Here is a 144179-nt window from a genome sequence, read left to right as displayed (position 1 = left end):
CCCCCCCCCCCCCTCTCGTAGATGCCAACCCCTGTAAGTCAGTATAGGAGTCTAACCCTAAGTCTGTCCCAGTTTAAGTGTCATTTCGCCATTTTTGTTAGTAAAATTCTCATTTTACCCCTAGGTAATCTTAGTTTCTTACCAGTCAGGTCTCACCAAGCTCATTTTCAAGTTTAGAATGGTTAGAATGTCAGTCATTTGTAGCTCACGATAAGCAAATCCTATTCATTTCTGACCATTTCAGCTAAAATTGGTTCATTTCTTGAGAAATAAGCTCAATTCTAGCTCAAATTCCAATCAATTATTCTCGAGTCTGTCAATTTCAGTCAATCTTGTTCTCCTGAGTCTAACTTGAGCTCATCAGAAATTCAGTTCCAGCTCAATTCTATTTCTCATAGTGTCAGAATCCATCTTAGCCTATTTCAGCTAAAATTGAGCTAATTAAATCTTGTCGGTTGAGCTAGTGTTTGAGCTCTAAATTTAGTTTATCTCAATATTACTAACCTCCATTTTAGCTCAAACCTCATACATTTTTGTGGTCCACTTCACTCAAGTGTGCATTTTTCATAATTTTTCTGAGAAAGTATCTTGTCAAACAATACTAAATGAAGCTCGTGCAGGCAAGAGCTTTCCCCACAATGCAGCAGAGAGCAGCCAATGTACCGTGGGAACCAATGCATACTCAAATGCACACTTCAAAGATAACTCCGGACCACCCGAAGCCTTTCACCATAGGCAATCAGCATTGTCATTGGGCACAATAGGAGACAGTAAACCCATGAGCTCAATCCATTCAAGAGTCACTTGAGTTGAGGGGAAGGATTAAACCGCACTTCAACATCCCATCCCCCATTCTGGGTCCAATGACTCGCCACCGAGCATCCCTTATGCCTAGCTGCCCTGTAAAGGTTGGAAAAGGCAACCATAAGGGGCGAGTGAAGAAGTCAAGCATCCTTCAGCGACCAGATCTACTACTTTGCACCAAGCCTTCCATGTTTGCATTGCATTTGGGAATGGGAGCCCACCTCCACGGCCAACCATACAACTCATACTTTGGCCCTCATGACTATAGCCCACTCTTTGTCAACCTTGCATAAAGAATTGCTTGTATTATTTTTATGGAGTATTAATAAAAAATGTACTCTTGGAATGAAACATCTCTTTAAACCTAGAGGCCATCGCCCACTGTTAAGAGTTGCATATGGAGAGAGTGACAGAGAGAAGCCACTCTTGCCATTCGTCTGTCAAACAGTATAAGTTAAAAAGTAAAAGATGTTAAGTCACTTTATTAAAACGAAAAGAAATCTGGGAGAAGCAAATGACATCAAATTAGTTTTTTAAATGGTAAGAAATCTTCAACAAGAGTTTGCTTTCATTGTCCCACATCATCAATTTTGTTATTAGAAATGGTCAATCATGTTAAATTAAGTGAACGACTACAAATCCTTCACACTAAGGATGTGACACACTTTCAAAAGATAATTCAGGAAAAACTATACCACAAGATTTTTTCTCTAGAAAACAAAAAACACGTAAGTGTTTGATAATTGTTTGGATGGACTAATAATGGTTTTTAACTTAATTTAGCGAAAGGAACTTGAGTGTTGTTTAGATTGACTGCATGGCATGACCTTATACAGTTTTGGTCACCTTCTGTGTGTGTGTGTGTGTGTTTCCTAAAAAATATTAGTTTTAAACTCTGAATTAGAAATTTTGAAAACATGGTATGTATCTTCTAGAATTATATATGGGGAAAAGATGTGAGCTTAACATTTTCCTTTGACATATGGAAACTCATTTATGGGCACCGCACTACTCGTATTATTCTTTTGAAAGCAGACATTATTTGTATTATTCAAAATTTCCATTTCATTCTCTATTCGGAGAACTTATTGTCAAACAAGTTCAAGTGTTGTATTATTTGTAGTATTAATCAAAAAAGAGGAAATGTACACTTGGAATGAAAAATCTCGCTAAACCCAGAGGCCATCGGCCACTGTTAGGAGTTACAAATGGAGAGAGTGACAGAGAGAAGCCAGTCTTGCCATTAATTTGTCAACTTGTATATGTTAAAAAAGTAAATGACGTTAAGTCACTTTATTAAAACGAAATGAAATTTGGGAAAAGCAAATGACCTGAAGTTAGTTTTTTAAATGATAAGAAATCTTCAACAAGAGTTTGCTTTCATTATTGCACATCATCAAATTTCTTATTAGAAATACTAAATCACATTAAATTAAGTGAACAACAAATACTTCATATTAAGGATGTGACACACTTCTACAAGATAACTCTGGAAAAACTATTCCACAAGTTTTTTTTCCTCTCAAAAACAAAAGAAAAGGTAAGTGGTTGATAACTGTTTGAATTGAATCATAATGGTTTTTAACTTAATTTAGTGAAAGGTTGATAGTTGTTTAGATTGATGCCGGTGTGGTGTCTAGTACTGCAAGAGCTGGACCGCATGCATTACCTTATACAGTTCTGGTCACCTTCAAACTCTGAATTAGAAGTTTTGAAAATGGTACATATCTTCTAGAATTATATACGGTTGAAAGATAAGAGCTTAAGTAAACATTTTCCTTCGACAAATATGAAAACACATTTTTAGGTACCATGCTACTTGTATTATGCTTTTGAAAGTAGGCATTATTTGTATCATTTTTAGGTACCATGCTACTTGTATCCAGACCCACAATAATTCAACTCTCGAGTTGGTGCGTGCTTTGTCAAGCTGCAGAAGAATCTACGTTTCACTTGTTTTGGTCTTGCCCAATATTTGTGGAACTCTTTAACAGGACTTGGAGGCATCCGAAAGTGTTTGTTAAGGAGGAGTCCTTTGCGCTTGATTTGATCTTAGGCCCGATTTGTATTAGGCGTAACATGAGGTGGAGGTTCATTTGGCGGACGTGGTTGCTTACTTCTTGGTGGTTTGTTTGGATGGCGCGAAACAATGCTCATTTTCATCAAATTCCAGTTAACATTCAAAACCTGGTGCATAAAATCTTGGTAGATGTTTATGCGATCTTGCGTATGCATCTTAGTGATCTTCCGCTCCCTCCTGCTGACGCTACCTCTCTTTTGCCGCAATCTGGGCAAGAGGCTTCTGCGTGAGCCCGTTTTATTTGTCCGATGTTCTTTTTCTCTTCTGCTTTCTTTATTTGTTTTGGGTTTTGCTCTTGTTCAGTTCATGGGTTCAACTTTTTGTTGATCTTCATGAGTGGTAATGTTGAATTTCTTCCGGCTCTGTGTGTGTGACATAGGTCTAGGTGTTTTTTTATTTCTGAAAAGAAAAAGACTGAAACTCTGAATTGGAAATTTTGAAAAGATGGTATTTATCTTCTAAAACGATATATGAACAAAAGATAGGCGCTTAAGTAAACATTTTTCTTTGACAAATATGAAAACACATTTATGGGCACCCTGCTACTCGTATTATTCTTTTGAAAGCAGGCATTATTTGTATTATTCAAAATTTTCATTTCAATCTCCAATGAGAGAGCTTATTGTCAGCCTAGTTCAGGTGTTGTATTATTTTTATTGAGTATTAATCAAAAAAGAGGAAATGTATTCAAATGAAATATTTCGCTATACCTATAGAAGCCATCGCCCGATATTAGTAGCTGCATATATATATATATATATATATATATATATATATATATATATATATATATATATATATATATATATATATATATATATATAAAGAGAGAGAGAGAGAGAGAGAGAGAGAAGCCAGTTTTGCCATTCATTTAACTTGTATATGTTAACGAAGTAAATGACGCAAAGTCCCTTTAATAAAACGAAAAGAAATCTGGGAGAAGCAAATGACATCAAGTTAGTTTTTTTTAAATGGTAAGAAATCTTCAACATGTATTTGCTTTCATTGTTGCACATCAACAATTTTCTTCTTAGAAATAGTCAATCATATTAAATTAAGTGAACAACAACAAATCCATGTGACACTTCCACAAGAAAAAAAAAAAAAGTATTCCACAAGAAATTTTTGTTTTTTTTTCAAAAAGAAAAAAAAGTTAAATGGTTGATAACCATTTCGATGGACTCATAATTGTTTTTAACTTAATTTAGTGAAAGGTTGGTAGCTGTTTAGATAGACGGTCCATGCCATCTGCGCATAAATAAGGCACAATCTCTGCAAACTCAGGTTGAATAAAATTGGATTCAGGTGTTTCTCCACCTTAACAGGTGACGACCAGGAACCCTTTTAAGAGGAAACTCCCCATTTTGGTTTTGGCTGTCCAACCCTTTTACCTCCCACTTCCAAATAGATTAGATTTGGTTGGCCATCTGATATTAGTCTTAGAATCAGGTCGAGATATTAGGTGCGAACATATCGCATCAATATCTTCAGTAAGTCCGAAATTTGAACTGGATTCAACACAATAGCTTATACTTTTACATATAAGAGCCCTGTTGCCAATCTTTTTATTTTCACCAGATCCGGTACTTAACATTTACAATTCAGATTTGTATTCAATTCTGTGATTCATCAGACTTTGTTCAACCAGTGCACTGCTTAAAATGTAAGTACTGATTTGTTGCAAATTCAAACATGATCCAACTGCGCGTTAGTGCACTGAGGCACAAATTAGTGTGCTGGATATGAGGTGAAAAATGGTAGAAGAAAATATATTGGTCAACAAGCCCACATTTAATTTGAACCTGGATCTGATCTAAAGTCAGTTGTGATAGAATCAAATCCAAATCCAAATATTAATGATGATACAGATCAGTTCAAAGAATGCAAAACAGAGGGGCTAATGTCGTGTGTAAAAGGTACGAACGCAACGAATTTAATGATTTATCAATCTGATTAACTCCTAAAATGCATGTCTGAATTTGATCTTGGATTTTATTTTAAGATCCATGTCCAAAATTTAAAATAAAGCAGAGCAGGACGTCCGACTAAACAATATTAGGTTTGTCAACCAGAACACTCACGCCAACAGAGTACGGACGCAGCACACCGTTTCTTTATATTTTGATCGAATATAAAGCCATGCTCTCCTCCACAGAAAATGTCCGTCTGCCCAGAGATTACCTTCTTCCAGAAAAACACAGAGAGATGCTTGGTCCTGCGATGGTGTTGAGGCTCATATTTGTATCATTTCATATTATTTTGTATCATTTCTTGTCATTTTATTCCATTTCATCGCATTCCATGTCATTCTCGAGATCTAACACTTTGGTTTTTCAAAATATTAAATTCAGACTCAATTTTAGAACTTTTCTTTTAAAATCAATTTCAAAAACCTGGGTTTTAAATCGATATTTTTCACTTGGCCAACCCTGAGGGCTTTATATTTTTTAGTTTCAAATCAATTTTCTCATAAAATGATCTGAATTCATTTTAAAATCAATTTTCAACTGAGATTGGATCCATCTAGAAGGGAAGGGGTTAGGTCCCTAAGAGAGCCAGATTCTTATCATCCCATGCACATCTATGTAAAAATTGCACAAATGCGCATCCTCAAAAAAGGTGGGCAGTGTTCTCTTTGTTCACAAAACACAAGGAGCATCAACTTGTGAGATGAAAGCCCCTCCTCTTAAGGTTTGCCTCAGTAAATATCTTGTCAAACAGTACTAAATGAAGCTCGTGCAGGCAAGAGCTTTCCCCACAATGCAGCAGAGAGCAGCCAACGTACCGTGGGAACCGATACATACTCAAATGCACACTTCAAAGATAACTCCAGACCACCCGAAGCCTTTGCCTTTCACCATAGGCAATCAGCATTGTCATTGGGCACAATGGGAGACAGTAAACCCATGAGCTCAATCCATTCAAGAGCCACTTGAGTGAAAGGATTAAACCGCACTTCCACATCCCATCCCCCATTGTGGGTCCAATGACTCGCCACCGAGCATCCCTTATGCCTAGCTGCCCGGTAAAGGTTGGAAAAGGCAACCATAAGGGGCGAGTGAAGAAGCCAAGCATCCTTCCGCGACCAGATCTACTACTTTGCTCCAAGCCTTCCATATTTGCATTGCATTTGGGAATGGGAGCCCACCTCCACGGCCAACCATACAACTCATACTTGGCCCTCATGACTATAGCCCACTCTTTGTCAACCTTGCATAAAGATTTGCTTGTATTATTTTTATGGAGTATTAATAAAAAATGTACTCTTGGAATGAAACATCTCTTTAAACCTAGAGGCCATCGCCCACTGTTAAGAGTTGCATATGGAGAGAGTGACAGAGAGAAGCCACTCTTGCCATTCGTCTGTCAACCAGTATAAGTTAAAAAGTAAAAGACGTTAAGTCACTTTATTAAAACGAAAAGAAATCTGGGAGAAGCAAATGACATCAAATTAGTTTTTTAAATGGTAAGAAATCTTCAACAAGAGTTTGCTTTCATTGTCCCACATCATCAATTTTCTTATTAGAAATGGTCAATCATATTAAATTAAGTGAACGACTACAAATCCTTCACATTAAGGATGTGACACACTTTCAAAAGATAATTCAGGAAAAACTATACCACAAGATTTTTTTTCTCTAGAAAACAAAAAACACGTAAGTGTTTGATAATTATTTGGATGGACTAATAATGGTTTTTAACTTAATTTAGCTAAAGGAACTCGGGTGTTGTTTAGATTGACACCGGTGTAGTATCTAGTGCAAGAGCTAGACTGCATGGCATGACCTTATACAGTTTTGGTCACCTTCTGGGTGTGTGTGTGTGTGTGTTTCCTAAAAAATATTAGTTTTAAACTCTGAATTAGAAATTTTGAAAACATGGTATGTATCTTCTAGAATTATATATGGGCAAAAGATGTGAGCTTAACATTTTCCTTTGACATATGGAAACTCATTTATGGGCACCGCACTACTCGTATTATTCTTTTGAAAGCAGACATTATTTGTATTATTCAAAATTTCCATTTCATTATCTATTCGGAGAACTTATTGTCAAACAAGTTCAAGTGTTGTATTATTTGTAGTATTAATCAAAAAAGAGGAAATGTACACTTGGAATGAAAAATCTCGCTAAACCTAGAGGCCATCGGCCACTGTTAGGAGTTACAAATGGAGAGAGTGACAGAGAGAAGCCAGTCTTGCCATTAATTTGTCAACTTGTATATGTTAAAAAAGTAAATGACGTTAAGACACTTTATTAAAACGATATGAAATTTGGGAAAAGCAAATGACCTGAAGTTAGTTTTTTAAATGATAAGAAATCTTCAACAAGAGTTTGCTTTCATTATTGCACATCATCAAATTTCTTATTAGAAATACTAAATCACATTAAATTAAGTGAACAACAAATACTTCATATTAAGGATGTGACACACTTCTACAAGATAACTCTGGAAAAACTATTCCACAAGTTTTTTTTCCTCTCAAAAACAAAAGAAAAGGTAAGTGGTTGATAACTGTTTGAATTGAATCATAATGGTTTTTAACTTAATTTAGTGAAAGGTTGATAGTTGTTTAGATTGATGCCGGTGTGGTGTCTAGTACTGCAAGAGCTGGACCGCATGCACTACCTTATACAGTTCTGGTCACCTTCAAACTCTGAATTAGAAGTTTTGAAAATGGTACATATCTTCTAGAATTATATACGGTTGAAAGATAAGAGCTTAAGTAAACATTTTCCTTCGACAAATATGAAAACACATTTTTAGGTACCATGCTACTTGTATTATGCTTTTGAAAGTAGGCATTATTTGTATTATTCAAAATTTTCATCTCAATCTCTAGTCAGAGAGCTTATTGTCAGCCAAGTTCAGGTGTTACTTGTATTGTTTTTATGGAGTATTAATAAAAAAATGGAAATGTACTCTTGCAATGAATTATCTGGCTATACCTAGAGTTCATCGCTCGCTGTTAGGAGTTGCATATGGAGAGAATGGCAGAAAGAATCAGTCTTGCCATTCATGGTCAACTTGTATATGCTAAAAAAGTAAATAACGCTAAGTCAATTTACTGAGGGCACGTTTGGAAGACAAAAAAAAACTCTCATAGGAAAAGAAAGTTTTGCCTATGAGAGTTTTTTTATATGAAAAGTTTTTCAAAAGAAAGTTTTTTGCCTATTTGTGTCGCAGGAAAACAAAAACAACAGAGTGAAAAAATGTAAAAAAATAAGAGAGAGGAGGAGGAGGGTGGTGGTGGTCAGTGGCGTAGCTAGGATTCATGTGAGGGAGAGGGGGGGGGGGGCAAACAGGGGTGTAGCAAAAAAAAAAAAATTGTGTGATAGTTTGGGGGTTCGGGGGCAGCGCCCCCGATTCTTTTTTTTTTGAGATAAAATAAAAAATAGCTACAATTATTAATAAAAATCTATTTCATATGGACGAATCAAACTATTTGCTGCAGTCTAGGCTGGGCTACAAAAATGGATAAAAATCTATTTCATATGGAATCAGGGCTGAGCTAGGACTGGGCTTTTAAAAGAAAAAAAAATTAACTGTTTCGGGAGGCAGGACTGGGCTACAACCCAGTCCTGCCCGCCCCCCCCCAGCTACACCTTTGGCGGTGGTAATGGTGAGACGGTGAGTGGTAGTGGTGAGATTTGTGGTGTGGAGTGTAAAAATAAATTTTCTCTTGGTAGGAAACATTCCTCCATCCCCTCCCATGGAGGAATGTTTTCTACCAAAAAGTGTACTTTTTAGATAAAATTCTCTTAGTGAAAAAGTCTCTCTCGTTCGGAAAGGTCAGAAAACCTGTACTAATTTTCCATTTTGCATCACTTTTCTTACATCTTTCTCTCTTCCAAACGTGCCCTAAATCCAAAAGAAAGTTGGGAAAAGCAAATGATATCAAGTTACTTTTTAAATGGTAAGAAATATTCCACAAGAGTTTGCTTTCATTGTTGCACGTCATCAAATTTCTTATTAGAAATAGTCAATCATATTAAATTAAATGAACAACAAATCCTTCGTATTAAGGACGAGACATGCATACTTCCACAAGAACTATTCCACAAGACTTTTTTTCGCTCTAAAAAAAAAAAGGTAAGTGGTTTATAACCGTTTTGATGGACTCTAATGGTTTTTAATTTAATTTAGTGAATGGTTGACAACTGTTTAGATTGATGTCGGTGTGGTATCTGGTGCGAGAGCCAGACCGCATGCATTACAGTTCTGGTCACTTTCTCTCTCTCTCTCTCTCTCTCTCTCTCTCTCTCTCTCTCTCTCTCTCTCTGACATAGGTCTGCCTGTTTTTCTCTTGAAAAATTTTGGTCTGAAACTTTGCAATAGAAATTTTTAAAAGATGGTACGTATCTTCTAGAATTATATACGGTCAAAAGATAAGAGCTTAAGTAAACACTTTCCTTTGACAAATATGAAAACACATTTATAGGTACCATGCTACTCGTGTTATGCTTTTGAAAGTAGGCATTTTTTGTGTCATTCAAAATTTCCATCTCAATCTCTAGTCAGAGAGCTTATTGTCAGCCAAGTTCAGGTGTTACTTGTATTATTTTTATGGAGTATTAATAAAAATAAGGAAATGTACTCTTGCAAATGAAACACCTCTTTAGACCTAGTGTTCATCGCCCCGCTGTTAGGAGTTTCATATGGAGAGAGTGACAGAAAGAAGCAGTCTTACCATTCATCGGTCAACTTGTATATGCAAAAAAGTAAATTAACATTAAGTCAATTTTACTAAAACTAAAAGAAAATTGGGGAAAGCAAGTGATATCAGGTTGCTTTCTTAAATGGTAAGAAATCTTCAACAAGAGTTTGCTTTCATTGTTGCACATCATCAAATTTCTTATTAGAAAAAGTCAATCATATTAAATTAATTGAACAACAAATCCTTCATATTAAGGATGTGACATACTTCGACAAGATAATTTAGGAAAAACTATTGCACAAGATTTTTTTTCTCAAAAACAAACAAAAGTTAAGTGGTTGATAAACGTGTCGATGGACTCAATGGTTTTTAACTTAATTTAGTGAAATGATGATAGCCATTTAGATTAATGTCGGTGTGGCATCTAGTGCGAGAGCCAGATTGCATGCATTACCTTATACGGTTCTGATCACCCCCTTCTCTCTCTCTTCGTTGGAAGCAGAAGTCTAGGGTGAAATAGCTTGCAGCTAGTGATGGCAACACTAAATTTTTTCACTCATATGCTTCCCATCGTTATAGGAGGAAGGTTGTTCCTTCTATCTCCATTGGGGGTGTTTCTTATCTCAATCATCACGTTAATCCAGCAGTCTCGCTATATTTTAAGGATTTATATTCTGCTTCGTTAACTGTTGAGGGTATCTTTGGTAATGTCTTAGTTGAGTTAATTCAGCATGAGCAAACCAGATCTATGCAAAGGAGGTTCTCTGACGATGAGATTTTTAGGGTCATTAAGGATCTGTCAGGTTGAAAAGCGCCTGTCATTGACGGGTTTCATGTCGACTTTTTTAGAATCTTTTGGGACTGTGTTAAAACGGACGTGGTGAGCATGTTTGATGAGTTCTATCGTAACTCCAGACTGTCTTATCATTTTCATGTAGTTATTATTTCGCTCATTCTGAAAGATGACGATGCCACTGATATTTCTCGGTTCCTCTCAATCTCAGTTATAAGTGCTCTCTATCGGATGTTTGCCAAGGTTTTGGCGAATAGGCTGAAATGGGTGGCTAACTAGATTTTTTCAGACTCTCAGTTCACCTTCATCCGTAATAAGAGGGTCCAACACTCGTTCATCATGGCGTCTTCATTCCTTGCAGCATATCGGTCAGCCTTACTTTGTCCTTAAATTAGACTTTCATAAAACTTTTGATTTCGTGCATTGGCCATTCTTATTTCAAATGTTAGCAAATTTCGGTATTGGTCATCATTTTTCTGGTTGGGTGAGGGAGCTGGTCTTAAATGCTCAAGCCATGTTAAATATCAATGGGGTTAGAGGAGACCGGTTCAAGCTGGGGCGGGGTTTGTAGCAAGAGTGCCCCCTCTCGCCTTTGTTATTCAATGCAGTTGCTAGGGGTCTTGTGGTATTGCTTAAGCGAGCTGCGGTATCGCGTTTCATTGATCCTTTACAGGTTCTAGACTTTCTGGGTCATATTCTTACTTATGCAAATGATATAATCAATTTTTGTCATGCAAATGTTCAGCAGATGCTTAGGTTCAAGTCTATCATTCAGGTCTTCCTCTTCCTATCTGGGTTTTCTCTAAATGAGACCAAATGCTCTATTACCATGTTCAATGTTCATGCCAATATGCTTGCAGCTGGGAAGAAACTTTTTAATTACACTATTTCTGACATGCCTATTATATACCTAGGCTTGTTGTTACAAGTGAAGCACCTCTCTTCTGCTGCATGGGCCCTGACACTTCAAACACTACAAGAAACCTGTGGATTAGCGATGACGTAAATCTGTCGCTAATCTATCGCTAAACGGTTTAGCGATGGATTAACGTCGGATTAGCGATGAATAACTTTCATCGCGAATTTTTCGACGCTAAGTAGTGACAGAACTTATCCGTCGCTAATGTCGTCGCTAACTTATGACGGATTAGCGACGAACATGATCCATCGCGAGTCCTTCGGTATTTTAAATTAGCGATGGATAATATCCGTCGCTAATCCGTCAATAAATTTTAAAAAAAATTTAAAAAAAAATGCTCTCTGTCGGCGCGTTCTCCTCCAGGGAGCAAATTTTTTTGCACAAGCGGGTTCCGGCGACGCTCTTCCGCAGCGAGCCAATCACGATGGAGGGCCTCAGGCGAGGGAGAGGCAGGATGAGCGGTGGAGACCGGCGAGGGGCACCCCCAGGAGGAGGAGGATGGCCCGGGGGAGAGGTAGCGTGAGGAGGAGGAGACCGGCAAGGGGCACCGCCGGGAGGAAGAGGACGACGCGAGGGAGAGGTAGCGGGAGGAGGAGGACAGTCCGGGGGGCGATGCTAATCACGCTCGGAAGGCCTCAGGCGAGGGAGAGGCAGGATGGGCGGTGGAGACCGGCGAGGGGCACCGCCGGAAGGAGGAGGACGGCGCATGGAGGAGAGGTAGCGGGAGGAGGAGGACGGTCCGTGGGCCGACGCTAGTCACGCTCGGAGGGCCTCAGGTGAGGGAGAGGTAGGACAGGCGGTGGAGTCTGGCGAGGGGCACCGCCGGGAGGAGGAGGACGGCGCGGGGGAGAAGTAGCGGGAGGAGGAGGATGCTCGGAGGGCCGCTGCGCATCGTCAGAGGAAGAGAAGGGCAGTTTAAATCAAACGGGGGGGCAACGAAGGGAGAGAAAATTTCGCGCCTCAGGCGGGATGGTTTAAATCGAAAACTAGCGACGGAATTAGCAAGGAATTTTTCTGTCGCTAATCCGTCGCTATTTAGCGACGGATTAGCGACAGAAAAAATCCCTCGCTGATTCTATCGCTAATTAGTATTTTTTTAGTGTTTTTGGCGACGGAAAAATTTTGTCGCTAATCCATCGCTAAGTAGCGACGGATTTAGCGAAGGAAATATTTCCATCGCTACTTTTGCAAATATTTTGAATGTTAGTGACAAATAGTTTTCTCCCGCTAATCCGTCGCAACTTGGCGACGGAAAAAATCTGTCGCAAATATCCGTCGCTAAATAGCATTTTTCTTGTAGTGAAAAAAGTGAAGCACAAATTGCTTTCGTGACAGTCATTTTATCTCTCCATTGCTGGCCATCTAACCTTAGTCAGACATGTTCTTTCAACTATTCCAGATTTTTTCATGTTTATGTTTGTTATGCCTGTTAGAGTAGAGAAGCAGCTGACGTGCTTGCTGGCAGGTTTTCTATGGTCTGGGTGTCAATTCAAGGGTAAGCATCACTTGATTGGTTGGCGTTCGGTGGTCTTACCTCAACGTATGGCTGGTTTAGGCATTTCTGCGCCCAGACTACAGAGCATTGTTCTTGTTGCCAAGCAATGTTGGTTGGCCCACCAACCAGATAACCCTTGTGCTTATTTGCTTCTTGCTAAATATGGGGCTCCTACTCTCATCCCGGTTCATCTGGGAACCCAGGGTTTGGTGCTCTCGCACTTGTGTAAATCGTGGTTGAGGGCTTTAGCCTGCTTTAGAGATCATTTTGAGGACTCTAAAAAATTTGGTCATTGTAGTGGGCACTGGCGTCAAGCAGGGAGTTTCTCACCTCAAAAGTCTATAGATCGTTGCTCCCCCCGGGGGCTGATTGGTTGCCCGAGAATGTGCTTTGGGCGAAGGGTCCTTTTCCCCGTTCTCGAGTCCTGGCTTGGTTAATTTTGCACGATAGGATCCAGACCCACAATAATTTAAAGAAGTGGGGCATTCAACTCTCGAGTTGGTGCGTGCTTTGTCAAGCTGCAGAAGAATCTACGTTTCACTTGTTTTGGTCTTGCCCAATATTTGTGGAACTCTTTAACAGGACTTGGAGGCATCCGAAAGTGTTTGTTAAGGAGGAGTCCTTTGCGCTTGATTTGATCTTAGGCCCGATTTGTATTAGGCGTAACATGAGGTGGAGGTTCATTTGGCGGACGTGGTTGCTTACTTCTTGGTGGTTTGTTTGGATGGCGCGAAACAATGCTCATTTTCGTCAAATTCCAGTTAACATTCAAAACCTGGTGCATAAAATCTTGGTAGATGTTTATGCGATCTTGCGTATGCATCTTAGTGATCTTCCGCTCCCTCCTGCTGATGCTACCTCTCTTTTGCCGCAATCTGGGCAAGAGGCCTCTGCGTGAGCCCGTTTTATCTGTCCGATGTTCTTTTTCTCTTCTGCTTTCTTTATTTGTTTTGGGTTTTGCTCTTGTTCAGTTCATGGGTTCAACTTTTTGTTGATCTTCATGAGTGGTAATGTTGAATTTCTTCCGGCTCTGTGTGTGTGACATAGGTCTAGGTGTTTTTTTATTTCTGAAAAGAAAAAGACTGAAACTCTGAATTGGAAATTTTGAAAAGATGGTATTTATCTTCTAAAATGATATATGAACAAAAGATAGGCGCTTAAGTAAACATTTTTCTTTGACAAATATGAAAACACATTTATGGGCACCCTGCTACTCGTATTATTCTTTTGAAAGCAGGCCTTATTTGTATTATTCAAAATTTTCATTTCAATCTCCAATGAGAGAGCTTATTGTCAGCCTAGTTCAGGTGTTACTTGTATTATTTTTATTGAGTATTAATCAAAAAAGAGGAAATGTATTCAAATGAAATATTTCGCTATACCTATAGAAGCCATCGCCCGATATTAGTAGCTGCATATATATATATATATATATATATATATATATATATATATATATATATATATATATATATATATATATATATATATATATATATATATATATATATATATAAAGAGAGAGAGAGAGAGAAGCCAGTTTTGCCATTCATTTAACTTGTATATGTTAACGAAGTAAATGACGCAAAGTCCCTTTAATAAAACGAAAAGAAATCTGGGAGAAGCAAATGACATCAAGTTAGTTTTTTTTAAATGGTAAGAAATCTTCAACATGTATTTGCTTTCATTGTTGCACATCAACAATTTTCTTCTTAGAAATAGTCAATCATATTAAATTAAGTGAACAACAACAAATCCATGTGACACTTCCACAAGAAAAAAAAAAAAGTATTCCACAAGAAATTTTTGTTTTTTTTTCAAAAAGAAAAAAAAGTTAAATGGTTGATAACCATTTCGATGGACTCATAATTGTTTTTAACTTAATTTAGTGAAAGGTTGGTAGCTGTTTAGATAGACGGTCCATGCCATCTGCGCATAAATAAGGCACAATCTCTGCAAACTCAGGTTGAATAAAATTGGATTCAGGTGTTTCTCCACCTTAACAGGTGACGACCAGGAACCCTTTTAAGAGGAAACTCCCCATTTTGGTTTTGGCTGTCCAACCCTTTTACCTCCCACTTCCAAATAGATTAGATTTGGTTGGCCATCTGATATTAGTCTTAGAATCAGGTCGAGATATTAGGTGCGAACATATCGCATCAATATCTTCAGTAAGTCCGAAATTTGAACTGGATTCAACACAATAGCTTATACTTTTACATATAAGAGCCCTGTTGCCAATCTTTTTATTTTCACCAGATCCGGTACTTAACATTTACAATTCAGATTTGTATTCAATTCTGTGATTCATCAGACTTTGTTCAACCAGTGCACTGCTTAAAATGTAAGTACTGATTTGTTGCAAATTCAAACATGATCCAACTGCGCGTTAGTGCACTGAGGCACAAATTAGTGTGCTGGATATGAGGTGAAAAATGGTAGAAGAAAATATATTGGTCAACAAGCCCACATTTAATTTGAACCTGGATCTGATCTAAAGTCAGTTGTGATAGAATCAAATCCAAATCCAAATATTAATGATGATACAGATCAGTTCAAAGAATGCAAAACAGAGGGGCTAATGTCGTGTGTAAAAGGTACGAACGCAACGAATTTAATGATTTATCAATCTGATTAACTCCTAAAATGCATGTCTGAATTTGATCTTGGATTTTATTTTAAGATCCATGTCCAAAATTTAAAATAAAGCAGAGCAGGACGTCCGACTAAACAATATTAGGTTTGTCAACCAGAACACTCACGCCAACAGAGTACGGACGCAGCACACCTTTTCTTTATATTTTGATCGAATATAAAGCCATGCTCTCCTCCACAGAAAATGTCCGTCTGCCCAGAGATTACCTTCTTCCAGAAAAACACAGAGAGATGCTTGGTCCTGCGATGGTGTTGAGGCTCATATTTGTATCATTTCATATTATTTTGTATCATTTCTTGTCATTTTATTCCATTTCATCGCATTCCATGTCATTCTCGAGATCTAACACTTTGGTTTTTCAAAATATTAAATTCAGATATTTTTCACTTGGCCAACCCTGAGGGCTTTATATTTTTTAGTTTCAAATCAATTTTCTCATAAAATGATCTGAATTCATTTTAAAATCAATTTTCAACTGAGATTGGATCCATCTAGAAGGGAAGGGGTTAGGTCCCTAAGAGAGCCAGATTCTTATCATCCCATGCACATCTATGTAAAAATTGCACAAATGCGCATCCTCAAAAAAGGTGGGCAGTGTTCTCTTTGTTCACAAAACACAAGGAGCATCAACTTGTGAGATGAAAGCCCCTCCTCTTAAGGTTTGCCTCAGTAAATATCTTGTCAAACAGTACTAAATGAAGCTCGTGCAGGCAAGAGCTTTCCCCACAATGCAGCAGAGAGCAGCCAACGTACCGTGGGAACCGATACATACTCAAATGCACACTTCAAAGATAACTCCAGACCACCCGAAGCCTTTGCCTTTCACCATAGGCAATCAGCATTGTCATTGGGCACAATGGGAGACAGTAAACCCATGAGCTCAATCCATTCAAGAGCCACTTGAGTGAAAGGATTAAACCGCACTTCCACATCCCATCCCCCATTGTGGGTCCAATGACTCGCCACCGAGCATCCCTTATGCCTAGCTGCCCGGTAAAGGTTGGAAAAGGCAACCATAAGGGGCGAGTGAAGAAGCCAAGCATCCTTCCGCGACCAGATCTACTACTTTGCTCCAAGCCTTCCATATTTGCATTGCATTTGGGAATGGGAGCCCACCTCCACGGCCAACCATACAACTCATACTTGGCCCTCATGACTATAGCCCACTCTTTGTCAACCTTGCATAAAGATTTGCTTGTATTATTTTTATGGAGTATTAATAAAAAATGTACTCTTGGAATGAAACATCTCTTTAAACCTAGAGGCCATCGCCCACTGTTAAGAGTTGCATATGGAGAGAGTGACAGAGAGAAGCCACTCTTGCCATTCGTCTGTCAACCAGTATAAGTTAAAAAGTAAAAGACGTTAAGTCACTTTATTAAAACGAAAAGAAATCTGGGAGAAGCAAATGACATCAAATTAGTTTTTTAAATGGTAAGAAATCTTCAACAAGAGTTTTCTTTCATTGTCCCACATCATCAATTTTCTTATTAGAAATGGTCAATCATATTAAATTAAGTGAACGACTACAAATCCTTCACATTAAGGATGTGACACACTTTCAAAAGATAATTCAGGAAAAACTATACCACAAGATTTTTTTTCTCTAGAAAACAAAAAACACGTAAGTGTTTGATAATTATTTGGATGGACTAATAATGGTTTTTAACTTAATTTAGCTAAAGGAACTCGAGTGTTGTTTAGATTGACACCGGTGTAGTATCTAGTGCAAGAGCTAGACTGCATGGCATGACCTTATACAGTTTTGGTCACCTTCTGGGTGTGTGTGTGTGTGTGTTTCCTAAAAAATATTAGTTTTAAACTCTGAATTAGAAATTTTGAAAACATGGTATGTATCTTCTAGAATTATATATGGGCAAAAGATGTGAGCTTAACATTTTCCTTTGACATATGGAAACTCATTTATGGGCACCGCACTACTCGTATTATTCTTTTGAAAGCAGACATTATTTGTATTATTCAAAATTTCCATTTCATTATCTATTCGGAGAACTTATTGTCAAACAAGTTCAAGTGTTGTATTATTTGTAGTATTAATCAAAAAAGAGGAAATGTACACTTGGAATGAAAAATCTCGCTAAACCTAGAGGCCATCGGCCACTGTTAGGAGTTACAAATGGAGAGAGTGACAGAGAGAAGCCAGTCTTGCCATTAATTTGTCAACTTGTATATGTTAAAAAAGTAAATGACGTTAAGACACTTTATTAAAACGATATGAAATTTGGGAAAAGCAAATGACCTGAAGTTAGTTTTTTAAATGATAAGAAATCTTCAACAAGAGTTTGCTTTCATTATTGCACATCATCAAATTTCTTATTAGAAATACTAAATCACATTAAATTAAGTGAACAACAAATACTTCATATTAAGGATGTGACACACTTCTACAAGATAACTCTGGAAAAACTATTCCACAAGTTTTTTTTCCTCTCAAAAACAAAAGAAAAGGTAAGTGGTTGATAACTGTTTGAATTGAATCATAATGGTTTTTAACTTAATTTAGTGAAAGGTTGATAGTTGTTTAGATTGATGCCGGTGTGGTGTCTAGTACTGCAAGAGCTGGACCGCATGCACTACCTTATACAGTTCTGGTCACCTTCAAACTCTGAATTAGAAGTTTTGAAAATGGTACATATCTTCTAGAATTATATACGGTTGAAAGATAAGAGCTTAAGTAAACATTTTCCTTCGACAAATATGAAAACACATTTTTAGGTACCATGCTACTTGTATTATGCTTTTGAAAGTAGGCATTATTTGTATTATTCAAAATTTTCATCTCAATCTCTAGTCAGAGAGCTTATTGTCAGCCAAGTTCAGGTGTTACTTGTATTGTTTTTATGGAGTATTAATAAAAAAATGGAAATGTACTCTTGCAATGAATTATCTGGCTATACCTAGAGTTCATCGCTCGCTGTTAGGAGTTGCATATGGAGAGAATGGCAGAAAGAATCAGTCTTGCCATTCATGGTCAACTTGTATATGCTAAAAAAGTAAATAACGCTAAGTCAATTTACTGAGGGCACGTTTGGAAGACAAAAAAAAACTCTCATAGGAAAAGAAAGTTTTGCCTATGAGAGTTTTTTTATATGAAAAGTTTTTCAAAAGAAAGTTTTTTGCCTATTTGTGTCGCAGGAAAACAAAAACAACAGAGTGAAAAAATGTAAAAAAATAAGAGAGAGGAGGAGGAGGGTGGTGGTGGTCAGTGGCGTAGCTAGGATTCATGTGAGGGAGAGGGGGGGGGGGCAAACAGGGGTGTAGCAAAAAAAAAAAAATTGTGTGATAGTTTGGGGGTTCGGGGGCAGCGCCCCCGATTCTTTTTTTTTTGAGATAAAATAAAAAATAGCTACAATTATTAATAAAAATCTATTTCATATGGACGAATCAAACTATTTGCTGCAGTCTAGGCTGGGCTACAAAAATGGATAAAAATCTATTTCATATGGAATCAGGGCTGAGCTAGGACTGGGCTTTTAAAAGAAAAAAAAATTAACTGTTTCGGGAGGCAGGACTGGGCTACAACCCAGTCCTGCCCGCCCCCCCCAGCTACACCTTTGGCGGTGGTAATGGTGAGACGGTGAGTGGTAGTGGTGAGATTTGTGGTGTGGAGTGTAAAAATAAATTTTCTCTTGGTAGGAAACATTCCTCCATCCCCTCCCATGGAGGAATGTTTTCTACCAAAAAGTGTACTTTTTAGATAAAATTCTCTTAGTGAAAAAGTCTCTCTCGTTCGGAAAGGTCAGAAAACCTGTACTAATTTTCCATTTTGCATCACTTTTCTTACATCTTTCTCTCTTCCAAACGTGCCCTAAATCCAAAAGAAAGTTGGGAAAAGCAAATGATATCAAGTTACTTTTTAAATGGTAAGAAATATTCCACAAGAGTTTGCTTTCATTGTTGCACGTCATCAAATTTCTTATTAGAAATAGTCAATCATATTAAATTAAATGAACAACAAATCCTTCGTATTAAGGACGAGACATGCATACTTCCACAAGAACTATTCCACAAGACTTTTTTTCGCTCTAAAAAAAAAAAGGTAAGTGGTTTATAACCGTTTTGATGGACTCTAATGGTTTTTAATTTAATTTAGTGAATGGTTGACAACTGTTTAGATTGATGTCGGTGTGGTATCTGGTGCGAGAGCCAGACCGCATGCATTACAGTTCTGGTCACTTTCTCTCTCTCTCTCTCTCTCTCTCTCTCTCTCTCTCTCTCTCTCTCTCTCTCTCTCTCTCTGACATAGGTCTGCCTGTTTTTCTCTTGAAAAATTTTGGTCTGAAACTTTGCAATAGAAATTTTTAAAAGATGGTACGTATCTTCTAGAATTATATACGGTCAAAAGATAAGAGCTTAAGTAAACACTTTCCTTTGACAAATATGAAAACACATTTATAGGTACCATGCTACTCGTGTTATGCTTTTGAAAGTAGGCATTTTTTGTGTCATTCAAAATTTCCATCTCAATCTCTAGTCAGAGAGCTTATTGTCAGCCAAGTTCAGGTGTTACTTGTATTATTTTTATGGAGTATTAATAAAAATAAGGAAATGTACTCTTGCAAATGAAACACCTCTTTAGACCTAGTGTTCATCGCCCCGCTGTTAGGAGTTTCATATGGAGAGAGTGACAGAAAGAAGCAGTCTTACCATTCATCGGTCAACTTGTATATGCAAAAAAGTAAATTAACATTAAGTCAATTTTACTAAAACTAAAAGAAAATTGGGGAAAGCAAGTGATATCAGGTTGCTTTCTTAAATGGTAAGAAATCTTCAACAAGAGTTTGCTTTCATTGTTGCACATCATCAAATTTCTTATTAGAAAAAGTCAATCATATTAAATTAATTGAACAACAAATCCTTCATATTAAGGATGTGACATACTTCGACAAGATAATTTAGGAAAAACTATTGCACAAGATTTTTTTTCTCAAAAACAAACAAAAGTTAAGTGGTTGATAAACGTGTCGATGGACTCAATGGTTTTTAACTTAATTTAGTGAAATGATGATAGCCATTTAGATTAATGTCGGTGTGGCATCTAGTGCGAGAGCCAGATTGCATGCATTACCTTATACGGTTCTGATCACCCCCTTCTCTCTCTCTTCGTTGGAAGCAGAAGTCTAGGGTGAAATAGCTTGCAGCTAGTGATGGCAACACTAAATTTTTTCACTCATATGCTTCCCATCGTTATAGGAGGAAGGTTGTTCCTTCTATCTCCATTGGGGGTGTTTCTTATCTCAATCATCACGTTAATCCAGCAGTCTCGCTATATTTTAAGGATTTATATTCTGCTTCGTTAACTGTTGAGGGTATCTTTGGTAATGTCTTAGTTGAGTTAATTCAGCATGAGCAAACCAGATCTATGCAAAGGAGGTTCTCTGACGATGAGATTTTTAGGGTCATTAAGGATCTGTCAGGTTGAAAAGCGCCTGTCATTGACGGGTTTCATGTCGACTTTTTTAGAATCTTTTGGGACTGTGTTAAAACGGACGTGGTGAGCATGTTTGATGAGTTCTATCGTAACTCCAGACTGTCTTATCATTTTCATGTAGTTATTATTTCGCTCATTCTGAAAGATGACGATGCCACTGATATTTCTCGGTTCCTCTCAATCTCAGTTATAAGTGCTCTCTATCGGATGTTTGCCAAGGTTTTGGCGAATAGGCTGAAATGGGTGGCTAACTAGATTTTTTCAGACTCTCAGTTCACCTTCATCTGTAATAAGAGGGTCCAACACTCGTTCATCATGGCGTCTTCATTCCTTGCAGCATATCGGTCAGCCTTACTTTGTCCTTAAATTAGACTTTCATAAAACTTTTGATTTCGTGCATTGGCCATTCTTATTTCAAATGTTAGCAAATTTCGGTATTGGTCATCATTTTTCTGGTTGGGTGAGGGAGCTGGTCTTAAATGCTCAAGCCATGTTAAATATCAATGGGGTTAGAGGAGACCGGTTCAAGCTGGGGCGGGGTTTGTAGCAAGAGTGCCCCCTCTCGCCTTTGTTATTCAATGCAGTTGCTAGGGGTCTTGTGGTATTGCTTAAGCGAGCTGCGGTATCGCGTTTCATTGATCCTTTACAGGTTCTAGACTTTCTGGGTCATATTCTTACTTATGCAAATGATATAATCAATTTTTGTCATGCAAATGTTCAGCAGATGCTTAGGTTCAAGTCTATCATTCAGGTCTTCCTCTTCCTATCTGGGTTTTCTCTAAATGAGACCAAATGCTCTATTACCATGTTCAATGTTCATGCCAATATGCTTGCAGCTGGGAAGAAACTTTTTAATTACATTATTTCTGACATGCCTATTATATACCTAGGCTTGCTGTTACAAGTGAAGCACCTCTCTTCTGCTGCATGGGCCCTGACACTTCAAACACTACAAGAAACCTGTGGATTAGCGATGACGTAAATCTGTCGCTAATCTATCGCTAAACGGTTTAGCGACGGATTAACGTCGGATTAGCGATGAATAACTTTCATCGCGAATTTTTCGACGCTAAGTAGTGACAGAACTTATCTGTCGCTAATGTCGTCGCTAACTTATGACGGATTAGCGACGAACATGATCCATCGCGAGTCCTTCGGTATTTTAAATTAGCGATGGATAATATCCATCGCTAATCCGTCAATAAATTTTAAAAAAAAATTAAAAAAAAATGCTCTCTGTCGGCGCGTTCTCCTCCAGGGAGCAAATTTTTTTGCACAAGCGGGTTCCGGCGACGCTCTTCCGCAGCGAGCCAATCACGATGGAGGGCCTCAGACGAGGGAGAGGCAGGATGAGCGGTGGAGACCGGCGAGGGGCACCGCCAGGAGGAGGAGGATGGCTCGGGGGAGAGGTAGCGTGAGGAGGAGGAGACCGGCAAGGGGCACCGCCGGGAGGAGGAGGACGACGCGAGGGAGAGGTAGCGGGAGGAGGAGGACAGTCCGAGGGGCGATGCCAATCACGCTCAGAAGGCCTCAGGCGAGGGAGAGGCAGGATGGGAGGTGGAGACCGGCGAGGGGCACCGCCGGAAGGAGGAGGACGGCGCATGGAGGAGAGGTAGCGGGAGGAGGAGGACGGTCCGTGGGCCGACGCCAGTCACGCTCGGAGGGCCTCAGATGAGGGAGAGGTAGGACAGGCGGTGGAGTCCGGCGAGGGGCACCGTCGGGAGGAGGAGGACAGCGCGGGGAAGAAGTAGCGGGAGGAGGAGGATGCTCGGAGGGCCGCTGCGCATCGTCAGAGGAAGAGAAGGGCAGTTTAAATCAAACGGGGGGGGGGGGGGGGGGGAACGGAGGGAGGGAAAATTTCGCGCCTTAGGCGGGATGGTTTAAATCGAAAACTAGCGACGGAATTAGCAAGGAATTTTTTTGTCGCTAATCCGTCGCTATTTAGCGATGGATTAGCGACAGAAAAAATCCCTCGCTAATTCTATCGCTAATTAGTATTTTTTTAGCGTTTTTGGCGACGGAAAAATTTTGTCGCTAATCCATCGCTAAGTAGCGACGGATTTAGCGAAGGAAATATTTCCATCGCTACTTTTGCAAATATTTTGAATGTTAGTGACAAATAGTTTTCTCCCGCTAATCCGTCGCAACTTGGCGACGGAAAAAATCCGTCGCAAATATCCGTCGCTAAATAGCATTTTTCTTGTAGTGAAAAAAGTGAAGCACAAATTGCTTTCGTGACAGTCATTTTATCTCTCCATTGCTGGCCATCTAACCTTAGTCAGACATGTTCTTTCAACTATTCCAGATTTTTTCATGTCTATGTTTGTTATGCCTGTTAGAGTAGAGAAGCAGCTGACGTGCTTGCTGGCATGTTTTCTATGGTCTGGGTGTCAATTCAAGGGTAAGCATCACTTGATTGGTTGGCGTTCGGTGGTCTTACCTCAACGTATGGCTGGTTTAGGCATTCCTGCGCCCAGACTACAGAGCATTGTTCTTGTTGCCAAGCAATGTTGGTTGGCCCACCAACCAGATAACCCTTGTGCTTATTTGCTTCTTGCTAAATATGGGACTCCTACTCTCATCCCGGTTCATCTGGGAACCCAGGGTTTGGTGCTCTCGCACTTGTGTAAATCGTGGTTGAGGTCTTTAGCCTGCTTTAGAGATCATTTTGAGGACTCTAAAAAATTTGGTCATTGTAGTGGGCACTGGCGTCAAGCAGGGAGTTTCTCACCTCAAAAGTCTATAGATCGTTGCTCCCCCTGGGGGCTGATTGGTTGCTCGAGAATGTGCTTTGGGCGAAGGGTCCTTCTCCCTGTTCTCGAGTCTTGGCTTGGTTAATTTTGCACGATAGGATCCAGACCCACAATAATTTAAAGAAGTGGGGCATTCAGCTCTCGAGTTGGTGCGTGCTTTGTCAAGCTGCAGAAGAATCTACGTTTCACTTGTTTTGGTCTTGCCCAATATTTGTGGAACTCTTTAACAGGACTTGGAGGCATCTGAAAGTGTTTGTTAAGGAGGAGTCCTTTGCGCTTGATTTGATCTTAGGCCCGGTTTGTATTAGGCGTAACATGAGGTGGAGGTTCATCTGGCGGACGTGGTTGCTTACTTCTTGGTGGTTTGTTTGGATGGCGCGAAACAATGCTCATTTTCGTCAAATTCCAGTTAACATTCAAAACCTGGTGCATAAAATCTTGGTAGATGTTTATGCGATCTTGCGTATGCATCTTAGTGATCTTCCGCTCCCTCCTGCTGACGCTACCTCTCTTTTGCCGCAATCTGGGCAAGAGGCTTCTGCGTGAGCCCGTTTTATCTGTCCGATGTTCTTTTTCTCTTTTGCTTTCTTTATTTGTTTTGGGTTTTGCTCTTGTTCAGTTCATGGGTTCAACTTTTTGTTGATCTTCATGAGTGGTAATGTTGAATTTCTTCAGGCTCTGTGTGTGTGTGACATAGGTCTAGGTGTTTTTTTATTTCTGAAAAGAAAAAGTCTGAAACTCTGAATTGAAAATTTTGAAAAGATGGTATTTATCTTCTAAAATGATATATGAACAAAAGATAGGCGCTTAAGTAAACATTTTTCTTTGACAAATATGAAAACACATTTATGGGCACCCTGCTACTCGTATTATTCTTTTGAAAGCAGGCATTATTTGTATTATTCAAAATTTTCATTTCAATCTCCAATGAGAGAGCTTATTGTCAGCCTAGTTCAGGTGTTACTTGTATTATTTTTATTGAGTATTAATCAAAAAAGAGGAAATGTATTCAAATGAAATATTTCGCTATACCTATAGAAGCCATCGCCCGATATTAGGAGCTGCATATATATATATATATATATATATATATATGTATATATATAAAGAGAGAGAGAGAGAGAGAGAAGCCAGTTTTGCCATTCATTTAACTTGTATATGTTAAAGAAGTAAATGACGCAAAGTCCCTTTAATAAAACGAAAAGAAATCTGGGAGAAGCAAATGACATCAAGTTAGTTTTTTTTAAATGGTAAGAAATCTTCAACATGTATTTGCTTTCATTGTTGCACATCAACAATTTTCTTCTTAGAAATAGTCAATCATATTAAATTAAGTGAACAACAACAAATCCATGTGACACTTCCACAAGAAAAAAAAAAAGTATTTCACAAGAAATTTTTGTTTTTTTTTCAAAAAGAAAAAAAAGTTAAATGGTTGATAACCATTTCGATGAACTCATAATTGTTTTTAACTTAATTTAGTGAAAGGTTGGTAGCTGTTTAGATAGACGGTCCACGCCATCTGCGCATAAATAAGGCACAATCTCTGCAAACTCAGGTTGAGTAAAATTGGATTCAGGTGTTTCTCCACCTTAACAGGTGACTACCAGGAACCCTTTTAAGAGGAAACTCCCTATTTTGGTTTTGGCTGTCCAACCCTTTTACCTCCCACTTCCAAATAGATTAGATTTGGTTGGCCGTCTGATATTAGTCTTAGAATCAGGTCGTGATATTAGGTGCGAACATATCGCATCAATATCTTCAGTAAGTCCGAAATTTGAACTGGATTCAACACAATAGCTTATACTTTTACATATAAGAGCCCTGTTGCCAATCTTTTTATTTTCACCAGATCCGGTACTTAACATTTACAATTCAGATTTGTACTCAATTCTGTGATTCATCAGACTTTGTTCAACCAGTGCACTGCTTAAAATGTAAGTACTGATTTGTTGCAAATTCAAACATGATCCAACTGCGCGTTAGTGCACTGAGGCACAAATTAGCGTGCTGGATATGAGGTGAAAAATGGTAGAAGAAAATATATTGGTCAACAAGCCCACATTTAATTTGAACCTGGATCTGATCTAAAGTCAGTGGTGATAGAATCAAATCCAGATCCAAATATTAATGTGATGATACAGATCAGTTCAAAGAATGCAAAACAAAGGGGCTAATGTCGTGTGTAAAAGGTACGAACGCAACGAATTTAATGATTTATCAATCTGATTAACTCCTAAAATGCATGTCTGAATTTGATCTTGGATTTTATTTTAAGATCCATGTCCAAAATTTAAAATAAAGCAGAACAGGACGTCCGACTAAACAATATTAGGTTTGTCAACCAGAACACTCACGCCAACAGAGTACTGACGCAGCACACCTTTTCTTTATATTTTGATCGAATATAAAGCCATGCTCTCCTCCACAGAAAATGCCCGCCTGCCCAGAGATTACCTTCTTCCAGAAAAACACAGAGAGATGCTTGGTCCTGCGATGGTGTTGAGGCTCATATTTGCGATCCTCCTCTCTTCGGTCGATGCAGATATCACCAATGACTACATCCACAGCCGCTGCAACACTGCCAATTACTCCACAGGAAGCACGTTCGAGCTGAACCTGCGGAGGGTCTTAGCCACTTTGACCTCCGAGGCCCCTGCCTCTGGTTTCTCCAACACCAGTGCGGGCCAAGATCCCTACCGAGTCTACGGCCTTGCTCAGTGCAGAGGCGACATGCTTGTAGAGATGTGCCGGAGATGCGTCGACAATTCGACAATCCAAGTCGTCAAATACTGCCCAAATGCGGTGAATGCCATCATTTGGTATGAACATTGCCAGTTGCGCTATTCTAACACCAACTTCTTTGGTGTCCTCAACGACAAAGATTCGGGTTCCTGGTACTGGACTTACCATAATGTTACGGACCCTACGCTGTTCAACCAGAAGTTGGGCAGTCTGCTAGACGATCTTACTTCTAGAGCAACATCAGGACCTTCCAGTCTTGAGTTCGCGATCGGGGAGGTCGTGTACACGGATATACAGAAGATATACGGATTGGTGCAGTGCACGAGGGACACGAGCCTCGGTGACTGCAAGTTCTGTTTGAGCAACGCTAGGTCTTATATTCCGAGGTGGTGCCACATGAAAGATGGTTGTGAGCTTGTGTGGGGAAGCTGCCGTCTGAGGTTCGACACGCAGCCCTTCTATTTCGCCGCGCCACCTTCAACCGCAGCTCCTCCAAATTCAACTCCTCCATCCCCTCTGATTCCAGGCTAGTCTCTCTCTCTCTCTCTCTCTCTCTCTCTCTCTCTCTCTCTCTCTCTCTCATATTAAGAATCTGTACATGCAGACTCAGGCCGAAAGCACGTCATCATTATAGTTTTCATCCCTGTCTTGGCTGTGGTTCTTATCTGCGCAACTTGCGCCTTGTTGTATTGGAAGAGGGAGTTTCGCTCTTTTTGGAGAGATTGCTGCCATCGGAACAGGGAATGGGAGGACCCATCACTAGTAGAACAGCAAGGTCGGTATAAATTATATTGGAATCGGCTTAGGTCTCATACTTGCATGGTGTTGATTCTATGGCAGAGGTCTTAGCTCCATCCCACTAGCTGCCACCATTGGGACCAATCTCTATAGTCCTGGGATGTTAAATAGTGAAGACGGATTAGAAAACCAACTGTCTCCGACCCATTTAATTAATGCAGTCCAATCAGATCTGATTGGTTAAATGGGTCAGATCCAATCTAAAAAAAATTTGTCAAAATTCGGAGAATTTTTTTAATCCGATTAATATCTGAACCGATTCACAAGTGTATCCAATTAGGACAAAAGTTATGGGACTAACATTCATGAATACTAGCGATATTCTAATAAACCTATTATTTTAAGGTGACATAATCGAAAGTACCAAATTTTGATAAAATTTATGATGTTTTTCAAAATATCCTGGTAAGATACCAACAAGTTTTTATGATTCCCATGTACATCCCGGAAAAACAAGGTACATTGATCTGATTTTTCTGGTGACTGAGATACCGGTCACGGATTTGAATGACAACTGTGATATTGATCGCTGTTTTTGGCAACTGTGATACTGGTTGTTGTTTCCTGCAATTGTTATGATCGGCGTCGAGCCTCTATAACCATGGTAACCTTGCTCTAATCCCAATGTAGGAAATTTAGGATCGAGCGTGCACCGGAGAGGGAGAAGAACCAGAAAAAGAAGAGGGAAGGTTTTCTCGTAAATGGCTTGCATCAAGGGGCATCGCTCGTATTATGATGTCTTCGTGTATGCATGGGGATGAAATTTAACGTCCCTTAGTGTAGTCATTTACATCCATTAATATGTTTTAATGCATAAGTTTGTGTTTCTCGTGAGTTACGAGCTCAATATTTGTGTGGCTCTTTGGATTCCATTTGTGAGCTCATATGGCCAAATTGGATCCCTTACGCAGAGCAGACAGTGGATGTTGTTCATCATCAAAATGGACACCTAAAGGAGCATTGGAGTCACCATTCGCAGGATGCAAGTGCAGTCTCTACGCGTGTTCCCACATCCACACAAACATGAGATACACGGACTTTGTATTGGCGCATTCCGCGGGTGCTTATTTGGCATCTGCAACCGAACAATGACCCCACACGGAACAGTGGCGGACGGTCGGACCCAAAAAAATTGTTTTCTTTGAGTCGTGTGGACAGGGCATGACAGTGCCTATCCTGTTAGCAGACTTTCGCAGATGTCCCAGCATGTTCTTTTCATGTATGTCATGATTCAAACGCTCCATAAAATGGTGCTTGATTCGCAGACAATGCTGGACAAAGACACTATGTTTTGTCCAGTTCTGTTTTGACCCTGTCCAGGCAGTTACATGGTGTCTTGTCTATTGTTTACATCCACCCCATTAAAACACTATTGTGCATATGTCCCATGTTTGATTTATCATGACACAGTTTGGATACAAAAGTTTAAAATTTGTGTATTTTGATAAAAACAATCATATTCTAAGCATTAAAAAAAATCTAAAGTTAGCATGCAATCCAAAAATATAAAGCATATCTTAAAATATAAAACTCCTAAAATCTAAAGCATACAAAAAAATTTGAATTTCCCATCATTCACTTACAAAATTGAAAAAATAAAAATTCAATTACAAAAACTCTAAAGATACCCCAAACAAAATCGAATGTAGAATTATTCATTCGGTAGATTGCAAAAAATAAGAATTAAAATACAAAACCGATAAAATCTAAAGCATAATAATAAAAATTTGAATTTAGCATGCATTCACTCAATAAAATGAGAAAATAGGGATTAAAATACAAAACAACTGAGATATATGCAAACCCAAAAAAAAAATCAGATTCAATATGGATTCTTTCAACAAATTGCAAAATTATAGATTAAAATATAAAACCCTTAAAATTTAATCATGCTAAAAAAAATTGAATTTAGTATGCGTTAACTAAATAAATCACCATAATAGGAGTTAAAATAGAAAAGCTCGTCTATAATTTTAGTGTGCCCATAAAAAAAATTAAATTTAGCATGTATTCATCCAATATGTTGCAAAATTATATATTAAAAAACAAAACCCTTAAAATCTAAGTATAAAAGAGAATCCTGTTTAGCATGCATACATATACTAAATTAAAAAATAGGCATTCAAAAACAAAAACCAAACCCTTGCAGCTTCATGATTAGTGCAAGGCAATCATGAATTTCTTAATCGGTATGCCTGATGGAGTGTCCAAAGGCTTAAATCCCAGACAAAGAACATTTGATTGGCAGACAGGCCTGGTCAAGGACGGTAAAATGTTTTCTTTTGTTTTTCAAAAGTGTCTATCCTGTCCTGCCCTCCCCTGTTTCGGGGGGAGGGAGAACACTCCCGAACATGAAACATTGTCCTAACTGTCCGTGCATCCCACGTTTGTGTAGGTGCATGGGCGCACGTGGGCCCTATTCATTGTGTGGATGGCTGTCATTCCCACAATCAAACACCTGCCGTTCTTTCTTCAAGCTGAATGGCACTTGAAGGACTGCGCGCGCAGCATCATGCACGATTTGTCCTGTGAGAAGATGGATTTGGATCAAGGAATACGTGAACTAAACCAACCAAAGTCCTCAAGACACTCAAGGAATTTGGTTAGTTTGCACATTCTTGGTCCATACCAGACAACCACAAATTTAAGCGATCAAGTTTCTGTTTTCAAGATTGCCTGCAATATTGATCCAATTGTAACATTAATTGTAAACTTATTTCAGATCATCTGAATAGAGAGGGTTCCATGGATACATTAATATTCGACCTGGTCACTATCGGAGCTGCCACCAACAACTTTTCATCAGAAAATAAGCTTGGACAAGGAGGGTTTGGCCCAGTTTACAAGGTTGTTTTCCTTTTTTCTGTATTTTGATTTGCATGTGGAATTAATTACAAATAGGCAGCACCACATAATTAGTTACTTATCAGAAGCCACTCGGTTTCATTGCTAAAACTCTTGTTTAATGTATTTGAAATTCCCATTAAAGGCGTAACTTTTTCTCCTTTTGTTGATAAAAAGAACTGATCTTTTCTTTTCTTGTTAAAGAGTTGCACGTTTCCTGCGTTTAAGTTACTTTTCTTTAGAAGAACGACGGTCAATGATAGGACCAAGTATGTTTTTTAACCAACTGAAAAAGGTTGCCGTTTGTACGTAGTAACCCCCATGATGTCAGGCAGTTTGTTTAAAAAGTCTAGGCTGGCAGCTGACTCCAATTTATCCTATATAAATTGGTTTCCTTTTAGGCTCTGTTTGGGAGCCGGTGTCAGAGAGGAGATGAGAAGGCAGATGTGAGGGGTGAACAGAATGAGCGATGACGCTGGAGTTAATTACATCCTTGTAAGGATATAGTTAAAAACGACCCATCTCCACTCTCAATACCACTCCCATGTTCAAAATCAGGTTTCCCAAACACCAGTGGCCGCAAGTGAGTAGGTGGGATTGATTAAATTTTAATCCCTTTCATCTTCAACTCCCAAATAGAGCCGTAATATATTCATAGTAGTTAATTCTGTCCATATGGTTGAGCTCTAGTAAAAGATTGAGTTTAAGATAATGATTTGACATTAAAAGTTTCAATTAAGATAAATAAAATGACAAATGTTTGAAATATATCTGTTTATCAAATAAGTTATATATTTGTCTTTCTTTTCTAAAGTAGCAAAATTATTAATACCAAAAGAAGCAAGATTAAAGCACATGAGTGCCATTTATACCATCTGATTGTGAAGATGAAAGCAACATTTTTAACCCAAGGGATCAACTTGTCCAATTTTCATCCATTTGAAAGAGAAGAATTAAGGAAGCATTTTTTGTTGCATTTGCAATGGCTAAAAGTGTGGAAAATATTTGAAAAGAAGCCAACTGTTGACAAAAACATGAAGGTTGACATGAGAAAGCATTGAGGAGGGACCTACACTTTTGAAATACGTGTTTGAGCACTAGAAGAAACAATTCATTTCAAAACTGTATACTCTCGAATCACCAGAAAAACTAAAAATAACCAAAAACAAAGAGAAATTTTAGGCTGGTACAATCATTTGTCATGGAGTGATGAGCTATGATGACAATGTTAGATTAACCATAGTTGTTTGAGTTTTAAGCAAGGCCATGGATGATCAGCCATATTTTGATGGTAGATATAAAGGCAAGAAGAATCATGAAGCTGCTATTGATACTAGAGAAAGAGAAAGTCATGAAGCTGCCACTGATGCTAACTAAATAGTATACACATTGACGTGCAGGGAAGACTGCCGGATGGTCAAGAAATTGCTGTAAAAAGATTGTCATACAGTTCAAGACAAGGTGTAAAACAGTTCGACAATGAGGTGCAGTCACTTGCAAAACTTCAACACAGAAACCTCGTCCGGCTTTTAGGGGGTTGCTTGGAAGGAGAAGAAAAGATGCTTATCTACGAGTACGTGTGCAATGCAAGTCTAGACAAATTTCTCTTTGGTAAGCCATTTTCATGTTTCTCTTGTTTTTACTTGAGAATAATTTGATTTTTCTTGAAAGAAGCTCAAAATTTATTCTGGTTGATATGTGAAAATACAACTGCGGGATGATTAACAATCACAGCAAAAGAAAGTAAAACAGAATATACATAAGAGAATCAGGGTTGCAAGCTTGGGTTAAAGGAAAAACTTAGTCCAATGGATGATCAGCATGAAAGAGAGTTGTGAAGTACCTGAATTTTCATCATTGCAAAAGCATGTGCCCTTTTGAGTTAACGGATTCAGGTAAGTAGTATAAGAGAATAATACGGTAAGACTTAAGTCAATGATGACCCCTTGAGGGTGATCTGGTGGCTAGCGAGATTAAGAGTGGTGCCTCGAGGTCCTCCTACCGACACAGCTCCGACGACACCTTCCTCTCCAGCCAACCATTCCCCTTAAAAGAAGTTTATGACCGTATCCTTGTATACCGAGATAACAAGGCATACAGGATTCTATTATGATAAGGATACTCGGTATCCTTGTTATCATGAACTTCTTTACTCCCTCTCAAGTTGGAGCAGACGGATTAAGGATGCCCAACTTGGTCTTGAGACGAGAGAAGTGATCAGTGCCAAGCGCTTTGGTGAAAAGATACACATATTGAGAGTGTGTGGGAATAAAACGTGTTTGAATCAAGCCACTCTGAATTTTTTTTTGCATGAGAAGACAATCAATTTTGATGTGTTTAGTGTGCTCATGATAAACCAGATTTGCGGCAATGTGAAGAGTTGCTTGATTGTTGCAATACAGTGTCATGGGCTGGGAGTGATTAATGCCAAGATCCATCAACAGGTATTTGTTTCATGTGAGCTTGCAGCATGCTTAGGCCATAGATCAGTACTCAGCTTCAGCCGATGAGCAAGACAGGGTGGACTATTTTTTAGTCTTCCAGAAAATAGGGATGTCCCCAATCATAATGCAATAACTGGATGCGGACCTCTGAGTGATTGGGCAGAAACCCAATCAGAATCGCAATAACCAATCACTTGGATGTTGCTTGTGAAGGACATTAAAATTCCTTCCTCGGGGCAACTTTTGATGTATCGAAGGACCCGAATAGTGGCATCCATATGCAGTTGTCATGGCTGACTACTGAATTGGCTTAGAATATTTACTGCAAAAACGATATCTGTATGGGTTATAGTGAGATATAATAACAATCCTACCAAATGTATGTACGGTCTTGGGTCTTTCAATAAGGCACCATCCTCATTGCTAAGTTTGATGTGGAATTCCATGGGTGATTTGCTTGGTTTGGCACCAAGGAATCCCATGTCATGAAGAATATCAAGGGCATACTTACGCTGAGAGAGGAAGATGCCATTCTTGGACTTGGTCACTTCAATGCTGAGGAAGTATTTTAAACATCTAAGGCCTTTCAGTCAACATTGCTGATTTATGTGTACTTTGAGTTGCTCGATATAGGTGAAATCATCTCCTGCAATAATGATGTTGTCCACATAGACTAGGACAAAGATGTGTGCTCCATGAGTGGTCTTTGAAAAAAGAAAATAAATAGTCAGCTTTGGACTGAGCAAAACCTTCTTGAAGCATATAATGTGAAAGTTTAGCAAACTAGATTCAAGAAGACTGTTTAAGACCGTACAATGACTTATGCAACTTGCAGACCTTATGCCTCCCCTGAACTGAAAAACCCGGTGGCAAGTCCATGTAAACCTCTTCATTGAGATCCCCATGTAAAAAGGCATTGTTAACGTTTATTTGATATCTATGCCAATGTTTTATGACTGAAATAGCTATCAAGCATTGTACAATGATCAGCTGGCAAAAGTCTCATTATAATCTGACCCTTCAATTTGAGTGTAGCCTTTGGCCACTAGGAGAACTTTATATATTTCAATGGAGCCATCAGAATGATACTTCATTTTGTATACCCATTTGCATCCAACTGAGTGTTTTCTTGCAGGTAAATCCATAATCGACCAGGTGTGATTTTCTTCCAATGCTTTAATCTCTGCAGTCATGGCATCATGCCAATACTGAAACTTCATGGCTTGGGAGAAGCCTTTGGGTTCTGGATATTGATAAATGGCACTTAGGAAGACACAGTGTCCCTTAGAAAAATGGTTATACCTCATAACTTTGGACAACTCATGAATTGTGTCGTGGTCCTTTTCTCTCGTATCAGTCGATTGGAGTATGGGAGCATTGGTGTAGCAACTGTAGTCTTTGAGACGTGGTGATGCTTGTTGATTTCTTTCAGATCTTCTGAGATGGACTTGAATGGGCTCAATGGTTTCAGGATTAGAATCGAGGTGGATGGGTGTAGGTGTCTCATTGGCTGCTCTTTCATTGGATTCTTGATTATCACAAGACTGAGGCTCAAAAATAGGAATAGGCAGAAGAGTTCACTCTTCTTTATTCGGAGCATGATGATCTTGAAAGGGAAAAACATTTTCATAAAACTTGACATTCCAACTTACAAATATCTTTTGTGTTTCAAGATTATATATACGATATCCCACTTGATCATATGGGTATCTTATGAACACTCTTTTGTGTGCACGATTGTCAAATTTGTGAGAGTAATGGATGTTATGAATATAGCATAGACATCCAAAGACACAAAAATGATCATAATTTGGAGTTTTTTCATAGAGTAACTCGTAAGGTGTCTTTCCTAATAATGGTTTTGAAGGAATGCAATTAATGATGTATGCAACTATTAAAACGCATTCTTCTCAAAACTTAATGGGTAGGGAGGCTTGAAATCTCAAGGCCCTAGCAACATTAAGCATATTTCTATGCTTATGTTCGACCACACCATTTTGTTGGGGGGTTGCAACACAACTATGTTGATGCTCAACGCCTTTTTTCTCTTAAAAAGGTTTGCATGTCACTTGAAAAAAACTCAATTCTATTATCAGATCTAAGACTTAAAATTTTATTGTTAAATTGATTTTCAACAATAGAAGAAATTAAGAAATTTGATCTGAACTATAGTTTCTGATTTATGCCGCATAAGGTGAACCCATGTGGTCCTAGAATAATCGTCAACAATGGTTAAAAAATATTGTGCTTCGGATAAAGAGGTGGTTTGGTACCCTTCCCAAATGTCACAATGGATAAGTTGAAAAAGGCTTTGATGAAGCAATGGATCCGCTAGGGAATGGAAGAAGGGTTTGTTTAGCCTTGTGACATATATCATAATGATCATGGGAAACACAACCATGCATTTTTTTATTATTTGTAAGAATTTATAATCTAGCTTTCGAAAGATGTCCAAAACATAAATGCCAAATATTGGAGTCAAAAGAAGAATTATTCAGGGAAAGAGTATCACTGGTCTCAAGAATGTAAAGTCCATCAAGTTGCTTACCTACTCCAATCTTCCACTTCAAGAGATGGTCCCGAAAAACACAATAATCATGACAAAAAAAACATAGCATTTGAGTTCTTTAATTAATTTTTTCACAGAAATAAGATTAAACTTAAAATCTGAAATAAAGAGGACATTTGATAGAAGAAGATTTGACGCCAAGCGGACACTACCCATGTGAGTGGCATGTGTAGAAGAGTAGTTTGGCAGTCCAATAGAGGGAAAGGTGGTGGTCTTAGGTGACATTAAGTTTGACAAAGAATTAGTAATGTGATCCATCGCGCCCGTATCTATGATCCAATGATCGGGCGCTATGGAGCATACGAAGGAAACATTGAGATTACCTATTAGGTTGACCGCAAGTGCTGGTTTGGAATTTTCTAGATTTATTGCAGCTAATATTTGATCAAGTTGTCCCTGGGTAAGTTGTTTGGTGCTTTGGACAGACTTATTTCCTTCAGAAGTTATAAAACTTGTGCTAGTCTGACTGCATTGACGAGCATTGGCCAGAGCACCAGATCGATTTGGAAAGTCATGGAGATGAAAGCATTTAGTCTTTACATGGCCAATTCTTCTGCAGTAATCACATTTTGGGTGGATATGATTCTAACGATTCTTGGTGTGATCTCATTGTTTTGAACATTAAAACCTTTTATAACTGCTGCCACAGGTTCTTGATTGGACATGACTATGAGGTCACGTTGTCTTTCTTCTTGCATGAGCAATGCAAAAGCTTTGGATATACTTGGTAATGGTGACATCAAGAGCAGTTGGATCCTTATAGCAGCATAGCTCTCATTGAGACCCATTAGGAATTGCATGAGACTTTCCTGGTCTTGTTGTTCATGAATGGCCTTGGTTGTTCCACAAGTATATGGTGGAATAGTCATATATGTAGACAACTCGTCCCACAATCCTTTCATCTTGGTATAGTAGGTTGCTACGGGATTTTGCATTTGCCTGAGATTAATAATCTCTTGTTGGATCTGGTATATGCTTGGAGCATTTGATTGGGAGAATAGCTCACGGAGCTCTGTCCACACTTCAGTTGTAGTTTCAGTATAGATAACGCTTGAGAATAAATTCGAATGCAATGAGTTGAGCAGCCATGATAAGACCATATTATTGCATCGTTCCCAGGCGGCAATGGTCCTTAGAGGGGAACTCAGTTTCTTAATAGACCCGTCGACAAAACCAAATTTATTTTTCATAGATAGTGCCATGGTCATTGCGCGGCACCATCTAATATAGTTATCGCTAGTCAATGGTTGTGATACCAGCGCCATGTCAGGATTATCTGAATGATGGAGGAAAAAGGGGCTCTCCATCTTTTCAGAGTTCAAGCTTGACGTACTTTCGACTCCGATATCCATCTATAAAGTAGATATACAAAAAGAAAATTTGGATAGTGGGCAAATATTGTAACAATGAAGATGTTGGAAGTAAAGATCAAAAAGAAAAAACTTGGACAGCAGATGCACAGATGATAGAGGGATGATCCAATCTTACAGCAAGGGAAAAATACACACTCCTCTGGAATACGATTTCTTGATAATAGCTATCTCTGATAACACAGATAAAAGGACAAGGCATACAAGATTCTATTATGATAAGGATACTCAGTATCCTGGTATCCCTGTATATCGAGATAACACGACATACAAGATTCTATTATGATAAGGATACTTGGTATCCTTGTTATCATGAACATCTTTTACTCCTTCACCTCCTCCTGCGTGACCACTCATCAGCAACATGCTTAGAAGCAACATCACTCCCAGACTAACCCCTCCCTTTACTAATCCCCATCCCTCAACCCACCCCAATTGTTCTTCTCGTTGTCGCTTTGACGACACCTCCCTCTCTGGCCAACCATTCCCCTCAACCTCCTCCAGTCATCCTTCTCACCAACAACATTTTTGGAAGCACCCTCTCTCCCGTCCCAACCCTCCACACCCCCCTACGGTTCCCTTCATTATCATATGTTCCCAAAACCTTCTTCTTTTTATTGTTTCCCCCATGCTAGTATCCTCGCCTTTCTACCCCCTCCACTCTCTTGCAAGGTCGACGACTTTTCAAGAGTCTCGGTCCTTCAATCAACCTGCATAAATATGCTTACTTTGGAAGATTGGCTCCTTTTTCTCAATTGTTGGTCCTTCACCTCACCAACCAGTCTAGGAGGTTGAGCAAGCGACCTCTCTAGCCTTCTCCAGATTTCTTCTTTGAGATCTCCTTCACGCTTGGGGACTGTATCTCATTGAATTCTCTCACCATTCTTCTGGTGGTAGAATTCGTAAGTAAATCCTTCACTATAGTATCATTGCATTTCCTCAGCCCCTTTTTTTCATAGTGTTTGCAGGACTTGAAGTGTTGAAAACAAGAGCACAACAAGTTGCAAAAGGACACAAAGATTAACTGCATAAGGTATTCAACTCAAAAAAACTTTTTAATAATATAAAGTGGAAGCACTACATCGACACACACATCACACTAAAAACAAACTATATATAAAAGATACCCACTATATGTAACTTCTCCTTCACATAAGGACCCATCATCCCATGACACTACTACTTGCGCTAGATGTTAGACACTTGCTACAAACTAGGAAACTAACAACCTAAACATAGGAACCACCACGCAACGTGGCACACTAACTTATCTCAAGTAACACCACTACACCATGTACTTCGGATGATCAGCATTCATGTGATGGTTGTATGTCCTACAAAATATTTGCATCATACTCTATCACTCCCCCTTAAAGCAAAACTCGATACACCCATAGTGGATCTGAACTTCATAAATTTTGAATAATCGAGCGCCTTTGTAAATCCATCATTAATTTGGTCATTTATGGAACAATACTTCATTGTTATTGATCCTTCAACGACAGCTTGTCGGATGAAATGGTGACGCAACTCAATATGCTTAGTTCTTCTGTAGAACACAAGATTCTTCGTCATGGCAATTGTTGCTTTGTTGTCACAATAAAGCTCTGTTGCATGTGCTTGTTCTTGGTGCAAATCATCCAAAATTCTTTATATCCAAATAGCTTGACATACGAATGCATTTGCAGCACCATACTCTGCTTCTGAGGATAAGAGAGCCATCGTTGCTTGTTTCTTTGACATCCATGACACAGTCCCTGATCCAAGGTTGAAGACGAATTCACTAATGCTTTTCTTGTCATCTACAAAGCCAGCCCAATCACGGTCAGAAAAGCCAATTAACTTGAAATTAGGAATCGATCGATACCAAATCCCATAATTAGTTGTTGCTCGAATATAATGAAGGATTTGCTTTGCCTCTCCAAGATGATGTATTGAGGGACAATGCATAAATCTTAAAATCAGACCAACTGAAAACACAATATTTGGACATGTCTATGTGAGTTATATTAGTCTCCCAACTAATCTTCTATACAACCTTTCATTAGCCTTCATAATGCCATCATGTATTGTTAATTTCTCATTAGTATTCATGGGAGTGAAACATGGCTTACAAGTCAATATATTAAATTTCTCAAAGTCTAAAGTATACTTTTCTTGAGAAATAAAAATGCCATCATCATTTTGTTAGACTTGAAGTGTAAAAAAATAATGTAACAACCTTAAATCTGACATATCAAATTCATGCATCATTTTCACTTTAAATTCTTCAAAAAGAGTACTAGATGAGCCTATATAGATTATGTCATCTACATAGACAGAAACTATAAGAAACTCAATACATGTTCCCTTTACATATAGAGTGTGTTCACTCTCACTTTTGTGAAAGCCACTTTGCATTAGGTATGAGTCCAATCTCCCATACCAAGCTCACAATGCTTGTTTGAGGCCATAAAGTGCCATTTTCAACCTATACACCTTCTCCTCTTTTCCTTTAACAATGAATCCTTATGGCTGGCAAACATAGACTTTTTCTTCCAAGAAGTCATTCAAGAATGCAGACTTTACATCAAATTGAAAAACTGACCATTTCATATGAGTTGCTAATGCCAAAATAATTCTAATAGTTTCAAAACGTGCAACAGGATAAAAAGTTTCTGAAAAGACTATCCCATATTCTTGAGCATACCCCTTAACAACCAGCCTTGCCTTGTATTTTTGCACACTCCCATCAACATTATATTTTACTTTATAGACCCATTTCACACCAATGGTATTTTGACCTATGGGTAGATCCACAAGTTTCTAAGTGTGATTCTTTTCAATGGCTGCCATTTCTTCTTTCATGGATCTCTTCCATTCTTGTTTCCCACTAGCATCCTCATAGCACGTGGGTTCTTCAACCATCAAGGCCAATGTACAAGAATCATAAATTTCTTTTATTGATCGTACCTTCTTGAGAGGTGAATCTGTGTCCTCACCACCATTATCGCCTTGGATGCCCTCATGCACAAGCTTGGATTTTATAGAGGTGCTTGTTGAAGCTTGTGAACTTACCACTTCATTTTCCTAAAGTGGATTTTGCAACTGAACTTTTAGGAGATTTAGAATCCAGCATCACATTATCAGGTACAAATGGGACATCCTCCATCATTGATGTATTTGTATCTTGAACCCAATTCTAAGAGCTTAATTCGTCAAAAATAACACCACGATGAATGATTAAACTCTTAGTTTTTGGATTATATAATTGATACCCCTTTGTTTTGTCACTATAACCAACAAAAATGCATTTCTCACTTTTCTTATCCATCTTGTTACGATCACTAGAGTCAATCAAGGGATAAGAAATACAACAAAAAATTCTTAAGTTACTCACATTTGGCTTTCGTTGCCACCAGGTCTCATATAAAGTCATATCACACACAACTTTTGTTGGAGATATATTGATTAGGCGCACTATTGTGCTTACTGTTTCAACCCAAAATTCATTTGGGAGTTGCTTCTCACTCAACATGCCTCTAGCCATTTTCATGATCATTTGGTTTTTTTGCTCAGCCACACCATTTTGCTATGGAGTCTTCCTTACTGTTAACTGCATGTGAATTCTATTTTGCTTGCAAAAATCTTCAAAGTCATTAGATAAAAATTCTCTCTCTCTATCTGTGCGCAAACACTTTATGACATGTTCACTATCCTTCTCTGCAAAGGCTTTTAACTCCTAAAATTTTTCAAATGCTTTTGATTTCTAAACAAGAAAAAACACCTAACTCATGCGAGTGACAATCTATTGTTGTTCAAAGATGAAGAGTTCATGGGCCCACAGATGACTTCATGAACTAACTCAAGAGTTTTTTTTGGCTCTTCATGCCTTTTTGATGGAAAAAGATAAATGATGTTGCTTTCCATATACACATCTTTCACAAATTCTATCACTGCATGTTACAAGTGGCACACCCAAAACCATGTTTTTGTTTCTTAATAATTTCAACCCATTATAGTATAGATGTCTATACCGTAAGTTCCACAAATAGAAAGTCTTGTCAACTTCGCCAATCAAGGCAACATCATTTACATGTGTAAATTCAAGAGGAAACATTCTAGTTGGTGTCATATTGACTATGATGAGAGGTTTAGTATCCGTCTTCCTTTTTTCTAATTTCACATATTCTATCATAAAAATTAAGTGAATAGCCATTTTCAATCAATTGCCCAACACTTAATAAATTATATGATAAATCAGGTATGCAATAAATATCATGAATTATCCTTTTACTACATGATTTAACTTCAACTTCAATAGTTCCCTTACCTTCACTTTGCATCTTTTGTTATTTCCAAACCAAACATACATTCTCATGGATTCATCAATATTTTGAAATTTATTTTTTTCACCCGTCATGTGGTTACTACAACCACTATTTAGAAACCACATATTATTGACCTTAGCTTTTAAATGAGCAAGGAAAAGGTTACCTTGTTCCTTTTTTTCAGCAACATTGGCTTGCTTCTTTGTTTTCTCTCAGCACTTTGCTTCCACATGTCCAAATTTCTTGCAAAAACAACACTGCTTATCCATGTAACTTGATCTTTGACTGCTTACATTATCAGCCCTTTGTTGACTAACATCACATCTCCCACGACCACGACCATGGCCTCGATATCCACCTCTGCCTCTTCCTCTACCTGCATATTTGTTCCATAAGGTACATTCACCACTTGTTTGATTGTTAGAAATTTTTGCCTTGGCCTGAAATGCATGTTCAATGTTTTTCTCGGTTGGCGTATTCAACCTAGCCTCATGTGCTACAAGAGAGCTCATCTGTTCATTAATAGAATAATCACCTATATCCTTAGATTCTTCTCTAGCAGTGACTACTCTAGATTTTCTCTACCACCTTTTTATCTTCAATCATTTCTCCAAATGTTATCATTTGATTTGTGGTAGTAGATATTCTAGAGAAAAATTTTTGCACGAACTCATTTTCTTTCATTAGCAAGGTTTCAAATTCTCTACGGAGGGTTTAAAGTTTTACAGTAATTACCTTGCTATCTCCATGATAGACTTTCTTCAAAATATTCCAAGCTTCATTCGACTTGATGGCTCCTACAATTCAAGGAAAAATGCTCTCATTTACAGCTTGCTGCAAAACAAGAAAAGCCTTCTCGTCCCTTTTGTGCAATTCCTTCACTTCATTTGCTTTTTATGTTGCCTTTAAGCTTTGTGCCTTTACAAAACCATTTTCAACTAGATCCCAAAGATCTTGAGATATAAAAAATGTTTTCATCTTAATACTCCAGAAGTCATAATTCTCTTCACTAAAAATAGGTACCAATGCATGTGAAAGATTCATAGTATTCAGATTCATACCATTAGACATCATGAATCACACCAAGTGATTACAAATAGACTTGAAGATCCGGCTTCGGCAATGATCTTCGTGACACACAAATATGCCAAACTCAATCCAACCTGGCTCTAATACCATAGTGTTGAAAACAAGAGCACAACAAGCTCCAAAAGGACACAAAGATTAACTGCAAAAGATATTCAACTCAAAAAAACTTTTTAATAATATAAAGTGAAAGCACATCGACACACACATCACACTAAAAACAACTATATATAAAAGATACCCACTACACGTAACTTCTCCTTCACATAAAGACCCATCATTCCATGCCACTACTACTTGCGCTAGATGTTAGATACTTGCTACAAACTAGGAAACTAACACCCTAAACATATGAACCACCACACAATGTGGCACACTAACTTATCTCAAGTAACACCACTACACGATATACTTCAGATGATCAACATTCATGCAATGATTGTATGTCCCATGAATGAAATATTTGAATCATATTCTATCATGAAGACCCTTCTACCTGGCAAACTGGTTTTTGTCTAGGTGTGCAATCACTCTTGCCAAAATCTATGGCTGTCAGGATTTCTTTGACGCCAGCTGCCTCACTTCTCCTCTACCAATGTTTTCTCAGTCACCCCCTTAGTTTCCCAACCCCCAACTCCTCATCTTTTGTGCACACCAACATCATCCCCACCTCGAGAAGGAAGAAGATGTGATATGGCAATCATTTCCATTATGGAGCTTTCAACAAAAGTCTCGTTGGCAATGAAATTGTCATTGGCTCATCCTCTTACATCGCATCCCTTTGGTTATTAGCTGTTATGTTAGAGGATCCACCTTATGAATTATTGAAATGCCTCCCTGCAATTCATGCCTCTATCTACTTCACTTTTGAGAATGGAATCAGGCAACCCTTTTATGCTGGTAGTAATATATGGATCGACCACCTCAGCTAGGAAAGAGAATTTCTAGGCGGATTTGATGCTTCTCGCCTCCAGCAACCAGCATCTATTCCTAGTGATCAGGAATTTCAATTGTGTACTCTCTCAATCCAACTGCAACAAGCCCATGTTGCTACTTCAAGCAGACTCTGCCATTAGAGACTTCTTATTAGCATTGCACCTGGTTGATCTCCCTCTAGGCTGAGACCGATTCTCTTGGTAGAACAAGCAATGTAACCCATGTCTTATCATTTGAATCGGGTACTACTAGGTCAGCAATTCTTAATGCTAGTGTTGGACATCACTGGCCATATCAACTCTTGTACAACACCGCTTGCGAGGAGGGACATTCTCCCAAACTTGCATTGCTGCGTGCTCTAACCTTGTCTATCATGGGCCTCTATCGTCACCATCATTTGTTATTATAACGTAGGCTTCCGAGCTTCTCAGTTTGACATTATCTATGGAGTGGAGTGAAGATGGAGCTAAATTTGTCCATGCAATGTGTTTGATTTCACACTACAAGGATATAGGTCAATAACGATGACATATCTCGTGTCTATTGACCTATTTCTCACCACAATAGGCCTATAATGGTGAGAATTATCGTCAATGAGTCATTGAAAAGAATTGGCCTTTGTTGAGTAATAACAGGTACATTTATAGCACATCGGTAAAGGGTGAATCAACACCATTGAAGAATCTCGTTGGAATTGAGAACACCAATAATAGCATGGCAATCTTTAACGGTGAGGTTGTTTTAACGGCGAGTATTATCGCTGTTACAGGCTATAACGGTGGGATCTATAGCTCATCATTATAGGCTGCAATGGGACGAATCAACTCACCATTATAGGCTGACAAAATAGGAATCTGACCTATAACGGTGAGACAAGGATCTCGCTATTATAGACTATAAACCTGTAAGCAGAAAAGAGAAAATAAGTTTAAATAAATTTTTTTTACATTCAATAAAAACAAGTAAATAAAAAGAGTTTAGAAACACACTTTAAATATTCACATAAATAAGTAAACAAAGAGTTTAGAATATTCAGGTGTATCCTTATGTAAATCAAACTTATCTTGCACCAAATTATTAAAATATAATTAGCAACACTTTTTTAATGGATTAATATGTTTATCAAAATATAGTTAGGCAATATATTTATATAAACTACATCACGCAATACCATCTTCTCATCTTTTAGGACCTTCTTCCATGAACTGTGAGTGAGTATGTTTTGCGCCCTGATGATGCACGAAAGCCTCCTAGAGAGTATGGAGGAGTTCTCCCCCATGACTCCTTGTGTCCTAGGCTTGATAGTTATTGAAGTCTTTCATTACTTGATTTTCTTGTCATGGTCTATATATTTGTTCTTCTCATATTTTCCCTGAAAAGATTTTGTATTTGCTAATTTATAATAATAAAGAAATATTAATAGAAATGACAATAATAAATTGTTAATTATACTAAAGAATTACTATAATATTTAACTAAGGCCACTATGGACTGCTCTGGAACTGCAGTGACTTATAGTGTGTTGGGGGGCACCTCTCTCTCCCTTGAAGTATCACCCACTTGTGATCTAAAGTTGATCCCGTCTAGGTGTTCACCTTAGCTGACGGGTGGTAAACCAAACTTGTGAAAAGAAGAACGCCCATGTTCTCATCGTAAATAGGCCATTTGTTAATTTCATGCAAACAATATTAGATCATATTACACTCCATAATTGAATCATACAAGAATGTGCACTATCTAGGTTAACAAACAAGAATATTAACTATCAAAACCCTTTCAATCATTCTCTAAATTATCTCAATGTAATGACATGAAATCTTTATCGATGGTATGGTGACGTAATGAATCAACCTCTTCACAATTGGCCTCCTAATATGGTTTGTTGTTCTATTCTTTATTTTGTTCAGCTGAATATAGTAGAATCTCGTACACATTGTTTGGTATTATCTTCTGTGTTATATGTGTTTTGTTATTTGTGAGATATTTAATATAAAATACTTACATAACTTAAGAGGCTAAAATAAAAGAATCCTCCTGGTATGCTCGATGAGACCTATTGACACATGTAAAATATTTGTCCTTACATATATACCTATTATCAAACCAATCACATCTAAACATATATACCTAATTTTGTCTTATGTATTTAAATCCAATAATAAATTTTAGAATACTATAATAGTCTATTTTAGGGTCCCCTACATCGCCTGTACATGTAATCATTACCATAATGTTTTGAAAACTGTGGTCTTCACCTCGAGACTGTGTATGAAACTTGATTCTGTTCACATAACAAGTTCGATAGAATTGTTATTCACGCTCAGGTCCTCTTGTGATACTTGATAATTCTTGCATATCATCCCTGTGAGATTGTAGAAACCAACTTGTGAACTCTTGGTCATGTCGTATTATAGTTTCCTAAATGTTGCTTGTGTTCTCTTAGATATGGCTCAAATTCAACACAGTTATCTAGCACATATTGAAGTTCTCTCACACATTTTGAATCGCAAAGTATAGTTGGTAAACTGCCTTCAGATTTCATGAAAATGTCATATGAGAATACAGACAAACTGGGTGACCTTGCGGTGCTAGGCCTATCATCATGCTGATCTTGACTATTAAATCTACTATCAATACCACTAAGATATATTAAGCAAAAGGTCACACATTCTGTTGAAATATATACCTCAGCAATGAAAGCTTTCGCTTGTGCTTTATTCCTTATAGTTCACTTTAATCTACTAAGGAATTTCTTAATCTGATACATCCAATGATATTGTACTGGTCCAGCAAGTCTGGCCTCACGTGATAGATGAATGACTAGGTGCACCATGATGATAAAAAATATAAGTGGAAAAATCTTATCTAAAGCGTATAGGATTACTGAAATATTTTTCTTCATCTATGTCAAAGCATCTCTTCTTAACGTCCTTGCATACAACAATATAAACATATCACTTAGACGGATTAAAGGCATGCCGATTGTCTTCTTTAGATATCCATAAACTGTAATAGGAAGTAAGCGCTGAAAGAAGATGTGGCTATCATGACTCTTCATTCCAGAAAATTTAGCATCGTTTATGTTTACACATCACCCAATGTTAGATGCATAGCCATCGGGAAACTTCACATCATTCAATCAATTAAAAAACTCCTTATGCTTACTCAAAAAAGTGTAGTGTAGATGTAGTTTCTTCAGTGTTGCACCGCTTTTGTCTAAGTGTAGGTGATGACATATCTTTTTCAGTCTTAGATCTTCTTGTGCATTTTGTGCTTTGGTTTTTTCTTGACATTGAATAGTATATATAAGTTATCGTCACATATGTTATTTTCAGCATGCATCATATTTAAGTTGTGTCTTAACTTTAGTGATGACCATATGGCAATCAAAAAATATGCTTTTTTGTCCAATTTAAATATCATTGGTTGTCATCACATTCTTTTCTTCTTCCACCAACTCATACTTTTTTTAAATCAATTGTAATGTTATTTAATTGTACCTTTAGTTCAGCTCTAGATAATTTATTTGGTGGCCATATAATTTTTACTTTACCATGAAACTCCTTTTGCAATATTATGGGTGATCATATTGAAAGAAATGATGGTGTGTTATATAACATGTCTTTCTGCCAAACTTCAAGCTATTTTACCATGTATCAACGTTGCAAACTAGACATGCAAGCTTCCCCTTTGTAGACCACCTTGATAAGTTGGCATATGCTGGAAAATCATTGATAGTCCACATTATTGTAGCTCGCATATGAAATATCTCTTTAGTTGATGTGTTGTATGCGCTAATACCTTCATCCTATAACTCTTGCAAATCTTTGATTAACGATTGCAAGTAAACATCTATGTCATTTTCAGGTGTTTTTAGTCCAGAAATTAGTAGAAAAAGATATAAAAGAATCTTTCATACACATCTATGGAAGCAGATTATACGGCAATAATAGTAAGGCCACATGTATGACCAAATCATATTTTTGAGTGGATTGAAATCGTTGTTTGTCAAGCTGAGATGAACATTCTCTATCGAACTCTTTCCACACTATAGAATCTGATAGATGAATTAGTATATTTTCATCGCTTGCATGTTGGGTCTTGTGTCACCTCATATTTGATGATGTTTTCATTGTATGAATAAGTGTTGGAACCTCGGCTTTATGAGCAAATATCATAACACTTTTTGAGAAACTTTCTTTTCTTTGCCTTTGTGTAGTTTTTATCTCCAAGCATTACACTTTGGACACGTTTTGTTCTTCTCATTATTCTCCTAGAAAAGCACTCTGTCATTCACTTATGCATCTATTTTTATGTAATAAAAGTCAGTGTGATTCACAAATTTATTTGCCTCGTAGTAAAAATTTTGCAATCTTTTTCACTCGAGCATTACTTCCTTCAACAAATCAATCAGTATGTCCAACGATCTGTTACTCCAATTGTTTATTATTTTGATGTGTAATAACTTGAGAATGAAAGCTAGTTTTATTAACTTTGTATAATCTGGATATAGATTGTTTCGCCCATCACTCATTAAGTCTTGAAGGGGCCTATATTCGTCATCATCATCTGAAGTTGGATCCAATGTTGTCCCCATAATAATGTCATCAAACATTTCTTTGACCTGATCATGAACCTTTGCCATATCCTTGCTCTCATCATGATGTACATGCACTACATCTACTTGCGTTTGGGTCACACTCACATGAGACTGAATATATTTTGAACTAAAACCACGTTTAATCAAGTGTAGTTTGATCAAATATAGAACTTTAAATTTTTTATTATTGCAATCCTGACATGGCATCTCATCCTACCAGCAGAATCAACATGAAAACATGATGCTTCAAGGAATTGATCAATTCCGGATGTATAAGGTTCAAAACTTCTATCGTGAATGTGTATCCATGATTGATCCATATCAATACTCTAAATCTTTAAAAAGCCATTAATATTCTAAGTAAAATAAAACATTCATTATTCATATATTCATGTTTAATAGTAATTAGAAAAAACATAAAAAAACTAAAACCCTAATTGAACACTCAAGTTATTTGAAAGAATCCAAATCAATACCCTAAATCTTAAAAAAATCATGCATTTATGCAAATTAAAAATCTCTTAATATTCTAATGATAATAAAAAAACACAATAAACCCTAATTCTTATAAAACATCATAAATTATGCATTTATGATAATTAATAAAAAAAACCCTTAATATTCTATGTAAAATATAGCATTCATTAATCATGAATTCATGTTTAATAGTAATTTAAAAAATCACAAAAAAAAACTAAAACCATAGCTCAACATTTATATCATTAAAAAAAACAAATTGGGTTATAGAGTTTAAGGTTTGGGCTAAGGATCAAGCATTGGATTGTGTTTTTTTTATGTAAAAATGTGATCTTTTGAGTTATAAAATTTTGGCACATTGTTGGCCGTTGATTTTTGAACCCCTTTAAAAACCTAACTATTTGTCATAATCACATGATTCAAAACAAGTCTCCTACTAAACAAACCATGTAGATTGCATATGTAACATTTGATCTACAAAAACTTGAAATTGTTTGAAGAAAAGAGTGATTTCTACTCATTAGTTATGTACCTTCATTAGTAGCCAATATTAATCCTATATGTGTGTGTGTGTGTGTGCAGGCTAGAGTCATTTTTACATGCAATCTAGTAGATAATACCATTTTCCACAAATTTTCACCTTTTTGTAGATATAACTGTATAGATGTAATGTACATAGTTTTTTTAGAAGAAAACATCTTTTGGATCATGTTTTTGCCTCATGCAAGTTGTTTTTCCAAGGGCTTAAAAATTAATGGATCATAATTTACCAAAATTTTATGACTGAAAAACATATTTTTACATAAAAAATGATGTTTATAAATGTGATTGCTAGCAAACAAGTCATTCTAAACACGTCTATGAGGTCAAATTAAGTAGATAAAACTTGAACATTATGCACCTACACAAATCAATATCAACTATGAATTAGTTCTTAAAGTCTCCATCCCCTCGAGCAACTAGCCAGTAGCAGCGGATGACCTTTCATTATATCAATCATTATCATAGATTGCAAGGCATAAGAATTAGGCTCAAGTGTGCTGAGTTTTGAATAGGTATTTTATTTTGTAAAGATTGATTAGCCAATTTATAATATGAATTCTATAGAATCTGCAAAATGCCACACACACACACACATATATATATATATATATATATATATATATATATATATATATATATATATATATATATATATATATGAGAACTGAACATATTAGGCCCTATTTTTCATTATGCCCCATTGTGTCCTATACACTTTAAGTGTTTTATGACAGATCTGAACATTAGATGTGTTTAGCATGATCGATTTAATGAGAATGAACTCTTGGATCATGGTTTTTTTTTATGAAAAACATGATTTTATGAGCCAGAAAAAACTGGTACCTTCATATCCATTGATTTTGGATCACCAAAAAAACCAGATTCCGGCAATCCAAAAGTTGGTTCCCACTAAACAAAACCTATGGACCACATCTACGATGTTAGACGTAATAAAAAATACTTAAAACTACGATTTTTGAAGGGGCTTAATGAGACCTAATGAAAAAGGGATTGAATGCATTACTAGATATATATATATATAGAGAGAGAGAGAGAGAGAGAAATAGGATGGTTTGCCCTGGCCCTAAATTGCCCGATCGAATGATGAGATGATGAAGACTGCCACTAATGTAATTTATAAGGTTTGTTTAAAGAAAAACATGTTTTGGATCATATTATTGGGATGTGTAACAAAGATTTTAGAAGGCATGAAAATTCAATGATTCACAATGTGTCAAAATTAGAGAACTTAAAAAATCATAATCTTATTTCCAAAAACAACAATCTAATGTATGATTCTAGAAAATTTGTAGATGAAAGAACACATTAGTTAATCAAAACATTTACAATAACGCATAAGGGTTCCGCTCATTTGTAGGGCAAACTTGTAATATCACCAAGTTGGCAGTTTTTCAACTGGAGGGTAAAAAAATCTTTCTTATCAAAATAAAATTTTGCATTAAGGCAACCATTCATCCAGAGCACATCTCATTTGAAGGGCTGCCACAACAAGAACTTCATCTTCATCTTCCTCCCACCCACTACCATTTTCAGCTCTCTCTCTCTGAGAATTGTTGGAAAGGTATCATGTTACTGTTAGGAAACACTCAAGCAAGAAAACAAAGAAACAAGAACAATCAAATCACAAAGAAGAGGGACACACATATTTATGTGGAAAACCTCCCCTCAAACTAAAGAGAGTAAAAAACCACGACCGCCCAGAGAGAAATCTTATTGCTCTTTTTAACAGTTACAAGAGAGAAAAAAAAGAAAGGATTTATACAAAGCAAAGGACGACAACCCTAAACCTAAACAAATCGGGTCTGATCCATAGAAAACCGGGTCTTAAACATAAGCTTAAGAAAAAATTTGTTCTGGGGGGCGCTGCCCCCCCTGGACCCCTGCCCGCTGACCGTGTAACGAGACCCACGCCAGGGAGAACACCTGAACCCCCCTTCTGAAAGGGCAAAAAAATCTGAATCAGGCTCCACAACTCATCAATCTCCCACTTGGAGACTAATACAAAAAATTCCTTCATCTATCTTGTCTTCCCAATCTCTTCTCTGCATTTCTAGAACGACAACTCACTGAAGAAAACACTTTTGTCAGGTTCCTTGCCAATCTCTTTCAAAAAAATCTTCAACCAAACCATCTCCTTTTCGGCCTTGAAAATAGCAATATATTCAGCTTTTATGGTTGAGAGGGCAACACATTTTTGAAGTCTTGACATCCAGCTGATCGCGGTGTTACCAAGTGTAAACACATATCCGAAAGTGCTCTTTCATCCGTCCACGTCTCCTCCAAGGTCAGCATCTACAAAACCTTGCAAGTTTGCACTTCTCCCACTGAAACAAAGTGTCATACTTGATGTCCACTTCAGATATCTCAATAGCCACTTTACAGCTTCCCAATGCTCTGGTTCGGGATCCGCCATATAATGACTCATAACTCCCACTGCATGAGCAATGTCCGGTCTGGTGCAGATCATGACATACATAAGACTGCCAATGGCTGAAGCATATAGGACCTTAGCCATTTTCTCTCGCTCTTCGTCTATCTTTGGTGAGTGCTCATTTGAGAGTTTGAAGTGACTTCCCAGTGGGGTGCTCCTAGGCTTTGCATCTTGAACTCTAAACCTTTCCAACACCTTTTCAATGTATTTTTTCTGTGATAGGTTTAGAGTACCCTTCTCTCTATCCCGAGTGATTCGCATACCAAGAATCTGGTTTGTTGGGCCCAAGTCATTCATCTCAAACTCTTTTGACAATTGTCGCTTAAGTATGTTAATTTCCCTAGAACCTGCAACAAGCATGTCATCTACATACAAAAGCAAAATAATGTAAGACTCACCAAAGTTCTTGTAGTAACAACAATGGTTCATCTCGGGTCTTCTGAATCCACAGTTACACATGAAAGTGTCAAACCTTTTATACCATTGCCTTGGGGCTTGCTTTAGGCTATATATGCTCTTTTGCAGTTTACACACCAAGTCTTCTTTATCCTTGCTTTTGAAACCTTCAGGTTGCACGATATAAATCTTATCCTCCAAATCTCTATGGAGAAAAGCAATTTTCACATCCAACTGCTCTAGGTACAAGTTTTTTGCAGCCACATTACTGAGAATCATTCTGATGGTGGTCAATTTTACCATGGGGGAGAATATCTCAGTGTAGCCAATACCCTCCTTTTGCAAGAAACCCTTGACTACCAATCTCGTCTTGTACCTCTTGCTGCCATTAAGTTCATCTTTCACTTTGTACACCCATTTGTTCAATAATGCTTTATTTCCCTTCGATAATTTGGTTAGCACCCAAGTCTCGTTCTTTTGCAATGACTTGATTTCATCTTTCATTGTTAACTCCCACTTAACCGAATCTTTCACCTGTATTGCCTCAGAAAAATATTTTGGCTCTCCAGAGTCAGTCAGAAGTAAATAGTATAAAGTCGAGAAATAATGAATCAATGGTTTAGGCACTCTGACAGATCTCCTCAACTCAGGTGCAAAAGTGGTTGGCTGTGTGTTAGAGTCTACCTCGACTGTCTCAGAATTTTCAACAAACGTATTTGTTGATATTTCTTCTAAGTTAATCTCTCTCACCATATCTTCCTGTTTTTCTATCTTCTCTAATTCTATATTGGACCTATCTTTGTAAAACACATTCTCATTAAATGTTATATCATTAGTTCTTATTACTTTCCAGTTTTCTTCATCCCAAAAATGATAATCAAAGTAAATAAAACCATATTCAATGAAATAACATTTTTGAGCCTTAGCATCTAGCTTATCGCTATTCTCAGAATCAATATGTACATAAGAAATACAAAAAAAAAATCTTAAATGAGATAGATTTACCTTCTTCCCCATCCATTTTTCTTCTAGCAGTTTTAGATCCAACAGAACTGAGGGACCTCAGCTGATCAGATAGACTGCAGTATTGATAGCATTATCCCAGAATGTCTTGTGCAAACCCGTGCGCAGTCTCATGTTGCTCGCATGCTCATTGAGAGTTTTGTTCATCCTCTCAGCAACTTCATTCTATTGTGGTCGGTTCAGAACAGTCCAACTCAATTTAATTCTGTTCTTCGCACAAAATGCTTTGAACTCTGAACTGTCATACTCCTCTCTATTGTCAGACCGTAGGCCCTTCACTTTTAGCCCAGTCTCATTTTCACCTCTATTTTTCACTTCTTAAAAGTGGCAAAGACATCAGATTTATTCTTCAAAAAATAAACCCATACCTTTCTAGTGGAATCATCAATGAAGGTCACATAGTATCATGAGCCTCCAAGGGAGCAAACAGGGGTTGGTCCCCAAACATCAGTGTGCACCAACTCCAATTTCTCTGCCCTCAGTTATCTTCTGATCTTTGAGAAACTGACCCATTTTTGTTTGCCTAACATGCAATTCTCACAGAAACCAGTGTGTACAGACTTCAAGTCTCGCAATAGTCCCTTTTATGCTAACACCTTCATCCCTTTCTCACTCATGTGCCTGAGTCTACAATGCCATAACTTAGCATCTGCTTTCAAACTCACTGAAGCAACAATATCTTGGTTGTTATCAATCATGTACAGGGTCCCCAATTTTCTTCCCGGTGCAACAACCATGATTCCTTTCACAATTTTCCATGAACCACGTCCAAATACCATTTCATAACCGGCACTATCCAACTGACCTATTGAGATCAGATTTTTCTTTAAACCAGGTATATAACGAATATTATGCAACATTCATTTGGACCCACAAGCAGTTCTAATATGCACATCACTCCTCCCCATAATATCTAATTGCTCATCATCAACTAAATAAACCTTACTGAGCTTTTTGACCACGAAGTTGTGCATAAGCTCTTTGTACGGAGTGGAGTGAAAGGAGGCACCTGAGTCTAGAATCCATGACTCGATCGGACTGTTCATGCTCAAGATCAGCGCATCCTCAAATGTCATTTCTTCAACCATCACATTTACGAATTGATCATTCTCCTGGTTCTGGTTTCGTTTCTTTCTTGGGGCTTTGCAATCTCGTTTTAGGTGACCTTTCTTATCACAGTTCCAACACACAAGAACACCTCAAGGTCTCGACTTACTCCTTTCTTTTGACCTCGACTTTCCACGGTTTGAATTTTGACCCCATTGAAAGGGTCTCCCTCTGCCTTTGGTACTCAAGGCAGCACCTGGGGATTCTCCTGACTCCTTTCTGCAAATATCCTCATTAAGAATTAGGTCTCAGGTTTTCAGAAGTTTCAATTTCTTTTGCCTAGAAGAACTGCTAACCATGGTTACAGTCACACCCCAACTCTCGAGTAAGGAGGAGAGTAAAATAAGGGCTTTTACCTCATCATCAAAATCAATACTCACAGAACGCAACTGACTCGTGATGGTGTTGAACTCATTGATGCGATCGGTCACAGAGGCCCCTTCGGCCATCTTCAAATTGAATAATCGATGCATCAAGTATACCTTATTAGAGGTAGATGGCTTCTCGTACATGTTTGATAGTGCCACCATCAAATTCGTCATCGTCTTCTCATTTGCAATATTAAATGCAACATTACGAGACAGGGTGAGACGAATCACACCTAGGACTTGCCGATTTAATAATAGCCATTCTTCTTCTCCTATCGTCTCTAGTTTCTTTCCTGATAGAGGCTGATATAGTTTCTTTGGATACAGCAGATCCTTGATCTGCATCTTTCAGAAATCGAAATCCTTGCCATCGAACCGATCGATCTTTATCTTTCCTTCTTTCATTCTTGCTTTGATAAATTTCTTCATGTTTTAGTGAGATCGCAGTACATTAGATATTCACGTACTCACAAACCACTTCAACTCAAGGCCACAGAATGGTAAAAAATCATGTTCTACTGCTGAAGAGTGTTTCTCATAAGAAAAGAAAACTCGAACCTGTCTCTGATACCAATTGTTAGGAAATGCTTAAGCAAGAAAATAAAGAAACAAGAACAATCAAATCACAAAGAAGAGAGACACACAGATTTACGTAGAAAAACCTCCTCTTAAACTTGAGAGAGTAAAAAACCATGGCCGCCTAGAGAGAAATCTTATTGTTCTTTTCAACAGTTACAAGAGAGAAAGAAAAGAAAGGATTTATACAAGGAAAAGGGCGACAACCCTAAACCTAAACAAATCGGGTTTGATCCATAGGAAAGTGAGTCTCAAACATAAACCCAAGAAAAAATTTATTCTGGGGGGCGCTGCCCTCCAGAGACCCACCCGCTGACTGCGCAACGGGACCCGCACTGGGGGGAACCCCCGAACCTCCCTTTTGAAAGGTCAAAAAACACTGAATCAAGCTCCACAACTCATCAGTTGCAACTCTTAATCGACCCTCGCATTATACTGAAGGCATGCAAAAAACTAAAGAAGAAACCGTAATCTCTATTTGCTACGGGAACATCGGATATGGGAGTGCCAAATAAGATGTGTGTTACTAACAAGTACCAACATGAGGCAAAAAGACACTGATATCAGTAGAAACAGTAAAAGACCAAGAAATAGAACAAACAACATTTATGCAATAGATTGAACCACACAAACTCTTTATATTCATTCAAATACTAAACCAACACAAACCCATTGTCTAAAAATAAGAGCCAACGATCAAGAAGATCATTATATTGCCTAAAACCAAGACCAAATCTATTGGGAAAATGATGAATCCAAGGGGTTAAACAAGAATTCAATTCCAAACATTTAACAACGAAACAAGATTAGAGAGAGCAGGATTTGGGTGAGGGAGGGAGCAGACCGGAAGAAGGGGATGGCAGACGGTGCATCCATGGAGGGTGGCCAGAATCCGGCATTGAGTGGATGTAGTCGGCGGTCCGGTAGTTGGAGGGTTAGAGAGAGATCGCGGAAAGATAAAAATGTAAAAAGGGCCCATCAGGACCCTTTTATAAACTCTATAATAGCAAGATAACTATCGTTGTTATAGATTAAAACCTTAGATTGGTGACATAATTGTTGCCCTTATTGATCTATAACAACGATATCTTCTAGCTGTTAAATATAACCGTAAAGTATTTTAACAGCAATATCTAACGGCCAGGCATTCTTGTCGTAATTTATAAACTCTATAACGGCAACATAATTATCGTTGTTGTAGATTAAAACCCTATAACGACGATATAATTGTCATCATTATAGAGTAAAACCTATAACAATGAGATCCATATCTCATTGTTATTGATCTATAACAACTAGATTTTTTTTGTTAAATATATTCGTAAAGTATTTTAATGGCAATATCTAATGGACAGATAATCTTGCTATTATACATATGTCTTTAACGGCGAGACGTGTGCAGGGGCAAAGCATTACAGTGCAGGGGCAAAGCATTACAGGAGATATCCAGCTTGTTGTTATTGATAAGTTAATAGCGGCGAGTTTTATGGTCGTAGTAGAATAATAACAGCGGCGTGTTTTCTTTGTGAGGATGCTAAAGAGAGAATGAGAAAGTTGATGAACCACATGATGGAACTCCTGGTAGGAACGTCCTCATCCCCTTGCCCTCCCCTGTGTGCTATTGTCTCTGCACTCATGTCTTGGCCAACCCATGCTGGATCCAGTTCACAACCCCTGGTCGGACCTCGCCTTGTCATGAGCTACCAGGTTGTTGCGTGATCAACGTTTCAAGCATTGTTGGACCTCCCTCAGGCATTGATTGAGTTACGGCCAGTACGGAATGGTTGCACGCTCTAACCCTGTCTGTTGTGGGCCCGTTCTTCGCCATCACACATATTGTGATAATACCCTCTCATGCAGGGAATCCTCTATATTTGGGGCCGAGTTATGCTGATTGGACCTGAATCAGTTACAAAAACTAAAACGGGTGCTTTTATTTGGAAATGCTAGCTTATCACAATCGGTAGTTGGGTATAAGCAGAAAGAGAATAAGAAGAATTTTTATCCATGAGATACTTTAGCAATTGCAAAGATTCTTCCAGACCCGTTTGAGAGAGAGAGAGAGAGAGAGAGAGACACGAAAGAAGATCAACATTAATACTCATGAAGATCAACAAAATGTTGAACCCATGAACCGAACAAAATAGAAAACAAAACTAAAGGACAATGAAGAGAGAGAGAGAGAGAGATTTTCTAGAACAATGAAGAAAAGATGAGAAAAATAATAGAGGGGGCTTCTCATTTTTCCTGTAAAACATAGATGACATACTTTGTAACTTGCACTTTGATGATTTCTACACGTACTTGCAGCGTCCTCCAGCAGTTTCTAGCTTGCATTTTATTTTTCTTCCTTTTGGCACACAATTTGATGGATATCCTAGGATGGCAACTAAACCCATGGATAACAGCAGATAGAAAGATGCAATTTTACCAATATTGCTATCATGTCCGTTGACTTAATGTATAATACTTGGAAAATTGACAGTTTCTTAGCCTTCCATGTGATAGCTATCAATCCATCCATTATAAAACTTAAAATATGCCAAAAGAGTAAATATTGTTTGTAATTGTTCCGGGAGCTCCTAAATCATCCTAGGTATCTATTTATTGCACTTTTCCTCTAAAAAAAAACTACCTGTTGCTCTTTGGTATATATTCACTCCCCCACAAAATCGAATTAATTTGTAGTTTCTTTTCAATTGTTTAACATATTTGCTTTATCTTCTACTTACAAAGGAAAAATAAGTTATGCTGATGTTTGTTACTCTGAAAGGGGACATAACAAAGCGCGTGGAGCTGGACTGGGGAACACGTTTCAAGATCATCAGTGGAATAGCAAGAGGTCTTCTCTATCTTCATGAAGATTCTCGGCTTAGGATTGTTCATAGGGATCTGAAAGCCAGCAATGTGTTATTGGATGAAGAGATGAACCCAAAGATCTCAGACTTTGGGACAGCAAAGATATTTGAAACAAACCAAACACTAATTAATACATTAGAAGTTGTGGGGACACGGTAAGCTTGGATGTTGCTCAATAATTAGTTCAGAGTCTAATTGCTTTGTAAAGCCAGTTTACTATTTAAGCAATCCCCATGCCTATAAACTGTGAATCATCTCTCTTCTTGCAATTCGTTTTAAGAAATGAATCCAAGGTCAAGTTTTTCCATGCACGTGGATTTTCTGATGTATGTGAGCGCGGCACGTGATACGTTTGCATGCTTTTTTCTGCCATATTCAAAGAGTAATACAGTGTTCTTTTGCAGTGGATATATGGCACCTGAGTATATTCTTGAAGGAAAGATATCAGTTAAGATAGATGTTTTCAGCTTTGGCGTTTTGTTGCTAGAGATAATAAGTGGTCAACAAAATAGTTCTTTCATTCAATTGGAGACTGATGAAAACCTCATAAACTATGTAAGTGTTCAATCTTGATCTTGTGCTTTTACAAATCGGCTGTTAAGTTTCGTTTGCATTGATTTTCAGTCAGATAGCACCAATGTTTTACATTTTATTGGAACGCATAGAACATGCTAATGATATTTAGCAAAAAAAATTCAAATGATAAACTGATTCCCCGCTACCTGTTGTTCTCGAAAACTAACTCCCACCCTTCCACCCGGCATAGTGACAAATCTCGTGAGATTTATAAAAATCTAGCGAAAATATTGCAAGATATTACCCAAAAGTTAAAAACGGTAAATTCTTGTGAGTTTTTCATCAATAACATCAATGTCATATTTTAAATGTGATATTTATGTTTTTATCGGCTACTTATCATGAAAAAATCGTGTGTGTTTTTAAAAAATGTATTTTATTTTTTATTGCTGAGATTTTGCCAAAAAAATTGAGATTTAAAAAAAAAATCAATTTCTCACGAGTTTTTGGCTGCCGATATTTTACCGTGTTTAACTTTGGTCACTATGCCACCTGGTTGCCATGTCTCTTTGTGGTCAGGGACTCAAGGCCCACCCTTCCCAATTGGTTGTCTGCCATGTGTCTGAAGGATGGGCCCACCCATCCCATGTGTCTACCACGTGACCTGGAGTTGGGGCCCACTGGGCTTAGTCTCCTCCGGGTCACTGCCACGTAGCCTGGGGCTGGGCCCAACCTCCACACCCAATAAATAAAAAATAAAAAATAAGGCGAGAGGGCTGATCTTGCGGGCGGCCGGGCGGCCGGCGAGTATATATACTTGCTCAAATGCTCGATCGAAGTCCTGGATCGCTGTTACCACAACTTCACAAGATAATATGGCTTAAATAAAAGGGAAGAGAGAAAGAGATTTGTTTTGTAAAGTCTCTTCAATCTGAACATGGGTGTTGGATAATTTCGTGCAGACCTGGAGACTTTGGAGGGAGAATAAGCCTATGAAAGTGATGGATTCAATACTGGTTGGAGAATGCGACACAAGTGAGGTACTAAGAAGCATTCACATTGGCCTGCTATGTGTCCAAGAAGATGCATCAAGCAGACCAAAAATGTCCAAGGTTATTCTCATGCTTGAAGGTAGTGCACCGATCCTTCCGTCCATTTTGCCTCCTCCTCCTACTATAGGGAAAAGTAGAGTCAGTGGAGTGGAGTTAAAGAGTACAGGTGCGGGCAATGTTTCAACAAGTGGTTCAGGGACATGTTCTGCTATTTACTCAGACATTGCATCTTTAGCTGCTCGGTAGAGCTGAAGCTTTGCTCCTACAATGCAAAGACTGCGGTCCCTCGAGGAGAATACTGCCTTTAAATGTTCATCTTTTCTAATGTAGCACTCGTAAAGTTCTTAACTCCTTATTGTGATTCCTTATATTTTGTAGTCTTAGAGTGAATGTTTGAACTTTGAATGCACCCACATATATATCCAGTAAAAATGGTATAAGCTAGGATTTGTTATTGCTTAGCTTGGTGCAATTTTCAGTAAATATATATAGGGTAACTAATATGTTACTGGTATGAACCAAGATTTTCATAGGCTTTTTTTACCTTTTTTTTTAATTTCAGCCTATGGATGTGATCTAGATGCTTAGTTTTATAGAAATAGACTCTTGGTTTATCCAATTACGATGTCTAAGAAGGATCTTTTAAGGGTTGAAAATCAATGGCTTAGAATTTTTATAAATATTCAAGCATAAAAATCATATTTATTGATGAAATTCGATGATCTAACAGTTGATTCCTAACAAGTGGACAACATTAAATGCATCCGCATGGTTAGATTTGCAAAAAATCTATGAAAATCTTGATTCATACCAGCAAACATATTTGGTTGGTAAACATTCTAATCTCTCTCTCTCTCTCTCTCTCTCTCTATATATATATATATATATATATATATATATATATATATATATATAGAGAGAGAGAGAGAGAGAGAGAGAGAGAATAATGTGTTCCTTAGGCCCCTTCAAAAATCATAGTTTTAAGTATTTTTTCTCACGTCTAACACAGTACATGTGATCTATAGGTTTTGTTCAGTGGGAATCAGATTTCGGATCGTCAAAATCTGACAATGGCTTTGAATATACCCATTTTTCTTGGCTCATAAAAATTATCTTTCTCGTCAAAAAAATATTATCCAATAGTCAATTCTCACTAAATCGAGCATGCTAAACACATCTAACAATTCCGATCTATCATAAAATGCTTAAAACCTATGGGGCGGAATGAGAAATGGGGCCTAATATATATATAAAGACTGTAACAATGATTTACTTCATGGCAGGACAATGATGGCCTCCAGCGACAATCTTTTGTGGGATTCTATTAGGTCCCTATGATCGATATGGGGGTTGTCTCAAAGTAAAGGGACATGTGAACTCGAAAGAGGGGTTGAACCTCCATCTTTGTGAAGCCACACATTGTGCTTGACTAAGCTATTGTAGCCCATCTCTAAGCATGATAATCATTGCAATCCTTCATTAGAGCTCAAATATTGCTTTGTATATTTTATATCATGGTTATGGTCTTCTTATATAGGCAACCATGGAGGATTAGATTTATTCACCACTAACATAGAGATAATGCCTCATTAAACCCAATAACTCCCCTTCATGATCATTATGTAGGTTATGCATTCAACCATTAAACCAAGATTAATATTCATATTAATTTTACTTAATGAACTTAATTACAATTCATAATGGACTCACCATATAATGGCTCTCGGGGTGCCTCTTGTAAGACTTTATGGCCATATCTAGATATGGTACCAAGATCCAACATTTCTCAATTAGTTATATAGGGTGAACATTTAACATTATGAGGATTTCTTGCATATCAAGTGAATTATTCACTCAGGTTCATTTATGCTTACTTGAGTCATATTTGACTCACATGTCTTACAAAGACATCTACAAAACTACCTTTATTAATGAATAAGTTATCATGTCCGACGAAGATAAATAATCAATTAAGAGTTTATCATTTTTTAGCATACACAGCTAAACATCAACCAAATAAACTTGCATATTTCTAAAAGTTATATCATATTTTTAATCATGAGATTTATTTACACATGCTATAGATTATTTCTCACGTAGTCACGTGGACTATTATATCATACCAAAATCCATCATTTAATGCATGAAACAAAAAATTATCATAACATATTGAGAATATATTCATCAAGATATATAAATTTATCAAGTTACCATGCATATATGATGTGACCATCAGACTTATTCACATATACTATGAATTATTTATGACATTATGAGGCATATTGCGTGCATTCTTTAACATGATTTTTGTCATGCATAGCTATATGAATTATTCATCATGTCAAAATTTCAATCATAACTCTTAATATGCAATTTCATGTGCAAGCTTTTATTCATATTTATTATGTCAACAACTATGGAGTCTATAGCACTAGAGCAAATAAATACATATCACCATGGTAAATTATTTTGCACATGTATCGATTAAGTTGTCTTATGAACAACACATCATAATGTATGAGTCTCACCTTTTTAATTAATCATGGGGTTGCTTATGGCTCTTCCATGATCATAGGACATTATATGTCAATTATCTTGTACATAGTCCATATGCACACTAATGAGGTATTATGGTTTTCATCAACTCATTAATTCATGATTAATTCTATTTTTTCAAACTTGGCAAATACTCTTACTTTTAAAGTTTTCACCTTAGACTGTACTCCCACTATTCATGTGTATTATACTTAATGTCACATGCAATATACTTTAATTCTCAATGAGGTTAACTACCACCTAATTATTTTGGATCAATATATCCAGATCTAAATAGTCATAAAAAATATGAAAACACTATGTTGCATACCATGTATAGAGCTTCTAAAGCATGAAAATATCTCTTCATGTATTCATACATGAAAACTATAAGAAGCACAATTTATGAAGATTTAGTTATCATCATATGCAAATAAATATTCACATGCATGTGTAAATTATAATGAATCTAAACAACATACATAATTATATCCAAACATATCTAGCACTATATTATCCAGATCCATCATAAAACTAGACCAATACTAGGTTTATACTATAAAGGCATCCAACAGAAACATACATCAAGATATATATAGTCACTCAAACTAAATAATTAATTTTTGATCCACATAATGCTAGTTTGGATCTAAACTCACCCATAACAAGTAACAATCCAATCAAACCATAACTATATCCTAAGTATACTTTCTGTTTTGTGTCAATAATTCTTAAGTTGGATCTCAATGTCCAAATCCAAAAGTTGAGTTACTCAACCCAAAATAACCCACAAAACTTATAAGTTTGACCCATATATATATATATATATATGATAATCAACATAAATCTAAATTATCAAGTAAATAATAATTGAAGACTTGCCTTGATATCATGAAAGCAGTAGTCCATCATATATGTTTATACAACATACATAATTAGACCCAAACATATCTAGCATTATATTATCCATATTCATCATAAAACTAGACCAATACTAGGTTCATACCATAAAGGCATCAAATGGGAACATACATCAATATGTCTATAGTCACCCAAGCTAAATAATCTTGGATCCAAACTCACCCATAATAAGTAGTGATTCAATTAAACCATAACTAAATCCAAAATATACTTTGGGTTTTGTGTCAACAATTCATGGATCTCAATATTCAGATCCAAAAGTTGAGTTACCCAACCCAAAACAACCCACAAAATTCATAAGTTTGACTCATACACATGATAATCAACATAAATTCAAATCATCAAGTAAATAATAGTTGAGAACTTACCTTGATATCATGCAAGTAATAGTCCATTATACATGTCCATGAATCCTGCATTGATAATTTGTTTAGTTTTGATCCTAGTCCCACCAATGCAAATCGATTTTAAACAAGTTTGCTCAATCCAATCTGATTCAACTGTCACTTTAAACCTATTGTGCTTGATCACTAGTACCTGGATTCAATCTGATTTGATCCAAATACATTTAATCTGTATTTATGGATCTGATATATTGTTATTGTCTAGTCCATATTGAATCATCAGATATAATCCATGGAGGCTTGCTCCAATTTTGACCTAATAATCTTGACAAATCTATCTTCTAAATATTTTGTTTGCCAAATATGTTTGGTGGATCTATTAAGCAACCAACAAAGAGTGAGGCGCTATATGGATCATCCATGGTCCACGTGGGTTATAACCATCACACAAGGTTCCATAAGGTCCATCTAATACCAGTTTGATTAGACCCAAACTAAATAGAGGCTTTGTGCATGCATGGCCCACTCCAAATAAGTTTGGTCCTAATTAGTCAGTTCAACCTCAACTTGTACCCTAATTCTGAACATAAATTATTTTCTTAAAACTGAACTTAATCAGGTAGGATTTTCCCAATTTGAACCTAATCACCATAAATATGACTAGATCTCATCCAGTCAATCCAATGTGAGTATGTTATACCCATAGAATTTTGATCCAATCTTCTTAGTCCAAAACCAAAAAAATGCTCACTTTAATGTGGTTAATGGCCCACCTAGATCCAAATATGATTATGGAGTGTCAAGTTGTTGAATCCATTCAGATTCAACCAGATTCAAATACCATTATGCACCACCAAGTCACTAGATTCATTCAAATTCAACCGGATCCAAATACGATTATGTGGTACCAAGTCAATGGATCCATTCAGATTCAACCAAATCCAAATGGGATTACATTGGATCCATACTGACATGATCCACTTAACAGCATGCCCAAATCAGTTATGTTTGGGTCCATTTGATTTTTTTCCACCTTTTTTCTTTCCAGCTTTTTTCTTTTTCTTTTCTCTTTCCTCTTTTTTTTGTCCTTTTTGTTATTTCTCTTTTCTTTTTTTCCCTTATTCCTTTTCCTTTTCTTTATTTTTCCTTTTCTTTTTCCTTTTACAGTTTCACCCTCAACGATAAGAGGGGCCTAATTAGTTGTCCCCTTCTACGAAAAGGGGACATCGGCGAGAGTGGGGGAAGGGGAATAGTCGTAGAAGTGATGTTCATCGCTGATCAGTGAGCCTCATCGGCTCTGCACCATCTTCACCACCTCTGCATCGTCTTCACCTATGAAAGGAGGAGCCTCAACGAGTGTTTCATCTATTCATGCTGGGGGTTTGTGGAGGGCCTAATCATGCATGTGGTTGTGCAGGGCCAGAGCATGTGAGTTGTCCTTCCAGCAATGATCAAGACTGACTAAGGTCGGTTACCCTCTCTCTCTATACTTGTGGCCAACTGTTTCTCTATGTCAGATCTGAGTCCCAGTTGATCAATTTGGCGCATCTGAATCTTCGTCATTCAATCCAAGCCAACACCAAATGTATCTGCTTCTTTGTATGTCTATCTAAGCCAACACCAACTGCATTCACTTCTCTACTAGTCAATCTGAGTCAACACCAACTGTATTTGCTTCTCTGTCAATTGATCTGAGACCACCAATTGTATTTGCTTCTATGTCAATCTATCTGAGCCAACACCAACCATATCTGCTTCTCTATTGGTCGATTTGGGTCATCGGTTGCCTCAGGTTTATGCTCTCTCTCTCTCCTCCTATTTTGTCTCTCTCTGCACCAGTCCACTGACCATTTTTCACAGTGGGTTGGACTCTTTGATTCGAGATCAAATCTGCAATCGATGGATCCAAATTATCGTTGGCAGATCTAACCCCCTACAGGGTAGATTTGTGCCTACCCCGGTCAGATATATATCCTGATTGGCAAAACTGTGCCCTAGCTGGCAGATCTGACGTTCTGCTGGTCGATCCTTCTGTTCGTGTCGGATCTTCAACTCTAGTGGACGATATGTGCCCTAGACAGTGGATCTATCCTCTAATCAGATATGAGCCCTCTGTCGCCTCCTTGTGTGTCTGAACATGCATGAATGGCATTGACGTTGTCGTTGGCTTTGTCTCGAGCCCCTCGTAGCCATGAGAATACCCGAGGGTGCACAACTCGAAAGCTCCCTTGGTCTTGTCTGCGCTCAACATCGCAACAATCACGTCCTCCAAAGTGCCTATGTTGTGCCTACCCCTCCACCATGCATGCCCTGAACAGCATTGAAATGGAATTGGTCATGGGGATGACCTAGTGGAAACATGTGGCATCGGTGACCGTCTCACCATGGCTCTGATACCAATGTAGGATTATATTAGGTCCTTGTGATCGATATGGTAGAGGTCTCCGGGTAAAGGGGCATGTGCGTTAGGAGGGGTTGAACCTCCATCTTTGTAAAGCCACAAGTTTTGTCTTATTGAGCTATTCTAGCCCATCTCTAAGCGGAAAAATCATCACAGTCCACTATTAGAGCTCAAGGATTGCTCGGTATATTTTCTATCATAACCATGGTCGTCCTATATAGTCAACCATGGAAGTTGGATTTATTCCATCACTAACTTAGAGATAGTATCCCATTAAACCCAATAACCCCACTCCATAATCATCATGTAAGTTATGCATTCAACTATTAAACCAGGATTAATATTCACATTAATGTTAGTTATGGACCTAATTATAATTCATAATGACTCCATCATACAATGTCTCTTGGGGTTCCTCTTGTAAGACCATATGGCCATATCCTGGTACCAAGATTCAACTTGTTCGGCATCACATTTTGTCAAAGCTTCGGTTTTCCGAATCACTTTTTGTTTTCTTTCATATTAATGTTATTGTACAGAAAAAAATAAACAAAAAGAGAAGATTATAGGTTAGAGCCTTTTTTAATTCTAATCCTTTATGAGTTTTCTCGAATTAGGGTTCTGGTAATCTCTTTCTCATGGGAATTTACGTTTCAGCGGTGCCTGTCAGGCTTTTGCGAGCCAGTTATCGGCCCGGCCTACCCAATGTCCACCCCATATTTTCACAATGTTAGCCGTTGTTGCATGTGTGGTTTGGTGGTTGAAACGGACTCATACCTATTTTAGTTTTGCACCTTTTTCCAATACCTATTCCGCTAGGTCTGGCAGCTGCATGACATGGTTGTTCACTGGGCATTTTTCGCTAGAGACCTGCTACTAGGCCACTCTCAGTTCAGATCCAATCTGTGATGGTATTTTGTATGGAGATGTTGGTTGTTATCAGTCTGGTGGATTGTTTGGCAAGACCGGAATGCGAGAACTTTCAAGGATGAGCAATCTACGATTCAGTCTTTTAAGTAATCGCATACTTGCTGATGTCTTTCATCTGGTTAGGATCAAATGGCCTCATTCTAGCATTGACTGGCTTCAGGTGCTATTCCGGTGTTGCCCTGATTTGTCCTTTCTTATGCGGGCCGACGTCTCATCGGCCTAATCATGCAATAATGTAAACATATATTTGCCTCTAATTAATAATTTTTTTTACCTTAAAAAAAATATACCTAAGGCAAGGCTTGAGCTTCGCAGGTTTCTGAAGTTCTGAACGAAATGCCCAAGCTCTTCTTAAAAGGCTCAGCCCAGTATGCACACCTATATCTTAGACACTGCACCAGATAAAGGCGGTAGACAAGAGAGTATCGGTGGATGTCAAGCCGGGCACCTGATGGGCTTCCCGGTTCCCGGCCCAAGATATGCCAAGATTGGGTAGCTTTTTTTAGCTCAGGTCTGAGTTGCTAAATGAGCCCAAAACAAGCCTGCTCCAATTCAAAATTACATAAGCCCAACAAGGCCCGACCAGTTCAGTGGTTGGGCCTAAAGGGCACAGCCCGAGCCTGAGCCTGACCTGAACCCGATTATAACCATGCCAGGCTCATGTTGGGTCTCTCGGGTCCTAATCATGTCAGGTCAGGCTGGGCTGGGCTGGCCTGATGTTGACCCCTGTCCATCTGCACCAAGAAGTTGGAGCTAAGAAAAACCATTTGCAAACAAGTCTAGGCTGCGGGGCCTTGCCGTGTTGCTTTCCATTTTGACATGGCCCTAACTTGGCCTGAGAAGTGAGAAGGCACTTGAGGCTCTGTTTGGGAGCCGTTGTTGGGAGCAATGATGACAGCAGTAATGAAATCGGCCAATTTGGCAACAACATCCTCACGAGGACGTTGAAATCCACCCATTTATAACACCATCTCCCCTACCAACATCGCTCCCATCTCTATCCCCCCTCCCAAAACAGTGGCTCCAACCGAAGGAGATGCTTGGGATTCGGTGAAACCCCCATCACCGCTCACAACTACGGCTCCCAAACAGAGCCTAAGGCATCTAACGCCTCACATGTGCAATGCAGCAGTAAAGCTCAGTGCAACATGCCCTGGAAATTCACCCGCACATTTCTATCCCTACCGCTACAACTTCAGAAGTTTGCACAAAATTGGCCCATTACCTGTATTTCCTAAACACGGGGACTCTCACTACTTACATAAGTGCTACATGAAGCAATTAAAATTTAACATTAAGCATGTCAGACATTTCCATAGAGATTTTTTCCTTTTGAGATTTACTCTGAGAAACCGTCCCCGACACAGAGACCTAGTTGTGCTGGCTTAGCCTGCCATACTATGGTCTATGTTCATGTCGGCATAAAACTCCGAGGGCTTACCCCTCAACTCCAGGGAGTTGCCAAGCTTCAGCTTACGCAGAGGGGTGATACCCATGGGATTTGAACCTAGACTGCCTGTCTAACAGTCTAGGCCTCATCCCACTACGCCAAACCCCTTGGGTTTAAAATAAAGATGTTACCATGCTAACTTGCCAAGTGATATAAAAGAACACACGCTCAACAAGCTGGCTTTGTCAAATATCTTTTCCTGAACCGTTGGAAGCAAAAACAGAAAAGAACGACCATTAGGATATGAACTTTAACAATCTGCAATTACATAATATTCTTTAGCCAAAATTTCAGTAAGCTAGTAAGCCAGACAACGATGTTGCAACTGTTGGATAGGGTTCCTTTTCATTTTTTTCCATGCTTTTACCCACTCTGAAGTTATGGCTAGTTCTCGATTTCAACTTCAGCATTTAGGTCAATTAAGCCTGCATCATTATGGACATCTCCATCTACATCCACGTCCACATCCACATCTTCATCATTTCCCTTGTACTGCAGAAGAAGAGCATCAAAAGAGACCGATTTAGGCACATCCACAGTTTAAATCAAGAAAATGTAAGTTACAATGGATAGGATCAGCAGCAAATCAATCACTTGTATCAGCATCCATCGAACAAAAATAAAATAACCAATGAAAAAACTTAGTAAAATTCGCCCAAACTCTCCCATTTTGGGTGGTTTTAATGTTTCCAGACTTTGCAGCTCAGCATCTTACATAGCCATGAAAACAAAATACAATAGCTAACCAGTTAAATACACAGATGGATCAGGGAAGAAACTGAAAGAAAGAAAGAAGAGACAGTGCCACCAGAAGCAACCATGGATGAGCCAAGTGGTGCTTCCTATAAACTCAAATAAAATGTGCAGTGAAGAAAAATGGCCAATATCTTCCATTGTCTACTCACATTTGCAGAAACATTATGATACGAAGATAATCAGAAATTCATAGTACCTGATCTCAAAGTTCATGATTCTTGAAAAAAATAATCATAATGCCAGCAAGAGATGAATAGAAATCCTCTAGACCATCAACATTACAAGAGATATATTTAATATCAACCTTGTCATAGCCATTCTGAGGAATGGCTGGTAAAGGAGGAAGCAAAAATGGCCCCGGACTATGCTTATCAAAAGCAGTGCCAGAAGCTGTAACCAGTCCACTTTTTGAAACAGTTGTAGCATTTGCCACCTCAGGTTTGCCATCAATCTCGACTGATTCAATGAGTTCATCCACTGCATTAGCAGCCATGCTCGTTGATGGCACTCCATGTCCCAAATCTGAACCTTTTGCCTGTTTATGAGCCATGTCAATACCAGCAGTCCAGATATATTTCTTTCCACGTAAACATGAGAAATGGTGAGAGAAATGATCACCTCAACAATCAATATTCTGATCATGAAAATCTGCCTATTTCATTGACAATAACTAATAAAAATGCACCAATATTGCCAGTTTGGCATCCTGAAGTAAGCATTAGAAGCAATCATAGAACAAGTGAACGAGCATCTACCTTATCTGCAGGAGGAACGGCAGGAGGAGAACCAACTTTCCCTTGCCTAGGCTTGTTCAGATCTACAAAATGTTTATAAATAGTTTTTTTAGAAGACATTCTGTGTCCCCACAGAGCTTCCTTGCCACTTTTCTCGGCCTGGACCGCGAACCTATCATTCTGAATAAGCTTATCAGATCCAGTTATGTCACTTGGATATGCATCTCGTTTCCTTGGATTTGCTGCAAAGGCAACACAGACACCCTTAGGCTTGCTGCAAGGAAACTAGAACAAAATACCACCAAACTTTAATATTACAAAAGACGGTAGAACCAAAACAATGGCCATAAACAGCAGAATCAGAAAATCATTCACTAAGTTATTGACCTTTTAGTGGAGCAAAAATTAAGATACAAATAGATTCTTGAAGACGATGAATGTATGGTATAGCTTCAAACTTCTCATGTGAAATATTTGCCCGAACTAGATAATGTTAGCATGACTCCATATGAATGTTCAAAAACCTGCTAGTCTGATTAATTGACTCAATTGAGTCAACTCAGATAAGCCATTCACTAGGTCAACCTAGTGAATCACCTGAAAATCATGAAAATCTTGGCCAGCTCATGGGTTGACTTGGTCGAGTCAGATGAGTTCTAGCATGACAACAAGTCATAGGTTGATTGGGCTATTTCTTATATAAACTTTCATGACCTCGCAAAGTTCTGGATCAACCCATTCCAGGTCAAGTCACAGGTCATTGGGTTTTAAACTGCTGCTGCAAATTTTGAGCAGTTAGATTGGAAATTCTTCTTACCAACAGACATGGAAAACCAATAATGTGAATAACACGGGATTCAACAGTCTATTGACAATTACGTGGATTTTGTTCTTCTCACTGATTGATGTGATTGATACCCTTTGAGTGAACACTCTTGTATTAAGAGTGTGTTAATTAGAAGAATGCATAAAGGGCCTGTTAAGCAGACATGCTTGTTCAAAATACATGAATCTTGCCTGGAATATGTACCATCACATATAATACACTGTTTTAAATTGGGTTCTACAAAGTGGCTGTTTTCTGGGAAGATTTAATTAGTTACAGTTTGTCATACAAATGCTACTTGGCCAAGGAGCTGCATCCCTATTACAATTTCATCAACATTTCCAAATATCACATCTCATTTTCTTGGATAATTCAAGGGGACCATCACCCACCGTACATTGGCTGGCCTATGGTTGGTAAAACACTTGAGGTCCCCCCTGCCCACCGGGGAGTACACCCAGCTTTGACCTTGCGGTAAGAGACACCGCCCATGGGTTTTGAACTTGTGACATCCCGTCAACTTGGTGACATTCACAAGTCGCCCCTACCAGATGAGCAGAGCCCTTATGGGCACGTTGCCATATATATCGCATGCGATAGTAGAAAGTATAAACTTCCTTATATTTGCTGAATTTTATATGTTTATTAGCAATGAGGACAAACCTAAACCTAAAAGTATCACCAATAGCCTGCATTTGGTAGCAGTCCATAATTCATACTTTCTGGAGCTACCATAGAGGAATCTGACTCATTGCCTACCAGATTTAGCTTCTTCACCAGCTGCATTGCTGATGCGCAACCTTTTCTTGGTTGGAGAGACTTGATTCTGCTGCTGAACCCCAGGGCTCATCCGAACTAGATTGTTTGCATCTCCATCGCTGATGATGTCAATGCTTGAATCATCCTCATTGGGAATATGTTTCACAGTGTCTGAAACCATCTGATCTCCCAATTTTTGTAGCCGAGCTTGAGCCCTGAGCAGTTTGTAGGCATACAAAACAAGAAAGTACATAGATTACCCCAGTTAATAAAAATTATGTCACGATATATTGCATCTTCCTCCAAGATATGGAAACAGGAAGACAAGTTCAAGAGCCTAGTACAAATTTCACAAAAATTGAGAGAGACAATATTGGAAATGGAAAAAAGGCAGCAAACCTTTTCAGTTCATCTTGTGCCCTTGCATAACGGTTGTAAGCTTTAACAAATTTCTTGGTTTTCGAAGCAATCCTGAGGAAAAAATATAATGGTAATACATTTTAGCTGCCACCAAAACAGATTCAGTGATTCTTTTGAAGCACTAACCAATTTCTAAGTTCCATTGGAAGGAGGAGATTCAAGATTTACTGGTAGAGTCAAGCTGCCCCTACCACAACTTCCCCATATAACCCATTGAAATACAGGAGAGCACCAGTTAGCCATACCTCCTACAATCTTCTTGCACCATCTTCAGTTGACTCTCAAGTTCCTCATTTCTAGTGGCAAGTCTGTCAGCTTCTTCTTTTGTCTTCTCCAGAGAGTTCTTTAAATAAAGCAGTAATCAAGATAAGTGGACAGCTTGTGCACAAATATAGATAATCAAAAGCTCCACAAGCAATTTTTTGTTCATGTATATGAAGAAACAAGCCACACCACATTAATATGATACTAAGTATTTGTAGGCCCACAACCCCCATATCTGTAAACAAGCAAAAGCAAAATAATTTGAAGAGAAAAAGGGTGTCATAAAAATGGCAAGTGTCACAAAAATGCTTAGTAGTCTGAAAATTTTATGGAAAACCCAGTAAAGGCTTACCAACACTTGTTAGGTCAGACTGAGTCATTAGGTTGTAAGTTGCTCAAAGGAAAACTTGCAATAAATAAAACCCATCCAACAAAAGTGATATTGAGAGGATACTGTTAACCTCATCAGAAAGTTTTGCATTTTTTATGTGAATCATCCAAATTCTCCCTGTGAAACCCTAGTGGAAAGGCAGAAGTGCCTCTCCCAAACCACAGTAACATATGAGTCAATGGTTTAGCTCTGAGCAACATTACTTGCAAAACATTGAGAATCAAAAATCAAACTAGACATAATGCCATGATTGAAGATAATTTCTTTTCTACTGTTTGGTTTTTGCACTTGACAAACGAAAGGAAACTTGATAAGATGTTTGAGAAAAATTATTAAAAAACTAAAAACTCCGCCTGTGTAGTTATACACTGCCGGTCCCAAGCCCGGATAAAGGAGGAGGGTTGCGGTAGGCCTGTGACAGCCAGCATAAAAACTTTGTCATATCCTATGAAAATGAACCAATATGAGAATTTCGTTGGGGCGTTCCCTACTGAGCGACGCGCTGTACTCTCTAGGCCCGGAGGCAGTGATAAATGTGCAAGGGTTGCTAGGTCGTCGCCCAGAAGCGACGCGTCACACCGGCGCCCGGGTGTGGTGTCAAATAGGCAAGGGTTCCCTCACTTTGTTGGACGAGTGGGGGTAAAGAAGTTAGTCCAAGACCATAAAATTAGGTTAGCCACTTGGAACATAGGGTCTTTAACTGGTAAGTTGGTAGAGTTAGTAGATGTTATGTGTAGGAGAAAGATTGATATTTTATGTCTTCAAGAGACCAAATGGGTAGGTGAGAAAGCTAAAGTGATAGAACCTTGGGGATATAAGATTTGGTATACAGGAATAAATAGGAATAGGAATGGAGTAGGGATTGTTATGAGTCGTCAGTTTATAGATAATGTAGTTGAGGTCCGTAGGAAGGGTGATAGAATTTTACTTATTAAATTAGTATTAGGTACGGATATTATTAATATTATTAGTGTTTATGCACCTCAAGTAGGTTTAGATGATTCCATTAAGCATCAATTTTGGGAAGATTTAGATGGAGTAGTACAAGAGACATTTTATGGAGAAAAGCTTTTCATCGGCGGTGACCTTAATGGACATGTAGGCATTAGTAGGGATGGATTTGAGAATATCCATGGAGGCTATGGTATAGGAGAAAGAAATGAAAGTGGAGAAAGGATTTTAGATTTTTGTTTGTCCTATGATATGATCTTAGCAAACACTTGGTTTAGGAAGAGGGAGTCTCACCTAGTAACATTTAAAAGTGGGGTTAATACGAGTCAAATAGATTTTTTCCTACTTAGAAAGAGAGATAGGGGTTGTTGCATCGATTGTAAGGTTATACCAGGAGAAAGTGTAGCTACACAACATAGAGTCTTAATTTTAGATCTTAGAATTAGACAATGCCGCAAAAGGGATAGACATAGGATAGATCCTAGAATTAAGTGGTGGGCACTGAAAGGAGCTAAACAAGGAATGTTTGTAGAGCAGGTAGTTAAGGAAGTTGATTGGTGTCTCGAGGAGGATTCAGAATCAATGTGGAATAAGATAGCGGGTGGTATGAGAAAAGTAGCTAAGGAGGTATTGGGTGAGTCTAAAGGCGGTGCACCACTAGGTAAGGATACATCATGGTGGAACGAGGATGTCAAATTAGCTATTAAGGTTAAAAGAGAGTGTTATAGAAATCTAAGTAAGAGTCGTGATAATGAGAATTTGGAGAAGTATATGATAGCAAAGAAGGAAGCTAAAAAAGTTGTTCGAAACGCGAGGGCTAAGGTATATAAGGAGGTTTATGACAAGTTGGATACCAAAGAAGGCGAGAAGGATATTTATAGGCTTGCAAAGATGAGAGATAGGAAATCGAAGGATTTGGGTATGGTTAGATGTATCAAAGATGAAACGCAAAGGGTTTTAGTCAAAGATGAGGAGATTAAGGAGAGATGGAAAGATTATTTTGATAAGCTATTTAATGATAGTCATGCTCAAGATCTTGGAGACTTCTCCATTCCTTTTCATGAGATAAATCGTGACTTCATGCGCAAGATTCAAAAGAAAGAAATTGCAGAGGCTTTGAAGAAAATGAAATCAAGAAGGGCAGTTGGCCCAGATGGTATACCTATCGAGGCTTAGAAATGCTTGGGAGAGAAAGGTTTAGAATGGTTGACAAATCTTTTTAACTTGATTTGGCGAACAAATAAGATGCCTAATGAGTGGAGGAAGAGTACTTTGGTGCCTTTATATAAGAATAAGGGTGATATACAAGATTGCACAAACTATCGTGGTATAAAACTCATGAGTCATACTATGAAACTTTGGGAGAGGGTGATTGAGTCTAGGTTGAGGAAGGTTGTCATGATATCGGAGAATCAATTTGGTTTTATGCCTGGAAGATCAACTATGGAAGCTATACATCTTCTTAGACAACTTATTGAAAGATATAGAGAGATGAACAAAGATTTGCATATGGTTTTTATTGATTTAGAGAAGGCATACGATAGAGTACCTAGGGACGTTCTCTGGTGGACAATGATGAAGAAAGGTGTTTCTCTCAAGTACATTAGTATAATTAAAGATATGTATGAAGGAGTAGTAACCAATGTCCGCACTTGTGGAGGGGTGACAACCAATTTTCCGATAACGGTTGGGTTACATCAAGGATCTGCTTTAAGCCCTTTCCTATTTGCGATAGTGATGGATGAACTTACGAGATCAATTCAAGAAAATGTACCGTGGTGTATGTTGTTTGCTGATGATATTGTTTTGATTGATGAGTCTAGAGCTGGGGTTAATGCTAAGTTAGAATTATGGAGACAGACATTGGAAGCTAGAGGTTTTAAGTTGAGTAAGAGTAAGACTGAATATATGGAATGTCGGTTTAGTAAGCAACGAAGTAGTGATGGGAGTGTAGTGAAGCTTGGTGAGCAAGATATACCGGTGAATGATTATTTCAAATATTTGGGATCCATCATTCAAAAGTATGGAGAAATTGATGGAGATGTAAATCATAGGATAAAGGTTGGGTGGATGAAATGGAAAAGTGCTACTGGAGTGCTGTGCGATCGTAGAATGCCATTGCGGTTGAAGGGAAAGTTTTATAGGACGACTATTAGACCCGCTTTACTATATGGTACGGAATGTTGGGCTGCCAAGAGACATCATATTCAAAAAATGAATGTAGCTGAGATGCGGATGCTTAGATGGATGTGTGAAAATACAATAAAAGATAAGATTCGGAACGAAGAGATACGTAAGAAGGTAGGTGTTGCACCCATTGAAAATAAGATGCGAGAGAATCGTTTACGGTGGTTTGGACATATTCGGCGAAGGCCTAATGATGCTCCAGTTAGAAGGTTGGAGAAATGGGAAAATATATTAGTTAAAAGAGGTCGGGGTAGGCCTAGGAAGACTTGGATGGAGATGATAGGAAAGGATATGAATGCTTTGAACCTCACCGAGGACATGGCGTTGGATAGAAATGATTGGAGGAAAAGGATTCATGTGGAAGACCCAAAATGAACTTCTTTTTGGTTCATATCGCTGACCCCAATTGTTTTGGGATGAAGGCGTAGTTGTTGTTTTGTTGTTGTGAAAAACTCCGATCATACAGATTTGCAACTTAAACACAGACAGTTCTCGTAAAAATGATATTATTTGGCAATATCTTCAAATCAACCAAGAATGCACGAATAATAAATGATGATTTAAAAGGAAAAAAAAAGAAGAGAAAAACACTATTTCAAAAGGAAATGGAAACCTTAATAGCTTTAAAATAGAGAATCAATGAGGTAAAAGTGTAATGATGAAACCATTCTAGATGAATTAAGGAAAAAGGAAACAGTGTAATGGTGGAACCATTCTAGCTGAATTAGTAGTATATCTAAATATAGTCCACTTTCCATAATCTAAAACTTTAAAAACAGTTAAAGAGGTTACCTCAAGTTCACACTTGTGAGCATCAAGCACATCAATATCCAACTGAGCTTCCTTCAACTGCAGGTGAGATATAAGCAGTCAGTTTAAGCATGTAACAGAATGACCTTCGCTCAACTAAATAATGCCAACAACAAAAACTTGTGTACCCCTGTACAAATAATAATCCACTAACATATGAAGATAATGGTCAATGACCAAAGCAAACCTGCTCTTCCAAAACATCTTTGCCATCATTTGAGTAAGTGTTTGTTCTCTTTGTTCCACTATCACCACCATCTGAGAAGTTTAAACTATCAGAAACATCACTGTGAACACTTAGATGCTGCCTTTTTGAGTTTCTTCTCTCACTGCACATGAAAGGTTTGCCAGAATCTCAGAACTTTAAAATAGCTGGATTTAAAACAAACGTACCAATCGAAAGTTGGTAAAGATATTTCAAACTTCACTAAGATAATGAATTTCCCAATGGAGAAGCACAGTAAACTAATCCATGATCATCAAGCTTACTAGCAGAGGTTCCAGGATGTTGAATTGAATCTCCCTGCTCTCCAGAACATATATAGAGATGAACCATAAAAGGTTATATGCACAAATGTCAATAATTTACAAAAAGGCTATTCATTTATCATTTACAAAAATCTACCCAACGTTTCAGATATTGCATTCAGCTGACTTTCTTTTCCATTTATATTTTAAAGACACACTTAGTCCTAAACCATTGATGCAATTTTTGTCTAGTCAAACAAAATGACTAGAATGCCCTCTATTGATTTCTTCAAGGCATACATCGAGTTATTTCATGAAAAGGATAAAATTGTCATTTGACATCTCAAGGAGGTATTTGAAATGAATTCCAATAAAGCAGGTGTTAAATGCAATAAGCCCAATGCTGAACAGCCTTTTGTAAGTAGCTGATAAGTTGGGTGTTCTTTTGTAAATTACTCACAAATAATGGATAATATGGCATAAAATAACAGAAGATAAAGATTTGTATTTATCAAACTGAAAGAGGTGTAGCCATACTTAGAACCTGAGGCTCAACACCTATTCAATCCTAATCATCAAGATAGATTTCTGTAAGTAGACCAAAGGGTCTCAAAAGTAGAGATCAACCAAAAGGAAAATTAGAGGAATGCTAATTATTATCTTTTCAACTGTCACGATGCAATAAATATCATTGCAATGAACTCAGCCTACAAATAAATTAGGCAACAAAGAGCAAAGAATAGATCTATATACCTCCCTTTTCCAGGAGATCGAGAAAGGCTGAATCCTGCACATTAAATGCAATATTACAATCTCAAAAAACACGGTATATCAGAACTTCAACAAAAGTAAGAATCTAAAAATGCCTATTAATTTTACATGTTCCTCTATCTAAGTTTTTTCCTATCTTCCAATACCATAATTCTTAAGCAGCTAAGAAGTCTAAACATCAGACACCCATCACTTCTGCTGCTTTTTAGTGAAGACTGATTGACACGATAATTTAGCACATCAATCTATTTCCTGTACTTGAGAACAAGAAAGGAGAAAAGAGAAAAGAACAGCAACTGTAAGCAGGTTTTTGTTACCCCTATCATGCTTCTGGTCATGAAATGCATGTCTTCCTCTGGGTTCCCGTCCCAGAGGAGACCTTCCGCGAGGAGATTGTCGTCTGTCAAGCCTCTCTCTCAAGTCACTACCTCGATAATCCCTCTTAACTGTAACAAAAGACCTACATTTAGCTGGATAAATGTTTTGAACATGATTGTGCATCAAATGACAAGTGGAGAACACACAAAAGCATGTTAAACACTCAGCTTACCCTTACATAAAGCTTACCCTTATACTGAGTACTATGAGAAAAGTAACAAGGATAGTAACCATTCCTCCTTGCGATATTGGAAAAAGGCCATGATATATGAAGTCCTCATACAATTCAATAATATATAGAAATAGCCATGTTAACACTGAGAAAACCCTTTTGATAATGAAGCAAATAATAGACGGTGACTCGTAGAGCTTCCTTCTCGAGAAATAAGCAAAACAACAAAATCTGGATCATACAAAGCTCAGTCTGATTCCATAAACAGATATAAATAATTAAAGGAGCTCTCATTGTAGTGAAGTACATCAGTATTGTGGAGCAGAATTCCACCATAATCAGCAAAGCTCTTAGCTCATGGAGTCCTTCATCCATAAGATATATGTATATATAAAGGAATGGTTTCTGGGAATACAATCTCCTCAACATCACATAGATAGCAATAATATTACACATCAGAAACATTGATACAATTGCCGACCATGTAGAGAAGCCATTGCAGTTAACCAATGGTTATAACCCAGCTTGTATAACCTCCAGACTTGTGAGTTGTAAGAATCAATAGCAGATGAAATAAAAACTATAATATTCCCTAAAAGGAGATGTGACAACAAGCTATATCAGCTGGCTGATATCAGCAATGACAATTAAAATGAATGGAACAACATCAATGGAAACCACTGAAATTTTTACCATGAGAAAACCATTGTAATTATGAGCATATTCAGCTAACTGAAACACTATCTTAAAAGCCACATGTCAAACTCTTGGGCAACATGATTGTCGACTATTTAATGAACTAGAGCCATATAACACATTCAGGAAAAGCTGCATTTGAGATAATGATGCATTTATGAAGCATGCATTCTTATTACCAAAAACAGCAACATCTACATGTATCAAAGAGAAATCACGAAGCCCAAGTTGAAAAGAGGTTAAGAATATACTATAAAAGTTACTATCTTCAGCCAATAAAATGAACACTAAGCATGTATAGAAGCATCAGATATGGCAAAAGAAAAGATATAATGTCCAATGATACAAGAGAACTCATCTCAAGCAAAAATATTTCAGAGGAATGACCTTAAATAAACAAATGGGACAGCACAAAAGCATCAGTTTAATTAAAAACATGCATTTGTGACTGACTATAACTAACTGACATATATATATATATATATTGGGGAACACATTTAGGAACAAATCTAAGCTTTAAGACAAACCAAACAGCCATAGTTTGGTTACTTTCCTTTTTTGAAAGCCAAGCCAGAGCAGTGTGATTGGAACCCCGACCCCACGTTTGAGATCATGCAATTCTACTGATCCCGCGCACATTCAACCCATTTCTTTTGGTATTTATCTGCTAATATTTTCATAAAAATATGAATGTGGAGTATACAACTTTTGAATTAATGAAGAAGCTGAGGGGTATGAGTGAAGATGACTAGATAGTGTTATTCTCCATGGAAAAAGTCCTATGTCACACGGACTCTTCTAACAGGGCACCGCACCCGCACTCAGGCAGGTGTGACACTTGGACACAGCTTCCTTTGTGTTAGGTGAAGTCAACCATACCGAGGTCCATTTCTATCCAAAAGTAGATTCAGTTAACCCTAATCAAGTCCATTTTTAGCTATATTATATATATATATAAATACATAAATTCACACACATACACGTAGTGCTAACTTAAAACTGTTAAAAAATTTATATATATATATATATATATATATACCCTCCCCGCACCCCCGCACCCAAGTTTTTTTAAAGTGCCACATCACCGCACCCGCACCCGCACCCGCACCTATGTGACATAGGCTGCATCTTGTGTACTATGTGGACAAAATGATAAGTCAGAAATATAACTTTATGGATATCAATATAACATATTGATCAATTTCCAATTGTCACAGGAAAACAGGGAATTCAGTGCCATTCACACAAGCATGTGCAAAAACCTTGCCGAGCTCCTAGGGTTATGAAAATCACACTCTTGACAGGAATGCTTCCATAGCATGACAATAACTCTAGAATCATGAGATATGCATGCCAAAAAGTAATGAGACGACCAAAGGATAAATGCGTGAATTATGAACCTAAGCATATCATCACAAAATGGAGAGACTTTTGTGTCCCCATGGAAGGAACTTCCATATCTGTACCTTTCTTATCAATCACCTTCAAGCTTTCCAAACAGAAGATGAAGCTTTATTCTCAAGTAACAGATAATATCAATCATATCCTTTCATTTGAGAAAAAAATATTAAGCAGGTCAAACAAATTCAAGTTTCAATAGACAACTTCGGCTTTCAGCATTTATTCTCAACATCCAGTAGTTGTAGCCTCATTAGATACATTACTTTGTATTTCTGTTGAAATATCCCACCTTCAAATTCAGAGAAGCTTCATAATCAGCAAGGAAAGACTCTAGCATCTAGGTATTTCACTTCGCAACTTCTTGAGCATCATAAACCTTTTAGGAAATTCTCTGTATAAATTCAACTTTGAAATTGATCAGAAGCAATTCATGGCTCCTGATAAGATAAACTCTATAAGTTTGAAGTGCTTTTGCTTAGTTCATGCCAATGAAAACCACCTTTGTTCACCTAGGATAGGAATGTAAAAGATTTTGAAACCAAACCACATATATTGAGGTTTGAAATGACAGCAACACCCATTTTTAGTTAGTCCTATTTGGTGTGCATGTTTGTGGGTGTGCAAGAACGTGCAAGAGAGAGAGAGAGAGAGCACTATTGAACGCAACTTCTAGAAGCAGCTTCCACTCGTGATATGTATACCCTTAATAGATATTACCGTTGTAATATTGTTTTCCTCCTAAAGAACCATCTATTCCAGCATGGGGAGAGGAATTGGTTTTATAACGTAAACAACAAAGTTTTCTGCAGGCATGGCTTATCGCTCTGTAGCTCTCCAAGAAAATGATGCACTCTAATGTCCCAACAGATCAACACACAATAACAAAAAGCATATTGAATTAACATTATTTCCGTTGATTTAAACATACAACATAGCTTTAGGGCACGTTTGGAAGTGAGAAAGATGTAGGGAAAATGATGCAAAATGGAAAATCCTTATGGATTTTCTGAACCTTCCAAACCAGAGAAACTTTTTTGCTGAGAGTTTTTCTAAAAAGTACACTTTTTTGACAGGAAACATTCCTCCATTTCCTCCATGAGAGAGGTGGAGGAATGTTTCCTACCAAGAGAAAAATTATTTTTACACTCCCCACCACCCATCTCACCACATCTTACCACCCACAATCTCACCATTACCACCATCCATCTCACCACCACCCTCCTCCTCTCTCATTTTTTCACATTTTCCCACTCTGTTTTTTTCATGCTACACAAACGAGCGAAAAAACTTTCTTTTGGAAAACTTCTCATATAAAAACCTCTCATAGGCAAAACTTTTTTTTCCTATGAGAGTTTTTCTCTCTTCCAAACGTGCCCTTAGACTTTCCTCAAAGCTGTACAAATGTATTCAGAGAGTGCAGCCATAGCCACTTAAAGCATTTGACAATGTGGACATTTGTGATAAAAGTGATTTCGGTGACTGCCTAAGGAATAACAAGTATGAAAGAGTAATTGAAGGTGTCATCACTTTCTTACCGCCACCAGAGAACCTCCTAAGTTCAGCTTCACCGTGGGCAAAGGAGCAGCTCTGTCGTGGACAGCGGCCTCTTTTGAATAGGATACATAACTTTGTTTTGTACAACTTGCGCTCAACCATGTTGAAATGAAGTATATGTGCAAATAATTAGATAATCACAGCCAAATAAGAGAAAACGACCCTTGTTTGGGATTGAGAACTTGCACCAATCAACCGTTAAGTCATCCAATGATTAGACCAAAGACTTCAAGAAACCTAGTTCAAACGAAAATGGTGCCTCCCTGAAAAAGAATGTAAGAATAATTATCAAATTGACATCCCAAATCAGAAACTAGAAAAACACAAATCACTAAACAACAGAAAAAATGCCTGAAATCAATCAGAGAAAGAATCCAGAAATCCAGCTCGTAATTTGTAATTGCAGGGACAGTCAAACATGTCATTCCATGAAAAAAAAGAAAACCTAGTTTTCTGAACAGTACAAAAAAGGTAAAATACACAAATAAATAGCGACACCCCCAACCACGAACACCACACAAGCAACAAGTCAAGAACCAAAATGAAGACATTCTAATCAGAAATTGGCACAAACAGATGACCACAAAGCACCACTGAAACTCCATAAACATAAACATCTACCATTACCAACAAGAAAGAAGGAAGCAAAAAATGCCAGTCCAAAATTTCCCAATTAACACATTTCATACTGAAGACTCTTTCTTATAAAATCAGCAGAAACACGGACCAAAATTTACACGTATATGTGCTGGTTTCTAGTTTTTGAAGACTAAATTCCACAGAAACTATCCGAAAAAAATGGAAAGTTGATCATAACAAGTAGCTATTTCACATTTTCTCCAAAACGATACCCAGTTACAAAAATGAGAATTCCCTACATTGGAGCATCTTGGTAATCCAATGACCAAACAATACTCAAACTCAATAACTACCATCAAAAGAGAAAAAGAAATTGAACAAAAGGAAATGGGAAAAATACCACTTTCAAACATGATTACGATGAAAAAAAGTAACAGATGTAAAAAAAAAGCAAAAATTGAAGTTGGTAAAAAGCTTTTCCAGAAGCAAAAAGCCTAGAAAGGAAGGAAGAAACACAAAACCTTTCGATGGTTTACCTCAATGGGTCGAAGGAAAGGTAGAGATCATAGCTCGGTGGAAGAAGAACGCCTGAGAATCGACGGAAAGGAAGAAAGAGAGAGCATATCCATCCAGAGATCGTGAAATTGGAGAGTGCAAGGAGAAACTACGATAGAGGGAGAAGATTTATGTGAGAACGAACAAATACAAGAGCGAGCGAGAGAAATCTGTGAAGTATGCGAGTTTGGTTGAACAGATTACCAATAAGGCGGGGACTGTTTTACAAAAACCCTAAAAAATTATGGATATGGTATCACAAGCTTTTTACAGTGAGTTGGTGTTACATTCATTTTAGGATGCTTAGGTGTAGGGGTGGGGCATCCGGCCGACCCGGCCCGTTTAGAGTTCGGCCGTCGGGCTTTAAGTGCGGTTCGACCTGGAGATGGCCCAGACCATTTACTAATGAGTCTAGTTTTAGCTCGGTTTTTAATGGGCCTGGATTTGAAGAGCAGCTCATGTCATTAACCTAATGGATCAACGTGAAGCGGGTCAAGCTCGACCCAACCTGCCTCAAACTCAACAACTAATTAAGTAAATAATAAATAATTAACAAATTTTTATATACCCAATTATCTTTCAAGTTTTTACCAAGTTATTATTTAATTTTTATATTGTTAAAAATTAATAAATAGCTCAAGCTCATTGGGTCGGCTTAGTAACTCATAGGCTGACTCAGACCCCACCTTAAGAACGGATTTTGGGTCGGTATCTAATATGCCCAAGCCTAAAACTTTGACCCAAACTCAGCTCATGGTAGGCCAGGTCGGTTTGGCCCATCAGGCCGCCGGACCCCTTGCCCGCGCCCTATGGGTGGTAAGAAATTGAAAGGTAAAAGGTAAGAAAGAGGCTAGAGCTAAGATCAAGGGGTCGGCAAGGAGGAGGCTTGGGACAGAAGTTTGGTGGTTTTGGTTGGTTGGATTAATAGTTCAAATGGTTTAGGTGATGATTTTGGGTTTGTTGCTGAGAATATAGAGACCAAACTAATTGAGCCTAAGTATCTGTAAGGATAAGATTGCGATGCACTAAAGGCAGGCAATAAGTTGAATACAACCTGATTTTATCAAGATTTTTGCATTTTCTGAAATTTTCATGATAAAAAACAACTAATTGAACACATAAGACGAGGAGCTTGCCGACCATGTTTGAGTTAAAATATGGATCTAATTACGAATCCTATTAGGTTGGATTTACTTTCACCTTAAGTTTTGAGAAACTTGATTTAGTATGTAATGGCACCTCATTTTGCAAGGAATTAGAGTAAAAGCAATACCAGTAATAAGTGACACGAAAGATTGAGAGGTGATCCAAACTGGTCCCTTATTTTTACCCTTTAAAGTATGTGGTATACACAAAGCAACCTATTGAGCTGAAGATCTTAATTTTTCATTCAGAGGATTTTTTTTGCTGCCCATCTTGCTTCTTGGAAGCATTGGTATCCTGCCTAGGTTGGTTGATGGTAATAACCAGTTCCGATTATGTGCGTTCCAGTTTTGGTTCCTGAAGATATCACGTGGAACTCTTTTTCCCTTAATCATTAGAAACCAAACAAGTCTCAAAATGATGTTAAATACCGTGGTACGCTGCCATCTTTTCGAGTACATATGCTAGTTGAGTCTGTGGTTACTATTCAGTAAGACACTGACCTTAGCTTGATCTTTTGTGTTAAATCGCCCAAAAAGAATAGGTTTACTGGAATAACCTTCTGTTTTTTGTAAAAAGCATTTACTTCAATTTCAGTAATTTTCTCTTATGGTCTTGCAAAACCTCATGCTTATGTGAAAACATACTAGTAGATTGAGTGCTTATGGGCCTAGCCCTCAACTTGCTTATCATGCAGAAATTCCTCCCGTGGAGAATGGTTGTGAAAATGCCCTAAGGAACAGTAGTTACTCTTTCTTTCACAGAGATTAGAGTTATTCCTGCTTTCTTCAGGCCAACTTCAGAAGGTAGGTTTGCATTTTGTTGTTATCACTTATTTCCCAACACCATTTTTGTTTTTAACGGCATATCATATAAAGAAAAAAAAAAAACTTTGAATGAGTACAGAAATCACAATTAAATTGTCATCAATTGGCATTCTCTTCTTGTGATGATGATGATACAAGGGAGGGAAAACCAAATACTTGGTACGTAATAAAAAGTTTTGTGATAGGATTGCTGTTATCAACGGAGCACATTAACGTTACCAACTTAACAAAAGAAAGTCATGAACAGCTTTCGGATATTTCATAATCCATACCGATTCTCCAAAGGTACAAAGGAGGAGAATGTAATAGGGAGAGGAAAGTGCAGGTGGTGTTTCCAGAACAGTGGCACCTTTTAGAAGCCACAATTCAGGATAGCCACGCATAGTGTTATAGCGCCCGAGCCATTACATTGGGTGCAATGGTGACTGTCCAAAAATTGGCAATGGCCGCAATACTAGACATCATAGTCACTCTGTAAGGACCCAAGGCTTCCAAATTTTCACTCCATAAAAAAAATCTGTGCCATGAGAAATTAGCTGCCTTACATCTACCATTTCTCTTTTCCCTTTTATATATGAAACAGAGTAACGACCATTAATGTATGTAACATATCCTCTTTGTGAAATCCACTGAAAAGCTGGAAAAGAAATGCATACTTTCAAAAGATAGAATAACAAGTTCGCATGCGCCAATGCCATCAAGCTCATGTCCTATAACGCAATGATATGGTCACCATCATGATCATCAAGAGATTTTCCATTGGATCTAATGGAAGAAGCACAATAAGTGAAAAATGCTACCATGAGCCCCCTTAATCCTTCGATTATTTTTTGTGGTATAAACTTTTGTGTGGTTCTGATTTCATGAACTTCAAAAAGCTCATATTTACACATGTTTTGAAGAGGATCAGAAAACAGAATCATGCAAAGCATAAAACCGTAGGAGATCTCACATGAATTCAACACATGAATATTATCAGGGAAAAGCAGGAAAACAGATACCACCATTTTTTCAGGGAAAAAAGAAAACCCCAAGAGATCTCACATGAGTTCAACAGGTAAAGAAGAAAAAGGGGACACAAGGATTAGTTCAGATAGATTAAAAAGAAATCCCCAGGAGATCTCACATGAGTTCAACAGGTAAAAAAGAAAAAGAGGACACAAGGATTAGTTCGGATAGATTAAAATAATTCCCCTATAAGAGGCTAAGAGAATGCCGTGATTCTTAAAAATACAATTTTGTAGATGCACCCACTTATCCAGATAAGCGAGATAATATGAAGAAATTGCACTGTGTTCCACAACTCCACACAAAAAAACTCATTCCACTTATCCAGATAAATGGGGGAAGACATAGAGGAGAAACAGAATATCATGAAAGTATAACAAAAATTCAAAAACAATTGTGGAAAAGGGAAAAAACAAAAAGAAAAGAATGAGAACAACTAAAAGGAGGATGTAGAAGATTTAGTGCTCAGACAGACAAGGGTTTGTCTTCAACCACTAGATCAGAAACTCTAGTCCACATTTGGCTTCATCACAGCACCATTAAAAGAATAAAAGGCGTCAAATATCCCTGAGCAAAAGAATACCCCTAAAAGAACAAATTATAGGAGAAAAAAAACAAAGAGATGGACGTAGACAGAGGAGAGAAGGCAGGCCGCAGAGAATCCAGAGGAGACAAAAAAGAAAACCAATACCAACGAAGACTAAGGTTTTGCTTAGGGTTTTAATGATTTATAGCCACGGTTGGGGTGGAGGTGGACATTGAACCGGGCCTGCCCGACCCGAGGCCCGTTAGGTAGTCCCCGACAGGTTTAGCTGCTATTGGTGAATCTGTTTTACTTCCTTGGCCTTAACGGTGGTTTAGCGGCTCTTTCCAAAACTTTTGTACTTTTAAAAATTAAGTAAATCTTGAGTAATCACATTTTATGTGGTAGTACTGGTTTACATGAAGGTTTAAGATAATGATTTACACGTAGAGTGTATGATGCAGGAACAAGAGTGAAGGGGTTTGGGTCTAAGGTCAATTTATGGATCGATTTTCTGTTGGATGATAGGTCTATCTGAGATCCATTGCAGGATTAAGGTTTTTATTAGTTGCTTAAAAATATATGCTATATGGATTTGTAAATGGTTGGTTGACGAAAGAATTTTGGGTATTTTCTTCAATTTAATTGTTTACTTTCTTTTAAATTGAAGTTTTCATAGTTTAGTTGCATAGGAGTAGTTGGCAGAGGTAGATTCTCTCACAACCTCAACTTGCATCAATTGTTATCAGAGCATGTTCTTTGTCTAAAGAACGTGAAGTACATAATCAAAGCAGCAAACTTTGTTAGACCGCACATGGTGCAAGGATGTCAGAGAAAGCCACCAAATAACCAACTTTCAATGAATCTACACTACAAGAAATTTGTGGATTAGCGACGACCTAAATGCGTCGTTAATCTGACGTTAATCCATTGCTAAACAGTTTAGCGATGGATTAGTGCCGGATTTGCGACGGATAGCTTTCATTGCGAATTTTTTGACGCTAATTAGCGACATAATATATTTGTCGCCTATTCTGTTACTAACTTGCGATGGATTAACGAATGCCAAAATCTGTCGCAAGGTTGTCGTTACTCTGTGGAGGTTTGGTTTTGCGACGGATTTCTAGCCGTCGCTAATCCGTAGCTAAATTCAACGCCTATAGTAATTAGCGACGGATTACAAGCTAATTACTATCGAGAAAAAATTATAAGCTAATTACTATAGGCATTGAATTTAGGCGTTACTTTAATTAGCGACGGATTACAAGTTAGTAACGGAATAGGTCGTCGTTAACTCAAGGTCGTCGTTACTCTGTGGAATTTTTTCTCAATATTTAATTTTCAAATGTTTTTTTTTTCTTTTTTTACAAACTTCGCAAATACTTGAGTTACCTCGCATAAGCAATTTACGAAATTCACATAAAATAAATGCAAAAGAGCTTTCTTTTAAACTCGAACCTCCAAACCTTGCAAATAGTTGAGTTACCTCGGATAAAAAATTTACTAAATTCATATAAAATATGTGTGAGCAAATTTTCTTTTAAACTCGAACCTCCAAATCTTATACATATTTACAAGGTAACTTAAGGGATGAAACATAGGTCATTCCATTTTGACAAGAAACAATGTACTACAAACTATTTCATATAAACTTCATAAATACTAGAGTTGCCTCACATAAAAAATTTATGAATTTCACATAAAAAAAGTGTGAGCGTACTTTCTTTTAAACTAAAACTTTCAAACATCACAAATACTTGAGTTACTTTGTATAAAAAAATTCTAAATTTAGATAGAAAATCTATGAAAATTCTTTTAAACTTGAATTGAGAAATAAAATAAATATAAAAAATACTTGAGTTACTTCGCATAAAAAAGATGCAAAATTTCTTTTAAACTTGAACCAACAAACCTCATAAATAGTTGAATTACCCTGCATAAAAAAATTTACTAAATTCGTATAAAATATGTGCGACTAAGAAGTTTTTGATATAGACAAAAGAAATTCGCAAATGAAGAAAATATGAATCGAAAATGATAGTTGTGAAGGCTAAATAAAATGATCATAAAAATAGAAGTATTTACGATTTTCGATAGTAGACGAATTTGAAAAGTTTGAAGGCATTTCAAAAAATGTATTATTTTTGTCGTACACTAGAATAATTTTTTGCACATTCAACTCCTGTGTGCAATTATTTGTAAAAAAATTATTTATTTCAAAATATGTTTTATAAAACCAACACATGATAGAATATTAATTTTTAGAAAAAAAACTCAAAAGATACATTAAAGTAAAATCAAATGTTTTATCTATTTATTTTTATGTCAATTATTCCTTTACATTATTATTTTTTAATCGCTTCATTGTCCTTTTTACAAAACATATACCTGATAGAACATTTTTAAGCAAACGCTTAATGATGCATTTAAAAACAATGTTTTTTTATGTTACTTTAAATTTCCTTTTCCATCTCCTTTTGTGATTTATAAGACTTTCATATGATGAAGCCTTTTTAGGCAGAAGGGCTCTTTAGCAATGGCCATACAACTTTTTTGTGCATGGACACCAGGGCCACCCATCACGGGTGATGGATGGCCGTTACTTATGCCACCGTCAGCCAAGAAGGGACACACCAAGGCCGCCTCTCTCTCTCTCTCTCTCTCTCTCTCTCTCTGTGTATATATATATATATATATATATATATATATATATATATATATAAAGTCTTAATATCTCAAAACAGCTAAAAGTGAGACAAGAAATTACACTGTTAAATAGTAGGTCACAATTACGTGATTCGTGAACACACAAAAATGAGTTGTGGGTTCAACTCATAAGTTTACAAAGTTTTTAGAAGTAGGGCAGGAAGACATAAAATTTTCTAATTTTTAATCAATAAAAAGGTATGTTTTGATATTTTTCATATTTAGACTGTTTTTATTTGAAATATTGAGAGAAAGTAATACAAATTATTAAAGTTATCCTAATCCTAAAATTAAATCCTAAATCCTAATCCTAATTCTAAATTATATCTTAAATCCTAATCCTAGTCCTAAATCCTAATTCTAACTATTATGGAAGCAAAAGTCAAGGTAATAAGAGTCAAGCTTCGTTACTTTTCTAAATTGAAATCATTGCATTTTTTTTACAATGTCATTAAAAATTTGTTTACCCTTCTTCATATAAATTTCTAAAAAATAGTATTATATATCATCTTATAATTTTTTCAAAAACTCTCGAGTTATCATATGTAACTCTCTGTCTCTCTCAATACTAAACTTAGGAGAATCCCTCTTTTCTCAAATATCTCAATAAATTGCTCCTTTCTCACTGGCCTAAAAAAAAGAAAATACTTATGCATGTGGTTAGCCAGCCTCATTTACAACATTCTCAACAAAATGTGTTTGAAATGCATACAATTTTCCATGTATTTATTCATTGTATTTTTCATAAAAATTAACATAGTATATGGGCCGTCCATACGAAATGGGCTATTAGTTATTTAATTGTACTTAAAAACAGGTTATAGTGTGCTTTAAAAATTAGAAGTGTGATGGCCCTACTCCTTTTTTAGGACCTTCAAAGTATTTTTTACTTGAGCTAGACCGTTAGATGTGTTTATCATTGCTTATTTACTCAAAAACAAACTTATTTGATGTAAAAATGCAAATATTTTTATCATCAAATTTTAGTATAATATGAATCATTGATTTTTTACCTCTTTAAAATGTAAATATGAGCATAAAAAATCTTAATCATATACATGTTATCTATTGAGTAAACAATGATAAATTTAGAAAGTCCTAACATGACTTAACTAAAAAAAGGCAAGGACCATCGATCTTCCTTCCCTTTAAACATATGCATATTATGCATATTTGTATAGTCTTCTTTTATTTATGTCATAAAAAATTAGTACAAACATGATTCATGTAGACTCGGCCATATGTACGGGCCCGTTAAATATCTAGTTAAAATGATAACTGTATAAATCCGTGTCCAAATCAGCAATCCCGTGAGTGTCACCAGGGGCACGCGGCCAAAATGTCGTGTACCTGTGACAGATTAAAAATAGTGAAACAGATATATGACGCTAGTTTTTTCTTTTTCTTCTTTTTTTAATAGTAGACGCTAATTGGAGAAATAAACCCTTGACAGCTTTCATTGAAGCGTACAAAGTTATCTATATACTATATTTGCTAAAAAATATTAAAAATAAAATAAAATCCGAACAACATAAATGGCAGGCAAAAGAAATGCACAAGAATAATGTAACGCAAATTTACAGTAGCCTTTAACCTTTAAAAACAAAACCAAACATAAATAAAAAAAACAAATCAGGAAAAGAAGATTCATTATATTGTGTCACTTCAATCTGACTCGTATCTTGCCTTCCTTCGTCCCATCCACACCCACGGGGACGTCCCCCACGTACTGGCCCGAATGCCACCGCTTGACCCACTCCCAGTGGTACCATGTCCACGTCCTCAAAACCACCCGGAAAACAACTGTCCCGTTCGAACCCTCCCGGAAAACTGCATCCCAGCCGTCTCCCGTCCCTTTGAAGACTGCCTGCTTGTCCACCGTGCCCGTCCCTTGGTAGAACGCCGGGATCGTCCCCCAGCCGACGGGTCTCCACCCACCATAATGGAGGCTCACGTTGAGGTCATCGTATCGGATGTCATCCGCTTCGACGTTCTTCAATTGGAAGTCGATGGTTATGTTGTTGTTCCTTGCAGTGACGTTCTGTCCGTACTCCCCGGACGTCCGATTAAGGGCCGGCATGTAGAGGCCGGTCACATAGCATATCGGGCCATGAGGGCGCGTCCCGAGCCACGCAAACAGCACCATCAGTCCCCCAAAGAAGATGACGCACATGGCGCAGCCGCAGCACGCCTTGTAACCCATGGCAGAGAGAGAGAGAGAGAGAGAGAGAGAGAGAGGTGGTAAAATACAGGGTTGCTTTATGTTAAGTAAGAGGTCTCTGGTTCGAATCCCACCTACGGATATAGCCCAACTTGGTGAATCAGCAGCACTCGTTTGCAATCGCAGATACGCCTACACAAACCTTCGATTCCGAAGCGATCTTAAAGACGGCCGGGAAGATAGTTTAAGCATGCAACCAACTCGAGATCAAGTGACGTGAATATCTAAGTGCAAAAGATTTTTCGCCAACTTGAGCACCTGATGCCAACTTATCCTGATGATCAAGAAGAAGTTTTCCCTGTACGACGAGTAAGCAAGTCCTGATTAAAAATTAAATAGAAAGGTTTGACGCGTTATTTCTTAGTTGTTATTTTCTTGTAGGCTACGACAACTAAGAAATAATATGAAAAACAAAACAGGTTGGTTGATTTCAAAGGAAAGAATTTCTCTGAAGTTCAAGCGCCCATTTCAATAGATTACGCATGCATTTTGGCAATTTCAACTATATCTTAAAGCTCTCTCCCTCTCTCTTGCAATATTGCCAATATATATTCGTTAGTAATTTTTTTTTTTAAGAAATGTTGCTTAGTAAAATTCAAAAAAGCTGACGTTGACTTACTAAATACAAAGTCCTACATTGGGAACTTGCTTAGAAAAATTGATGGCACTTATGGGCTCCTAGCTACTGCAGTTTCTTTCTTGGTGGATTTACTGGATTTTTCCCAGAATCTAATAAGAAAGAGCTGAACATTGTAAACTTAGGAATGTCAACGGGTGGAGGTCGGGCCTAGCCCGTCCAAAATAAAAAGTAACCGTGTATATATAGGTTCGTATAGTCAATGGGTCAGATATGAAAGGGGCTATAGCCCACCTGATACCATTTTCTAACTCTCGAACCTGTTTCTACTTTTATCAAGGAGTCAGAGAAGTAGGGGTTGGGCTGAACAAACTGTAGATAAGAATATGTATAAATATAGATATATATATATATATATATATATATATATATATATATATATATATATACAGGGATAGGGCTCGTGAAGGAAATCAGGTTGTTCAAGCTCGGTTCGATCTTTAATTTAAAAATATTCATAATTTTTTGAAAATGATGTAAAATGGCTTTTTGAAAGAGATGTAAAAGGTGGGATTTGAACTCACGCACTTTCCAAAGGTGACCAATGAATTACCCATTAAGGTAATTAAGAACTCTCTTTGTGTGTACCGAGCTTGAACATTCAAGCTCGGCTCATTTATTTTTTCGAACGAGTTGGAGTCGAACTTAAACGAGTCGAGCCTGAACTAGCTCAGCTTGTTGTGCATCCCTATATAAGGGTCATATTCGATCATGGCCACGTCTGAATGAGCTAAAAAAAACATAGGTGCAGGTCTTGATGACCCAATCAGATCTCCTACATGGTTCAGCTCTTGGATCTTGTTTTTTAATGAAAAACATAATTTTGAGAAGAAAATGCATCACATTGTACGTCATTGATTTTTCAAGGCTTACAATCATGATCTACAAGTAATTAGACGGTCAAAGAGCTGATTCCACTAACCCAATCAATCATACAGATCGCATCGGTGTTAGTTTAATGAAAACAAATCATATTTTCAATGAAAAAATATAATATCCAAGGGTCAATTCTTATTAAATTGAATCCATGTGTAAGGTCAGATTTTTATCAAAACAACTTGCATCATAAGATTTAAGAGGGGCATGAATATGGGGGATGACATAAGGGAAGAGCGGAACCGAACTCATCCACGCTTGCACGTTATGGGTCGGGTTTCTGATCTTTGAACTCCTCTCCTATATAGCCGGTTGGGCTTCACCTTGTACAACCATACCCATTTTGTAACTTTATTTTTTTTTTGGTATCTTTTTTCCATTTTGATCAAAACCTTAAATTTTGAATTTGTGTTAGACGGGTACCTGACCCCAGACCCAACTTTTTTTTTGAAAACTCAGATCCAACCTGTTGAAAGCCCTAACCAGTGTTGTTGAAAAAGATACAAATGCTATAGCGATTCAGGTGTGAGAGATTAATCCTTAATGGTTATTTTGATGCCAGTGCCTGCCATATATAAACCAAGTTATCAGTTAATTAATGCCTAATGCCGGCTTGGCTCCCTTCTTTTTACGGAAGGGTTTGTAAATGTTTTTTTTTTATATGAAAGAACTACCACTATGGTTTGGATGTCCCATTACGGGTTGAGAGGTGTCACATTGACGGCAGACTTTAATCCATATCCACAATATAAAACTCCATGAGTACTTTCCCTGTCTACCAGAAGGGTTTTCTTTTCAGGTTTGGCTTCTGGGCAAACAATGTGCACTTTAGGTATCGAATTCTAACTTCCTTCAATTTGAAAGCCTTAAGCCTATCTACCTAACCAATTGTGCAGATGCCTTGTGGGCTGTAAATATATACCGTTTTCCGAAACACATCCTAATAAAGCACATAAAATACACACCTGATTATAAATCCAACCTTGCATTTCTCTTTTGCTCTACATCTATCTCGGATATAATCTAGAATCTATTACTTGTTTTCTTGCTAGGCCAAGGCAAAAACCCTCCACCATCGACTGAAAATTGGCAGACCTCCAATTGGTAAAACCCCTGAGATCACCCTAAATCTAGAGAGGAGTTCACCGAGCTTTGTCCTTGCGGTAACAGATGCCCCCTATAGATTTTGAACTCGCAATGTCTAGTTAACTTGGTGACATTCACAAGTCGTCCTACCAGATGAGTGGAGCCCTTGTTGCCTATTACTTGGTTGTTATCAACAATGAAAATCCAAAAACTGTAGGTAGGAATTACTGACTAATTAAATTGGATGCCGAGTCTGACCTAATTGGATTTGACTAATTAGATTCCGATGTGGAGTCTGATCTAATTGGATCTGATTAATTAGATTTGGATGCGGAGTTGGATTGGATTAGCTAAAAATTGAATCCAAATCCAGCTAACTTAAAAATCTCATATTTACAATCATGGATTTAGATTTTAGTCAGATTCGGATTTGGATTCAGATACAAAGCGCTATTGTGAGTCCAGATCTGGTTATTAATTGGACCTGACCTTGGCTACTGAATCTGACTAAACAGATTCATGTTCAGCTTGGATGTCGGATAATAACCAATCTGTTGACATCACTATCTAGTTTGGTCATTTCCAACGAGAATATTTCCTCACAATGAAACAAAATAAATATCTTTGATATCATTGAATTCAAAAGGAAAAAAACAAAAAAAGAAACACACACACAAAAAAAAAGATCTCAAAAACAATAGCAGACAAAAGAAATACACAAGATCTATGCGATCCAATTTTACAACAGCCTTCAATCATGAAAATGCCAAAACACATAAGAATGAAAAGAAAAGGTGAAAAAAGAATCACTGTATCGTGTCACTTCAACCTGACTCGTATCTTGCCTTCCTTATTCCCATCTACACCCACCGGGACATCCCCCACATACACCCCCGAATGCCACCGCTTGACCCACTCCCAATTGTACCAAGTCCACGTCCTCAAAACCACTCGGAAAACCACCGTGCCGTTCGAACCCTCCCGGAAAACCGCATCCCAGCCGTCTCCCGTTCCCTTGAACATCGCCCGCTTGTCTACCAAGCTCACCCCCTGGTAGAATGCCGGAACCGGTGCCCAGCCAACAGGTTTCGAATCCCCATAATAAAGGCTCACGTTGAGGTCGTCGTAACGGATTTCCCAGACAATATTGTTCTCCTGATCCTTGTTCGTGTTCTTCAATTGGAGGTCGATGGTGATGTTGTTGTTCCGGGCGGTGGCGTTCTGGCTGTACTCGCCGGACGTCCGGTCAAGGGCTGGCATGTATAGGCCAGTCACGTAGCATATCGGGCCATCAGGTCGCGACCCGAGCCAGATGAACAGCACCAAGAGCCCCGAAAAGAAGATAAGGATGCTCACGACGCAGCAGCAGCACCCCTTGCCACCCATGGAACAGAGAGAGAGAGAGAGAGAGAGAGAGAGAGAGAGAGAGAGTGGTCGACTACGGGGTCATACGTTAATTTAAAATGGAGCATTTGAGAAATTAACCCATAATTTCTTGTAAGCTTCGACCTGTTAAAAACAATATGAAAGAGTCCAAAACAGGCCCCAATATTCGATCACACAACAAACCCCTCTCTCTCGCAATATTGGTGTGTGATCGCAGGGGTGATGAAAACGGAAATTAACTTCCTCAACACAAAGTTGTACCATCAGAAGTAGCTTAGAAAGGTGGTGGCACTTTGGTTCCCACTGCTGTTTCTTTCTTTGTATATTACCAACCATTTTGTTCTAAACGGGGGGTTAGTCAACGGCCTCTTACTTTCCGAGAGGGCTTCGTCTTTCATTGGCTATTAATCCATTAAAGTCAACAAGAAGATGTGATCAATATGACTGGAGTTTCCACGAAATCTAAGGGCTGAACTGCATCTGGACGATGGGCTCGGCGGTGCCTGGCTCGGCCTGAACTTGTCGAGCTTGGACATAGTTTTTGGAAGAAGGCCCAACTTGAACAGGGTCTAAACACAGTCCGACAAAGCCCGTGGTGTTATATATATATATATATACACACAGAACCTTTAACGGTTGGATCACTCTTTATCCAACGGATGTTTTTTGGGTTTTTTTTTTAGGGGAAAAGTGAATGGAATTAAAAGAAAATACGTACAGAAGAGGACACAACACATGCTATACAGTTTATGTTCAAAGGTCAACAAAGCACAAAAAAGGAACTAAACAAAACCGTTAGAATACACGGTTTGTTTGTGCAAATAAAGGGTGATGATCATGAAATTTCACCCAATCCAACCCTTCCTTTGGCCAGCAAACGCGGATAGCGTCCACAATGACCGTCCTAATTAACCGATCAACTTGACATGGATTGTGCAGCAGTTCACTGAAATTCCTGCCATTTTTTTCCTTCCAAATACGCCACCAGGCTGCGCAGATCCACCATATCCAGATTTCTTTGTAACCACTTTCTAGAACGTTGAAGTGAGGGTGGGCCAAGCAGCAAGATTCTAAAATCAGTTTTTGGTGAGAATGAGATGTCAGGTCAGGACGTGCGAAAAATCTCTTGGATGCAGCGACAACACCAGCATATGTGGATGGGTACTTCTTCATCACAGACGCGCGGGCATCGATTTGCAAGATGGAGTCTCAGCTTTTTTTAGTCGATTCTGAGTGTTGATGCTTCTTGTGAGCAGCAACCACGAGAAGAACAACGCTCGGGGGGAGTGACCTCTCGACCAAAGCGCCTTGAGCGCAACCAGTCTACATGGTGCTCAATTGACGGAGTAATAACCATTGCCGCTGAGGGTCCAAATCAGCTCCTGTTAGTTGGTCGATGCTAGGGGTGGCAAAACCTGACACGACCCGCCAACCCGCCTCTTAGGCAGGTTCGGGTTTGAAAAAAATGAACCCGTTTAATAAACGGGTCGACCCGCTGACCTGACCCACAAACCTGAGAACCCGTTTACCCGACCCAACCCATTTATTAAATGGGTTGGCGGGTCGTGTCGGGTTACCCGTTTATTAAACAGGTCGGGTTCATGTTTGCCACAGCCGACCCGTTTAATAAACGGGTCAAGTTCGGGTTGAGGTATGCTGACTTGCCAACCCGGCGGGTCGACCCGCCAACCCGACACGATTGCCACGCCTAGTCGATGCACTTGATTTTTTGTGGTTATTTTTGTAAATGTGCCCAACTTACTTTTCACGGGACTCGCAGTTGGCCTCATTTATGAGGATAAGGAACAGGCTCTCATAAAATCGGCTCCCACCAATTGGAATGTCACATGCAACAACAACAGGTTCAAAACCAAAATGTTTTGATGGCTTTTCTTGAAAATTCTTCACTAAGAGACTCTTCAACTTCAAACACTCTCTCTCTCTCTCTCTCTATCTATATATATATATATATATATATATATATATATATATATATATATATATATATATATATATATATATATATATATATATATATATACCTTCCATCTTCATTGAAGGGGTTTCCTACTCGGTCGAGCATGTCCTCCCTACTATTACCAGCTACTTCAAGTCTATCTACGTTCATAACTCATTCGCAGGTGGCTCTATCGGCAGTCTTTTGGTTAGATTCATGAGCTGCACTACTTCCATATCCCTTCAGGCTTCTTTCGTTGAATTTGAAATTTTTTCTGCTATTCAGGATCGGTCTGGGTGGAAAGCATCCGATTTTGATGGTTTCCTAATTGATTTCTTTTGCATCTTTTGGCACTGCGTTAAAGCTGACCTACTTCAAGTCCTAGCTGAATTCCATCGTAATTGTCGGTTGCCTGTTCATTCTCATATGGCTATTGTCTCTCTTATTCCAAAGGACACAATGTCTTCTGACATCTCCAGATTTTGTTCTATCTTCGTGTTGGGAGAGATCTATCGTATTATTGCTAAGGTGTTGGCCAATCGGTTTCGTAGCATCGCCCTTCAGATTTTCTCTGATTCTCAGTTCACATTTGTCCCTAGCAGGCAGATTTCACATTGTTTCATTCTAGCATTCGAAGTTATGTTGTAACGCCTCGGATTTTCATAACAAAGCTAAGTTAAAATTTTCATGATTTTTTTTCTTTGCAGTGGAATTTAGAAAAGTTTTTAGCAGCAGAATCAAACGATAATGAGTCGTCAGTTTTAGAAAACTCCAGGCACATTACAGGTATGTGACCAAGCAACTTATTGACCACCAAAGTGTTTCATTTTATCGAAAACCATATGTTTATTACAACATCACTGCTTAGAAAATCAGTATAGGTTCAATAAAAGAAAGCAATACAACTCTGTCTAAAGAAACCCTGAAACTCGATGCCGCCTTACTTTGCATATCGCAACGCAGGTCCAATACCCGAAATCCCCATTAAACGGACTCAGAACCACTGATGGTCTGGTAAGCAAGCAATCACACATTCATTCAACTCAAATAATTATGTATGACTACTCAGGGTCGCAGTTCGTAATAATGACACTTAAGCCTCCGCTGCTTAGCGTATATCGCAAGAGCCTCCTTAGAGCTATGAGTTGAACATCCACTCAAGTCTTCATGACTTAGTGTAAGCCTCTTTAGAGTTGTGATTTAAATAGCCGCTCTAGTCTCTACGACTTAGCCTTGACCTCTTCCGGGTCTCAAAGGGATGTCTAGCTCAAGTCTTCATACTTGGCACATCTGTATCCCACGCATCTAAGGACAACTCATCGAGCTTCACTTAGTCGTATGAATACAACATGGGTCTTTACCCAGTCGGTCCAGTCATATACCGATCATGACACCTTCACAAAGGTTATGCAGGACTGACTCAACAATGTTCATCCACTCATACATTCAAGTATCGCTCAACCTAAGCTAATGCTTTGTTTTGATAATTAACCCCTCCTCTTGGGCTTAAGGGAGATATATCTGAGCACCAACGCGACAATCTAAGGGTTGATTATTCTATGTATTTTTAGATACCCAAAGGCTTGTTGACCCCATCCTCCTAGTAGGATGGTACAATCATACCTGAAGAAGTCCCTACTAGGTATTCAAATGCATTCTGCTATTGCAGTAGTTAGGTTCAATCCTTAGAATTTAAGGATAACCACGACCTCCATACCTCTGAGTGACGGAGGCCATCATGAACTCTATCAGGTTCAAAGGTAATATAAGTCACTCAAGGTTGCACCATCACCGTCTTCCTCGGTGAGAAATTTTGAAGAGGTTTGCCGGTCTGACAAGCTACTTAATGCATGCTTATAGGGCAGCCATTGAGGAGTATGTACCCAAACCCATTCAGTGTGCTCCTAACACAGTCATCAACTGCGGGGTCTTTTCATTTTATTCATATGCATGCTTGACTCTGCTCTCGACACTGTGTCCATCACGAGCATCACACCTCTTTCGGGTGGACAACGTACTCTGGCTCTGCGGCCCTTACGAGTCTAGTTGTATATCAGTCTCTCGATGAACATGCATATGACACGATCACAATGGATCGGTTGCTCGACACATTTTTATGCAATGAGCCCACAACCTAGTCAAGGCGCAACCACTACTCTGGCGCAACAACCCTTACGAGCAAGGTACCCTTACAGGTATTAAAGAGACGAGTCAATCTAGCATCGTTCAAACAACGAACATCGTTGTGCCATTTAATCGGTTTTGGCAGCTCTTTTGCCAACCATTTCGTCAGCACCTCCCATGCTCCAACAACAGAGATGCGACGATCCTTTCTACGTTATAGAAAGTGTTTCATAGTCTGGTTAGCACTCCGCTATATGATGGAGTATCTTGCTACGTTCTTTTCTGAGCTATTATTAGCTTCTTCAAAAATTTCTGCAGCACTTCCTCTCTTTGACAGAGAAAGCGTGCGTTTCTTTTATCTATTCCAGTGGCATCTTCCCTCTTTGGTGGAAAATCGCTACGCTTGACTCGAGAAATGGATGCGCACTATTGTGCGTACCTTGCATCCATCAAGGTTGTTTGCATCCATAAATGACTTAGTTTTTATGTAAAGAGCAGTTTTGCCAAAAAGCAAAACCTTTCCAATAGGGGCTTCATCCGTCAAGCAGAATCTTGAACGAGAAGCAGTAAGGGAATCACATTGGCGATTTGGAGTTGATCTCCATTTGAACGCTCATTTACGCGGCATATATGTAATATAAGCAGAAGCTTGTACTTTATATGGCGGCGGCGTAAAGAAAATGCATATACTATTGTTCAGGGTGTTTAACCGAACAAAATATTCTACATATATATTTGCAAAAAGCAGAAGCCTTAGCATCATACAACGCGACGACATAAGTAAATGCATAATAAAAAATTACAGAAATTAGGGAGCCTTGGCATCATACGACGAAACGGCGTAATGTAAATGCGTAATCGGAAGTGCATAATTGAAAATTGTAGAAAACAGAGAGTCTGGGCATCATACGACGCGGCGATAAATGTAAATTACAAATCCTTGGCGATATAAGACGCGACAGCAGTCACCAGACGATATATACGAAGTTCGGCATCCAACGAGAGTTATGATATGAGCGGGTGAACACCGAAGTGTCCTGAAGGGCTCAACTAAGAACTAAGGTAAGATACCATTTTTAAGAACGCATATACTACGTATTCAACATATATATCTGACGACAGTTACGAGGCGAGCGGTTGAACACCGAAGTGTTCCAAAGGGCTCAACCAAGAACTAGGGTCATATACTATTTCAGAAAGTATATGCTATATACAAACAAGAAATTACTTGAAAGAGATGGATCAACGAAGCAAACTTGTTGATTTACGAAGAACGGCTTCGAACTGCGTTTTCTGCTTCGAACCTCCCTTTGAGAGGTCATACCAGGTCAGATGAGGTCAATCTAGTTGAGAAAGAGCTAAAGCAGGTCAAGCTGCTCAACCCAAGGGGTTTGAACTAAACTGGGTTCGGTCCAAGTCAACTGGGTTCAGTAGGTTCGAACTCAGTCTAAATAGGCTAAGTTTGGATTCAGAAAACCAAACCAGAATCTGGACCAAAAAGGACTTTGACTTCAAACCAGACCAAGTTCAAGTCAAGTTAACTGGGTTTGGACCAGGTCAAGTGAGTTCAGACCAGGTCAGGTGAGCTAGGACCAAGTCAGGCAGGCTCAAACCAGGTCAGGTGGGCTAGGCTAGGTAGGGGAGGTTTAGGAGAGAAGGGGGGGGGGGGAATTTTATGAGAAGAGAGAGAGTGGGGAGGGCTATTTATAGCCCAGACCCACCTCCTTTAGAGACTTTTCTAGAAAAAGGTAGAAAAATCCCTCTCCCTTTATGCCCTTAGCTTTATTTTAATTCCAAGAGGTTCCTTGGTGTGGGGCCCACATGAAAATTCCATGGGATATTTTTGTGGGTCCCACTAGATATTTTTTGAGGAATATTTCTGTGGGTCCAACCAACATTTCCGTGGGTCCCGCAAAAATTTTGGCTTTTTGGCAATTTTTTTTCGAAAAATTCTGAGTACGTCATTCCCTTCGTATTGACGTAACTAAGAAAGTTGGCTCGAGAAAATCTCTTTATTTCGTTCAGGTAGGAAGTTATGACTTCCAGAGTGTTTGAGCATATATTTGCAAAACGACGAATATCCTAAATATAACTGGTTCGTAGAAATTGATTTGTTTCGCATTCTGAGTAAAAATACTATTTTTACTGGTAAATGCCTCGTGAATTTTATTTAGAAATTATACTAAAAAATTGTGGGTTTTACATATGCACTCTTTAAAGCGCAATGGTCAACCATTCTTCACTCTGAAGCTCGACTTCAATAAGGCTTTTGACTCGGTTCATTGGCCTTTTCTCTTCCACATGCAAGACAACTTTGGGTTTGGTAGAAGCTTCACTAGCTGGGTGCGTGAACTTGTCTCTAGTGCTCACTCTCAAATTGAGATTAATGGAGTCAAACGACAGCAGTTCAAGCTCGAGCAATGTATCCAGCAAGGGTGCCCTCTATCTCCTCTTCTTTTTAATGTTGTCGCTGAAGGCCTTGTGGTCCTGTTAAGAAGGACCGTTTTGGACCAGATAATTGATCCTATCAGAATCGAGGAATTTTCCTTTCATATTCTTACTTATGTTGACAACATGATCCTTTTCGGCTGAACAATCATTCAACAAATGTTGTTTCAAGCTTGTCTTCCATTTTTTCCTTTCTCTGTCTAGTTTATCCCCGAATAATAGTAAATGTTGCATGTCCATGATAAAAGCATATCCCTCTCTGCTTAACATTGGCCAGAACATTTTCAGCTGCTCAGTCACGGAGCTTCCTATGTCCTACCTGGGCCTTCCTCTACATCTTTTGCGTATCTTGGCTACCTCTCAGAACGCTACTCTTCAGAAAGTCTAAACCAAAATTTCATCCTGGCAAGCTGCTTACCTCTCTATTGCGGGGCGTTTAACTCTAATCAAGCATGTTCTTTCAACTATCCATGAATTCATTATGTCCATGTTTGTGTTGCCTATCGGTGTGCACAAAAAGCTCTCTCATTTAATGATGAATTTCCTTTGGTCTGGTCTCCCCCCTCAGCATAAGCGCCATCTGGTGGGTTGAAACTTCCTGTCGCTTGCTCGGGACAGGAGGGTTTGAAGATTATTGACTCTCATATGAGTAACATCATTCTCGTCATTAAGCTAAGTTGGCAAGCACACCAACCCGGATCTACTTGCCTGCATTTCTTCCTCTCTAAGTACGACTCCTTCGAGTCGTTACAATATGATTCTCGCTCAAACAGACTTCTTGCCTTCCCGTTACGTAGGTCCTGGATCAAAGTTTGGTCAACCGTCATTTCTAAGGAGGGTATCTCTCAACCCATTTCACAGTTTATCCAAAGAGCTATCGCACCAGGAGGCGCCTTTCACACTAAATCATGTTACTTGTCTATGTTGTCGCTGGGTGTTGATTGCTTTCTTGCTAGCCTTATCTGGGGTAGGGGACCTACTCCTTGTTCGAAGTTACTTTCTTGACTAATCGTGCATGACCGGGTCCAGACTGACTATCTTCTAAAGTACTTTGGTTTTCATCTTCCAAGTAGGTGTATCGTGTGCAAGTTTGCTGAAGAATCCACGTATCATCTTTTCTGGGACTGCCTCACCTTTAGGGACATTTTCAAGCATACCTGGAACGAGCCTGAAGTCATTGTGTGTCAGGAGTCTTTTGCTCTGGACTTGTTGTGGGGTCTACAATCTGTTCGAAAGTGCAAAAGATGGAGTCTCAACTGGAGAACATGGCTTCTTACCTCTTGATGGGCGATTTGGATGTTGCGTAACAACACAATATTCTGAGAATGCCCAGTTACTTTGGGAAAGCTGGCGCACTGCATCTTATTAGATGTGCACTGTATTTTACATTTCTCGATCCTTGACCTTCAGCGCTTTCTGACGCCTCGGCTTCCTTCTGAACCGGGCTGATCAACCAGTGCTTTTGCTTCGCATCTATGTTCTGGTTTTGTTTCTTTGGCTTTCGGGCCTTTGTGTTCTTTGGCTCAACAATGTTGACCCTTTTATCTTTAATGTTGATGCTTATTTTTGGTCTCTCTCTGGACCTTCTAAGGTATAGCACATGCCCACCATTTTCAGTATTACGTACTTGACATCCCATTCATGAATGATCTAATGGGCCATTTGTCACTTGATCCAGCATTATAAGGAGTGCAAAACTATTGGATATAATCAGATTTCTGATCTGAATGTATCTTATTTTCAAGTTCAGGTCCCTAAAGTAAGATCCAACTTGGTAATATTTACAAAGGATTGCTAATCTGGGGGTTGATTAATAATCCATTGGCACTTCTCATTGGAAAGAGCTAGACGTGCTAGTGTATCAGCCATACAGTTAACATGGCGATGTACAAAAAGAATTTATATACCAATAAACTAAGATAACAAAAAAATAAGGTCTGGCCTGGGATGCCTTAGTTATGCCTCCCATCCTTCAAAACTTCTTGCTGTGTCCCTCGACTTGATACCTCAATTACGATAACCTTTTGACCAATTTTAACTTCCTGTCACAAATTTCTCCTTGCTGTAAAATCCAAAAAATCCAGCCAGCCTTAAATTATCCACTCATCGACGCTCCTCATCGTAAAGCCCACACACCATTTCCCATGATATAAACTGAAAATATTCCACTTTACCCAATCCTCTTGAGGGGGGCCTATCTGCCATTGTGTCTCCATGCCAATGCAACTTGGTGAAAGTGATTCTTCATCAGCTTCAACACATGATCCTGCATAACACAGAAGCAACTATTGACAAGTTCCTAGCCATTACATTTTTTACATGAAAATTAATAAGAATAACTTATTTTCACTTATCATAACGTCTCAGTTTTTAACCAGATTTGAGTGGGATCCAAATATAAAAGAAAAACCAATCCTAACCAAATCCAAAATCAGATATTACCCATATTTGTGTACTGACATGGATAGCATAGTGATGTAAATCGGTTGCATTATTTACGAGAATATCCAACCAACTACAAGATTATCTAGAAAAAAGCAAAAGATAATAAGAAAATGCAGGAAATAAAAAAGAAACTCGAAATTAAAAGAAATAAAATAACTGAATTAAATATCCCAATCAACTACCCAACTACAAAATCTCTCATCTATAAATAAATAAAAATTTCATAGCTCTGTTAGTCCGATAACTTTCTAAAAATATGACTTATAATAATAATATGAATCATACATAATGATCAAACATCCAAATACAAAGATCTAAAAAAAAAATCCAAAACTAAAATGGATTCAAATAGACCGTACTAAACCCAGTTTGCTTTGTTATGCTCCTGCATCATTCTTCTCGGGTTGGAGAAGACTGGTCCTTAAGTCTAAATCTCGTTTGTGTTTTTTTCATTTTTGTTCCACTTTGTGGGTTATGAGCCCAGAATTTAGAGCATGATAGAATCACATATAGAGTATAATTTACTCCCTTAGAGCACATATATATGAGTATGATAGAATCACAAAAATAGTTTTTTTACTGTCTTTAAAACACATATGAGCATGGTTTAATCACATATAAATTTTTTTTACTATCTTAGAACACATATGAGCATGGTAGAATCACATATACATTTTTTTGACTGCCTTAGAGCACATATGAGCATGATTGAATCACATATAAGTTTTTTTTACTGCCTTAAGAACACATATGAGCATGATAGAATCACATATATAATTTTTTTACTGCCTTAGAACACATATGAGCATGATAGAATCACATATAGAGTATAATTTATTTCAGTATATTTTGTTTATCAATACTGACCTTTCTTTTCTCGTGTAGGTTGCTGACGATAATCAGCGTAGTGGAGCTGAAGGGACAGATCAAGATAATGGGCAAGAGGACGCACAAAATTTTGGCAATGATTATATTCATGTGTTGAATTTGTTCTACCTTCTTTTTGTTTCAAAAATGTAAATGTTGAATTATAAATAATTAGAACTTGCGAATTTTACAGTGGATCGATTAATTGTTTTAGTTTCCTTTTATATTTATTCTGATGTGTACTTTATTTTTTATTCACAGGAAATATAAATTGTACAGAAAATATAAATTGTATCACGAGAAATTTTTTCTCGATATTTATTTTTCAATTTTTTTTAATTTTTTTTCCTTGTTTGCAACGGATTAGCGACGAATATATCTGTCGTTAATTACTATTAGTGTTGAATGTAGCGACGGATTAGTGACGACTATAAATCTGTCGCAACACCAAAATTGTCGTATAGTAACGACGGCCTAGCGACGGATGTTGGCATTCGTTATTCTGTCGCAACTTAGCGACGAAACTGGCGATAGATACATTCCGTCGCTACTTAGCAACGGAATGGGCGACAAATATATTCCATCGCTAATTAGCATCGAAAAATTCTTGATAGAAGCTATCTGTTTCTAATCCGACGTTAATTCATCGCTAAGTTGTTTAGCGACGAATTAGCAACGGATTAGCGTCGAATTTAGGTCATCGCTAATCCACAGGTTTCTTATAGTGAAATCGGGCACATTATTCTCGGATATGGTTCTAAAAGTATGGCCCATATGTTTGATATGTTTCAGGTTGGATCTGTTTTCTGTAAGGTGGTTGTGTTGAAAGAAGTGGTCCAGCTCCAACATCCTCTACAACGGCCAGACCCAACGTTCAGAATTTTATTTTTAGCAACTATCTATTTCATCTTTCCATAAGTCCAACCTAAACTTATATAGACTTGACTTATTAAAAATCTTTCTCTGTTGTATTCCTCAACCTACGTGACCTATGACTTAAAAAACCTTTGTCTTCTGATTCTTAAATTACTCCATTTTTTTGATGTTGTAAAAACATACGAGTGCATACAACACACTCTCTGCAAAATCTGAATAAGAGCTAAAGGGTTGAGGTTGTCGTGGATGTAGGCTCATCAAAGCCGAACCACGTAAAACTGTTTGAGTGGTGATTTGTTTCTCTCTTGTCTGATTTTTTACATGGTATCAAAGCGAGTGCAAATATCCTAAGACAAAAGAGAAGCTTTCTTCAATGGCGGACGAACAAGGCACCAACAATGACAGTACATTCGCAAATTCTACTTCCAATATGATGCAGAAAATAACGATTCAAGAACAGGTCAGTCCAAATCTTAGAATTACCAATTTTTTGCTCAATGGATCAAATTATTTGGCTTGGTCTAAAGCCGCCACACTTTATTTAAGTGGAAAATCCAAACTTGGTTTTATAAATGGTTGAAAACCAAAACCGAGTAGCGTTGATCCATCTTTTGAAGAATGGGAATCAAGCAACTATCTTGTGATGTCTTGGTTGCTCAATTCCATGGAAGCAAAAATAGCTGAAGGTTTCTTGTTCTTAGACTTTGCTGAGTCTATATGGAAGGCAGCAAAACTACTGTATAGTGAGCACTATAACACTGCCCGTATATATCAACTTACTCAAGATATTTATGAACTTAAGAAAGGTGAATCATCAGTAAGCGAGTATTTTGGAAATTTGAAATCCAAATAGGATGAGTTAGATTCATACACCACACCTATAGTTGATCCTCAAGGCATCGCAAAAATGAAAGAGCAAAACAAAATCTTTCAATTTCTATCCGGCTTGGGTGAAAGCTATGAGCAGTTATGTAGCCAGATTTTGATGAAGTCTGAGTTGCCGAATCTTGGCAATGTGTGTGCTATTGTTATGAGGGAAGAGTCTCGTAGACGAATAATGAATCAAAGCAAGAAGCCCTCTATTGAGTCAAACGTTGAACAATCAACCTATATTGCTGATAAAAATGACTCAAGAATGATCAAGAATCAAAATTTCAAACAAAAAAGGCAGATTATTGAAGTGTTCGCATTGTAAAAAGTTTGGTCATGAACGTGATACATGCTGGTTCATTCATGGCAAACCAAATCGGTTCAAGAAGGATTGGACCATACAAGGTAAGACTCAAGACTATGAGAAATCTAAACAAGCGCACATGTGTGCATCAAAGACAGCAACTGAAACTCAAACTAGCCTTAATACTCAAGCTGCGATTCTTGAAAAAATTCAAGAACTACTTCAAAACATGGGATGAGCAGGTGTAGCAATGACCTCTACATCATATTTGAAATCTCCATAAGGTAATCTCATGCCTTATTCAAAACAGGTTTGGGTGGTAGACTCGGGTGCTACTAACCACATGACCAATGATCTTACAATGCAATATGACTTTAAAATTTTTAAAGGGAGACTTGTTACAAGTGCAAATGGGTCTCCCATGGCTGTCAAAGGGACATGCAAAACCAAGTTTTTTTATTTAAAACATGATAACAATAATTTTTATATACCCACCTTAACTTTTAATCTTATGTCGGTTGCAAAAATCACCAAGACTTATGATTGCAATATAGTTTTCTCTTCTTCTAATGTGATTTTTCAGGATTAAATGACGGGAGCGATGATTGGTGAAGGGAAACTTGTGAATGGCTTATATTTATTTGAACAACTGAATAAGGCTTTGGTGGCCTCCAAAGATGATGACTCTTATCTTTGGCATAAACGGATGGGCCATCCATTTGATCTTGTCTTAAAAAAACTTATACCTTGTTTATCTTTTGAATCTCTTGTGTGTGATGCTTGCAGATTGGCTAAATTTTCTAGAGTTCCTTTTCCATTATCTAAAAGTGTTACTTGTAAATCGTTTGAATTGATTCATTCCGATGTTTGAGGACCAGCTCCTGAAACCTCATATTCTGGATATCGTTATTACATTACATTTATAGATGATTTTTCAAAACATACTTGGTTGTATCTCATGAAAAGCAAAGATGAGGTTTTTTCAATTTTTAAGAATTTCTTTAACATGGTTAAAAATCAGTTTAATTGTTCGATTAAATCTATTCAAACCGATAATAGGTCTAAATATAAAAACCATATTTTTGAAAATTTTAATAAATCCATTGGGATTGATCATCAAAGCACATGTGTTGATACTCTACACCAAAATGGAGTAGCAGAAAGGAAAAATAAGCATTTACTTGAAGTTACTCGTTCTATCATGTTTCAAATGAATGTTCCTAAATCATATTGGAGTAATGCAGTGTCCACAACTTGCTATCTCATAAATAGAACTCCTAGTAAATTTTTGCATGGAAAATCGCCAATAAAAGTTCTCAAAGAAAAAAAGGCTTCTTTAAAACATATCAGAACCTTTGGGTGTGTTGTATACACTTATAACTTTTCTCGACATAGGGACAAACTTAGTCCTAAAGCCATTAAGGTGCTTATTTTTAGGATACTTCTTGTCAAAAAAGGGCTATAAATGTTACGATGTAGAAAATAGAAAATTATATATTTCTCGTGATGTTAAGTTTGAAGAAAATAGACCTTATTTTTCTTGCTATACTGACAAGGATATTCTTCAGGGGGAGACACAATTAAGTAAGTCCGAATATGTCTTGCCTAATCTGGATGGTTATGAACATTTCTTTACCATTTCTGTATCTCATGAAAATCAACAGGTCAATGAAACTCTCAACAAAACCATTGGCAATGACTCAGTTAGAGAAGAACCAAGTGAACCATTAGAAGTAAGGAGATCGAAAAGAAGTTCTCGTCAACTGACTCACCTAAAAGATTATGTCACATATAAGGCCATTCAATATCCTATTGAAAAACAAGTTTCCTATGACAACCTTTCAAAAGGATACATAGCCTTCTTAAGCAATATTTCATCTCATCAAGAACCAACGACTTACCAAGAAGCCATCAACGATCCGAAATGGGTCAAGGCTATGAAAGAAGAACTCAATGCTCTAAACAAAAACAACACTTGGGAAATTACTCAACTTCCACAAGGCAGAAAAGTTGTTGGTTGCAGATGGGTATATCGGATTAAGTACAAAAGTGATGGGAGCATTGAAAGATACAAAGCCTGATTAGTGGCAAAGGGGTTCACTCAAACACAGGGAGTAGATTACTTTGAAACCTTTGCCCCTGTAGCAAAAATGAATACATTTCGTATCTTAATTTCTGTTGCCTGCAATTATGATTGAAAAATATATCAATTAGATGTTAAAAATGTTTTTTTGCAGAGATACCTAAAAGAAGAAGTATACATGTATATTCCACCTGGGCACCCTAATGGAGGACATCAAAACAAAGTTTGTAGGCTGAAGAAGGCCATATATGGCCTCAAACAATCTCCACGAGCATGGTACTCCAAACTTAGCATGGCTTTGACACAAAAAGGATTCAAAATCAGTTCAGTCGACAACTCCCTATTCGTGAAACGAAATGAGAACGACATCACTATCATTCTCATATATGTCGATGATATAGTCATTAAAGGAAATAACATCAAAATGATTGATGACATCAAGAGCTATCTTAACAAGGTTTTCGACATCAAAGATCTTGGAAGACTCCATTATTTTCTCGGCATAGAAATCGCCCCTTCAACAAAAGGAATAGTACTATCACAAGGAAAATATGCTTTGGATATTTTAAAAGAAACTGGAAAATTAGGGTGTAAGCCAATCAACACCCCCATTGAGCCTCATCTTAAATTTGTTGAATCTCAAGATCTTGTAGACGTCCAATCATATCAGTGTTTGGTCGGAAGACTTATTTATCTCACCATTACACGACCAGATATCACCTTTGCGATAAGTAAAGTGAGTCAATTCATGCATGCACCAACACAAGAACACAAGTCAGCAGTTGACAGAATCCTTCGATATTTAAAGAAGTCTCCAAGATCGGAAATTCTTATGAAAAAACATGGTCACACTAAAATTGAGGGATATTCGGACACAGATTGGGCAGGAGACACTACTAATAGAAAATCAACCACAGGATACTGTGTCTTCGTTGGAGAAAATTTGACATCTTGAAAAAGCAAAAAGCAAAATGTGATAGCTAGATCAAGCGCCGAAGTTGAATATCGTGCTATGGCATCCACATCATGTGAACTCACTTGGACAAAAAATCTCTTGAAAGACTTGGGTCTTGAAAGCAAAGAGCCGTGAAAATGTATTGTGATAATCAAGTTGTTATACATATCGCAGCAAATCTGGTATTTCATGAACGAACCAAACACATCGAAGTTGATTGTCACTATGTTAGAGAAAAGGTTCAAGAAGGAGAGATTTGCACTCCATATATACACAACTCAGATCAATTGGCGCACACTTTGACCAAAGGGCTTTCAAAGGAACAACTTTATTATATCTTAAGCAAGTGGGGATGTCACAATATACATCACCCACTTGAGGGGGAGTGTTGAAAGAAGTGGTCCAGCTCCAGCAACCTCTACAACGGCCAGACCCAACGTTCAAAATTTTATTTTTAGCAACTATCTATTTCATTTTTCCATAAGTCCAACCTAAACTTATATGGACTTTGACTTATTAAAAATCTTCCTCTGCTGTATTCTTCAACCTACGTGACCTACCTCTTAAAAAACCTTTGTCTTCCCATTCTTAAATTACTCCATTTTTTTTATGTTGTAAAAACATACTAGTGCATACAGCACTCTTTGCAAAATCTGAATAAGAGATAAAGGGTTGAGGTTGTCGTGGATGTAGGCTCATCAAAGCCGAACCACGTAAAACTGTTTGAGTGGTGGTTTGTTTCTCTCTTGTCTGATTTTTTACAGGCCGCAATTTTATTTTTTCTTTTTTTGATGAAATTAAGTGTAAGGTGGCCGCTTGGAACTAGGAAAATCCAATAACTTACAGACCTTTTTTCTCACCTTGTTGCTAAACTTTTTTTGCGCAAATCCAGTGCTGTATAAATTTCAGATCTAAATGCAACATGATGCAGCCTATTTCGAACCTTGGGTGCAAATGGCTTGGATACAGGCTAAATAATAGTGGATCCAAATCCAAATCTGAATCTGGATCTTCTCTAAATCCAAGGTATTAGAGTTGAATACAGGTTGGAATACTGAATGACAATACTGGATCGGATAAAAATAGATTTTGAAAGCTGGAGTTTTACTTGAAAAAAATGCAAATATGTTAGGATTTGATCTGGATCACAATGTTGATGCAACAAAAATTGCCCCTCTGAATTTAAATTCAAATCCCAAAAATCCTCTAATGTGAATCAGCATACGATCCAAATATACATATGGAATTTTTTTTTCCCTGAAGGAAAATTAGTTCATTCAACACACAGAATTATTTCAAGATCCATAGTATATGTCAGATTGGAATTGGATGTGGGACCCCAGGCCGGATCAGGTGCAATCGCATTGACAGAAACTTAATCCACCTGAGTGCTCTCCATATACTGTTGGGCCTCACAGCTCAGAGGCTGTATCTGTAAGACGGTGGACACTCGGGTGCAGCAGCACATTATCACTTTTGTGCAACCTGATTGCACCTGATCTAGCTCTAATATTGTAGGGTATTTTGAAAAATATGTCATTTTTATTGTATAGTACAGTCGTTTTTTTTTTAACTTAAGTGTTTTTATTATCGCCAAAATTTTAAGGGTATTTAAAAAAACAAAATCGTCAGCGTTGTTTTGGCTATGTTGCTAATTATGGGCCTAATTTGCATGATGTGGGAATGAATTCTGAAGTCAGAAAAGGGAGAGGGTGGCCCACCAGAACAGCAAGGATATTTGAAAGGAGAACAAAATTGGTTTAGGTCCGTCATGCTGCTATATAGGGGTGGCAATCGGGTCAGGTTGGCGGGTTGGGTCGGTGGGTTGGCGGGTCAGCATACCTCAACACGAACCCGACCCATTTGTTAAACGGGTCAGCTGTGGCAAACACGAACCCGACCCATTTATTAAACGGGTAACCTGACATGACACGGTTAACCCGTTTAATAAACGGGTTGGCAGGTTAGTGGGAGGATTGGCGGGTCGGATAAACGGGTTGAACCACCCGCCTAACCCGTTTATTAAACGGGTCAGCCAGGTTGGCGGGTACGTTGGCAGAGCCGGACCTGTAAAGAGGCCAATGAGGCTTGGGCCTCAGGCCCCTGAGCCCAAAAAACTTTTAGGGGCCCATTTTTAAGGCCAATGAGTATTGTTTAGGTAGTTTATATAAATATTTTATACATTTTTATTTAATATAATATAAATATTTGAAATATTATATTTGTTTAATGTGAATGCAAATTTTATTGTTATTTTGATTCTTTAAAAAAAAATCGGAGGCCCTGGCTCTGAACTCCTAATATTAATAGGAGGCCCATTTTTTTCCCTCCGCATCAGGCCCCATAAAACACAGGTACGGCTCTGTACGTTGGCATACTCCTAACACGAACCCGAAACGGGTTAGGTGGGCGGGTCGACCCGTTTACAACACAAATCCATTTAAGCCAAACCCCAACCCGGCTAAGAAGCGGGTTGGTGTCAGATTTTTCCACCCCTGCTGCTATATGGACCTGATCCTATAACAACACGCCCTGGCACCAATCATTTTGCTAGTACCTTGAGGAGGCATATAAACGGTTATAATTACTCAAAAGAAACGTGGTTGGTAGGAGCTGTCAGTGCTGGTATCCCTGTGGTGGGACGTTGCAGGTTCAATACTAAACTCCAGTGGTATGTTGAATAATAACTGGTGGGGGTCTGCCTTAACCCCAGTTTGCTTTTCCAAAAAAAGATTATCACAATAATCCTGTGATATTTCATTTTCCTAGCATGGTGCCTACAAAACGATACTCTCCTTCTTTTCTCCCCTTTTCCTTGCACTCATGTGGACGTATTCTTCTTACAACTAAGCAACTCTTAAAAGTCGGTTCATTCTTGAACTCTTTATTCTTTGGCCAAGTTACACAAAAAGCGAAAGAATGATTTGGAGGAATGAGTGAATAATATAATGCTTGAATGTACATAAAGGTAAGGCAGGAATGAGTGAATAACATATATAATGCTTGATTGTACATAAAGGTAAGGCATTTTTTTTATTCCTAGAAAGTACGAAGCTCATGGCGTTAATCTGAATATTTTAACTTAAAAGCTTATACTGAGTCTTTCAAAAAAAAAAACTTAAAAGCTTATACTGTTGGTTTGGATATTTCAAATTAATTAAAAGCTGACTAATAATAATAATGCAGCTTCACGGTTTCAAATGATTTGGCTCCTTTTTTTGGTTTTTTGCTGTATAGAGAAACATATTTCGACTGAACCTAGTAAGGTCTGTAAGTGCTTACGTTTCAGGTCCTATACCAGGCATGTTTTCCTCTATGAGCTTGAGTCTTGCCTAAACTCCATAAACACAGGGAAGAGAGAGAGAGTTTTGAGACCATTCTTTTCTTAAGGGTCTTTGTCTCCTATTGTGCTATGGCATCCAATATTCCCTTATATCCTGTCTTTTGCGTCATCACCAAATATACCCAATCCCCATGTAAAAACCAGACACAAGAAGCACCAACTCACCCCCACCAATCCCATCCTAGTCCTAGCCATACATGTCTAGCCCAATCGGGTTACCACCCCCAACCAACAGGACCCTCTCAGTGAGACAACGCCACACCAGGCAATAGTATACCAACCGAGTCAGGGAGAGCCTAAGTAGCCGTGCCACCAAGTGTGTGTGCTCCATTTTCTTGACCCTCCTACTCATTTTTGGAGTCATTGCATTCGTTCTATTGCTTAGCCTACGCCCCCACAGGCCACGATTTCACATAGAGAACTTCTCCATTCCAGGAATTAACCAGGAGCGTGTTCCTTCAAAAAAAGGAATTAGCCAGGAGGGTGGTTTCCAAAACACGCTTATCACGTTCAATTTGACGATCCGAAATCCCAATCAGAATATTGGGATCTACTATGACAAGATGGATGCTCAAGTCTACTATAGGGAACACTTGTTTGGCGCAACTCCCTTGGTCGCTCCCTTTTACCAGGGCCCCAAGAACACCACAGTAGTGGTGGGCAGGGTAAAAGGCACGCTATTGCCGACCAACGATCCTGTTTGGCTGATTCTCCTCGCGGATCGGTCCACCGGCACGGTGGTTTTCCGGCTTGAAATAACGGCCCGGGTCCGGTCAAAGGTGGCATCGTGGAATGGCCGCAAGGACCACAAAATGCACGTTGAGTGCCCAGTGGAGGTGGGTCCGAATGGGGTGATCTTGCCAAGGTCGGTTGACACCAGGTGTTCGGTTTACTTTTACTAGGTGTTGTGAATAAAAGTTCTATGTATCCGGTTTACTTTTACTAGAAGTGCATAAAAGTTCTATGTAAATAGTTTTTATTCTGTCATTTTTTCACTTCATGAAGTAGCATAAAAGCATTTATTTTTTTCTTTTTTTATTATTGTTGTAATTTTTTTAATTTAATTAATCAATGTATCAATTTGTGCCAATTGTTGATAGATGATTGAGTCTTGAGTTAAATAAAATGTGGTAATATTTTTTATTGATTTTAAGAACAACCAGTCGCTCGAACAGGAAAGCCTTGTTAAATTTCTGTAGGTCTCACACCCAGCCAAACAGATTCTCTAGGTGTTGAGTCCAACTCCCACCTCACTGAGCTACAAGATTTTCCGTTCTCCCCTCCAGCTCAGAAAAAGTTTTGAAACAGCCTAATAAGCCTCTTTTGAACCTTTTTAGGCATTAGAATTATCTGGATAAAAATGTGCTAGCAGCGAGCATCGAAGAAGCTTCACCAACGTGACACGGCCTGCTATCGAGAGAAGCCGTTCAACCACTGAACTCTCGACCTTTGCTTCCATCTAATCTCTTCTCAGAGATGCCACTCCACGATGTATGATGCTAAATTATCCTCTCTTTCTGAGCTCAACTAATTCCAACTCTCCAATTGGTGACTTGAGTGCATTCTGTGCCTGTCTGAGTTGTTCCTCCCAAGATTGGAGCTGAGCAAATTATCTACCCCTGCAAACCATCGTCTCTGAGCCACCAGAGTTTGAAACAAATGGCCTTAGAATATGCACTCCAATCCTCTCCCCAATGCAGGCTAATGGGAGCATTCAGGTCATGGTGAAATTCAATAAACTGAATGAACTCATCAAGTTTCTGCAAACAAGGTTGTGCACGGGCCGAGCCAGAAATCCAAACTAAGGTGGGCACAAATGCACTTAGATTTTACCTTTGTATATATATATATATATATATATATATATATATATATATATATATATATATATATATATAGTAAAAACCCAAATTTATATAGGCACACAATTGCACGTAAAGTAACCAATGGGAGGCTTTGCGTGGTTGGTAGGAGCTGTCAGTGCACGTCTCCTTGTGGTGGGACGTTGCAGGTTCAAACCCAGTACCTTGAATAATAATTGGTAGGTTCGTGTAACCCCAACTTGCCTTTCAAAAAAAAAATGCACATAAATTAGAAAAGACAAATAAAAACCCTAATTCTTATAAAACATCATATACTCAACATTCATGCTAATTGATAAAAAAACAAAATATTATAACCAAAGTCAAATCACACAATATCCATGGATTCATGTTTAATGGTAACTAAAAAAAGTACACAAAAATACCCTAAAATTATAATTAAATATTTATGTCATTATAAAAAAATCAAAAGAAAACCCTAATTCCCATAAACATCATAAGTTATGCATTTATGCTATTTAATAAAAAATATTTAATATTTCAATCAAAATTAAATCACACACTTGGATTCATGGCAAATGGTAGTTAAGAAATACACACGCACACACAGACCCTAAAACCATAACTAACCATTTATGTCATTCTAAAAATACCAAATCAACCCTAATTACTATAACTATCATAAATTATGCATTTATGCTAATTGATAGGAAAACTCTTATATTCTAGCCAAAATTAAATCATGCAATATTTATGGATTCATGCCTAATGGTAATTAAGAAAAAAAACTTAAAACACCAAACTACTTATTTGGTAGGAGAAGCTACTACATGTCATCTTGTGTTGAGACGTTGCAGGTTCAAAACTCAATAGTATAGTTGTATAACTGGTAGGGGTCTGCCTAACCCCAGCTTGCCTATAAAAACAAAACTTAAAACCATAACTAAATATTTACGTCATTCTAAAAAAACAAATGAAAACCTTAATTCCTACACACATCATAAATTATGCATTTATGTTAAGTGACAAAAAATGTCTAATATTCTAACTAAAATCAAATCACATAATATTGATGGATCATGACTAATGGTAATTAAAACACATACACAAAACCTAAAACTATAAACTAAACATTATTTCTCTTTTTTGCTTCTTTTCACAATACTAACTCGTTGACCTTTAGGTTAAGAAACAACAACTCAATCAACAACTCTAACAGCATCCGAGTCCATGTAAGGACGAGGGCACTGCTCCCTCTATCTCACCAGCTCTGTATGGAGTTAGGTTTTTAGGTTTTCATAATCTAAGGTGAAGCGACTGTAGCTTAAGTTGCTTGGGGAGCGAATGGGTGAGGAATAGGAAAACAAGCAAGCAACGTAGTAGCGGATCCGTAGATCCGCTCAAGCAATACATCTTGTTTTTAGGTTAGAAAACAAAACAAAGCAAGCTGACGAAGGTGTGATCCTTGAGTAAGCGATAGGCAGGCATTGGCTTTGGAATTAATAAATTAATCCCTCATTCTAAAAAAAATAAATCAAAACCCTAAATCCAGACGAACTTCATTCTAAATATGTCAATTAAAAAAAACTAATTAAATTTTTATGTCATTTAAAAAACTAAATTAGAAAACTTAAATCCTTACAAAAATCAAATTTAGGAGTTTGATATCCAAAATGAAGTGTTCATTAATTTAACCATGCCTTAATGATAATTGAAAAGAAAATAGCACAAAAAAATTTAATACCTTAATTACAAAGCCATGGGTATACCCACGAGCTCCCATTGATCAATGAAATCAACAAATTATTGCATGCCCCGACGACAGTTGTTGGTATCCTCCAATATGAGAATAATGTTAAAATCATTGTCTACACACCATGGACTGTCAATGCACTGCCTACACACCACAGGTTGTCAATATTGTGCCTTAAGTTACAAGTTCATGATCTTGATCGGCTTCATATATATGAGTTGACATCACACTTTTCCCTCTTCTACCTTTTGAGCTAAAGAACTTTGTCATGTTATATGGGTTAATCTAACATTAAACTAGTTATTTTTAACATTAGATGGATTCAATCTTAACAAAATAACTGAAATACTCTTAAAAGAATGATATTTTTGAAAATTCATAGTCACTTAAAAAAATTTGATAAATGTATAAAGTTATATTTTTGGAAAAGATGTCTAACTCTTCATTTTCCTCTAAATTCAAAAGACCTATAGCCCCAAAAAAGTAGCCATACATTTTAAAACATATCATTCTCTTAATAGTCATTTTAGTTCAGTTGTATCTATCTAATATTAAATACAACTAGTTTAATGTTAGATTTACCATATATATATATATATATATATATATATATATATATATATATATATATATTAATGCTGCAGTGCTTCAGGAGTACCAACTTCCACCTATTCGAAGCCATAAGTGTAGGTTATATCTTCTAAATCAGACTTCATAAATGCATTCAACATAGTTTATTTTATAGGAATCATGCTTTATGTCATGTTTTTGGGACACAAAAATAAGGTTTTTTAGGTCTTAAACTTTTGATACATGGGCCGTTGATTTTTAAAGATATCTTAAAAAACTTACATATAGATCACATTCACATGATTTAAAACTTGATTTCTACTAAAAAATTGTATATGGTTTGATCAACAAAAAGCCTCAAGATTTTTGAAAAATTAAAGCTTTCATTAGGTGGGAGTAGGTGCTCCCGATCATGGCAACATTACTGATACATACATACATATATATATATATATATATATATATATATATATATATATATATATATATATATAGAGAGAGAGAGAGAGAGAGAGAGTAATGAGTAGCTTCTAAACAATCTTATCTTTTCACCTTGTCCTAAGCAACTTTAAAGGGCAAAATTTTGGGTGTTTGCTTAGTCCAAACTCATAGAGCTATACTCTATACTTAAAAAACATGTATTAGAATATATTTTTCATGTTTAAATGCATATTTGGAATGTTAAAAAGTCAACAACTCACATTGCCACAAAACTTCACGAAATAGAAAGTAAAGTTTTTCCTAAAATCAATTCGATCGAAAGCATGATTTTTAGTGAATCAACAATGATGAATGCATTATAAGTTGGGATTAAGAAAACAACACATGCAACTTTGTTTTTTAGAAGCTTTTAGGATGGTTTTAGGACATAAATAGTTTATGAGCTACTTATATACACAAAAGGGGTATCTTTAAACCCTTGAAATATTGAACTACATGCAGATGCACAATCAAGTGAAGACGAATCAAGCATATGATATTGATTATGGAAAGCCTATAGAACCCAATGGTCAACGAGCATGTGTGGCACCAAGTCAAGGTGCTAAGTAGATGAACTAATAGAGTGGAGAAAAGAGAGGCATTCTGACGAGTCTTTCACACTGAAAATCTGCATAGAATCAACTGATTTTATTACGCGATTCCCATACTATATTGTCACGCGAGCAAGCTCTACCTATGAGACTTACCCAAGAAAGATCAGACTGAAGCAGAACTCATTCCCTTAATGTGCTTGAAGAGGAAAAGGTCACCACAATAAGGTATCCAACCGATGAGCAATATCATGTGTAAAAGTGAGCAACTGTAGAAACAAATATCACCACAAAGCCTTACGAAACATCATATAATCGCTTCGCTAAATTAGGTAGTATCATCCATTTGTAGAAGAAGGGGCACCTAGTAGGCACATGTTACTCTTATACGACTTTGGGCAATAGGGAGTGGAGAAAGTGTAGGAGTCACTTCTGGATCTAGGAACTCGATCAAGCAACAATCAGCATCCAATAGTGTTGCAAGTACCTTCAACAAAGATGATTGACTTTCGAGTATAAACTTCACCACAACTCACACTTGTGATGTGTTGTGTCCCAATCAGTTTGTCACAAATTGACTAGTGAGGGACAATACAGAGAACTTGAAGTATTTGCATAAATGATACCAACAAAAACCAAAGCAGCAAAGAAACTATGAACCAATATGATTGGTGTTTTGATAGCAGTCTGACGACTCTGATAACGACCAAAACTGACAAGAAGACTCTAACAACAACTTGGGGCAGCTTTGAGACTAGTTTGGTAAGCTCATATACTTGTTATGATATTCTCTTATACCAATTATAGTATGCTCTGATAGCAGTTGTCATGACCACTTTTACCGCACTTACTGTCTCACATGGAGAGGAAGCATGGCGAGCTATTTGGCCCTCGCAGCTTTCCTTAGAGGTGAGGAGCTACGTATGCCTGGTGGAAGCAGATTCAAGACAGCGCATATTTCAAACACTTTTAGCACAACGAAATTGTCTTAAGCAACAGTGTCGAATGGATTGGTAGTAGGATGATGCCAAAGTCTTTCGTGTATGCGTGTCTAAGCCGACGAGGAACGTGTATGTTGCTTTCCTATGACGAGCACACGAGCAATCGAGGGTCGTAGAGCCAGCTATGCATCCAAATAAACATCATGAACATTTGAGTGAGCATCAAGTTTTTGAGACATACCGAATGAGGGGCATATTGATTTTTGGGACATGCGAACCCCACAAAGCATATAGTGTATCCCATGAAGAACCCCCCGCTACGATGGAGATGTTCTTTTGACCTCCATCTGAAGCCGGTTTCTAGTATGACATAGTAAAATTTTCTAGCCAAGAGGAATCAGTGTTGCTCGATAAGCATCGTCGAGGCCCTCATAAGGGTTCAAGGTTGGGCGGCAAGGCGAGTGAAAAGAATAGTTCTCACGCATGCCTGAGATGCTCAAGTAGGAAATTTGCATACTCATTAGCACTCTTGTGCATTCCGATATGCTACTCACAAGATATAGGGGTTATCAACTTTGAACAGTGTGGTGGTGCATCAATGCAAGTCAAGAGAAGGGTCACATATATAGGTATCATGGGCGCTAACCCCCACCAGTAAGAGATACCCTAATATCTCTTGAGAAAACAATGCTTTTGTACTCAATAGTGTTCTCAAACGTAGACATCGTATTTTATCGAAACGACAACACTAGGGTTTTCCCCACATATGAATATGTCAGCGAGATTTTGATCTTGACTCAGAGATTCTCAACATACATGGAGATACACGGCTTCAAAGTTCGGGCAAGCTCGCGTAAGCATCGGCATGACATCTTCATATGAAATAGCTTATTTTTATGCTCTGACTTCACGGACATGATTCTCACATATAATTGTGCGAAAGAATACTCGACTATGACACATGAATTCTGTATGAAAGACCTCAGTTTGGAGATATAAAGTTGAAACGGGCTGCGGGTGGCAAAGTACCCTCAAAGCATGGCATATGGCCACAAGGTGCCGAAGATACCCCATGGAGTATGGAGCTCTTGGCAAATGCACTTGAGATTTGAGCTGCACACTAATGCTTGCTTGTTGAGCTACTAACGAGTAATGTTGTGTTGCCTCATGCCCTTGCCACATGTCATAGGCAAAACATGGGCTTTCCACTTAGCAATGTGTGTTACCATAAGCCCCACCACAACTCACATACATATGAGCCACTTTCATCCAGTGACAAATAAAGTTCATCACAATATGTATGTAATGATTGAAATGTACCAATTCAAGTGTGTTTTCTAAACGATGCAAAAAGTACCCAAAATTCACTTGGTGGATGATGGTCCTTTTGATATTGGTTCTAGTTTCAGATCCACATACAACTTAGAGGATACCATGCACTTATGATCCGGTTATTAAATGAGAGCATATATAGACTTTGGATCCACTGAAAATGAGTTAAAACCACTGCTTTTCAAGTAAAATAAAAGGGATACCCTAGACTTAATTCAGTTCCCAACCTCACCCATAAGAGATATCTCAAATTTGGTTGCGCAATGCAACCTTTGTGACATTGGATCTACTAAAACAAGTTAAACCCATTGATTTTCAAGAAAAAATGAGTTAGTTTAAAACCAATTTTGACCCAAATCCAACCAAGGGACACAGTTAGAAGGCTGCAAGAAGTTATGAAGGATGGGAGGCAGAACGAAAGCATCAGCCAAGTCCTTATTTTTTTGTTATCTTAGTTCACTGATTTATAAATTATTTTTTCGCAAGCCGAAGCTTGGCGACTCCCTAGGGTCGAGGGGTAAGCCCTTGGAGTTTTACCTTGCCATGGATAGAAACCGTAGTATGGCAGGCTGAGCCAGTGCTGCTAGGTCTTTGGGCATGGGGCCGTTTCTATGAGTAAATCTCAATATATATATATATATATATATATATATATATATATATATATATATATTTCCTTTTTTTACATGCCCATGTTAACTGTACGGCGTAAGCACTAGTCTTGCTCTTTCTAACGAGTGTCAATGGGTTAATCAACACCCAGATTAGCAATCCTTTGTAAATGTTAGTTGATGTACAGTTGAATGGTTATAGATTGGTAGGGCTCTGCCGAATCCGAGCTTGAAAAAAAAAAAACGACCATAATGTAATGCACTTAGGCTTAGCTACTTGGATTTGTTAGATAGAAACAAACATCGAAGACGCGGTGCTTTCCTTACCATGTTGCTACTGTTTTTTTTTTTTATTGACCGTTTCTAACCCCATGAAAACCACCCTTCACTTCAGGTTCCTTTGTGCCATTTTCCCCTCAAGTTTCTGTTCCTTTTACATTCTCACGGGAGTCATCACAGGTTGCTCCAAGCAGGTGACCGAGTCTTACCAAAGAAGCGTGTGGGGAAAGCGGTCCCTTGAATCCCACCCCACGCCATGGATCGTTCCTCACATCCACAGCACACCTACCTACCTCCTCCTTCATTCTCTTCCTCCCTCCTTCCTCTGTTTTGTTTACTATTCTCACGGGAGTCATCACAGGTTGCTCCAAGCAGGAGACCGAGTCTTACCAAAGAAGCGTGTGGGGAAAGCGGTCCCTTGAATCCCACTCCACGCCATGGATCGTTCCTCACATCCACAGCACACCTACCTACCTCCTCCTTCATTCCCTTCCTCCCTCCTTCCTCTGTTTTGTTTACTATGCAGAAGGTGGGGTCAGGGGGTATGCCCTATCAACCCTACAAACAAGCCACCCCTTAACTCCCATTCCCACCACTACCTCTCTCTTCCCTCATTCCCAATCTTTTCAGTTTCCATTTGTTAATGGTCTGGTTTCCAGGGGATGTCCTATACTCCTGTTATCAATTGAATCAGTAGGAGTCCTTTTGTCAGGTTTGATAAGGGGAACACCACAGTGGCTTAGTTGAATTGAGTTGATTATAGACCCACCAACAGTCTATACATACTTTTATTCGGATTCTCAGACGATTCCACCAAAATTGCCCCAAACCATCTTTCCCTCTTCCTCTATAAAATCTCATCTCATGATCTGATCTGTAATTACAGGCAGATTCCTAACAGATAAGCCAAGTTGGGCAACATCCACAGGCGAGACTCGAACCAGAGAGCTCTTGGTTAACATAGGGTGAGTCTTTCATTGGCCAACCAGCAAAATCTCTCTCTCTCTCTCTCTCTCTCTCTCTCTCTCATGGCTGAGAGGCAGGGCTGCTGCTGCTGTCGGTGCTTTAACTTCCTGTTCTTGCTGGGGCTCACCGCGCTCTTCATGTGGCTCGCGCTTCGCCCCAAAGGCCCGAAGATCTCCGTGACGGCCCTCTACATCCCGGCCCTCAACCGGACGTCCGGCGAGTACGGCCGGAACGCCACCGCCAGGAACAACACCATCACCATGGACATCAAACTGGAGAACACCAATAAGGACAGCGGCATCCACTACGACGGGCTCAACGTGAGCCTCTACTTCAACGGGACGAAACCGGTCGGCGGGGCGCAGATCGAGGCGTTCTACCAGGGAAAAAAAAAGACGGCAAACAAGCAGGCGGTGTTCAATGGGACGGGGGAAGGGTGGGAGGCGGTTTTCCGGGAAGGTTCGAACGGGACGGTGGTTTTCCGGGTGGTTTTGGGGACGTGGGTGAGGTACAAAGTGGTGGCGTGGAACACTGGGCATCGCTCCGGAGAATATGTGGGGGACGTCCCCGTCGGTGTGGATGGGGTGAGGCAAGGCAAGAATGGAGTCCGGTTGAAGTGAGACAAATGCCAACCGGGTTCTGCTTTCTTTTTGCATCTCCGTTTGTTTAGACTTTTGAAATTATTATTAGTGTTTTTCCTTGTCTTTATGTCGCTCGGAGTTTGATCGAGTGAAAAATTGCAGCGAGTGTAACCATTTTTCTACAGCATAGATTTTTTTATGTTTGTATTTTATGTGGGCACGGTTTTCTATTTTTTTATGTTGCTCAATTAATTTGACCCAATCACCTCTAGAAATCGTTGCTGTCATGAAATTTCTTTTTCTCAACGACTACCTTTCAATGCATTAATAACCAAGGAGCAACTAGTGCACGACGTTGCAAGTTCAAATGTAAAACCCACATTTCAAAAAAAAAAAAATTGTATTCGGGTCCGACCCGGGCTCCTTTTCATTAGGGTTTTAGTAAACCCGACTCAGGACCTGTGCACGCCACCAGCGCCGCCGTCGCTGCAACCCACGCTAACGTCGTCTCCACCCCCGTCTCCTTCTAGGTACGCCGTCTCCACCCCCTTCTTCTCTCTGTCACCTCGCCTGGAGGTTGACAGGCGACGCACATCCCCTGTCGCGCCCTCCCGCCTCTCCTGTGCCCATCAGAGGGTCGACAGGGTGCCCTCAGGACCCTGTCACCTTTTCCCCCCCTTTCTCTTGGGGCTATCGAAGAGCCGGCAGGGGTCCAGTCACCCCTGCAGCACCTTCTTTTTCCCTTCTTTGTTTTGGTGTCGCCGTGACTCTGTCAGGTAGGGGCTAAGACCCCTGCCATCCCTTATTTCGTTAGGCAGGGGTTGAGGCCCCTGCCATTCCCTATTTGTACGAGCAAGGGCCAAGGCCCCTGTTGTTTATAATTGCGCCAGGCAGGGGCCGAGACCCCTGCCATTTCTTGCTCGCCATGTAAGGGGCCGAAGCCCTTGCCGTTCTCTATTCCGCCTGGCAGGGGTTGAAGCCCCTGTTTTAATTTGTTTGGCAGGGGCCGAGACCCCTGCCATTCAGTGTTGGCAAGCAAGGGGCCGAGGCCCTGCCACTTGTCGCCTTCGTGAGGCAGGGGCTGAGGCCCCTGTGGGCTGTTTTGTTAGGTAGGGGCCGAGGCCCCTACCATCTTATTTTTGTCGAGCCGAGGCCCCTGCCATGCGTTGTTTTGTCTGGCAGGGGCCGAGACCCCTGTCCTTTTGCTTCATTGTCAGGCAGGGGCCGAGACCCCTGTCATTCGCTTCATTGTCAGGTAGGGGCTGAGGCCCCTGCCATTCGCTATTTTTGTCAGGCAGGGGCCGAGGCCCCTGCCATTCACTATTTTTGGTCAGGCAGGGGCCGAGGCCCCTACCATTCTCTATTTTGTCAGGCAGGGGCCGAGGCCCCTGCCCTTCACTATTTCGTCAGACAAGGGCCGAGGCCCCTGCCATTTATGGCTCGGTTAGGAAGAGGCTGAAATCCTCGGTCGACTAATCCTACCCTTGCCTCTGTCGCACCATTAAATTAAAATTATCATAATTGAATACTCACACTTTTGCAGACTTCGCATCGAACCTCGCTTTGGCTCCGCGGCTTGAGCCTCGTATCATCTACACTCGCAGACGCACGCAGCTGCACGACACCCCGAGGTAGGGAAAAGTCGCACGAGGATTTGGGATGAATAAAATAAGACTTCTGAGATAGAATAGTTATTTTACATACCTGTTTATCTGAAGAAGTATTTAATTTATGAATTGCTAGTCAGTGTTTTACTCGTTCTGATTCCTTTGAAACTACATGCTTAGAGTAAACTCTATGGGTAGACTCATTCTAAAGAGAATCGAGTAGTTTAATTGGTATACCTGTTTACCGGTAGGATTTTTTGACTTGTGATTGTCTGTTTTGCATGCTTATCCTTTTGAAATTGCATACTTAATGTAAACTTTGTAAATAGACTCATTTCTGGAGAGAAACTCACTGCAATTATTGTTATAACCGAACCTTAAGGCATGTATGGTATAAATTTGATGAGAGGTCATGGAGTACCTTGAAGTGGGAAATCAACACTTTATTGATATAGATGAGATAACGTCGGCCTCCATAGGCCAATTACTCAAAGAGCAATACGTGTCATGTATGAACCAAATGAATTATAAAACATTAAATTGTTACCCGCTCATCATAGTTGTACCTCTAGGGAGGTACAATCATACTTTTTGGACAAGTATGTCCCATGTGGGTTACGATGGTGGGAGGATGAGGTTGTAGCAACCTCGATGCGTGCAATTAGCACAATGCTGAGATCACATAAATGGTGACAACTCGCCTTCACAGGCAAGATGCTCGAGTGAGTCTAATAGACTAGAGCATGTAGGATGGGGCGGCGGTTAAGAAACCCCGTCGTACCCATTCGACCTTCACGATTCATCGAGGGAGATGATGGACGGTACAAAAACTCTAATGGACAGGTTGTTAACAACCACCCCATGGGCAAAAGACTCAGCCTCCCTAGTCATTGGAGTTAGGGGAATTAGGATTACCATAAATTATCCTAGGTGGTAACTCCCAGGTACTTCTGCAGAAGTTGGATGCATCCATGGACTACAAATGCCTTTGGGGATTTACTCTCTTAGTCACTGACCGTCCCCTTAGAAGCGGACTCAGTCAGCCATCCGGGTTAATGAAAACACCTGACATAATAAAGTCCCGGATCGGTCTCGGTTGTTTCTACGTTTCGTGTCTGTGCGTACCCACAGGCCAGTTTAATATCAGAACTTAAAGAATATCTTTTTGAATAGTTGTAGATGATTGAGACTTACACTGCTTGAAATACTTCAAATAATAGCTATTTGCAGATATTACACTTGTTAAAACAGATTACAATTATATTGATTGTTTTCATATAATAACTGCTCATCTCATGAATGTTCTGCTTTATTTATTTCTACTTATCTATTCGTGCTCCTACCGGTTTGTTATAAAACTGACCCATTTCATGGGTAGGTGAGGAGTAGAACTTCACAGGCGGCCAATGGTGTGGTGCAATATGGCTCAAGATTTACCTTCTTTCTGCTGGTGGCTTGGCTCTGAGTCTTTTTGAGTTTTTCTTTAGATTATTGAACTTTGGAAAAATGCTCATTTTGTAATAAACTGCAGATTTTTAATCTATTGCCTTATTTCCTCAATTCCTTTAAGTTGTTGTTCATGTAAATGATGGTTTTTCAGCTAACGTATACAGGATTGTTGACTTGTACTCCTTTTTAAATGTCTTCCGCTGTCGTTTTTAAAAGTTAAAACTTTAAATGTTTGAAAGGTTTTTCGATAATATTTTTGAAATCACAAGTCGAAATTTTGGGGCGTTACAACTTGGTATCAAAGCCAGATCAGAAAGAGGTGAATCTTGACTATTGAGCATCCCATCACGTCGGCCCTCAGACTGATGGGCAGTCGGAACGTACAATTCAGACCTTGGAGGACATGCTTCAAGCTTGTATGATGGACTGGAAGGGAGAGTGGGATTCTCACATCAGTCTGGCAGAATTCGCGTCTAACAACAGCTACCATGTGAGCATCGGGATGGCCCCGTACGAAGCTTTGTATGGGAGGTCATGCCGATCACCTGTCTACTAGGATGAGGTTGGCGAACGACGGTTGGAGGCACCTATAGTCTTGCAACACTATACTCAACAAGTGCAAATGATTCGGGAACGACTCCGTACCACTCAAAGTCGGCAGAAAAGCTATGCAGATAGACACCGACGAGAGCTTACCTTCGAAATTGGCGAGATGGTTTTTGTTAAGGTATCTCTGACAACGAGCGTATTTTGGTTCGGGCAGAAGGAAAAGCTAAGTCCTAGATACGTCAGACCGTTCGAAATCCTGGAGCGAATTGGAGAAGCAGCTTATCGCGTGGCGTTACCTCCTTAGTACGCTTAGATCCATAATGTTTTTCATGTATCCATGTTGAGGAAGTATGTTCACGATCCATCGCACATCATTCATTATGATGATGTGGACATTAGAGGGGACTTGACATTCGAAGAAAGACCAATGGAGATCGTCGACCGTCGTGACCAAGTGCTAAGATCAAAGACCATTTCCCTTGTAAAGGTTCAGAGGCAACATCATGGAATTGACGAATGTACATGAGAACCTGAGAGCGATATCAGAGAAAAATATCCTGACCTGTATTTTGACTCTTTAAGGCAATAAATATTTCGCGGACGAAATTCTTTTAAGAGGGGTATGATGTAAAACCCATGTTAAAAAAAAAAATTGTATTGGACCCGAGCCCCTATTCATTAGGGTTTTAGTAAACCCGACTCAGGAAGAGGATTTTAAATCCTCTTCCTGAGCGCCGCAGCACCCCCCCCCCCGCCCCCTTCCACCTACGATTTCGGGGAGATAAGGGGAAACCCATTGGGGTTTCCCCATTCATCGCCTCATGTGCCCTTTACGAACAACGTGGGAGGGTGAGGGGAGGCACGCAACTCTTCGCACCCCTTGCGTCGACCCTCTCCTCCTTCCTTGTGCATGCCACCAGCACCGCCGTCGCTGCAACCCACACCGACGCTGTCTCCTCCCAGCTACGCCATCTCCACCCCCTTCTCCTCCCTCTTCTTCTCTCTGTCACCTCGTCGGGAGGTCGACAGGCGGCGCACAACCTCTATCGCGCCCTCCCGCCTCTCCTGTTCCCATCAGAGGGTCGACAGGGCGCCCTCAGGCTCCTGTCACCTTTTTTCCCCCTTTCTCTTGGGGTTGTCGAAGAGCCGGCAGGGGTCCAGTCACCCCTGCGGCACCTTCTTTTTCCCTTATTTGTTTTGGTGTCGTCGTGACTCTGTCAGGCAGAGGATGAGACCCTTGCCACTCGTTGGTTCTTCAGGCAAGGGGCCGAGGCCCCTGCCATCCCTTATTTCGTTAGGCAGGGGTTGAGGCCCCTGTCATTCCCTATTTGTACGAGCAGGGGCCAAGGCCCCTGTCGTTTATAATTGTGCCAGGCAGGGGCCGAGACCCCTGCCATTTCTTGTTCGCCATGCAAGGGGCCGAATCCTTGCCATTCTCTGTTCCGCCTGGCAGGGGTTGAAGCCTCTGTTTTAATTTGTTTGGCAGGGGCCGAGACCCCTACCATTCACTGTTGGCAAGCAAGGGGCCGAGACCCTGCCACTTGTCGCCTTCGTGAGGCATATGCTGAGGCCTCTGTCGGCTGTTTTGTTAGGTAGGGGCCGAGGCCCCTACCATCCTATTTTATATATGATTCTATCATGCTCATATGTGCTCTAAGGCAGGCAAAAAACTTTATATGTGATTATAGCATGCTCATATGTGCTCTAAGGCAGTCAAAAAACTCTATATGTGATTCTATCATGCTCATATGTGCTTTATGGCAGTCAAAAAGTTATATATGTGATTTGATTATGCTCATATGTGTTCTAAGTCAGACATACAAAAAACTGAATAAGTGATTATACCTGAGAGGGACTTGCAATCAAAGATCCCCTGTTCAGCACAAGATTGTTGATCTCATCTCGAAAAAAGGGGGCGACGGTGTCATGGAAGTAGTCATTCATCGTGTCCTTAATGATCTGGCATACATCATCACCAGAAAGAATATGTTGCTGCTTGGAGCTTATGTCGACGGAAAAAGTCTGCGAGCCGTAACTGGAAGAAGTAATAACTGGTGAAGTGTTCAGATTACTCTCAAACTCGAACACGCAACCTTTTTTGGGTTTACCTACTGCAGTCACCCATGCTGCAGGATCAAATGATGGATGCTGAGTAGCATCATTGCCATATCACTTTACCATCTGTTGCTCATATGCCTCCTACAAAATAATGTTTAAAGTATGCATTAATAATTAATGATAATATTATGATAACTTGCATATTGCAATGATTATTAATAGAATAAATGCATACCATTGTCGTTCTCGCCTTCTCTGATACGAAGACTCCTGTGGTCTTCCGTTTATGTGTTTCAACAAACACATCCTTATATGGTACAGTGTCTCCTTTTTCTGCTTCATGCGAAGTTAAAGGACAAAAGATTTAGTTCACAAGTTTGCAACAATACTTATAAAATTAATATGATATATTGATGAGTTACCATTTTCTTCAGGTGGCTCCCAAATGTCTTAGATCCACTTGTGTGTAGATGGGCTTCGAGCATTTTTGCTCAATTTTGTGCAGCCTTCGCAGAGCGATTTCGAAATGCATCTCCCGCCCACTTATCACACATTTCATCCCAATAATCTCTCTTGATAGTAATAGGGCCATGGCCCTTCCACTGTAGTGGATCATCTATTACGCTAGATGCTTTTTTTGTTGCAGTCTTCATATTATGCAACATGTCTGCAAATCGATTGGCAGCCACCTTCTGCCACACCTTCCTTGCATCATTTTCTTTCACCGTAGTTGCGAAGCGATTCGAAGCCTATAAATATTTTTAGAAAGTTAGTAGACATTACTTAAATAAATTAAATATGAAACACATTAACTATTAGAAACAACTGTATACCATGAATGAGGACCACAATCTGTCTAACACCTCCTTTGGGTACTCTTTTCATTGAGCCACCGGTCCTGGTAGATGTTGAAGAAGTGAATTTCTAATCTCCTGTACTACTTCTTGTGGCTCAAACCTCGTGCTGCACATGAATTGGTACACAGTAAATATCAATATAAAATATTTATAAGATATGCAATAATTGAAAACGAAATACTTACGGTCGATTATCGATATACACTATTCGAATGAGTCTTCTTGTGCCAGACTGAGAAGACCCTGCTTCCTGTGTTGGCTCATGACTTGTGTGATCAACTGGTGTAGGTGGGTCGTGTACAGGCGAAACATCATCCATAAAAAAATGCATTAAAATTTCTCAGAATACGCATTTGAACTAATCAAGCATCTAATTAGTTAAATGATATACCTATCACAGGAGCCCGTGAAGATGAAGGCTGGGTCTGGCTACTACTGGATGAGCGACCACTGTAACCTCCACGAACCATACTCTAACAAATAACATATGTCATACAATACATTCAAATAATTCACATCAAGTATTACAATACATTCAAGTCATTCGCATCAAGTATTACAATAATTCAAATCATTCGCATCAAGTATTGCAATACATTCAAATGATTCACATCAAGTATTACAATACATTCATATCAGGTACTGCAATGCATTCAAGTCATTCACATCAACCATTGCAATGCATTCAAATAATTCAAATCATTTACATCAAGTATTGCAATAATTCAAATCATTGGTTGCATAGATTACAATACATTCAAATAATTCAAATCATTCACATCAAGTATTACAATGTATTTGAATCATTCATATCACGTATTACAATACATTCAAATAATTCAAATCATTCAAATCATTCAAATCATTCACATCAAGTATTACAATGCATTCAAATAATTTGTATCAAATATTACAATACATTCAAATAAAATTTTTAATCATTCACATCAAGTATTGCAATACAACTCATTCATTTGCATCAAGTATTACAACATATTCAAATAATTCCAATCATTCACATCAAGTATTGCAATGCATTTAAATAGAGGTTTGTATTACAAGATTTTGCTCACTCACTAGTTTGAGAATTCTTCCTCGTCACTTGTTTGTCTTTCTTCTTCTTCTTCTTTTTCTTCTTCTTCTTTTTTCTTCTTCTTTTTCTTCTTCTTCTTCATTGTTTGCCCATCCACTTGGTACATCATTTGGATCACATTCCTCTATGAATGTTTCATCGGCCAATGGAGATATGACATGCATATCATGCGCAACATCGTGACCATAAGAGAAGTCATAGACATCATCAGATTGATAGTAATCGTTGTTTTCAGCTAACTCATCTTCCTGTAACTGATCATACTCAGGGTATAGTTTGGACTTCACCTTGCAAACTGCCCACCATTCATTTCTATCTGACTTTTTTATACTCGGATATGAAGTATAATAAACTTGTTGAGCTTGCGAGGCTAATATGAATGGTTCATATGTTCCAAACCTGGATTTATGATTCACCTCTATAATGCCTGAAGCTTTGTCGAGTCTTGTTGCAGTTGGATTAAACCAATGACACTTGAATAAAGTTACCCTGTAATTTATGCCTAAGTAAGTCAACTCCATTTTTTCCTCTATAACACCGTAGTAATCATGTTCATTTTCACCGTAGCTGCTACCCTTGACACACACACTACTATTCATCGTTGATTTGTTTATACCGTAATCTTTTGTATGGAATCAATAACCATTTACGATATACCCGTTGTAGCATTACACAACTTTGGTCGGACCATTTTCTAAATCACATATTCCTTTATCTTTAACATCACCATGGCGGACCTACGCACAGACATAAACAATGATTGTGATCATGATCAATTTAGTAACTTAGTGTTGTTTATAAGTACAAAATTTTTGTTAGTTACTTTACCAACTGTTTCAACCACTCTACAAACTTAGTTTCACGTTCTTTTTGTACTTCTGCATCAGTGAGATGTGAAACTTCTCTTTGCAACTCCAGATCAAATCGTCTGCAAACAACACATACTTATATTACATCGCCATGTATCCACATATAAAACATAAAAGGATTTATAATTGTGTTGCATCTACATATACTTACTCGATGTATGGGTCGATCGCTGAGCAATTAAAAAGAATATAGATGTGTGTTGCGTCTTGCTCTCGATCTGTCAAGAGCCTTGATCGGCAACTACCAAATGCATGCCCAAGTGGTTGAAATATCGATAGCTTGTCAGCTACAGTTACTTGTTCTCCATCATCGTTACGGGGCGGGCATGTGTAACGTGTTGGAATATGAGGTTCGAAGTACATAGATGAGAAATTTGAAATCTCTTCTAAAGTGTACGCCTCACAAATAGAGCCTTCTACTCTTGCTTTATTACGAACCTTTTTTTGAGGTCGAACATGCATCTGACAAAAATATACATTTCAAATTTTAAATATCTGTCATTAAAGAGACAAATATAAAAAAAAATATACCTTTCAAATGGGTACGTCCATCGATATTGCACAGGGCCACCAACCCTTAGTTCATATGGCAGATGTATGATCAAATATTCCATAACATCGAAAAATGTTGGCGGAAATATCTTTTCTAGCAGACAAATTATGGTGATGACAGAGTCCTCGAGATTCTTTACATCTGATACTACGACCTCCGATGCGCACAATGTTCTGAAAAATCTGCTCAACTCAGACAGTACCCCCCATATAGGTTTGTCGAACATATCATGGAATGCTAGGGGTATCAATCATTGCATAATGATATGACAATCATGGCTCTTCAACCCATATAATTGTCCATCGTCAATCTTCACAGCCCGAGCATTGTTAGAGACATATCCATCTGGAAATCTCAATTGTCTCAACCATTGACATACATGTTTTATTTGATCAGGTCCGAGCATGTACTTTGCCTTTGGTTTCAGTACTTTTCTATTATACTCTTTGAGTTCCAATTTTGGTCTTTTACATATTAATTTTAAATCCATACGGGCCTTCGGATTATCCTTCGTTTTTCCTTTAACATTCATTACTGTATTGAACACATTATCAAACACATTTTTCTTCACATGCATAACATCCAAATTATGTCGTATCAATAGGGTCGACCAATACGGTAGTTCCCAAAAAATAGATTTTTTCGTCCAATTGTGTTCCTTCCCAAATCCACGGAAGGGTGTAGGACTGCGGGCATCTGTTAATACATCTGGAAAGTATCGCAATCTTCTTAAAATCTCTATGCCAGACAATCTTGAGGATGGACCTTCCATTTCAGTTGTGCCTGCTGTAAATGCATTCTTTTGACGTCGGAACGGATGATCGTTGGGTAGAAATCGACGATGACAATCAAACCAGCAAAGCTTCCTTCCATGCCTCAATCTAAAATCTTTGGAATCCTTCATGCAGTACGGACAAGCCAACCTCCCATGTGTGCTCCAACCAGATAACATACCATATGCAGGGAAGTCACTGATTGTCCATAGAACAGCGGCCTTCATGTTGAAAATTTGTTTTTTATGGGCATCATACGTGGTAACACCGTCATCCAACAGTACTTTTAATTCATCAATCAATGGCCTTAGATATACATCAAGATTTTGGCCAGGTGAGGTCGGACCAGGGATCAACAGAGACAAGAAAAGATTTGGACGTTTCATACACAAGCTTGGTGGAAGGTTGTATGGAGTTACAAATACTGGCCAGCATGAGTATGGAGTTGATCTACCCCCAAATGGATTAAATCCATCTGTACATAGACCGAGTCTAACATTTCGCACTTCCATTGCGAAGTTCTGATGAGTACGATCAAAGTGCTTCCAAGCTTCAGCGTCAACAGGATGCGTGATCTTGTTTTCATCGTGTCGAACTTTATTTGCATGCCATCTCATGTGTTTAGCTGTCTTTGAAGACATATACAATCGCTGCAATCTAGGAGTGATAGGAAAGTAGCGGAGCGACTTGTATGAAACTTCCTTTGATCTCGTGCTACCATTGCCTCTTGTCTTTGGCTTGAACCGAGGATGCCCACATGACGGACATGATATGTCATTTTCCTACTCCTTGAAATACAACATGCAGTGATTTGGACAAGCATCAATCTTTTTGTAACCCATACCTAGAGCGTTGACCATAACTTTCGCACGATAGAAATTTTGTGGCAATTTCTCATCTTTAGGCAACATACTCTTCACAATCATGCACAAACGGTCAAAACATGATTGACTCAAATTATACTCGGACTTCAAATTCATTAGTTGAAGAACTGCAGACAAGATAGTGTGACTCTCACAACCGTTTCAAAGTGGCTCATCAGCATCTTTAAGTAAATCATAAAATCTACTAGCTGCATCGTTTGGTGATTCTTCATCTACGGCAGTTCTTACATCACTAGAACTCATAGCAGAACCCAGTTTTGTTCCTGCAGCATCAAATATCAAATTCGTATATGGATTATCGTGCACCACATTCACCCGTGCATCAAAATCGTTTCTAAATTCTTCTCCATGAAACGTCCAGTTCTGATAATCACTCACAAAACCCTTCCTGTATAGGTGATGTCTAACGCCATGAGGTTCTACAAATCGATTATTCTTACAAATCTTGTAGGGACACCTAATCCGACCTGTGGGATCTACCGTACTGACACTCGCCGTTGCAAATTCAATAAAACTATCGGCACCATCTATATATTCATGCGATAACTCATTGTCCACTATCCTACGGTACATCCATTCACGGTTTGCAGTCATTCTGTCGTATGATGTTACGAATAGTATCCTAACGAATTAAGAAAAAAACAATCAGAATACTACGATGAAGAAAATATCAAATTTATCATGCAATATACTATGTCAAACAATAACAAGAATTTTGATGCATGCATTGATAACTTAATATTTTCATGTGCAAACTATTAATGACATGATACAATCATTTGAAGCATGCTTTTATTATAAAATTTCACATGGAAGTCAAAATCAAATTGAAAGTAACTACATGCAAGCATGGATACAATTACATCAAACATTACAATACATCATACTCATTCATATCAAATAAATGGCAAACATGTACCTGCAGCAAACACACTTCAATATCTCACTAACTACTACCATGCTTAGCATGGACTCCGTACTCCAAAAATAAGAACACTTCCATATTTCTACATTAAAATCATGCTCAGCATGATCTCCGAACTCCAACAAAGCAGTCCTAGATATCAACAACTAACTGAGTGTGTGAACAATAAAGTGCTGCATTCAATAAATTAAATAACATGTGATACGTTTGCATCACTTACTCACCACGGGTATTTACCCGATTTGCATTGTTTTTGTCATTTACTTACCACAGGTGGCCGAGCACGAGTTGGTTCCGTTGAAAAATCTGCACAAAAACAAAACAAATTAAGTAACAAACTAACTAATCATGAAACAAGATGAAACACTAACTAAAAAAATTAAAACAAATTAAAACAACTCTAACTAATTGAAAGAAGAGAAAAGAAAAATAGTATATATGTTAAGCCAAATCTAACTAGAAGATGCTAATTTAACAAACCAGCTATAACATGTTGAACCAGTCGACTAACATAAAGTCATAGACAATTTCTAATCTGAACTACTTAGCAAAGGAATAGTAAATCAATCAATTAGTTTACTAGAAAAGATGTGAACTCCGTTTAACCACCACTATCATAAAGAATTCAAATAGCTCTAATCTAACTAACTGATTGTGAGAACATTAAATACCAATCTATCTAAGAAAAATATAATTATAAAAGACTAATAGATTGAAATACTCTAACTAACCAGATTTCAAGAAAACAAATTGAAGTAAAACTAACTACCAGTAGACATTAACAAACTAACAAATTGAACAACATGGACAACTTGTATATATACATTACAAAAAAAAATTCAACTTAAAATCCATATGGACAACATATATGCAAACTACACTTAAAACCATATGGACATCTTATATACACATATTACAAACTTTTTTTCAAGCTAATCACATGGACAACATAGGGATCACATAATAACTTTTTTTTTTTTAAAAAGAGATCACATGGGCAGCATAGGTATCCATAACAAAAATTCTTTTCAAAACAGATCACATAGGCAACGTAGGTATCTCATAACAATTTTTTTTTCTTCAAACAAACACATAGGCAACATAGTATTCCTACTAAAGATTTTTTTTTCAAACTGATTTACATAGGCAACATATGCATTAAAAAACAGATTTTTTTGAAACCAATTCACATAGACAGCATAATATATCTCATAACAGATTGTTTTTTTCAAAAGCAATACACCTGTACATAGACCGAGTCTAACATTTCACACTTCCATTGCGAAGTTCGGATGAGTACGATCAAAGTGCTTCCAAGCTTCAGCATCAAGAGGATGTGTGATCTTGTTTTCATCGTGTCAAACTTTATTTGCATGCCATCTCATGTGTTTAGTTGTCCTTGAAGACATATACACTCGCTGCAATCTTGGAGTGATAGAAAAGTAGCGGAGCGACTTGTATTAAACTTCCTTTGATCTCGTGCTACCATTGCCTCTTGTCTTTGGCTTGAACCGAGACTGCCCACATGACGAGCATGATATATTGTTTTTCAGCTCCTTGAAATACAACATGCAGTGATTTGGACAAGCATCAATCTTTTTGTAACCCATACCTAGAGCGTCGACCATAACTTTTGCACAATAGAAATTTTGTGGCAATTTCTTATCGTTGGGCAACATACTCTTCACAATCATGCACAAACGGTCAAAACATGATTGACTCAAATTATACTCAGACTTCAAATTCATTAGTTGAAGAACTACAGACAAAATAGTGTGACTCTCGCAACCGTTCCAAAGTGGCTCATCAGCATCTCTAAGTAAATCATAAAATCTACTAGCTGCATCGTTTGGTGATTCTTCATCTACGGCAGTTCTTACATCACTAGAACTCATAGCAGAACCCAGTTCTGTTCCTGTAGCATCAAATATCAAATCCGTATATGGATTATCGTGCACCATATTCACCCATGCATCAAAATCGTTTCTAAATTCTTTTATATGAAATGTCTAGTTCTGATAATCACTCACATAACCCTTCCTGGATAGGTGATGTCTTACGCTATGAGGTTCTACAAATCTTGCAGGGGCACCTAATCTGACCTGTGGGATCCACTGTACTGACACTTGCTGTTGCAAATTCTATAAAACTGTCAATACCATCCATATATTCATGTGATAACTCATTCTTCACTATCCTACGGTACATCCATTCACGATTTGCAGTCATTTTCTTATGATGTTACGAATAATAGCCTAACGAATTAAAAGAGAACAATCAGAATGCTACGATGAAGAAAATATCAAATTTATCATGCAATATATGATGTCATGCAATAACAAGAATTTTGATGCATGCATTGATAACTTAATATTTTCATGTGCAAACTATTAATGATATGATACAATTATTTGAAACATGCATTCATTATACAATTTCACATGGAAGTCATAATCAAATTGAAAGTAACTACATGCAAGCATGGATACAATTACATCAAACATTGCAATACATCGTAATCATTCATATCAAACAAATGACAAACATGTACCTACAACAAACACACTTCAATATCTCACTAACTACTACCATGCTTAGCATGGACTCCGTACTCCAAAAATAAGAACACTTCAATATTCATACATTAAAATCATGCTCAGCATGATCTCCAAACTCCAACAAAGCAACCTTAAATATCAACAACTAAGTGAGTGTGTGAACAATAAAGTGTTACATCTAATAAATTAAATAACATGTGATACGCTTGCATCACTTACTTACCACGGGTATTTACCCGATTTGCATTGTTTTTGTCACTTACTTACCACAAGTGGTTGAGCACGAGCTGGTTCCGTTGAAAAATTTGCAGAAAAAGCACGGTTTTAATATGAAGTCACCACGAAAAAAAAGGCAGTTCCGGCAAGGGGTCGACCCCCTTACGAAACATATGGGGTTAACCCCCTTACGGAACATAGGGGGTTAACTGACCCCCTGTTCGGGCAGGGGGTCGCCCCCCAGCCTTTCCGCCAGTGAGTCGACCCCCTGCCGGAACAGCAGAGGGTCGCCTCCCTGCCTGATCAGGTAGAGGGTCGACCCCCTGCCTGTTCCGGCAGGGGGTTAAACCCATGCCGGAAAGGTAGGGGGTCGACCCCCTGTCGGGGTCGACCCCTTTCCACGGTCGACCCCCTGCCATTTTCGGTAGGGGGTGCAAGAAAGGCAGGGGGTTAACCCACTACCGGGGTCGACCCCCTGCCGAAACAGCAGGGGGTTAACCCCCTGTCGGAAAACGCATTTTCCGGCAAGGGGTTAACCCCCTGCCGGAAAACGCAGGGGGTTAACCCCCATGTTTTCTGGTGGGGGGTGCCTTCTTTTACATGTCTCCGGCAAATGGTGGGAACCGGCGAACGGTGGGACCGGCGAACGGCGGGAGCAGCGAAAGAAAAAAAAAAAGCTGTCTAGGATTAGGGTTATTCGAAAATTAGCGACGGATTAATTTTGTCGCTAAACCAACGTAAATCAAATTTATGGAATGAACGACGAAATATAGTCTATCGTCATGTCCATCGCTAAGTAGCGACAGACTATATTTGGTCACCAACTTCGTCGGCAAATGGTGCGACCGTAACGACAAAACATTACGTCGCAAAATCCGTCGCTAAGTAGCGACGGACTGGGCGACGGCCTATATTCCGTTGCTATTTTCGTAAACTTTATTAATTATAGCGACGGATGTTTGTCGCTCGTTAATCCGTCGCTAACTAGCGACGGAAAGATTTCATCGCTAACGTCCGTCGCTAACAACGTATTTTCTTGTAGTGAATTAAGTAGACCTAATTAAACTTTAAACATGCAAGAAAAGTAGGAGACATTTTAGAAAGGGTGTGATGTTCCCCTTATGGGCCCCGTTGGCTTGCTTTCCTTTGTTTTGGTGTTGACATGTATCATATGCTAGAGATGTCATCTCAACTCTAGAAATTTTATAGGACACTGACACTTGTCTTGAGTAAGGCTTACTTCTAATTCACCACCTAAGCCACCATATCAGCATGTGCGGCTCCCACATTGACTGGGTTGTACACCTCAACATTAGATTTGGGGTACCATTTATATCTAGATCGTTGATTGGAACTATATCGCCTTTTGGGTATAGAGCTAAAACTAGATTTTGGTCAAAGACAACTATTGGATCTTGATCCGTACAAACTTGATCCACTTCTTTAAAATTAAATAGATCCAAACTCAAAGACTTGCTACACTTGCTCTATTAAATCAAGAAATCAAAATATTAAATCTAAATAAAATTAAAACAACATTAAACTAAATTTGGGTCGATGCAAGACCTTTACACCCTCCCCATTGAAGCAAAAAAAAAAAGATCAAATCTAACTAAAATCAAAAGTACAACAAAATTAATTAGGGTTAATTTTAGACCGTAATAGACCACCATACTTCACACAACTTTATACAACTCTACGTAGTCATACCTTAGACTTCAAAAATTCATCTAGTACAAACCAAGAAGAATCTAGGTTTGAGATTCGGACCCAAGGTTCTTAGATATGTCCTTAGTCTACCCTCAAAATTTTACTATTTATTGAGTTTCCTGTGTAAAAAACTCAGTTTTTGGTTCAGCAGGTCAGTACCCTAACCTAGTCGGTCCTACACAGACCTAATTTTTCTCTGACTTTAAAAAATCAGATCTCCCTATTCCAGTGGCCTCTAACCCTATTTTTTTTATATAAGCTCCCCTAAGGTGTCTACAGTTAGCCCATAAGATTTCAAAATTTTATGTTGCAATTTTTGGGAGAACCATCAAGACCTTGTCTAACTCCAATCCCAGTGAAGTTAGGACCTGGTTTTTTCAGAAGATCTTTCTCCACGTGTCTTGAATTATATCTCAAATTTTGAGTTTTCTATGCCCAGCCATTTGAGAGTGATGAATTTCTTCTTAGAACCTGTCGAGACTCAACCTAATATGTTTTCTTATTTAATCAGTTTGATCCCTTGATCATAGTGGATGTACTTGAACACACCTTAGCTCCAAAAGATTCAACTCTAGACCCACTTGACCTAATCTGGAATGATCATTCTCAAACCCTACTCATACCCAAATATATTCAAGATTCAAACCCTAATAATTAAATCCAAAACTATCCAAACTCCATCTCGCCTAACCTAAGCTTACTCCTAGCCTTCAATTTGTTTGGATTGGATCAGTATGAGTTTTCATGATTAGCTATAGATTGGTTCCTTCGAGTAAATCAAAATTTTAACACAACAATCTGCTCATATCCATTTGAGCTATTTTACTTTGGAGGTATGTTAGTTGACTATGGATGGTTTGGAAAGAATGTTTTTGGCTTCAATATGCATATTCAAGTAGACTCTGTTATGTTTGTCCAGTTCATAGAAGAGCATAAAAACAAAAAACTGTATATGTGATTATATCATGCTCATATGTGTTCTAAGGCAGTTGAAAAACTTTATATGTGATTCAATCATGCTCATATGTGTTTTAAAGGCAGTAAAAAAACTTTATATATGATTCTAACATGCTCATATGTGCTCTAAGGCAGTAAAAAAACTGTATATGTGAATCTAACATGCTCATATGTGTTCTAAGGCAGTAAAAAAATTTTATATGTGATTCTATCATGCTCATATGTGTTCTAAGACAGGCAAAAAACTGTATATGTGATTATATCATACTCATATGTGTTCTAAGGCAGTCCAAAAAACTGTATATGTGATTCTATCATGCTCATATATGCTCTAAGGCAGTCAAAAAACTTTATATGTGATTCTATCATTCTCATATGTATTCTAAGGCAGTCAAAAAATTGTATATGTGATTATATCATGCTCATATGTGTTATAAGGCAGTCAAAAAAAATATATATGTGATTCTATCATGCTCATATGTGCTCTAAGGCAGAAAAAAACTATATATGTGATTCTATCATGCTCATATGTGTTCTAAGGCAGTCAAAAAACTTTATATGTGATTATATCATGCTCATATGTTCTCTAAGATAGTAAAAAAAAACTGTATATGTGATTCTACCATGCTCATATGTGCTATAAGACAGTAAAAAAACTGTATATGTGATTCTACCATGCTCTTGTTGTGTCTCGTCATCATCAATATCTAAATCTTCAATATCATCATCTGAAGAATTCATATAAATAGGTTCTCCTTCATCTTCGTTCTCTGACTCTTCATCATCTACACTTTCTTCATCCACGTCCTCATTTACTTCTTTTGCTTTTCTTTTTTCTTCAATAAAAAATCATGTATTAAATATTTATGTTATGTAATTAAAAAAATACATTTATATTCATAGCTAGGTAAAAGGAATATAACTTTACCTCGATCTCTTGAAGACATGTTTTGCCTAGAACCACTTTGTGAAACATGAGGTGAAGTGACTTTTTCAATAGGTACATGCTCAATGGCATTTATGTTAAAGTTTGAATCCAATCATGAATCCTCCAACCAATTGGGTTCACTTGGCAACACTGGATCTTCTTTCTCCACAATCCACTCATCGTCTGAGTCTATATGATCTAGACATATAGGGTCTTTGGTAGCCCTCTTCTTCATATTTCTCTTTCTTAATTTCATATTGTACATTACAAAAACCAATACATTAATCTTCTCTTGTTCAAGTCTATTCCTTCAATTGTATGCACCTATAATTTCAACTCATTGATAATCAAATATAAGATAATTAAACTTATAAAAATGTATTTCAAAAATAAAACACAAAGTCACAAACCAATGAGAATGTACTCTAATTCCTCTCACAGCCCGATGCACTGCATGTCAAACTTAGATTTCGAATTACAAAATTCATCAACTTAGGATTTTTGTGCCCAAATGAACTCCACCAATCAGTTGCATTCAAATAAAATAATAAAAAAATGATAAAAACATTAAGAATATCACAATTAATAAAAACATAAAAAATATTGACAAATAACAACATAATTGCAAACTTACCAGGACTTTTTAATTTTCTTGTTGTAACAGCTGCCTCTCTGCCAAACAACTTCTTTATCTTTTTAAATGCATCGATTTGTGTTGCAATTTTCAACCAAATATTTACATCAGAAACTATTTTTTCAACACAATCATAAAAGCCATTCATAACTTCTCCATCAGGGTTGAAGTTGTCAGCATAATGAAAATGTGGATTTAAATAATAGGCAGTTGCATGCAAAGGCTTATGAAGTTGCAAGTCCCATCATCTATGAATGATATCCCAAATAGGTTTATATTTTCTTTCAACACTGTCAAGGTTTGAAGCAATTTCCTCCTTCGCTCTATCTATTGCCTCATACAAAAATCTCATAGCAGGTTCGTCTGCATCAACGAGTCACAACACTTTCACAAGAGGTAGTGTAGCTTTAATTGCATATGATATGGCAGCCCAAAACTTATGATAATTCAGAACAATATAAAAAATGTTCTTAGCATTAGATTTCTTATAGTAATTAGATGATCTAAAGTGTGAAGATAAGAACATCGACTTTAACTCTTTCTTATAACATCCAATACTATGAAGTGTAAGATATGTTGTGGCAAAACGAGTGACGGCTGGACGCAGAAGTTCTTTCTTCTTTATGAATTTTCTCATTAAATTTAATACTCATGCATGACTATAAATGTATCTTGTAATTTTTTTTGTCTTTTCCACTGTATCTTTAAAAATTGATATCTTTCTAATATCTTCTAACATAAGATCCAAGCAGTGCGTTGCACATGGTGTCCAAAAACATGTTTTTTCTACTGTTAACATATTCTCAGCTGCCACATAATTTGGTGCATTATTTGTAATGAATTACACCACATTACTTTCACCAACTTCTTTAACAACTTCTTCAAACAACTTATAAAAATTTGCACCAATTTTTTCCATGTCGCTGATGTCAACGGACTTCAAAAATACTGTCCTAGATGAGTTGTTCACAAGAAAATTAATTAAGTTTCTTCCTTTTTTATCTGTCCAACCATCTGCCATAATGCTGCAACCAACCTTTGGCCATTCTTTTTTGAACTCTTTTAAAATTTCATGAGTACAATCTACCTCATCCTTCAAAATCCACATTCTGATCTCGTGATAAGAAGGTGGTTTGAACTCTCACCCATAATTTGTAATAGCTTCTACCATTGCACCAAAATATGGACTGTTGTAAAGATTAAATGATAAGGCATTTGCATAAAAAAATCTACCAATGACACGACATATATTTTTTCTTTCATCCCTTGTGAAAGCAGTGTTTATTGTGGTTTGCTGTGTTTCTTTGTTCACAAAAAGGTCCATAGGACCACCTGTACTTGTTTTTGCATCACTACATGATCCACTAGTTTCTTTATTCACATTATCGTCTGTTGATGATCCAAAATAGACACTTCTCTCGATATCCAACTTGTTTTGTTCTAACTCTTCTTTCTTTTGCTTCTGATCCTTTAGATGATTCTGAAAAAATCTTTTCACATTAGGTGGAACCGCTTCGCACATGCTTACACCATGTTTTGTGTCAGCTAAGTGATGTTTTAGCCTATAGATGCCTCCTGTAGTCTCTTTATGACAGTAATTGCAAATTACATGTCCTACGAGTTTGGCATCTTGAGTAAGATTTGGAACTTTAACTCCATGATTCCATCCTACATCTTTTGCCATTTTCAACTACAAAAATACATATAACAAAATATATATTAACATCATGCATTCTGCTGACCACATTACATGAAAATAAATGCAAAATAGACAAAGGAAACCACAACCAAAAAGACCAAATAAGCCTGTCTATGATTTGGCACAATCATTTTATTTAATTATGGTTGCTCCATTACAATCCTGGTGTATAAGCTATATAGAAATCCTAGAAAAAAACATAATTGAGCTATGTTGCTCATGTGTGCCAAAGTAATAGAAACAAAACAACGACGACATACATAACTCTTCTGTAATGTAACAAACTAATATACAAGATGCTAACTTAAGGCATAGTAGTCGGAAAGTTGCAAATCTATCAAAATATAATGTGAGTTGAAAGGTCCTTTAAGTAATTTGTCCATCTTAACCAGGTTTGGTCCCTTGCAGATTTTGTAAACCAAACCCATGATTGTGATCTCATTAGTTCTTTTAGTTGAAAACACATACCACATTCAAAACTTGTCATGTTTAGTCAGATTTTTAAAGAAATCTAAAAATCAGCATACTGTATTACACTAAAACTTCAACATAAGTATTAATGTACTGCAATTTTTTTAACTAGTCTTACAAGTATTAATGTATTTAAAAATGATAATTAATAAATTAGCAACTAAATTCTAATCTAAATACACGAAATAAAATTTATGAGATTGAAAATAAACTTAACAACAAAATGTAATAAGAAAATGATGGCAAATGCAAGCAAAACAATAAGACACCCGATGCAGAGAACTATTAGTAGTGATGCAAACACAGATTAGCAACTAAAAGTAAAGATACAAGTTCAACAATCCACAGGAATGTATTACAATCCTAATCGATTCAACCCCTCTGTCGACAAAGCACAATCAACAGAACTAAAGCAGAACCAGCTCCAACCCCCTGTCGACAAGGCAAATGGCAGGGGGTTGGAGCCCCTTGCCGGCAAAGCAAGAAGAGCAGGGGATGCAGATCCCACTGCCTGACGACAAGGTGAGCGACAGGGGGCGGAGCCCCCTACCTAAAAAGAAAGAGACAGGGGGCTTCGCCCCCCTATCGGTCGACCAAGAGAGAAAAGCAGAGGAAGAAAACCCCCTGCCCACGAAAGGTGATGATAGGGAGCAACACCCCCCTGTCGGTCGACCCCAAAAGAAAGGTAGGGGGTAACCCCTGCCGACGAGAGGCGACGACAGGGGGCAGAGCCCCCTTGTCGATCGACCCCAAAAGAAAGGCAGGGGGTAACCCCCTGCCGACAATAGGCGACGACAAGGGGCTTTGCCCCCCTGTCGGTCGACCCCTCAAAAGAAAGGCATGGGGTAACCCCCTGCCTGACGAAAATGTGAGCGACAGGTG

General features: G+C 38.2%; 6 protein-coding genes and 2 non-coding genes across 9 annotated transcripts; 3 read left to right on the top strand and 5 right to left on the bottom strand.

Moving 5' to 3' along the window:
• The first annotated feature begins 26026 nt into the window (after positions 1-26026).
• On the top strand, positions 26027-26887 carry LOC149830790 (antimicrobial ginkbilobin-2-like protein). The gene has a single exon (XM_090011825.1). It carries the CDS (start codon positions 26027-26029, stop codon positions 26885-26887), a length of 861 nt encoding a protein of 286 aa, XP_089867951.1.
• A 2458-nt stretch (positions 26888-29345) lies between these two features.
• Positions 29346-59050, top strand: LOC149830789 (cysteine-rich receptor-like protein kinase 10). The gene is made up of 6 exons (XM_090011824.1): positions 29346-29421; positions 29877-30001; positions 31399-31609; positions 57029-57269; positions 57519-57669; positions 58593-59050. Exons 1-6 carry the CDS (start codon positions 29346-29348, stop codon positions 58926-58928), a joined length of 1140 nt encoding a protein of 379 aa, XP_089867950.1. The 3' UTR covers positions 58929-59050.
• Positions 59051-67444: 8394 nt separating this feature from the next.
• LOC149830788 (zinc finger CCCH domain-containing protein 13-like) lies at positions 67445-82193 on the bottom strand. 2 transcript variants are annotated; one of them, XM_090011876.1, is made up of 12 exons: positions 81917-82193; positions 80783-81064; positions 76918-77046; positions 76583-76616; positions 75549-75690; positions 75344-75400; positions 71004-71101; positions 70738-70809; positions 70339-70553; positions 68775-68995; positions 68324-68554; positions 67445-67755 (listed from the first exon to the last, which is right to left on the bottom strand). In XM_090011876.1, the coding sequence occupies exons 2-12, from the start codon at positions 80901-80903 to the stop codon at positions 67648-67650; spliced, it is 1428 nt and encodes a 475-aa protein (XP_089868002.1). In that variant the 5' UTR covers positions 80904-81064; positions 81917-82193; the 3' UTR covers positions 67445-67647. The 2 variants fall into 2 exon arrangements, with proteins under 2 accessions (XP_089868002.1, XP_089868003.1); XM_090011877.1 differs by having other exon boundaries at positions 67630-67755; positions 68216-68554.
• A 2029-nt stretch (positions 82194-84222) lies between these two features.
• On the bottom strand, positions 84223-84346 carry LOC149830787 (small nucleolar RNA snoR80). The gene has a single exon (XR_016433465.1). It is a non-coding gene; the product is annotated as a small nucleolar RNA snoR80 (small nucleolar RNA).
• Positions 84347-85370: 1024 nt separating this feature from the next.
• LOC149830786 (small nucleolar RNA Z157/R69/R10) lies at positions 85371-85454 on the bottom strand. Its single transcript, XR_016433480.1, has one exon. It is a non-coding gene; the product is annotated as a small nucleolar RNA Z157/R69/R10 (small nucleolar RNA).
• A 4348-nt stretch (positions 85455-89802) lies between these two features.
• LOC149830785 (uncharacterized) lies at positions 89803-90345 on the bottom strand. Its single transcript, XM_090011823.1, has one exon. It carries the CDS (start codon positions 90343-90345, stop codon positions 89803-89805), a length of 543 nt encoding a protein of 180 aa, XP_089867949.1.
• A 3436-nt stretch (positions 90346-93781) lies between these two features.
• Positions 93782-94348, bottom strand: LOC149830784 (protein NDR1-like). The gene has a single exon (XM_090011822.1). It carries the CDS (start codon positions 94346-94348, stop codon positions 93782-93784), a length of 567 nt encoding a protein of 188 aa, XP_089867948.1.
• A 27640-nt stretch (positions 94349-121988) lies between these two features.
• Positions 121989-122546, top strand: LOC149830783 (protein NDR1-like). Its single transcript, XM_090011821.1, has one exon. It carries the CDS (start codon positions 121989-121991, stop codon positions 122544-122546), a length of 558 nt encoding a protein of 185 aa, XP_089867947.1.
• Positions 122547-144179: the final 21633 nt, after the last annotated feature.

Source organism: Nuphar pumila, chromosome 7 (genome assembly GCF_984573655.1).
Source record: "Nuphar pumila chromosome 7, dmNupPumi1.hap1.1, whole genome shotgun sequence".
Classification (NCBI taxonomy): Eukaryota; Viridiplantae; Streptophyta; class Magnoliopsida; order Nymphaeales; family Nymphaeaceae; genus Nuphar; species Nuphar pumila.
Note: the sequence above shows the minus strand (reverse complement) of the source record. Positions and strands in the feature narration are given on the sequence as shown.

Coding starts and splice junctions, on each gene's coding strand:
- LOC149830788 (XM_090011876.1), bottom strand. CDS start 80,903: ATGGTTGAGCGCAAGTTGTACAAAACAAAGTTATGTATCCTATTCAAA. Junction 70,554..70,737: donor GCACAAGATGAACTGAAAAG/GTTTGCTGCCTT, acceptor CAAACTGCTCAG/GGCTCAAGCTCGGCTACAAA. Junction 67,756..68,323: donor CTCAGAATGGCTATGACAAG/GTTGATATTAAA, acceptor CTTCTTCTGCAG/TACAAGGGAAATGATGAAGA.
- LOC149830789 (XM_090011824.1), top strand. CDS start 29,346: ATGCCTGATGGAGTGTCCAAAGGCTTAAATCCCAGACAAAGAACATTT. Junction 29,422..29,876: donor GACAGGCCTGGTCAAGGACG/GTAAAATGTTTT, acceptor AACTTATTTCAG/ATCATCTGAATAGAGAGGGT. Junction 57,270..57,518: donor TTAGAAGTTGTGGGGACACG/GTAAGCTTGGAT, acceptor GTTCTTTTGCAG/TGGATATATGGCACCTGAGT.
- LOC149830783 (XM_090011821.1), top strand. CDS start 121,989: ATGGCTGAGAGGCAGGGCTGCTGCTGCTGTCGGTGCTTTAACTTCCTG.
- LOC149830784 (XM_090011822.1), bottom strand. CDS start 94,348: ATGGGTGGCAAGGGGTGCTGCTGCTGCGTCGTGAGCATCCTTATCTTC.
- LOC149830790 (XM_090011825.1), top strand. CDS start 26,027: ATGCTCTCCTCCACAGAAAATGCCCGCCTGCCCAGAGATTACCTTCTT.
- LOC149830785 (XM_090011823.1), bottom strand. CDS start 90,345: ATGGGTTACAAGGCGTGCTGCGGCTGCGCCATGTGCGTCATCTTCTTT.